Consider the following 144179-nt stretch of genomic DNA (forward strand, 5'->3'; position numbering starts at 1 on the left):
AGACCGGAGGACCTCTCCCTGGTTACCCATGCACCTCTAAGCAACTTGACCCCCACTGCCCCCAGTAGATTTCCTCTCCCTGAAGGCAGACTTCTGTACCCAGTGGTTTCCAGGGTTCCCTCGGCGATAATTTTCTACAGCAAGAAGTTGATTGTTTTGTTCCTTTTATTGAAGTCTCACTCCCCTCATCAGCAAAACCAGAACAACGGCAATGCTTACCCTGCCTGTGATGATAAGCACCCTGCCTGATACATATTATTTCAGACAAGCACGCTGGTTTGTGCAACAACTGGTAACAGCCCCTATGGGGGCACGTTGAGCTCATTTTAATGAATACTTAAATTCCATAGTTATTACTTCAGAAAAGTGGTGCTGAATTTATTTTGACTTCCCTTGGTTCAGACATTCTCTCAGTTTCCTCTCTTCCCGGCTGATTTAGATCAGTTTCCAATGGCAACGTGATGGCAGAGTCACAGCCCATGCAGGTCTCATTTTCAGCTCTCCATCTCCCATTACCGCTCTGCCCAGTCTCCTTCCCATCCTTTCTCATCAGACCCAACACAAGTGCAGACAGAATTTTGAATGATCCTCTTGCCCACTTGGGAGACCCTGCCTCAACCTCTTCATCACCAGAGCACGGAGTCTGCTCACCCACTGTCTGAGATCATTCTCCGCCTCATCAGACATCCCACAACTGCACATGGAATTTGGCAAACACTAGTGACATGCAGCTATGGAGCTCTTGACCTGTAGCGAGCCCCAACTGAGATATGCCGAAAGTGTAAGATATACCCAGATTTCAGAGTAAGTGCAAAAATTAAAAAGGAATGTATGGGGCACCTGGGTGGCTCAGTCGGTTGAGCATCCAACTTCGGCTCAGGTCATGATCTCGCACTCCATGAGTTCGAGCCCCACATCAGGCTCTGTGCTGACAGCTCAGAGCCTGGAGCCTGCTTCCGATTCTGTGTCTCCCTCTCTCTCTGTCCCTCCCCTGCTCACGCTCTGTCTCCCTGCTTCTCAAAAACAAATAAACATTTTAAAAAATCATCCTTAAAAAGGAATGCAAACTATCTTATTTAAAAATTGTTCTATTGATTACACATTGAACTGATAATACTTTAGAAACATTGGGTTAAGTAAAAATGTGTTATTAATATTAATATCACCTGTCTGTTTCACTATTTTAATGTGACTACCAGAAATTTTTAAACCACGTCTATGGTTTGCATGATAGATCTGTTGTATGGCACCGCATCTCCAATGGTTGGCTTTTGTTAGTTACTGCTTCAGAGCAATATCAGTCTTCCTTTCACACCACTGCAACCAGTAAATTGAACAAATGGATATCTTGTGTGTAAGAATAAAACAGCCTTATTTTCTTCTCCCACTGTTCCTTTAACTTGCTCGGCAGTGCTAGTTTTCCCCTGCCCCTGGATGAAACTTGCCTTTCTGGCCACTCTTACGGAATAGGACATCTTAGAGTCAACTGATTCCCAACACACAACTTGGAATGTCTACTTTGAATTTCTTTTTTTTTTTTTTTAAATTTTTTTTTTTTCAACGTTTTTTATTTATTTTTGGGACAGAGAGAGACAGAGCATGAACGGGGGAGGGGCAGAGAGAGAGGGAGACACAGAATCGGAAACAGGCTCCAGGCTCCGAGCCATCAGCCCAGAGCCCGACGCGGGGCTCGAACTCACGGACCGCGAGATCGTGACCTGGCTGAAGTCGGACGCTTAACCGACTGCGCCACCCAGGCGCCCCGGTCTACTTTGAATTTCTAACACGCATACTGAGACAAGTTTCCAGGTTCATTCCAAGTTTCAAGGACTCACCCTTCTCTAGACAGAATGTGTTGTTAAAAGAAGAGGGAAAAAAAATGCTGCAGTCAGTGAAGGGGGCAGGGTTGTTGCATTCTTCTGTCCTCCCCTGTCACTCTTCCCCAACTTGCCAATCAGGTTTCTGATTCCTCCAGTATGGGAGAGCAGACTTGGAGGGAGGTGTGGTGCCCTTGAGAACAGGCTGTGGGTTCCCTGGGCCCTGGCAGTGCGTAGAGTTGCCTCTTCCTCTCACACAGATTCTGGGAGGTCTTTCAAAGCCTCCCTCTTTCCTAAGGGCCACTCACCAGAAACTTCTCTGGTGTGGTTGATACGTTCTCCTCCAACTTTCTGTTGACTCTTTCTTCAGCCAAGAGGAATCCAGCAATACTTTCACTTCTCTCTGATGAGGCTTCTTTATTCTTTTCTTAAAAGGTGTTTTGACTGAAGTATAACATACACATAAGTGCACCACTTGAAAAGTCTCTAAGTGAGTGAACGTGTGTGCCCCCCACCTGAGGCAAGAAATAGTCTGCTCCCTTTTATAATGGCCCGTCTTGGACAAGGTCTAAAACGCCAGCCCTTCCTCTGGTGTGGCTGCATCTGGTCCTGGAGATGCTCACGCACTCTTTGCCCCCACAAATTCTGGGAGGAAGTACCCAGGGCAGGAGCAGCCCTCCTTCATATCCACCATCAGAGCAGGAAGCAAGCTTTCTGCTTCTTCAGCTCTGAATCAGACACTTGTCTATTCAGTGGCTGAGACTGACATCAAGTTCACTGAGTGGACTCAATGTCCCTCCACTTGTTTGAGGGGGAGAGAGAGGCATCTCTCCTCAACCTTTCCTCTTTGGGTGTGGCAGGGGGGGACTCATAGCAAAGCAATGATTTTCACCGAAGACACTTCCTTCCAAATCCCTTTCTGCATCCTCACTCCCTGTGGGGGAAGGGGAACCCCACCCAGGTCTCAGCCACCTGTTTTGAACATGTTCATCTCGGTCTGATGCCTCACTTCGTGTCTTCTATCTTAGGATGTCAGCGGAAGCATGAGTTCTCATGTCCTATTTTAGCACCAAAAGCACCTAGTCACCTTCTCTTCTCTATTCTCCCCTTCCATCAGTAAAGAAAAAAGTAGGGGAGACATAATTCCTGCTTAAGTACTATATTTAATTCAAGGTCATGGAAATTTAGCTTCTGCCTTCTTATGAAGTTCTGCTTGCTATGGGAGATTCAAATGCCTCATCCAGACGGTCAAGGCTCCCATGTGCAGCCACTTACAGTGTGGGACCAGAGCAAGGCTGACGGAGGGTGGCGCTTTGATTCAAATCCAAGCCTGCCATTTACTAGCCTCTCGGAACCCTGGTTCCTCAACTTGAATGATATGCCTCACTTTGCAGGGTGGGGAAGAGTGAGGTTAAATCACGGTAGTTGCTTAATGGTAACTTTCCATGATTTTCCTGGCTCACAAGATAGTGTCAGTTTTCTCGACTCTTCTTCCAAATCCCTTCTTAGGTTACTCACTGGTCACATAACTTTCCACACCCATCTCCTACTGGAAACCTTTACCTGGGTCTAAAGAAAAGGGAAAGGGAATCTAAACCCAGAAATAAGAGAAAGTATTCTAAAAATTATACTCACTTCTGCATGGATCAGAGAGCTGGAGAGACCCGGGGATACCATCTCTCCGGTCCCGACCATGGTCATGATCCAATGTCAGGTTCGATCTTCTTCACTACGCATGTTTTATGTGACAGACTATCACTGCTCCTAAAAGTCAGATTCCTTTTCTTCACGAGATATGCAATCTTCCAAGCAGATTCACTTGAAATTATACGGCCCCTAAAAGGATTGATACACAGGTATCATTTATACAGCCTCCTGAACTTGCAAGAAGTCCTTTCTCTTCTAATATGGAATCCTCATCATTATTTGTTTCTTTGTTTTTTTGAGAAAAACGAAAGATCTCACCTCCTCTGCCTCTACCACTGATGTACTTGTTTCTCTAAGGATTTCCACCATCCTCAACTCCTTGGGGCTGCTTCTCAGCCATGGCAATCTGCAGGGGCAGCAGAATAGTGGAGCAAACGGTAAGGAGCTGTTACAGGAGCAGACAGGATGCAGTTCCTGGTGTCCAGTACAGGACAGGGAATGTGTTCGGAGGCCGCCCGGCCTACTCTGGAATCCCACATGTGTTCCCTGAAGTATATGCCCAGATAATCCCATTGTAATGGGGAAAAAATGGTGGCTGTGACTCTTCTATTCCGACAGCTCTGTGCAAAGGTCTACTGTGGAAAAATCTACGCAGGGAAACTCTGCCCTCGGTCATGCACCCCGGCCTGAGATCATGCAGTGTGTGTGGTTAGTTAAAAAGGGAGTAGGACCAAAAGCACTAAGGGGTCATATGACCCATCTTCTCTGTTGGGAAAACAACTCAGTACCAGTCTTGCTGACTGTGGGACATCTCGGGAGGGGAGCATCCCACGCTGTGGGGAGACGTCGCTGGTCCTGTATGGGTCTTTTTAACCATGTTCACACACCTGGCCACTGAGTTTCATCAGATGTATCATCAGGGATATGAAAGGGCAGAAATATAATAGAAACCAAAGAGTTCCTGCGGTTGAGAGGGAGAATGATATTTGAAAAGCAGTGCAAATTTGCCTCTGGTCTAGGCCAGTGGCTCACCACATTGTACAGCAAAGGAAAATGTCTGTTACTATTTGTAGGACATAACACAGATGTAATAAAACCCGGAATCGGCACCAAAGGACCCTTTATTATAAAACACTACAAAATACCCCTGTTCATTCTCCAAGTTTATAAAAGCTCCGAAATGGAGGCTGCCGTCTTCCCCTTTGATATTTGTCATTCAGATGAAGCTACTAGACTCTTGTATGCTGGTCAGAGGGGCAAAGGGAGGTCACTCTGATGCACCCTTGGCCTTTGTGCCCAGAGGGATAGCCTGTGCTTACTTTTGCATGCAGGAAACACCTTTGGAAATTTCTTCTTCCCGCTTTGACTCCACCTGCCTAAACCAATTTGTCACCTGAAGAAAAAGAGGCAATGGGTTCTCTCACAAAATAGGAAATCCTTAAAAAGCAAAAAGATACACACACACATTCCACTGGGGCTTTCGCAGGGCAACCGAGAACATTTCCAAGCCCAGCCACCATCTGAGTAAAAGTAATTTTTTAATTAAAACAAACCCCAGCTCATACTTCACACAATGATGTAACAGCAGATCTTCATAGAGACTTTGTGACATACAGCAACACATGTGAGATGGAGGTAAAAGGAAAGATTAAATGAAAATACATATTTGAGCTGGTTATTAGGCACAATAACATTTCTAGGAATGGGCCACTTGGGAAAACAGTTGATTTGGCTGGGGATAAACAGCGCCTCTTAGGTGTGCCCTGAGAAGACGTGATCAGAACTTAATTTTAAATCTGAGGATTGTAATAAGAATTTGCTTGTTTCAAGTCACTGCCAAAAAAACGGGAGCAGGCATAAGCCAGCCCCCAGAGGACGAACTGTAAGATGTTCGTGTTACCCTTGGTGTCAGAAGGAGGGGCCGAGACGAGTTAAATATGCTAAAGCTAATTTCTACTTGTCTTTTCAAGCTCTAGCAATGGGAACCCTCTGATTTTACAGACCTCTGCACAAAGGGAGCAGCAATGAATCTCTGAGATCAGCGTGAATGTAGGGGCAGAAAGAAGAGAAAAGATTCATATTCCACCTCCATAAAGAGCTCTCTACAGGCTGAGGGGTTTTGGTGAGATGTTTGTAATCTGATGTTTTTGGTGTCAATCTTCCCATTTATAGACTGATGTTACATCGCTGGACACTCACTGTTCCTCCCTTACGGATGTTATTTCTGCAGAAAAGGACTACACAATAGACGACGTGACAATTCTCTTTTTGCCTAAGTTGGAGTCTAAAATTTGAAACAGCTGATGTTCTCTTCCTTTTTTAAATAACTAAAACACAGCTTTGGTACTTAAATTTGATGTTCCACTAAGAGTGTGCTCAGATGGGAGTATTGGAACTGTGTGAAGGGAAAGAATTGGATGGTCGGGCAGGGATTGGGTGCGTGGTGGGTCACTTCCTGACACTGTGCTCGGCGGGAACACCTCAGGGCAGTGTTGCATCCACTAGATAGTGGTTGGAAATGAAGAATTTGGAGCTGCCTGCCCGTTATGTATGTACTTAAGAGCAAGAGGAGGTTAATGAAAGAATGATTTTACCTTTTATGTCAGATTCACCTGAAATTAACCAGGTCTTCATTTTCCATATTATCATAAAGTCAACAAATAAATCATACCCGGTGTAAGCTTCCCAGAGAGTAAAACTGGCTATACTAATTTCCCTTTAAAGCATCATCGCATTTTTCTGGAATATAAAAGCAAATGCTATGAGTCACAAAAGTATGAAATTTCAAGGTCAGCTCGTACTGTGTCACTCAAGGCTTCCCAGATACCAAATAAAAATTCCATTACTTTGTGTGTGTGTCTTACTCTCTTGCTCCCCTTGCCTCGCTACAACTCAATGACCTTCAAACGCAGTATCTATTGTTGTAGCTACTTTCATCTTTACCTGAGTGAAGCAGAATCAATGTGCTTGACCAGCAATTCCAATTAAGCCACTAGACACCATCCTGCTGAATCTGCAAACTTTGGATTTATATTGAATTAATGAAAGCTGAAAGGGGTTCCCATATCACGGCCACACTTAATGCATCCTTGTCAAAAAGAAATGTAATTACAATATTGCACATACATAATAGGTTGATCAACCTACGCAAGGTGACAACCATGAACTGATCATATGGAAGTGTCAATGAAAATCCCAGTAGCTATTATAAAATGTGCTACTTTATATCATTGGATCCCCTAGAGCCTGGGTGGTTCAGATGCTTGGCAAAGAAATGCACCCTAAGTGTCACTTATTTTCAGGTTAATAGTTTAAACAGACCAATAGGTAGTATCAAAGTAACTGCTCCATATCAATTAGTTTTTATCATTTTTTAAAGCTTGCTTGTTTATTTTGAGAGAGAGAGAGAGCAGGGAAGGGACAGAGAGGGAGGGAGACAGAGAATCCCAAGAGAATCAGCACAACCTGATCTCAAGAGAATCATCTCAACCTGAGCCAAAATCAACACGGATACTTAACCTACTGAGCCACCCAGGCACCCTCAATTAGTTTTTATTATTTAGACACAATTATCTTCATCTAACAATTGATTTCCATGAGGGTAAAGCCAAGAAAAAAAAATGTATTCTAAATGTTTACAGTTAATCTTTGAAGTAAAAAACAAATCATTCCTGAAAAAAAAAGTAAAGGAATTGATAAGGTGGAGTAGGCAAAGCAACACTGACATTTACTGGCTGGTGACTTTTCTGATTTAGACACTGGACACACCTCAAAGAATTAGCTTTGCTTGTCAACCTTATTATTAGCTTTTGGGTTGTTAGATTTAATTAGAAAAAAAATCTAAGCTCCAAAGTAGTAAACAAACAAACAAAAAGGAGAAATGTATCTGATCACTTAAGTACTGTGATCAGTTAACCTACCTCATAACGTTGACATGATGGTTGTCAAACTTGACTATTTTTTTCTCTAGTATTATGCTAATTTCTTATTTGAGATAGTACAGAAAAGAAGTCTCTATTCACTCCTCTCCCCTAAAGTAACTAAAACTAACAAGTGTAACCAGGAAACACCTCAACCTTGAACCACAAGTTATGAAGTAGGGCTACCAAGTGCACTGGAAACTGTGTCCAGGGAAAGAGAGATTCAGAAAGAGAAGTCTGAGCTCTGCAGACCCTGAGATAACATGTTGTCTAGACTAGATGATTCACCAGAGGGGTAACAAAGGTGCCCTGATTGGAGCAGGAAAGTCAGGGTGTGTGAACAAGCCAGGTGAACTTTCCATAGAGAGGCAGAGGACTTATTTTTGCAAGAAATAGGCTATCGGTGAGTCTGGATTTAGAATAAACCCAGGTGGCTCACAGAGCTGCAGCTTTGATGACCTGAAGATGAGTAATGTTTAAATTGCCAAATAAGAACATGTGACCAAGAAGTGAGAATGATTTCCTCCAGCCAGAGGCAGAATCACACCAACCAGGTAGAGTACTATGACAAAGTATTCAAAGCAACTTACAAATGTTCCTCTTCTCCCAGTTTATCCCAGCTTATCCCTGTATTTTTGTTCTGCAAACAGTTGCTCTAAGAAAACTTCCACCATTCAATGGTGGACACCAGCATGGAACTAATATAAAGAGGAAAGAAACATCACAAAACAAGTTAAATAAAGAATAGACACCATATATAGTAATAGCTATATTGATTTCAGATAAAACAGACTTCAGAAAGAAAGAAAATTACATGGATAAAGAGGAGCATTGCATAATGAAAAAGCGATCAATTTTTTAAGAAGATTCAATAATCCTTAATGTGTATGTATCTAACAACAAAGCATCATAATACATAAGGCAAAAAGTGACAGAACTGCAAGAAGAAATAGACAAATCCACTTTGAACTTTAACATCCCTCTTTCATAATTGATAGGTCAAACAGGGAGAAAATCAGTAAGGGTGTAGTTGACCTGAAAAGTACCATCAATCAACTGGTTCTAGTTGTATTATAAAATATTTCGTCCAGGGGCACCTGGGTGGCTCAGTTGGTTAAGTGTCTGAATCTTGATTTCGGCTCAGGTCTTGATTTCATGGTGGTGAGGTTGAGCACTCTGTCGGGATCTGCACTGAGCTTGGAGCCTGAAAAAGATTCTCTCCCTCTGCCCTTCCTCCCTGTTCTCTCTCTTTCTCTACCTCTCTCTCTCAAAATAAATAAATAAACCTAAAAAATATTTCATCTAACAATAGCAGAATATGCATTTTCAAGCTTACATGATATATTCGCTATGATAGAGCACATTCCAGGCCACAAATGGCACTTGGGCAAATTTGAAAGAATAGAAATCATGCAAAGTATATTCTCAGATCACAGTGGAATTAAACTAAAAAGGAATAATGAAAAGATAGCTGAAAATCATCTTTGGAGATTAAATATTTGTAGATTAAACAAAACACTATTAAATAATACATGAGTCATAGAATAAATCTCGAGAAATTTTAAAATATTTTGAACTAAATGAAAATGAAAATAAAACTTACAAAGCTTGAAAAATGTAGCAAACAGTGCATAAAGGGCAGTTGATAGCATTAAGTACACGTATAAAAAAGAAGATAAATCTAAAATCAATAATCTAATGTTCCACCTTAATAAACTACAAAAATAAGAGCAATTTAAACCAAAAGCAAACAGAAGAAAAGAAATAATATAAATTAAGGTAGAAATGAATGAAATTTAAAAGAAATTGAGAAAATCAATGAAATAAAAAGCTGCTTTATTGTGGCTCCATACAAATTTTAGGATTGCTTGTTCTAGCTTCGAGAAGAATGCTGGTGCAACTTTGATTGGGATTGCATTGAATGTGTAGATTTCTTTGGGTAGTATTGACATTTTAATAATATTTACTCTTCCAATCCATGAGCATGGAATGTTTTTCCATTTCTTTGTATCTTCTCCAATTTCCTTCATAAGCTTTCTATAGTTTTCAGCATACAGATCTTTTACATCTTTGGTTACCTTTATTCCTAGGTACTTTATAATTCTTGGTGCAATTGTGAATGGGATCAGTTTCTTTATTTGTCTCTCTGTTGCTTCATTATTAGTGTATAAGAATGAAACTGATTTCTGTACATTAATTTTGTATGCTGCGACTTTGCTGAATTCATGTATCAGTTCTAGCAGACTTTTGGTGGAGTCTATCAGGTTTTCCATGTATAATACCATGTCATCTGCAAATAGCGCCCCGAATAGCCAAAGTAATATTGAAGAAGAAGACCAAAGCAGGAGGCATCACAATCCCAGACTTTAGCCTCTACTACAAAGCTATAATCATCAAGACAGCATGGTATTGGCACAAAAACAGACACATAGGCCAATGGAATAGAATAGAGACTCCAGAATTGGACCCACAAAAGTATGGCCAACTAATCTTTGACACAGCAGGAAAGAATATCCAATGGAAAAATGACAGTCTCTTTATCAAATGGTGCTGGGAGAACTGGACAGCAACATGCAGAAGAATGAACCTAGACCACTTTCTTGCACCATTCACAAAAATAAACTCAAAATGGATGAAGGACCTGAATGTGAGACAGGAAACCATCAAAACCCTAGAGGAGAAAGCAGGAAAAAAAACCTCTCTTACCTCAGCCACAGCAATTTCTTACTTGACACTTCTCCAAAGGCAAGGGAATTAAAAGCAAAAGTGAACTATTGGGACCTCATGAAGATAAAAAGCTTCTGCACTGCAAAGGAAACAATCAACAAAACTAAAAGGCAACCAACGGAATAGGAAAAGATATTTGCAAATGACATATCAGACAAAGGACTAGTATCCAAAATCTATAAAGAACTCACCAAACTCCACACCCGAGAAACAAATAATCCAGTGAAGAAATGGGCAGAAGACATGAATAGACACTTCTATAAAGAAGACATCCAGATGGCCAACAGGCACATGAAAAGATGCTCAACGTCACTCCTCATCAGGGAAATACGAATCAAAACCACACTGAGATATCACTTCACGCCAGTCAGAGTGGCTAAAATGAACATATCAGGAGACTGTAGATGCTGGAGAGGATGTGGAGAAATGGGAACCCTCTTTCACTGTTGGTGGGAATGCAAACTGGTGCAGCCGCTCTGGAAAATGGTGTGGAGGTTCCTCAAAAAATTAAAAATAGACCTACCCTATGACCCAGCAATAGCACTGCTAGGAATTTACCCAAGGGATACAGGAGTGCTGATGCATAGGGGCACTTGTACCCCAATGTTTATAGCAGCACTCTCAACAATAGCCAAATTATGGAAAGAGCCTAAATGTCCATCAACTGATGAATGGATAAAGAAATTGTGGTTTATATACACAATGGAATACTACTTGGCAATGAGAAAGAATGAAATATGGCCTTTTGTAGCAACGTGGATGGAACTGGAGAGTGTGATGCTAAGTGAAATAAGCCATACAGAGAAAGACAGACACCATATGTTTTCACTCTTATGTGGATCCTGAGAAACTTAACAGAAGACCATGGGGGAGGGGAAGGGAAAAAAAAGTTAGAGAGGGAAGGAGGCAAACCATAAGAGACTCTTAAAAACTGAGAATAAACTGAGAGTTTATGGGGGTGGGAGGGAGGGGAAAGTGGGTGATGGGCATTGAGGAGGGCACCTTTTTGGATGAGCACTGGGTGTTGTATGGAAACCAATTTGACAATAAATTTCATATTGAAAGAAAAGCTGCTTGATTGAAATGATCACAAAAATTGATAAATCTCTAGCCACATGAACCAAGGGGTAAAAAAGGGTGAACACAAATTACAAATATCAGAAATGAAAGAGGTCATCACCACTGTTTCTATGGAAATTAAAAGAATGATAAAAGAATATTATGAAATATTATTGTTGCATTTAAAGAAATAAGAGCCATTTAAACCAAAAGCAAAGAGAATAAAGAAATTTAAGAAAGTAATTATAGCAATTCTCTACAATCTCTGTCAGAGAATAGAGGCCTCACTCAATGAAGCCAACAGTATCCTAATACCAAAACCAGGTAAAGATATTACAAAAAAAGGAAGCTACATGAGCATACATGCAAAAATCCTCAACAAAACATTAGTAAATTAAATCCAACAACGTATACAAAGAATTATACACAATGACCAAGTAGGATTTATTCTAGGTATGCAAGGTTGACTCAACATAAAAACCAATTAATGTAACCTACTACATGAGCATATTAAAGGAAAAAATCATATTATAATGTCAATTGGCATTGAAAAAATATTTGACAACATCCAACAACTATTCGTGATTTAAAAAAAAAAGGGGGCGTCTGAGTGGCTCAGTCAATTAAACGTCCGACTTCGGCTCAGGTCACGATCTCGCGGTCCGTGTGTTCGAGCCCTGCATCGGGCTCTGGGGTGATGGCTCAGAGCCTGGAGCCTGCTTCCGATTCTGTGTCTCCCTCTCTCTCTGACCCTCCCCCATTCATGCTCTGTCTCTCTCTGTCTCAAGAAAATAAATAAACTTTAAAAAAAAAAATTCTCAGCCAACTCATAATAAAACTTGACAAAGAACATTTACAAAAACCTCCAGCTGATACCATACTTAATGGCGTGAAACTGATACTTTCTCCCTAATACTGGAAACAAGGCAAGAATGCACCTTCTCATCACTCTTCAATAAAACACAATACCATCTACAATAGCACCAAAAGAAAGAAAGAAAGAGTTTGATATAAATCTAACAAAATATGCACAGGATCTACAAGCAAAAAACCAAAACACCTTGATGACGGAAGTTAAAGAAGATTTAAATAAGGGGAAATATTCTGTGCCATGGATTGAACGACAATATTATTATGTGAATTCTTTCTAACTTGATCTATAAATTCAGTATGACTGCAATCAAAATCTCAGCAAGCTATTTTGTGAACATCAACCAACTGATTCTGAAAGTTTATAAGGAAAAGCAAAAGACCCAGAGTAGACAACACAACACTGATTAAGAACAAAGTCAGACGACTGACACTACCCAACTTCAAGATGTACTACATGACTATAGTAATTAAGACAGTGTTGTTACCGGTGAAAGAATAGACACATAAATCAACAGATCAGAATAGAGAGCCTGGAAGTACACCCACACAAATATTGTCGAGTGCTTTTACCAAAGATGCAAAAGCAACTCAATAGAGAAGGATAGTCTTTTTTTTTTTTAAGAGAGAGAGGGAGCACAAACGAGGGAAGAGGTGCAGAAGCAGAAAGGGAGTCTTCAGCAGGTCCCACAGTCAGCGTGGAGCCCAGCGTGGGATTCGATCCCACAATCCTGGGATCATGACCTTAGCCAAAATCAAGAGTCCAACGCTCAACTGACTGAGCCCCTCAGGGCTCCTGAGAAAGGATAGTCTTTCAACAAATGTTGCTAGAATGATTGGATTTCCATATGTAATAACAGCAACAAAAAACAATTCAAACACAGAACTTACACTTTTCATAGGAATCGACTCAAAATGGATCATAGACCTAACTATAAAATGTAATTCTACAAAACTTCTAAAAGAAAACATAAAGGAAAATCTAGGTAACTTTGGGTTTGGGGATGATTTTTTTCATACAACTTTAAAAAACACAGTACCTGAAAGAAAAAACTGATAAATTTGAACTCCATAACATTAAAAACGTCCCGTATTCAAAAGACACTGATAAGAGAGTCAAAAGACAAGATACAGCCAGGAAGACAGTATTTTTCAGAACACATGTCTGATAAGGAACTTGAGTTCAAAATATTCAAGGAACTCTTACAATTCAACAATAAGAAAATCAGGAACACAATTTTAAAATGGGCAAAAACGTCTGAACAGACATCTCACAGAAGAATACATACACATGGCAAATAAGCATTTGAAATGTGCTCATCATTATTTGTCAACAAGGGATTGCAAACTGGAACAATGAGGTAGGACTACACACCTGTCGGTGTGGCTAAAATCCCAAACCTAATAACACCAAATGCGGGTGTGGATATGGAGTAACAGGAACTGTCATTCACTGCTGCTGGAAATGCAGGACGGTGAACTTCAGAAGACAGTTTAGTAGTTTCCTACAGAGCTAAAATCTTGCCATACAATCCAGCAACTGTACTCCTTTTTTTTTTTTTTTCTTCCCAGCAACTACACTCCTGGGCATTTACCCAAATTAGCTGAAAACTTACGTCCACAAAAAAATCTGTACATAGATGTTTATAGCAGCTTTATTCACAACTGCCAAAACTTGGAAGCAACCGAGATGTCCTTCAGTAGGTGAATGGATAAACAAACTGGGGTCCATCCAGACAATGGAACGGTACTCGCTTCTAAAAAGAAATGAGCCACGAAAACACACAGAGGAACCTTAAGTGCATATTGCTAAGGGAAAATAAAAAAGCATGACATTCTGGAAAAGGCAAAACTAAGGACAGTACAAGGTCAGCAGTTACCAGGGGTCTGGGGCAGGGAGGAGGGATGAAAAGGTGGAGCACAGAGGATTTTTAGGGCAATGAAACTATTCTGTATGATATTGTAATGGAGGCTCTTGGCATTTTATGTTTATCAAAAGTCATAAAACTGTACAACACAAAAAGTGAATCCTAATGTAAACCATGGACTTTAATAATAATTTATCAATATTGGTTCATCAATTATAAATACTAACAAAAGATATTAATTAATAATAGGGGAACCTATGAGGGGCGGGAGAGAGAGTAAGTATAGGGGAACTCTGTACTATCTGCTCAGTTGTTTTGTAAACGTCAGACTTCTCTAAAGTCCATTAAATTAAAAATGAAATAAAAAAAATTTACTGCACAAATCCACGTATGAACACATCATAGTACAATCACAGAACGGAAACATTTGTTTTACATTTTAGAAACTTCCAAAAAGAAAATATAACCTAAAAAAAAAAAATCAGACTGTCTTTGGGCTTCGCATCAGCAACCATAAACAGCAGACAACAATTGAGTAATCTCTTAAAAAAGCTGAAGGAAAATAACGTGTCCAAGTATGAGTCCCTCAATCCAGAGAGAAGGGAAAATAAAAACATATTCAGGGGGCACCTGGGTGGTTTAGTCGGTTAAGTGTCTGACTCTTGATTTCGGTGCAGGTCATGATCCCAGGGTCGTGGGATCAAACCCCACATCGGGCTCCAAGCTAAGTGTAGAGGCTGCCGAAGATTCTCTTTCTTTCTCTGTGTCTGTCTCTATTTCTCTCTTTCTCTCTCTATCTCTATCTCTCTCTCTCCCTCTGCTCCTCCCCTGCTTGGTTTCTCTCTCTCTCTCTCAAAAAAATAAAAAATTAAATAAAATAATAAAACTAAAAACATATTCAGAAACATAAAGATCAAGATAATTCACCAAGAATGGAAGATGATTAAAAGATATCTCAGCAGGGGCGCCTGGGTGGCGCAGTCGGTTAAGTGTCCGACTTCAGCCAGGTCACGATCTCGCGGTCCGTGAGTTCGAGCCCCGCGTCAGGCTCTGGGCTGATGGCTCGGAGCCTGGAGCCTGTTTCCGATTCTGTGTCTCCCTCTCTCTCTGCCCCTCCCCCGTTCATGCTCTGTCTCTCTCTGTCCCAAAAATAAATTTAAAAAAAAAACGTTGAAAAAAAAAAAAGATATCTCAGCAAAAAGAAAGTTGAACTGAGAAATAAATGCAGATACAAGAAGCATTCTTAGGAAAAGAAAATTGGTAAGATATCTTTGTAATTCCAGTGACGATGATAATTGCAGATGGCAGTGTTACAAACAATTTGGAATTAAAACAGACATGGAACAAAGACATGGAATAAACTGGAACAACCACCACCACAACAACAAAAACCATGGAAGATGGGAGAGCAAGATTTAGATTAATGGGTCATGGGCTTTTTATTTTTGAAAATCGGTATTTTGATGACTCTTAGGCTTCTGAAGTGAAGGATACAGGTTATATCTTTTTACGATAATCACTGAAGAATAAAATTAAAATATATAACTCCCAAAACTGTACCATGTAAGTGCATGTGCTATATTACTGAGTATATCTCTGAAAAGAGAGAACTTCCTTTAGATTAGGCATCAAAATTTAATCGTGTTCCTGTCTGCCGATTGAAGACTTTCCCATACACTAACTTTTGGCTCCAAAAATAGGAAATTTTGTTTCTCCTCCATTACTCACACCCTTCCTGTGCTGGGCACCATAGGAAACATCTGATATAACTTCTGGCCCTGACATATCAAGTCAAAATATTAGAAAGGACAACAGAGAAGGATATTTCTGGATATCACTTCTACAAAAGTCACTGTGAACCATTTGAACCTGCCCCAACTAACCCCGAGTAAATGCATCCACAATTCAACTTCCCTTAGCCAAGTCCCCCAAATCCCCGCTGCCCCTTCATCACCACCTGATGTGAGAAGTGTGATGGATGGAAATCTGAGTGGAAATAAAGCAGCAAACTTATGAATTTCACTTCATTTATCTCACTTTTGCCAAATTTACCAAAATGTGTGCCCACTTTAGCACATTGCGGTGGCTCCCCAGGCCTCAAAGGATATTTTGGCAGCTGAGTGACTCGGAAGTTAAAGCTTTATTACTTTCACAGTAAACACGTTTCTGCACTCTGTCTGAACACAAAACAAAATGAACAAAAACTAATGCACGGAAAAAGACTGAAAGGAAATAACCCCCAAAATATTGATGCTATTTGTATTTAGGTGTTGTAACTCTAGGTAGATTTTATTGTTTTCTGGATAATTTTCTATATCATCAAAACTTTCATTGACAAACGATTAAACAAACATTAAATTAGTTGAAGTGATATTTCTTCTGGCTTTAGCTGTTCTAAGGGCTATAATCTTTTCATTTGTTTTTTTTATCCAGAATAAGATCATGAAGAGTGCTTTAATTCCCAAGGAATTTCAGCCCTCTGATTAGATGTTTCTAGCCTTGTGCAGTGTGTATTCACAAGTTATAAGTCCTCAGCTAAGTCTCTTCTGAAAGACTATATAGATGCATATATAAAGTTGCAATGCTAATAACTTTTTGGATAAACAGCAATATACAATAACAAGGGCAAGACTTCGTTGGCAGATTCCACAATTCTTATCGACTATGAAACAAACACATGTAAAACTTTCTCTTCTCGCATACACGTGAAATGGTTCGGAAGAGGCAAAACTGCTCTTGATTTAGCTACATTTGCCCAAGTGTTCAAGAATAATTTGATGAATGCAAGGTGAACAAAATGAATGAATCCAAGAATGATTTGATTCACTCTCAGTTTTGTGTTTCAGTCTTTGTTTTGCGTTTTCCATTCAGGGCCTCTTGCCTAAACAGTCTAAGAATGCTCCACATTTCTGTCATAAATACAACAATAAAACCCAGAGGAGTCTACATACGGTCAGTATTGGCAGAGGGGTTTAGAGCAAACTTCCCAAACTGGTATTCCACAGACCTTCCTTTCAAAGGTACTTACAGATAGAGTATGGGAAAAACAATTCCTCTCAATATATTTGGTAAACATTGGGTTAAACAAATGGTGTGTGGGCGCGTGTGTGTATGTTTGCATGACTTGTTAGTTTTTGTCTTTTAACTAGCAGACTGCCAACTTTCATAGGTAAATAAGTACTGTAAATTGTCAAGAGAAAATAGAATATGCTGTATTCTATTCCAAACGTATTTGATCCTAGAACACATTTTTTATTCTGGAGCTACTAAAGTCTCTAGATAAATATTCTGAGGACCACCATTTGGGAAAATGGTGACTTAAATTCTGATGTCTGCTCTAATTTGTGTGTGTTGTAAAGACTGGTGTATGGAATCAATGAAAATGCATGTTTTACACCAACATTGAAGACTAAAGAAAACATCGCTACTGGAAGTGGTTTACCTTTGCACGAAGGCAAATTCCATATTTATATTTTTAGCATAATTCAGTCTGGAACATTGCAATATAGGGGAGGAAAAAAACCCAACCACCCCAGGGTAGTCACTGTGGCAACCTGTTAAAAAAAAAAAAAAAAAAAAAAAGGTGGGGGAAGAGAGGAGAAAGGAAGAGAGACGTGCTAAGGAATTATTAAAATATTCAAGATAAATATTAATTATTCAAGATAAAATTGTAAGAGTTCACAAATATATTCAGCTCGATGCAGAGTTTTGCCAGGTCCCCGCCTGTTAGGTAAAGAGCCAAACATTCTAAAGGAAAGCAGGAGTGCAGAAAAGGACCTCACATTTATCTTTCTCCAAATTTTTGCTAGTCATATAAAATTCAGTGGCGTAAATAATGTGTTCTAGTCTGCCACTTCGTTAAGTGACACAAAATACTGTCAATAACATCAATGCTCAGTTCAGCTCAGTTCAGGAAAATGCTGTAACATTCTCAAATGAAAAGAAGAAAGTAAAAGTCATCGTGCCATCATAACTCCAAAAAGAATACATTGATGAGTTAAGGTAGCCATGAATCCCAAAGTAGTATACCAGATTACAAGTTATCGCAAATATATGAACCACGAAAATGGAATCTACTTGGTTACAGATCAACTCTTGAAAGGCAAGCAAATGCCGGGTGGAAGTAAGATAACCAAAGCAAAGATACCCCAAATTCCAATGGACGAAGGATACTGCACATTGGAAAAATGGAAAACATGCAGTGCCCACAATAGTATCTTTGAAAACCACTTACAATTTTCTAAATACAAGTTAGATATTCTCTTCCAAAGAATATGTCCAGAGTTGGAGCCACTCATCTTTTGTGGCTGCAGATAAAAGAATTTATAGACAGGATTTGTCAGCTGCCCTTCAGATATGCTCTTTCCTGCAGCCACTGACTCTCTGGGACTAGTCCATGCTCAACATTAGACTTCAAGTTTATGGCCATTGTTTGCCTGCTGGATACTTTTTTGGACTGATTATTCTTTGAACTATGAAAATCCGGTTTCAAAACTATCACTAAAAATTAGAATACAAATATCAATGACCTACTTTATGTCATGCAATGTTCATGTAACATGCTCCAGTGGGGTGCTGGAGACAATGTCCTATGTATCTTTTCCCAACTCCATGTTCAGTGCTATCAGTGCAATAATAGTTTGAAATCTGTCACAGTGGAAGTATCTGTACTACTGAAATTGGGAAAATACGACAAATCAGGCTTTTTCTTTTCACAAAACCAATTGTTAGACACATACCGGTACATATCTATTAATATCTGTTAGCATTCTGCAGTTTTCTCGATTATTGGTTTTCATTATTAGCTTCCATGAAAATAATCAGGTTATCCTGATGCTTCTACCTAGATTCACTTTTATGGCATAACAAAAGTTATGGTAAGAGATCTGGGATCTCTCCGGAATTCTGCCTAAAATATAGAGTATAATCTACTACAATAAATATCCAGCTTCTCTGACCAGAGCCCAAGTGCCAGGGGAATTTTGATGGTCAGTACATGCACAGGAACAGGAAAAACCCTGCACTAATACACAGCAACCAGGCTTTGGGGTAAGAATTCTGAAAGTGACATCAGTAAGTTCTAACAACGTGGTGATTGTGGTTTATAAGCACTGTTACAACTATTAGCAACCCTTAATAATTTACTTAGTAAGGTTGCTGATAAACAGAACCACCGTATGGGGGATTCCGTTTACATGTCGCACAAAGGCACCTGCTAAAGTGGTGAGTAGAGACTGAAGTGCAGTCTGACCCTCCCTTGCACGCTACAGGGCTGCAGTTACCTGGGCATCTGGTTGGACTTTTTACAAAGGTGTGGTCTGTCCTAAAGACGTCCCTGATGGTAAACAGCCTATGGTCTTGGGGGAAATAAAGGACTATAGAATTGGGAGTCATTCACATAAAAGAAAAACAACAGAAGACTTCCACTTTTCAGTCAGAGGGCTCCTCCTAAGACCAGCAGGCATTATGCTGGAGAATTCCACCTGGGATGGCTCTGTGACTTCAAGTTCTGACACAACTTTGCTACTACATAACAGGGTTATTTTTTTGTTTGTTTGTTTTAAAGTAAAGCAAAGAAGTCACAGCCAGATACCAACACAGGACAAACACGTCTGTGGACCAGAAACAGACGACAAGTACAAACTGATGAGCAGAGACGGAGCCATGGCAAAGGAGTGGGCGAGAAGAGGGAGAGAAAACTCGGTAGTAAACAGAGAGAGATGGACCGTGAGGAGATGTACAGATGGAGACAGTACAAAAGGTAAAGCCAAAACTCAGACAAAATACCTCCAGGGCTGATAGCTACTGAGCTGCTCCAGCACCTGGAGCTTCTTGTCATGTCGGGCAGGGGGACAGAAACACAACAACATTTGCCATGTTATTAGGAAGCTGTATGGTCGAATGTATGTTCAAATGTTAAGGGTAACCACTCAAAGAATGGAAATACAATCTTTAGCTTCTAAACAAGCAGAGAAGTCAAAGGGGAATATAGGAAAGTTTATCAGCCCATCAGGTACAGGGAAGGAGAAAAAAGAAATGAAGTAAAAGAATGTCAAACAGCATGAAATAAGGTGGCAAAAACTAAGTCCAGCCCAACAGTGCTCACAGTGAAACTTGCTATTAGAGGACAGCATTTGGGACACCTGGGTGGCTCAGTTGGTTGGGTGTCCAACTTCGGCTCAAGTCATGATCTTGCAGTTTGTGAGTTCAAGCCCCGTGTCGGGCTCTGTGCTGACAGCTCAGAGCCTGGAGTCTGCTTTAAATTCTGTGTCTCCCTCTCTCTCTGCTCCTCCCCTGCTCATGCTCTGTCTCTCTCTACGGGGGATTCCCCAGGTGGCTCAGTCAGTTCAGAGTCTCCGACTTCGGCTCAGGTCATGATCTCATGGTTCGTGGGTTCAAGCCCCACATCAGGCTCTGTGCTGACAGCTCGGAGCCTGGAGCCAGCCTCGGATTCTATGTCTCCCTCTCTCTCTGCCCCTCCCTCGCTCGTGCTCTGTCTCTCTCTCTCTCTCAAAAATAAATAAACATTAAAAGTTTTTTAAAAAAAATAACGACTAAAACAGTCTATCAGAGAAATGTAAAAATCACGAATTTGTATGCAACTAAGAGTAGAGCCAAAAATACATATATAAAGCAACACTAAAAAAATGACAAGAATTTGGCAAATATATGCTCATGGTGGGAGATTTTAACAATTCTAACAGACGCTGATAGATCAAGTATACCAAAGGTCAGTAAAGATACAGAAGACTTAAACAACCAAGTTAACAAGCTTGGTCTAACGGATACATGTAACCCTGCAATAGCAGAGAACAACCATCTCTTCAAGTAAACACGGAGAATTTATAGAAACAGACCATGTACTAGGTCACAGAGGAGGCCTCAACAAATTCAAAGAATGACTATCACACAGGTCATGTTCTCCAACAATAAAGCAATTAAATTAGAAATAAGAAGATTATTTTCAAAAGAAGAGTCTTTGCCAGAGTAGGCGGAACAAATGGGCCATAAACTCTTGAGACACACACATTGAAATCAGGTTCAGCACATGCCTGCTGAGTGTCCTTGGACAAGGCACTTAACCTCTCTGGGCCTTGGTTTCTCCACATGTCACATGGGTAGACTAATACCTCTCACAAAATTCTCATGCAGATTACATGGGGAAGTAGCTTAAAAGCACCTAGAACAGTATCTGGCAGACCCAAATCCTAGTTTCTGTTCTTTCACATAGCATGTGCTCATTAAACATCAATCAAATCGAAAGCTGCATAAATGAATACCAAGTAGAGAGAAATGTACATTCTTTTGCAACAGAATTTAGAATAGAATTTAATTAATCAACAAGGTTCTATCTGTTAAACAGAGACAAGAAAAAATACGGCAAATTCTATAGGGGTTTTTGTTTATTTGTTCTTAAATATTCATTTATTTTTGAGAGAGAGAGAGCACATGCCCATGCAGGGAAGGGGCCTAGAGAGAGGGAGAGAGAGCATCCCAAACAGGCTCCACAGTGTCAGCACAGAGCCTGACGGTGGGGCTTGAACTCATGAACTGTGAGATCACAACCTGGGCCGAAATCAAAAGTCGGACGCTTAACCAACTGAGCTGCTCAGGTGCCCCACATTCGATGTCCTTAACTAGCCTCTATTTGAAAAGAAAGGAAAGGTCTTGCCAGGATCTTTGGAAAGTCCAATGCCACATCCTGTTTGTCCCTCTCATTGTTAATTTTTATAATCAGTTCAGATCATGAGGTCATTTTATCCAAATAAAGAGAACTCTTGTGAAAGATGAGAATCACAGCAGGCAATGTTTGATGCAGCCCACAGTGCGGAGAAGAGCAAGCTGCAGGCACCAGTGTTCAGAGGCGACCCAACTAAATTCAATGACCCTAAGTCAGCTAGATGTGAGAATTTCCTGACAAGGGTTGCCACTCCATTACATCAGGCGGGGATCTGTGTGCTCTCCTTCCAAGTTTGATATTTCCAGACATCCTGAACTTGATACGGGCTGTGCGACAGGCTGAGATCCACCCAACTTGCTGCCGTGATAGTTAATGAGGTGTGTACAGCGATGTGGCACCAAGACAGCCTCCATCACTCTCTACAGCCTGCTTGGCTCCCCTTCCCACAAGGCTTTTCAACTTGGGTTAGGGCCAATTTTCTGCTTGGTTGCTTCATTTCTATGGGACTCAGAAGAAAGATTTTCTGCTCTCTTCCTTTTTTGTCACTGGTGCCAAAGACACATCAAGTTAACTGTTAGGGTAGAGCATGATGTTCCCCCGGTCCACATCAAGGCTTCGGTCAAAGAAGAAAACCTTTCCAGATTTTAGAGAAAGGCGGCCTTGGTGACAAGGCAGACAAGAACAGGATGGACAGTTTGGGAATTCAGCACCGCCAATAGGAAAACAGCATGTGGTTCTGACGCTATGAATGGTCCTTGACTTCATTCTTACCCAGAAACTATAACATCCTGGTTTTTCCATCCTCACCTAAAAAAATTTAAACATTTCCAAAGCACACACAAAAAAATATGGATTAACCAGTGAAAAGGTAACTGGACTAGCTAGATCAGTTCTTTATGTCATATACCAAAATAAATTCCAGATAGATTAAATATTTTTTTAAGTTTATTTATTTTGAGAGAGACGCAGAGAGAGAATCCCAAGCAGGATCCCCACTGTCAGCGCAGAGCCCCATGTGGGACTCCATCTCGCAAATCATGAGATCATCATGACCTGAGCCCACATCAAGAGTCAGATGCTTAACTGACTGAGCCACCCAGGCGCCCCCAGGTGGATTAAATTTTTAAGGTAAAATTAATACAGGTAAATGCTTTTATAATATTAACATGGAGAAGAAATTCATAAGCTTGAGTTCAGAAGCTGAAGGAAAAGACTGACATATTGTAAATATTTATATGGTTAGAAAAATCATAAATAAGTCTAAGACAACAAATAGGAAAAACAGTTTTAACATAGTCCATGACAAAGAGTTCCTGTTCTTAATGTATAAAAAGCATATATCCAAAAATAAAAGGAAAATGGGAAATGGGCATGATCAGTCAATTCCCAAAGGAAGAAACACAAGTGACTAGTAAACAGACCTAAGAAAAAGTGCAACTTTGTTATTAAACAAGGAAATGCAAATTAAAACAATGAAATACCATTTTATTTATTTGTTTGTTTATCTTACTTATTGCACTGGTAAAAATTCGAGTAAATAGCCAGTGTTATTGAAGCAAACTATTGACAACTATGTGGGGAAACATCAGGCTGGCCAGGGTAAAACCAATACAATTTCTAGGGGCCTGGGGATAGGAGGGAGATGGAAATTGACACACTACATTAAAATCCTTAAAAATGGACATATTCTTTGATCAAAGGATTTTATTTCCAGGAATTTATTCTGAGGAAATAAACAGAAGTACAGTCAACCCTTGAACAACACGGAGGGTTAGGAGCCCATCCCCCATGCAGTCAAAAATCTACATATAACTTTAACTCCCCCCAAATTTAACTAATGGCCTACTGATAACATAAACCAGAAGTCTTACTGATAACATAAACAATTAACGCAGATGTTGTATGCTATATGTACTATAGACTATATTCTTACAATACAGTAAGCTAGAAAAAAGAAAATGTTCTTGAGAAAACCATAAGGAAGAGAAAATACACTAACAGTATGGAAAGGTATTTATCAAAAAATAATCTGTGAACCCATGTAATTCAAACGCATGTTGTTCGAGGGTCACATTTACATAGATATGCCTTCAACTCTTCCAGGCTTGTTTATGATAGCAATAAATCAAAAAATAAAGAGCAATAAATCAAAATCAATAAACAAGTCAACCAACATATCATTTAGTAGTGGCACTTTTAGGTAAATTATGAAACATAAGCACAATGAAGTACTTTGTGATGATTAAAAGTAAGGAGGTATAAAACCAGATCTACTAACATGCAAAAATGTCCACATTACATTAAGTGAAAAAAATGTAGGTAAACAGGATTTGTATATCCTGGCCCATTTTCCCCCAAACTTTAATCTAGTATGTATATTTGTATATGCCTATAAATGCATGGCGGTGGGGGGAGTCCAAGAGGATAAACAATGATGTTTTCAAAGCTGTGTTCTCTCAGTGGGAGATTACAGGGAATTTTCCCTTTCTTCTTTATGTTTTTTTGATTATCTTTTTTTTTTACAATGAAAATTTTTTACTTTAAGGATCAGAAAAAATCACAAGGCAATTTATATTGAGGACTATAAAAAGAAGAAAGCGTAGTTTAACTAGGCAAAGAGATTCTAGATTTGGAAACTTCTGGGTTTTGCTACAGAATTTAATTCAATTCATGAACTTTAACATCTCACGGGGTATCTCATGGTAACTCAAGAGCTTTTTCCTCTTCTCTATCTCACTGGTCAGCAAGACTGTGCAGACATCCAGTAGACATTCTTTTGGTCATTTCCCCTAACAATCGTTAGGGCCGCTGTCAGCTCCCCTGGTTCACCTGTAAGAGAGGCGTTCTGGGACCCCCCTGGCAGGTGGGTAGGAAGCCCAGAGAGGCATCACCCTCGGTGTCCTTCTCCTAGGGAGATATAAGATGTTTATCACACCAGTGCTGAAACCAAACTTCTGTGTGTTCAAATACCCACTCTGTGACCTTGGCTGCATTGCCACAGGCAACTTATTTTGCCACAAGTGTCTCCATTTCCTCATCTACAAAACAAAGATGATGAAAATAGTCCCTACCTTAATAGCCTGTTGTCAGGAATGGGTCTATGTAAGGCACTTAGAACAGTGCCTGGCACTTTGGGAGTACTCCACATTTATTACTCTCCACGTGGCTCACAGTCCCCCTGCGTCCCAAAGCAAGGAATGCATCCCGGCCTAGCAATGACCACATTCACGTACTAGCTTACAGTTACTGAAAAGGCCTATTCTAAAGGGGGTTTAGGAGGGGGCGGCTCCCTGCTTCCTACCTCTCCTTCTCTCGGCTATTTGTGGGTTTTTTAATAACATATGGGTGACCCAGTGAACCAAGACTGATGATCTGGTGGAGTCAGAACACAAGCCCATCTCCACCTGCCTTCCCTACACTCTCCACTTCCTCTTTCCTGTTGATAATATGTAAAGCGATAAATGCATATTTATACCACCTGGCTTACCAGGTGAACAGAGATAAAAATCAAAGTGTCCAATGATACTTGCTTCCAGAATATCTCTGTTCCTGTGCTTGTTTTTGTTCTTTGTGGCACTTTAATGTTTTATCTTGCAGGAGACGTATTTGTGGAATTGCCAAAGATATTTGACGTCCAAAAAGAAGATAAGAAGTAAATCTGAAAAACGTACCAGATTTTCTTTTAAACACAAAAGCAGCCTCATACACGCTGCCTTAAGTGCCAAGAAACTTCAGACTCATGAAGCATGCACCTGCTTACCTCTCATCCCCCTGTCCCTCTAGCCTTACCAGGGGACATCTTCTGGTGCCCCTAAGGGTCCTATTTCAGAAATATTGACTCTAAATATTCCACATATTGTGGCTTGGTTTCAAAGCAGATTTTGATTCATGTTTCATGTTTTGAAAAAATTAGTGCAACTTAATGCTTACTGGGGAAAACCTTTCTAGTTTTGATTATCCTGACACCTAATAGTGGTTATGGGCATTTGTTCTATCATATAGTGGCCACAGCTTCTGAAACAAAAATCAGGGTATGTGGTTTAACAATCATGGGTATATTTATGAGGGCAGAATGGTTAGCAAACCAAAAATTCCAGGCCATATGCATGCCATTAACTATATATAAAGAATGATGCATATGAATAATGTATGAATACATGGGATGGTTTGCGTCTTTCAGCTGGCCAGTGTACATGAACAGGTTTTGAGAAGTCAACTAATTGAAAGTCACTAAGTTGATTCTGCTCTCTTTCCAATTGCTTATTTAATTGATGTCAACTCTCTTCATCAGCTCCGTTAATCTAAAAAAAAAAAAAATGACAGATTATCCTTATATTTGCTCTTCTCTAAGATAAATATAAAATTATTTTATAAACCCTTTAAATTTTCTGGGAAACTTATGAGAACTATTATGTAAATAATCCATGGGTTTGCAAATCATGATTAGAAAAATATTGCATTAATTTACTGATTGCTGATGGATAAAAATCATGACCTGCAGGCATATTTTAAAATTATACATATAGTTTAATGGAAAATAAATGTCATGGCTCATTTCTCCAAACAGGAGAAATTTGCAAAAAAGCAGGAAAGCCTGTGTAGATGTGACCTAGGGAACAATGCCCAACCGTACCTACATCAAGGATTGTTCTGGGGATTCAATGAGTTTATACTGCAATGTGCTCAAAGCAGTGCATGGCACATGGTAAATTCTGTATAAATACTGTTGTTAACAGTGTTGGCTTTAAGGTGGAATTGTTAACTTTTCTTTCCGAAAGCCTTTTGAAAACCCTGTCAGAGGTTTTAGCTAACATTTATTTTTGATATGGGTCTTTTTTACTTTTTAAATGTAAAATCTGTAGATTAATCATCATGGATTAAAATTCATAACCTATTGGTACTTATTTATGGGCGCTTTTTCCCCCCTGCAACTGTGTGGCTGATGGCCTGGAACCAAATCTTTGCCTAAACATGATCTGCTGTTCCGTCTTCTTCTAGCCAATATGATCCTGATGCATGACAAATATGACATGATAAATACACATACACAGATAGGCTATGTTCCTAAATATGGTCTCTGAGCAAACACGGCAACGACATGAAACCTTGAATACATCAAAACATGTTAAATAAGTTTGGTTAATTACAATACAAACAGACTCTACATTGTACTGAGTCCCTGATGCTCCCAGATGGTCTGAATAAAGTTCGATGGAAACTAAGGGAAAACAAGGTATGTCCTTAGATGTCAGGGAGCTGAGATGGATGGAACAACAGGGAAAGTGTAGTCAGCCTGTTTTGTGCTGGGGAGAACTGTCTGAGCCTGCCTGATAAGCCAGCACGGTGTGGCCTTCCAGATAACTCTATCCCATGAAGGCCTAAAAAGCTTTGTGGGAAAAGAATTCTTAAGAAAAGGACATTGAGGCAAGCTTGAGCTGGCAGAAAAGCCTACTATTGTTACAGAGATAATGTCTGAAACCTTAATCTGTGTCTGAAATGTATGTGGTGTGTGAGAGTGTGGGTGAGAAGGGAAAGTCAGCAAAGGTAAACCCTGCAAATGGGGCTGCACGGGGTGCTCTAAGACCCTGAGACCTGAGACACACACACAGCTTTGGTATTCTCTAACAAATGTGACGGGAAGGAAGCTGGCTCTCCTCTCCCACCTTTCCACAGAATGTCATCCTGCTGGGAAGTTTGGGGTGTCTATACCAGGAGGAGGGGTAGCTTCCGGCAGAAGCAGAGGAAGAGAGAAGTGGCAGCCTGTGTTGTGCAAGGGCAGTGCCGTGAGCAGGCCCAGACAGAAAGGTCCAGAAGAAATGGCTGTGTCCAGCAAAGGGGCCCCAAAGAACATGATTCATGGGGATACAAGGGACACAACCATAAGCAGTATCAGGGCATGAAGATCCTGCCTCGCCCAGAACAGCAATAGCCACGGAGGGGTTCAACAGCAGATCTGAGCAGGCAGGAGAAAGAAGCAGCCGACGTGAAAATTGGACGGTTGAAATGATCGAGTCTGTGGAGCAGAAAGAAAAAGGGATGAAGAAAGGGAACATTCACTGAAAAGTGAATATACTGAACACACAATATAACCTGCTCATACACATAAATATGTGCCTACTAATTTGTTATGCAATAGATGTTTTCGAAAATAGAATTTTCAAAAGTGAAATTTTCAGAGGAGTCACTTGGTTACAGAATCTGTTAACTAATGAACGGCATTCCACAAATGCACTTGGCCAGTGCCTACCATGCATCAGATGTTCCGTGTGCTTGGGGTGCAGAGGTGAACACAACAGGGAGATCATTCCAGAGAGTGGGGCCAGGGCAGCGTCACTGCTGTGCAGGCTGGGCGGTGGCACAGTGCACTTGGTTCAGCACTGTCCTGTCACTGTCTCTGAATATATTTTGAATAACAGCAATCGGAGAGCCGGAACGCTGTTCCGGTTCATTCTAGAGTATTTCTCAAGCTTACTTAAAGTTCACTGGACTCTGTTTCTAGACCAGGGGTCAGAAAACTTTCTGTAAAGAGCCAAGCAGTAAGTATTTTCAGCTTTGCAGGTCATGTGGTCCCTGTCACAACCACTCAGTCTGCCACAGCTGAGTGAAAACAGCCAGAGGCAAGGCTAAATGAAAGGGCTCGGCTGTAACCCTAGGCTACCCAGAGCAGCCTTGCCCTCCGGCACGTAAGGTTGACTCCCCATTTACTAGGATAAAGTCCCAGACTGGGTAAAGGTACTTGTTAACCTGTACGCTGATAAATGACAATTTGTCTGGGAAAGACCACAATTTCCGCACTTACAGGCAGGATGCTCTCCAGTTGTGTATTAATTGTGCATAGTCCTGCACCAGTGATCTCTTTCCCCTCTCACTACATATATATGTAGGTAGTACATACAGGTACAGATAGACATATAGATGGAAATACCAGTTTCTCAGATCTTCCTTTTTTAAAAATGTTTATATATATTTTTTGAGAGAGAGAGACAGAATGCAAGAGGGGTAAGGGCAGTGAGAGAGGGAGACACAGAATCTGAAGTAGGCTCCAGGCTCTGCACTGTCAGTACAGAGCCGGACCGGATGGCGGGGCTAGAACTCGGGAACGCCCGAGATCCTGACCGGACCTGAAGTTGGCCGCTTAACTGAGCCACCCAGGAGCCCCTCAGGCCTACCTTTGTATCTGCTTTGTCATCCTGTCAGTATCCTAAATCTTTTATGACGGCTTAACCATCTATTCGTATGGAAATCATGTTTTTAACTCTTTAAGTATTGTACTTTATCAACAATCATGAAGAGGGGCAGGGACAGGTACAGAACGAAAGATTCTCCCTGAAAGTAGCTGCAACTCGCCTCAATTAGCCTGAATGAATCTGCTCCAATACAGAAATATCACAAGCTGCCTTATTTTCCCATGAAACCAGCTACAGGAAAAAGATCTGAGGAAGAATGGCTTCTTTTTTTATAACCAATGTTAAGTGATCATCATTAAATTACCAACATACAGGAAAACTTCACGTGAGGAAGGGTCAGTACACCAGGCTCTCCCCATTACCACCTACTCCTCACAAGATGGGGTGGTCTGTCCATCCAGCCTCCCTGCTCTAAACCAGGAAGCTGGAAGGTAAGGACTCCTAGCCCTTGCTCTGAATCCCTCCATGTTCTCCCCACCACAGAAAGCTTTCTCCTTAATTCCACTAAGAAGGAGCTAGAATTTTTCCAAGTAATGGCTTACTCCAAAACCAAAGGAAAGCAAAACATAAAAGGGGATCATCTGCAGGGGATGCTGTCCCAGTACTTTGCTGCTGGCCCAAGCCAGTATCTTGTGGCTCCGAGATACAAAGTGCCAGTAGCAAGGGGAGCCTGGGTGCCTCAGTCGGTTGAGCGTCTGAGTTGGGCTCAGGTCATAATATCGCGGTTTGTGGGTTCGAGCCCCGCACTCCGGCTCTGTGCTGACAGCTCAGAGCCTGGAGCCTGCTTCAGATTCTGTGTCTCCCCCTCCCTCTGTCCCTCCCCTGCTCATGCTCTGTCTCTGTCTCTCAGTAATAAATGAACATTTAAAAAAAAAAAAAAAAAAGACAAAGTGCCAGAAGCAAAACAAGATAGCAGTGGTGTGAGTGGCTACCCTGGGTCACTCTTCATTACCATAAAAACAGAGTGCAGCATAGGGATTCTAAACCATGTGTTCAGATAAGCTAGGGGTAACTGCTACTTTGGACAATGGAGGCAGAGCTGAGAATATGAAGTCCAGAAAGCTTCCCCACATCCCTTTCCATTACTCTCCAATCATTAGCCAACAAAAATTAGCTCATTTGCATTTGAATTCTATCAAAAAAGAGAAGCCCAGTGTAAAGGAATTAGAAGGACAGAATCTAAACAGTTTGAGGCAGCCTATTTGCTAATCGCATTCATGTTAAATGATCTCCAGAGCTTTCTGACATGACTTTTTTTAAACCAATAAGTAAACAAAAATGAATGACAACAGAGTACCTCCTGTGCAGATCTGTATAAATCAGGAAGTTGTGACCATTGCTCTCTCCCTGTTAATCCTCCTCCCCCAAAGTCAGTCACAAGCATAAAGTGAGCCTGTCAGTTCTTCCTTGTTTTGTTCCCGATTTGTTACAACTCAGCTCCCTTGCCCTACTTAAAATGGGTCTTGTCTGGATGTTTTTGCAAGCTTATCTGCAAGTGTTCCTCTTAAACTGACAGCAGTCAAGAATTTAGGATTAGTGACAAAACACAGTTGAAAATGCAAAATTGCAGTACCCTAAGGAGGGAAAAGCTATCTCCACCTACCCTAATGGTTTGTTAAAATACTATTTGTCTTTGAAATCATTTCTTTCTTTAAAAAGTTCATATGACATATTTTAAAAAATATCTATTTTTTTGTTGTTTTTTTATTTTATATTTAGGAGAGAGAGAGACAGAGACGGAGCACGAGCAGGGGAGAGGCAGAGAGACAGAGACAGAATCTGAAGCAGGCTCCAGGCTCTGCACAGAGCCTGACATGGGGCTTGAACCCACAAACCATGAGATCATGACCTGAGCCGAAGTCGGACGCTCAGATGTTTAACCAACTGAACCACCCAGGCGCCCCACAAAGGCATCTGTTTTTAAATATACATAGATAGGGGCCCCTGGGTTGCTCAGTCAGTTAAGCATCCGACTTCAGCTCAGGTTATGATCCCGTGATTCATGAGTTCAAGCCCTGCATCTGGCTCCGTGCTCACAGCTCAGAGCCTGGAACCTGCTTCCAATTCTTTGTCTCTGTCTCTCTCTGCCCCTCCTCCCACTCTCACTCTGAGTCTCCCTCTTCCTCTCTCTCTCTCTCTCTCTCTCTCTCTCATAAATAAATAAACATTAAAAAATATTAATGTACATAGATAGGTTTATATTACATGCCATGTGCATATATAATATAAAATTCAGTCCACTACAACACATCATTTATTTTTCACAATCTGAATGCCGTTCATAGCTCTCACCAAAGAGCTAAGGTGACACATTTCCGACTCTCACTCTTGACCAATGGGGGATTGTGTCCCACACTGTGAGTTCCTGCAGCCAGTGAGTACAGCCTCTTGCTCTTCAGAGTTTTATGTGCTGTCTCATGTGTGTTGTTTACTTTCCTGTATGTCCCTTTCTTCATTTATTTGTACTCTGGTCATTTCTACCCACTCTGGTTGATAAAAGTTGTACAAGTCACTCAAGACGTGAAAATACAAATTTTATGGCAACCCAAGGAGTCTTCAAGAAAACGGTCAAGAAAAGTGAAAAAATGGGTTCCAAGACCCCTTAAGATCTTATCAAGACTTTTCTTCTCTAGCTGAAACAAGGTTTAGTTTTTATCATAAAAGCAAAGCCACAAAATCCTGTAAGCAGATTGCATTCCCAAATCAGATACTCCGAGTCCTGGATCAAAGTAGGAAAAGTTCTTCTGGCATGGGGACTGCAAAGAAAAGTAGCCATGTGATTGCCAACTACAATTCTAATTTAAGAGACTCTGCGAGTGTGAAATCACAGAATTTTCCCTCGATCAACTCAATCTGATTACCAAATCCTCAAAATCCATGCCTGCTTTGTGACTGCAAGCAAACCACTGGTGCAGATGGTCCTGGGTAATATCTTTTTGGCATGATGTGTGCACTGGGCTTGCTCACTGAGTTCATCAATAATTGTGTTTTCCTAATTTTTTTAGTTGAATCAAGTGTGGATTTCAGAACCGAGTTTCACTTTCTATATGGGCACGTGCTAGGGGCGCCTGGGTGGCTCAGTCAGTTCAGCGTCTAACTTCAGCTCAGGTCATGATCTCATGGTCTGTGAGTTCACGCCTCACATTAGGCCCTGCACTGACAGCTAGAGCCTGGAGCCTCCCTCAGATTTTGTGTCTCCCTCTCTCTCTGCCTCTCTCTCTCTCTCTCTCTCTTTCAAAAGTAAATAAACATTTAAAAAAGTAAAAGAATACACATATGGATATATATAGATACATATATGCATGTGCTAGGAAACCACCCATGCTGAAGAAGTAAATACTACTTTACTCCTTGCCCAACTGCTTATTGTTGCTCAATGCACCAGTTTACACAGAAAAACATATACTGTAAAACCTTGGTTTGGGAACATAATTCATTCTGGAAACACGCTTGTAATCCAAAGCACTTGTATACCAGTCAAAGCGAATTTCAAGACCATTGGCCCAGCTGTGATCATGTGACATCCGGCCTCATATACTACTCCTATTACTACTCTTATTGCAAGACATCACTCGTTTATCAAGTTAAAATATATTTAGAAATGTTTGCTCGTTTCACAGAACACTCACAAAACAAGTTGTTCACAATCCAAGGTCTTACTATAGATGCGTTAAAAATGCACACAAAAATACTGAATAGTCAATATTATAATTTGCCAGTTTTCTTTGTCCCCTTTGATGAAGAAAACAATAAACCTTTCCTATTCATTCTGGATAGGAGCAGGTCAGCCAGCACAGCCTGGCTATTAAAGGATTAATTGGCCTGTGTGTTTCGATAGTCTCTCAAGGTCATAAACAATTTCCCTTTGACATTAACAATTTCCTCCCTCTTCTCTGACCTCACCTTGTGGGTCTTCTCTGAAGCACCCGACACTTCTTGAATATCCCTTCTCCAAATGCTTCCCTGACTCTGCAGTATTCTGGTTCCCTTCCAACATCTCCGTTTACTCCTCAGGTCTTCATGAGATCCCCCTCTCCTCTCCTACTGACACCTTAAACCCAGATGCTCCCCGAGAGAAAGTGCATCAACAGCCTGATCATTCACCCCACCCTGTACACATACTCTTTGCCACGTGTCTTTGAAATTCTTCCTACGGAAGAAGGGGAGTCTATTTCCCTGATCACCAAGTTTGGGTCAGGCAGGTGCCTTGTTTGGACAAATAAAAAATTAGTACATGACAAGATCAAATGTTTCTTGGGTGATTGGGCTTGCCCTCCTATGCCTCTGTTACTGCCATCACAAGAATATGCCCAGGCTAGCCCACTGGTCCCAGGAGAGTCAACCTGCTGGTGCCAAAAGAAGGATAAGAGACCCTAGAAGCAGAGTTCAACCAGGGTTAGCTGAATGCAGGTCCATGGACAATAACCGATTGCTGCCTTAGCCACTGGGTCTTGAGACGATTTGTTACGCGGCACTGCTGGGGGCATAGTCAACTGATAAAATCCCTGAGATTCTGTTGTCCTCCTTTTACCAAACCTTACTTATTCCTGACAGCCTAGGGGCTAAGTTGCCCTATCATCTGATAATAATATATGATAGTAAATAAATAATAAAATTCAATGAGAGATAATATAATATTAATGTATGAAAAAATAAATAAATTATAAAAATTAATAATAAATGATAAATAAGAGTTACCATTTTTAAAGCTCCTAATATGTTTTAAGGGTCACGCTAAGAGCTTTACATGTGCTATGCCCAACACTCATGATCTTCCAGAAACAGGAGCTATGGATTATGCCCATTATAAAAGTGTAAACTGAGGCTCAGAGAGGTAAAGACATTTGCCCAAGCCCTCAAAGTAAGGAAATGGTATCTGGCATTTATACCAAATCTGTTTTCTGCACAGCAGTGCATACTGAACACACACATTCCCTGATTACAACCAAAGCAGTTTTACCTTTATCTGTTTTCTATGTTGGTATTTCACATTCTCTATTTTGTTCTTTTTTTATTATTATTATTTTCTTTTCGGAAAGAGACAGAGAGAGCACAAATGCATACGAGCAGCAGAGGGGCAGAGGGAGAAAGAGAATCTTAAGCAGGCTCCACTCTCAGCATGGTTTCCACAACCCTGGGATCATGACCTAAGCCAAAATCAAGAGTCAGACCCTCAAATACAAATCAAAACCACAATGAGATACCACTTCACACCTGTCAGAATGGCTAACGTTAATAATTTAGGCAACAACAGATGTTGGCGAAGATGCAGAGAAAAAGGAACATTTTTGCACTGCTGGTGGGAATGCAAACTGGTGCAGCCACTCTGGAAAACACTATGGAGGTTCCTCAAAAAATTAAAAATAGAATTACCTCATGACCCACCAATTGCACTACTAGGTATTTATCCAAAGGTTATAGGTGTGTTGTTTCAAAGGGGCACGTGCACCCCAATGTTTACAGCAGCACTATCAACAATAGCCAAAGTATGGAAAGAGCCCATCCATCGATGAATGAATGGATAAAGAAGATGTGGTATATATATACAACAGAATATTACTTGGCAATCAAAAAGAGTGAAATCTTGCCATTTGCAGCAACGTGGGTGAACTAGAGTATATTATGGTAAGTGAAATTAGTCAGTCAGAGAAAGACAAATATCATATGACTTCACTCATATGTGGAATTTAAGATACGAAACAGGTTAACACAAGGGAAGGGAAGCAAAAATAATATAAAAACAGGGAGGGGGATGAAACATAAGAGACTCTTAAATACGGAGGACAAACCGAGGGTTGCTGCAGGGGTTGGTGGGGGGATGGGCTAAATGAGCAAGGGGCATTAAGGAGAATACTTGGGATGAGCACTGGGTGTTATATGTAGGAGATGACTCACTGGATTCTATTCCTGAAATCATTATTGCACTATATGCTAACTAACTTGGATGTGAAAATAAATAAATAAATAAATAAAGTCAGACCCTCAACCAACTAAGCCACCCAGGCACCCCTCACATGCTCTATTTTTCTTAAGTGTCCTGTTACTAAAAACAAAAGTTTCAAAACCAATGCCGTGTCCCCATGTTGCTTTCCTTTCTCAGGTCTTAAGATCTCCCAGCCAACCGTACATAGACTGAGAGGGCAATGAAACAGAGACAACATCACCTTGAGCAAAAGTCCGGCTGCCAGAGTTGAATCACGCCTGCACAGCCCCTACCCTCCCTGACAAATACAACTGAACTCATGGCAGCCTGAGATTATGGAAGGACATATTGGATCTTCAGAAACAGAAACCTCTTGGTCGCTAGAATCAGAGGACTCACTCTTTTAGGTCTCTAACAACTTTGTCTACATTGCCCCTCCCCCAAGCCCACACAGTGCAGCCCCAAGGAGGATACCCTCTGCTACAGATTTCTCTGATTTCTCCGTTGGGGGAGAGAACAAGGTAGACCTGCAACTTCCCCAGCATTCCAGAGCTCTGCCACAGAAGCCCACTTCTGTCTTGCCTCATGCAAAATCGTGGGGGAACTGGCCTGGCTAGATCACCAGGGACAGCTTAGAAGCAGAATAAAAGGAGGGCAGGGGGAGAGGAGGGGACAATAACAAAAGAAAGTTGGGAAACCTCAAGTAAATGGAAGTTCAATAACACACTTTCAAAAAACCATTGGGCCAAAGGAGAAATCAAAAGAGAAATTTAAAACTACTCAAGGCAAAAAAAAAAAAGAAAGAAAGAAAAAAAACCACAACACAACACAGCAAAACTTATGAGACACAGCAAAAGCGGTACTAAAAGGGAAGTTTATAGTGATAAATGCCTTCATTAAAAAACAAGAAAGATCTCAAATAAACAACCTAATTTTATACCTCAAGGAACTAGCGGAAAAAAAGCCTCAAGTTTGCAGAAGAAAGTGTAATAAAGATTAGAGCAGAAATAAATGAAACAGAGAACAGAAAAACAAGAGAAAAACTAGATAATACTAAGAGTTGATGTTTCAAAAATGTAAACAAAATCAACAAACCCTTAGCTAAACTAAGGAAAAAAGAGAGAAGATTCAAATAAGTCAAATCCAAATGGAAAGAGGAGATACAACTGATACCACAGAAATAAAAAAGATCATAAGATCCTATTACAAACAATCATACACAGACAACTTAGAAGAAATGGATGCATTCCTAGAAACATACAACCTACCAAGACTGAATCAAGAAGAAAGAGAAAGCTTTGGGGCGCCTGGGTGGCTCAGTTAGGCATCCGACTTCAGCTCAGGTCATGATATCATGGTTTGTGGGTTCGAGCCCCGCGTGGGGCTCTGTGCTGACAGTGTGGAACCTGGAGCCTGCTTTGGATTCTGTGTCCCTCCCTCTCTCTTTGCTACTCCCCCGCCGCCCGCTTGCTCGTGCTCTGTCTCTCTCTCTCTCTCAAAAATAAACAATAAAAAATTTTAAAAAAGAAGAAGAAGAAAAAGAAAGACTGAACATGCCCATAACAAATATGGAGATTGAAAAAGTAATCAAAAACCTCCCAACAAAGAAAAACCTAAAATCAAAAGTCTTCACAGGCGAATTCTACTATACAATTAAGGATTAATACTAATCCTTCCTAAACTTTTCCAAAAAATAAGAAGGAACACTTCCAAACTCATTTTGTGAGTCCAGCATCACCCTGACACCAAAGTCACACAAAGACACCACAAGAAAAGAAAACTACAGGCCAATATCTCTGAGGAACACAGAGGCAAAAATCCTCAACAAAATATTAACAAACAAAATAAATGGCACATGAAAAGGATCATACACCATGACCAAGTGGGATTTATCCTGGGATACAAAACTGGTTCAACATACCACTAAATCAGTAAATATGATATACCACATTAACAGAATGAAAGACAAAATTGTATCATTGCAAAAAAAAATGCAAAAAAAAGAGCATCTGACAAAATTCAGTACCCTTTCATGATAAGAACACTCAACAAATTAGGTATAAAAGAAACTTACCTCAACACAACAAAAGCCATATATACAAGCCCAAAATAACATCATGCTCAATGGTGAAAAACTTACAGCTTTTTCTCTAAGATCTAAAAAGATCTGGAACAAAGCAAGGATGCCCACTCTAGCCACCCTGTTCAACATAGTACTGGAAGTCTTAGCCAGAGCAATAATAGTCAAAGGAAAGAAATAAGAAACATCCAAATAAGGGTGCCTGGGTGGCTCAGTCAGTTAAGCGTCCAACTCTTGGTTTCAGTTCAGGTCATGATCTCATGGTTTGTGAGTTTGAACAGAGCCTGCATCAGGCTCTGTGTTGACACTGCAGAGCCTGCTTGGGATTCTCTCTCTCTGTCTCTCTCTGCCTCTCCCTTACTCCTTCTCTCTCTCTCTCTCTCTCTCTCTCAAAAATAAATTAATAAACTTTTTTTAAAAATCCAAATGGGAAAAAAAATACAATCATCTCTGTCTGCTGGTGACATGAACTTTTTCATAGAAAACCCTGAAGATTCTACCCACTCCAAAACAAAACAAAACAAAACCACTGTTAGAAATAATAAACAAATTCAGTTAAGTTGCAGGATTGACAATCAACATACAAAAATTAGTTGCATTTCTAAACACTAACAACAAACTAACTGAAAAGAAAATTAAGAAAACAATCACATTTACAATAGTACCAAAAAGAAAACTATAAAACACTGACAAAAGAAATTAAAGCAGCCACAGATAAATGGGAATTTATCCATTCATGGGTTGGAATGATTGATATTGTTAAAATGGCCATACTACCCACAGCTCATGGGTGGGTCAGCTGGTTGAGTGTCTGACTCTTGATTTTGGCTCAGCTTGAGATTCTCTGCCTCCATCTCCCCCTGCCCCTCCTCTGCTCACACACATGCTCTCTCTCTCTCTCTCAAAATAAAATAAAATCTTAAAAAAAATAAGGCTATGCTACCCAAAATGATCCACTCCTATCAAAATCCCAGACATTTTTTATGGAAATAGAAAAAAACACTCTAAAAATCATTTGGAACCACAAAAGATCCCAACTATCAGAAGCAATTTTGAGCAAGAAGAGCAAAGCTGGAGAACACTTCCTGATTTCAAAATATGTTACAAAGCTACAGTAACCAAAACAGTATGATACTGGCATAAAAATAGACATACGCCAGTGCAACACAATAGCCCAGAAATAAACCCATTCTTATACAGGAAAATTATCTTCAACAAGACTTCCAAGAACACACAATGGAAAAAAGATAGTGTCTTCAAAAAATGGCGCTGGGAAAACTGGATATCCTCATATGAAAAAATGAAACTGGACTACTATCTTACTGCAGTATACCAAAGTTAACTCAAAATGATTAAAGACTAAAATGTAAGATCTGAAATCTTAAAACTACTAGAAGAAAACATAGGAGAAAAGCCTCTTGACATTGGTCTCAGCAATGATTTCTTGAGGATGACCCCAAAAGCAGGGACAACAAAAGCAAAAATAAACAAGTGGACAACTCCAAACCAAAAACTTCTTCTGTACAGCAAGGAAACAATCAAGAGTGAAAGGGAGAAACCGATAGAATGGGAGAAAATATTTGCAAACCATAATCTGATAAGAGATTAATATCCAAAATATATTGGGAACGTCTAAAACTTGATAGCAAAAAAGCAACCTGATTTTAAAATAGGTAAAGGACTTGAACAGACATTTCACCAAAGAAGACATACAACTGGCCAACAGGTATATGAAAAGATGCTCAACTTCAATAGTCATCAGGGAAATGCGAGTCAGAACCACAATTAGATATCACCTCACACCTGTTAGGATGGTTGTTATCAAAACAACAAAAGACAAACATTGCTGGAGAGGCTGTGGAGAAATCAGAACCCTTGTGCAGTTGGTGGGAATGTGAAATGATGCAGCCATCATGGAAAAGATAGAATTTCCTCAAAAAATTAAAAAGAGAAATACCACATGACCCAGCAAATCTTCTTGTGGGTATATATGCAAAAGAATCGAAATCAGGATCTATCTGCACTCCCATGTTTATGGTGGCATGATTTACAATAGCCAAAGAATGGAAACTATCCAAATGTCCACCAACAGATAAATGGATAAGGAAAATGTGGTGTATATGTGTGGGCATATATATATATATATATATATATATATATATATATATATGATATATATTAAATCTAATTATATATCCCAATTATATATATATATATATATATATATATATATAATGAAATATTCTTTAGCCTTGAAAAATAAGGAAATCCTACCATTTTCACCAACACAGATTGACCTGAAAAACATTACACTAAGTGAAGTAAGTCAGTCATAAAAGAACAAATACTGCATGACTCTTCTTATATGAGGCATCTAAAATTGTCAAACATACAGATGTGGACAACAGTATGGTGGTTACCAAGAGATGGGGGAAAGGGGGGGAGTTGGGAGCTGTTTTTCAATGGGTACACAAGATGAGTACATGAGATAAGTACGTTCCAGAAGTCCGCTGTAAAACATAGTGCCTACTGTTAAGGATAAGGTATTATATACTCAAAATGTTGTTAAGAGGATATCTCTTGTCAAATGTTCTTTCTGCAAAAAAAAAAAAAAGAGAAAATATTTGCAATATTTATGACTAATAAAAAGCTGATTTCCTTAAGTTTATTTTTAAAAGTTCATATAATTCAATAAGTAAAAAAAAAAAAAAAAACTTGATTGGAAATGTTAAGAAAATAAAGTCAAATGTTCAAAAGAATTAAAAAAATAAGACAAAAGAAAAAGAAAATCAAGAGAACCACCACAGGGTCAAATAACTACTACCATCCAGTGTTCAGGATGCTAAAGTAACTGCTGCTAATTATTGGCTCTACCAAATCCCTGAGACAGGTGAATGCCAGGGGATCCCACAGGCTGCTGCACAACCTCACATCTGGGGAAGCCATCCCTGCCAGAGGAGAAGAACGAGGCTTTTTATCTGTCTTCCATTTTTCAAAAATGGAAATTTTTGAAAATTTGCAAATCCACGCAAATATACCTCAGAGGGAGAACTTAAGTGGCTTCCAGAATGTCGGTGGCATGGGATTGTAGGAAATGTGGTTTCCAGGCTCCCAACCCTCATATACAGGGATACTTGAAAGCAGTCAGTCAGAGATAAGGGTTCAGGTGCAGGTAGTTTAGAAAGTGCATTAGTTTTGTATTGCTGCTGTAACAAATTACCACAAATTCAGGGGCTTATGACACAAATTTATCTTACAGTTCTAAAGGTCAGAAGTCTGAAATGAGTCATACACTTTAATTTTGTATTTGCAGCCTCCAGAACAGGGAGGCAATAAATGTATGTTGTTTTAAGTCACCTACATTATACTATTTTGTTCCAGCAGCCCTAGGAGACTAATGCATGGGGCTGAAATCAAAGTGTCAGTAGTGCTGCATTCCTTCTGGGCAATCTAGGAAAGAATCCATCCTCTCCCTTTTCCAAGTTCTAGAGGCTTCCTGCATTCCTTGGCTCATGGCCACATCACTCCCCTCTCTGCTTTCATTGTCCTGCTTCCCTCCTATAAGGACATGCTTCCTCTTATAAGGACCCTTGTGATTACCTTGGACCATCTGGATAACCCAGAATCCTTAACTTAAAACCACATCTGCAAAATTCCTCTGCCATATTCACAGGTTCTATTAACATATTCACAGGTATCTGGGATTGGGCCATGGAGGTACATGGGGACCATTATTCCACCTACCAAAGGAGGTGATCCTAGGAAGCAGGGATGGGAGAGAGAGTAGAGAGCCAGGAAGGAAGAAAAGCCAAGGTAAGAGTGTGTCAGCAAAGTCATAACTGGGAGCAACAGGGCACTGATTCTGCCAGGACCTGATTCACCTAGCAAATGCCCCGAGAATCGCCTACCTGAGCAATGGAGGGCTGGGGCATTTACTTCCTGGCCTCCTCCCCAGTTTGATTGTGGGTTGTGTTGGAGAATATCAGCCTCACTTCCAGGCTGCATTTTCATGCTGGCTGAGGAGGCTGCCAGGACATCAGAGAAAGCCCTGGGAATGTTCTTGAAGTGGGGCATTTTCGAACTCATCCAGAACTATGGATGAAATCAAAGATAGGCCAAGAGGATGTGATGCGGGACATAAGAGGCATCTGCTGCAAAGTGAGTGCTTAATGCTGCTTGCCAAAAATCCACATACTATCCAGCACACATATCCCTGGTAACTGCTTAGAATTTGAGATTTGATTTTTAAGTAACAACCCTAGCCTATTTCTAATCCCTGTTTCTTGTTCAACAGTTAGGCTTAGGGAGTTTTTACCCAACATGGCTGTTTTGTTGAAGGCACAGGGCAAGGCTTGCCATGTGGCTAGGGGGGAATATCGCTTCTGTTAGGATGGATATTACTAGTGTCAATGAATAGGCAGTAAGCAGGTCAGAAAATAGGGTTTTGTACAGAGTCCAGGATAGAGACACAAAGGCAGGGAGAGTGGCTCTGGGCCACTGGCAAATGGAAAGGAATTTGCCAGGTAGACCAGAAGGTTGTTCCAACTAAGATAACGTGCTAACAAAAGTATATTTCACTTCATACAAAAATCCTGGTTTATTGAAACTGTCAAGGAATTCAATCTGTAAAAAGGCAAGATTCAAACTTAGATTCTCTAATTATAAATCCCATCCTCTTTACCCTACTCCAGGAGTCCTTTCATCTGTTAATGAAGGTCCAGAGGAGAATGTTTAGGTTTTTCACTAATGGGTAAGCAGTATCCCACCCTCTGCTGTCTGCTGCTGACAGAGGAAGGCAGAGAAGAAGGTATCTAAAGAAGAGGCAAGCTTCCAATGACCAGAAGCAGAATATGAACCAGGTGAACAGAGGAAGAGACAGATTTTTCTGGAGGCTTAATATTGTCAAGTATCATGTCCCTGCCCCAGGTCTCTTCTGATACAGGGTCCTGGTGAATAAGCTCTCTAGGATGACACTAGGCTGTTCTTGTCACATTTTCTAGCAATATAGGGGAGAAAATGCACCAAATCTCTGTGCTAAAACCAGCTGGCAGCAAAGGTTGTCAAAATATCCAAAGTCTGAACAAAAGGTCAGGCGCTTCTGGACACACATTTATTTTCTGGAAAAATAAATAGCTTTGGATCTTGTTGAGTAAAATCGGGAGAAAAAAGGATCATAACATCTGAGTGGTAAAACCTCCAAGGAGAGCTGCAAAATCTGGGGGAGAGAGAGATAGAGAGGCAAACTCTCTCTGGAATCTTATGGAATTGTCTCAAGGAGAGTGTGAGGCATTATGTACGCCTTTCCGCCCTTTATAGTTAAGGAAACAAGACAAAACAAAGCAGAACAAAACACCAAAAGACTCTCCCAAACAAACAAAAAATACCTTCACTTAGAAAAATAGTACTCCTGGCTCATCCCCACCAGGTTGAAGTTCAACTCTGTCAACATCATTTTTAGTCAAAGAAATAGTGAATTTTAACCAAAGAGACATTCCAGAATCCATCTTTTTAAAAATGTAGCTACACTGCAAATGTGGAGTGGACTTGTGACTTGACAAAAAATCTACTCACATTCTAGTCTCTTATAACACAGCACAGCATAAGATAGACTAGAATGTAAATAGAGTTGTTTTGTGTGTGTGTTTGGAGGAGACTTTTGGTGTTTTGTTCTGGGTTTTGTTTTGTCTCTCATAATCATCTTTATTCTGAGAGTTTGAAAATTTTCCCAGCTAGATAAGGATAGACATCAGGGCCCTCTTCCTCTCCACACTGCACTGGAGAACCCTGCTGTCCCATATGGTGGGGAGGAAAAACACAGAATTTTCAGTCAGACATTCCTGGGTTAGAATCCTGGCCCCATCATTACTGGTTACATGACTTGTGCAAGTTCCTCAAACTTTCTGTGCCTCAGTGTGTGTGTGTGTGTGTGTGTGTGTGTGTGTGTGTGTGTGTGTAAATTTTATATATAAGACATAGAATATAGATCATAAGACTCAGCACAAAGCAGGTACTCTAAATGTCAACTTCCTTCTTCCCCCTCCTTACCCTCCAGCTTCCCATCCCCCTCACATGGCAGAGAGTTTGCTATATACTATTTGAAACTGCCCCTTCCCCACTGTCTACATTTGAAAAGCAAGGAGAAATGGCTACTCTCTGGAGGAATAAAAGTTCTGGCCTTCTCTAAGATCATGTCCAAAAAGCCATTATTACATCATATACTTTAGTTACAGCCATAGTCAAGGCATTCTGTACTCATCATCATTGCAACTAACATTCCCTAAGAGTTTATGGCAAGAATTGTTCTCAAGTACCCTCTACTGTACCTAACTACTCAATACTCACAACAACCCTATGAAATATGTATTATTACCATCATCATTTACAGAGGAGAAATTAAGGCTCAAAAGTCATACAGCTAGAATCAAGTAGAAAGGTAATCTGAATCCAGACCCCCCACTTCCAATGACCAAGCTAAACCCCATGTACCTACAACATCCTGGGAACCAGGGAAGATGTCTCTTTAGTGAGTCACAGAATAATTCAAAGCTGTATGGAGTAGCTTGGGCCTGCTATATCTAGCTACTCAACAGCCCTGCCCCTGGCGATTAACGCAGCAATGGATGAGAGGGCAACACACAACATGGGAGTTAAAGTCAAATCCAAGGGGAAGTATTGTTAACATTCATGTGTCTCTATTACATTTGTCCAGAGAACCAAATAAGGTGGTACATAAGCACATTTTCTGAGAATCAGAAAAACAAGTTAAAGAAGGAACAAAACAGCAGGTTGGAGCTTGAATCCAGCCTTCTGGAGCTAAACTATAGTTATCTTAGTAACTGTGGGGAAAGAACAGTTAAAATGAAAAGAAAAGAAAAGAAAATCCAATAATGTCTAGGAATTTACAGTTGATTAAACAGTTGTTCTGGTTATTTACTGCTATGTAATGAACTATCTCAAAACTCAGTAGGTTAGTGGCAACCATTATGACACCATATGATTTTGTGGGTCGGTAATTAGGGCAGGGTATGGCTGGGTGATTCTTTACCTCCATGTTCTAGGCTACTTGGTGGTATTCAGATGGTGATAGGCTGGTCTGGAGGCTTAGTAAACTGACTATACCTTTGAACTTGGGGTTGGTTGTATGATTCATATTTCCTAGGGTGATTTCTTCTTGCTTTATGCTCTTTAATAAGGTTTGTTTAGAAGATGTTGATCTAGGGGCACCTGGGTGGCTCAGTCAGTTAAGCGTCCGACTTTCGCCCAGGTCATGATCTCATAGTTCGTGAGTTGAAACCCCGCATCGGGCTCTGGGCTGACAGCTCAGGGCCTGGAGCCTCCTTTTGATTCTGTGTCTCCCTCTCTCTCAGCTCCTCCCCTGCTCATGCTTTCTCTCTCTCTCTCTCTCAAAATAAGTATTTTTTAAAAATTAAAAAAAAAAAGATGTTGATCTATATCAGCTAACCTTAAGAATACAGAAGAAAGGGGTGCCTGGGTGGCTCAGTCGGTTAAGCGTCTGACTTCAGCTCATGTCATGATCTCATAGTCCGTGAGTTCAAGGCCGTGTCAGGCTCTGTGCCGACAGCTCAGAGCCTGGAGCTTGCTTGGGATTCTGTGTCTCCCTCTCTCTCTGCCCCCTCCCCTGCTCATGCTCTGTGTCTCTCTGTCTCAAAAATAAGTAAAAACATTTAAAAAATTAAAAAAAAAAAAAAAAAGAATACAGAAGAAAAAGACCAGACCTTGAAAGAGAGGATATATTCCTTAGGAGGCTGAGTGTGGTGGTAGAGTAGAAATGAACATGAGAGAAGGGAAGCTGGCGAGCAAATGTCAGCTGTCTATCTGCCACCACCTTCTGGGAAGTACCTTTCTGAAGCTTTTCTCCGTAGAAACTGTAGCCCAGCTGGTGATGGTGGGAGATGGCTTGTTTGAACAAGGGAATGTCCCCCTAAACCCTGTTGTAGTTAATGGACACTGTCCTCCTGGTTGGTCAATTCAGTGGCATTTTACATGCGCCCATGTGGTTTCTGGCTAATGCCAGTGTCAGCAGCCTCTGAAGTGTGTCAGTAACATAGGCATGGAAACAGCCACTGGCCAGCTGCCCTAGCCAAGCAACACTTAACACTGACAAGTAAAAACGGTAACTGGTTTCATTTGGTGACTTTCCAACGTGCTTCTCTGGGAGAATGGGCAAGGAGGGTGGAAAATTGTGAAGGCTATATAATTATTTTAGCACCATCCACTTGGGAGTTGCTGTGCCATGAATTACAAACCTTTCAAAGACTAAGGATAGTACCAGGAAACACAAAGAATCACAGATGCTCTAACACAGAGCCCAGGGAACAAGGATCCTTTCCAGAGCTCCTTTGGTGATATCTTACTTGACTCCGCATAACTTCAGCACATCGTGACTGTAGCCTGCACCATGGGCTCTTACATGTATTTGCCAGGAGTCATATAAACGCTCTCTTGCTAGTTGTTTCCACTGTTTGTGATGTGAACACTATGGTAAATTGAAGATGGCCACACATTTTTCACTCCTTCTGCCATTGAGAGGTAGAGTCCAATTCTCTCCTCTTTCAATCTGGGCTGACCTTTATGACTTGCTTTTATGATGACTGGGTTTTATTTTGTTTTATTTTATTTTATTTTATTTTATTTTATTTTATTTTATTTTCATTTTAACTATTCCTTCCCCACACTTACCTTCACTCTTATCCACCAAACACCTTGCTTTGCACCAAAGATAAACCTAGGTTTCCAGGTTTCTGGAATAAGTATATTTTCATCTATCTCTTCCTGTTTTATTAAACATCTAGGAAGGGTCCTCATTTGTATAGTGAACGAAGTCACTTCAGGTGAAAAAAAAAACTGATTTAATTTGCCAATTTCCTATATATATTTAGAGAGGATCACTGTATAAAGTTCATGGGTTTAATATTTCCATTATTGGGGTGCCTGGGTGGCTCAGTCGGTTGAGCGTCCGGCTTTGGCTCAGGTCATGATCTCACGGTTTGTGGGTTCAAGCCCCGTGTCAGGCTCTGTGCTGACAGCTCAGAGCCTGGAGCCTGCTTCAGATTCTGTGTCTCCCTCTCTCTCTGCCCCTCCCCTGCTCATGCTCTGTCTCTCTCTCTCTCCTTCAAAAATAAATAAAAACATTAAAAAAAATATTTCCATTATCATCTTCACAATGACTTCTTACAAAAAGGAAATGTGACTTTTATATGTGCCCTACTTCACTTACATTATTTGGAACTACTTGAAAGCCAGGTCTGACAGATGACCTCAATACAGTAAAGGTAGAAATTAGCAACCAAAGGACAGAGAATGTGGCCAAACTAGTGTCTGCTGTGGGGAATTTAATAAGATTTCCCTTGGGCCTAATATTTATACCACTACTCAGCACACTGTGAGCACTCAATAAATGTTAGCTACTTTTGGTATTAAAGACATACATAATTTTCAAACTAAGTTTTAGATCAGCAAGAGATAACTAATGCTACTCTGTGGAGTTCAAAAATTCAGAGCCAAAAAGCCAAGAAATGTAATGTTTTACTAAGCCTGTGCAACCTCATCAGAAAATAGGTAATGTTTTTGCTAGACTTTTTGAAACATTATAAATAATGGGAGTATCCCCTTGTAAGCCCCATCGGGAATTACTAATATAGACACAGTCTTTGATTTACAAATGAGGAAACCAAGTTCCAAAGAGGAGTTAGCAATTTGCCCTGGACTCACTGTTGGCCCCAGAGCCCATGACTGTTAACTTTCCATCCAGGACTCTGTCCATTCACGCTGCCAGTCTTGAAATAAACCAGAATGAACCTGTTGTTTAGAAAACAGAAAAAGGGAAAGGTTTGGTGGGGGGTGGGGGGGTGTGTGTGAGAGGAGGTTCTCCTTAACTCCACTGTTTTATGTTAGAGATAATGGCAGAGCATCAAGATAGACTTTATACTTGACTTTTACAACATACTAGATTAAGAGCTCACAGTGTATACTTTAGGAGCTATAGGAGTCTTCTATAGGATTTCTTCCAGCTATGCCCTCAGACATACAGAAAATACTTGAGGCCTGAATCTCCTATGAACATCTATTGCAGCAAATGTAATTTATGAAAAGGAAATATTACCTGGTATCTAATAGAGGTCACAATTTGTCCCTAGATTTAGGCATAGCATCAACATATTTCCATCCCTTAGCTATAGCATTGTGCCCCTAATGAATCAAGGTTTACAATTATATTGTTGTACATTCAAATGATCTATTGCCAAATATGCAGTGAGGTTTTTCTCCCAAAATCATCCCTCAGACAAATAGTCATTTTATCCTAGTCCTTATAAATTCTCTCATATCATGGAGGTACTCCTTCAGTTGTCTTATTTTTGGCAAAACTACATTAGCCTGAAATTTTTCAACAAATGCTGGTTAAGCTGTTAGAGAAGTTGCTTCATGAAATTTATTTTTTTAAAAAGGTGGGGGGAATGATGTATATCAGTTAGTATAGGGTAAGCTATGCTGCAGTAACATTAATCCTGAAATCTTAGAGGCTTAAAACATAAAAATGTACTTGTCGCTCACACAAATGCCACTGTGGGCCTGGAGTGACACTTAAAGTGGTTCTTCAAGTGGCGACTTCTCTTTAATCTTGTGGCTCTGCCCTCCAACACAAGGCTTTCTTAATTGCCAATGCAGAGCGAGAGAAAGTTGGAATGTCAGGCAGGGGTTTCTCACTGCCTCAAACAAAAGTAACACATGTATTTCTACTCATATTTAATTGGATAGAATTGCCTGACTGCAAAGGGTTAGTAAGTGTGCCCAGGAAAACTGAATATGAAAAAAAGACCTAGTAAATGCAATGCATTCTCGTTCACAGGAAGTAAATGGTTGCACGTATTTAGTAATTGTATGACCTCGCAATTGCAAGAATTGAAGGTCATCATTTAAAAGCTTCTTAAAAAAACACTTTAAGAAGCTATACTGGAGCCTGGGACAACTAGATACTCATTCAGAGAAGAAAAAAAGTCTCAACTTTTTCTTTAAGCATACACAAAAATTAAGTTGGTACGGGTCATAGATCTAAATTAAAAGGTAAAACTATAAAAGTTCTAGATGACGGGGCGCCTGGGTGGCTCAGTCGGTTGAGCGTCCGGCTTCGGCTCAGGTCATGATCTCACACTCCGTGAGTTCGAGCCCCGCGTCGGGCTCTGTGCTGACAGCGCAGAGCCTGGAGCCTGCTTCAGATTCTGTGTCTCCCTCTCTCTCTGCCCCTCCCCTGCTCATGCTCTGCCTCTCTCTGTCTCAAAAATAAATAAAAACATTAAAAAAAATTTTTTTTAAGTTCTAGATGAAAAATAGGAGAAAATCTTTACACTTAGGGTATACAAAGGTTTCTTTAAAAAGCACAAATTATAAAAGAAATATTGATAAATTGTACTTTATCAAAATTTAAAAGTTTTGCTCTATAAAAGACACCTTTAAGAAAATAAAAAGGCACTATATTATACATATACTACAACACCATATGTTAACTATACTGGAATTAAAATAAAAACTTAATAAAAAATGTTTTAAGAAAATAAAAGGCAAGTCAGAATCAGAGGGAATATTTACTATATCTATATTGAGTATATATTTATGAATATGTGTATTATAATTCATTAATAATAGGACACACAGTCCAATTTATTTTGATGGACAAAAGATTTAAACATACTTTCAAAGAAGACAGGCCCATAGCCAGTATGCAATGAAAAGATGCTGAACATCATTAGTCATGAGGAAATGCATATCAAAACCCTAATGAAGACATGAAACCATAAAACTCCTGGAAGAAAACATAGGGAGAAAACTCCTTGGCATTGGTCTTGAACGATTTGGGGGCAGTATGACATCAAAAACACAGGCAACAAAAGCAAAAATAAACAAGTGAACAGTATCAAACTAAAAGGCTTGGCACAGCAAAAGAAATGATCAACAAAACGAAAAGGCAACCTACAGAATGGGAGAAATAATTTGCAAACCATGTATCTGATAAGAGATGGATATCTAAAATATATAAGGAACTTTGAAAACTCAATAGCTAAGAAACAACCCAATTTTAAAAATGAGTAAAGAACATGCATAGACATTTTTCAAAAAAAAAAAGACATACAAATGGCTAACAGGTATATGAAAAACCACTCAACTAACCATCATAGAATTGCAAATCAAAACCACAGTGAGATATCACCTCACACCTGTTAGAATGGCTATTATCAAAGAGACAACAGGCAAGAGTTGGTGAAGGTGTGAAGAAAAGGCCTTGTGCACTATTGGTGGGAATGTAAATGAGTACAGCCATTATGGAAAACAAAATGGAGAGTCCTCAAATAATTAAAAATAGAACCACCATATGACTCAGTAATCCCACTTCTGGGCATACATAGATGGGAACCCAGCTGATTTCATGCAAGAGGTTGTTTTGCTGTCCAAACAGAATCCCCATTGAATTTCTTCAAGTAGCCAGTTCAAAACTGTGTATTGAGATTACAATTCCATTTAGCGTAAACATTTATAATACATGCCATCTCAGGAAATTATTCTGTGAAACTATTGGTACCCCTTTCATTTGTGCAGCACATTAAAAGAAAAATGGTTTAATGGACTTGTAAAAACAAGTCACTCCCAAAGCTGAGTTGAGGACAATTTCACCACCCCAGGGAGAGATTAAATTCGTCTGTCCAGCTGGCAAGCCTAGAAGGCCAATTGAGTAAGTAACTCAGCATCCCTAACACCGAGCCACTAAACCAACTAAACGGGAATGTGGTTAACACTGGCTAAAAAAACAAATCCAAGTCATTTATCATGTGCACCATCAGGGTACTAGGACCCCTCTAAGCCACTCCTTTAAACCTTTCCTAATCAGATATTGTTGGGGGAAATTCTGCTTGTTAGAAATGGAGAATCACAGCCTTTACCCCCAACCTACTGAATTATATGAGAATTAAATGTTCTCACGTTTAGAGAGACTCATGTTTAGATAAGCTGAAGTTGTCAGTGGGATGGAAGAGAGAAATGGATATAGGACAATTACGAAGGTTGACTTCACAAGGTTTGGTTTTTATGGGATTGGGAAAAAGTGAAGTCAAATATGGCATCTGGATCTCTGGCTTGAATGACTGGGTACCATTCATCAAGATTGGGGATGCCAAAGGAGGAACAGAGCTTCTTATGAAGTCCTCTTCTGCCCCCACCTCCTCTTCTTAATGCTAAAATGTATTCCCTGGGGTTCTTAATTTGACCTTTGTTGCTTCTCTTTTGACACACTTGATCTCAACGGTTTCAACCCTCCGCCACACACATCGACAGCCTGCTCAAGGTCCCAAAGGCACATCTCAGTTTATCATCTTTCTCTCAAAACCTACTCTACCTCAATCTTTTAATTAATAGAATCCAATCGTTATCTACCTATGCATTAAGAGGAGAGACCTAGAAGTCACTAGAAAGTTTAGCCTCTCACTTACCCCCACATGAAATCAGTCACCAACCCCTAGTTCCCCATTCCTTATGTCGCTAATATCTGCCCTCTCCCCCCAATCTCTCTGCTCCTATATTAGGCCATTATGGCTCACCTGAGTTCTTGACCAGGGTCCTATGTTTCCCCTATCACCACTCTGGTTAATCTACCTCTGCCTGCCCCCAAGCCTCCTTCTACTACACCTAAAGAGCTACTTCTAAAACACAAATCTCATTATGTCATCCCCTTGTTTATTACTCCTCAGTGGCTCTTCAGCATGTTATTTGAGGCTCACCTTTCCAACCTTATCTCCTGATATTAGCCCAACATACTTTGCATTCTTGTTTCCTGCCAACTTACCACTCTGAATAAAAACATGGCCCAAATGGCAAGTGCAGGCATCCTATATTGCTTTTAGTTCATTGAACCCTTGCAGAGCAAACAAAGTCAAAGCTTCTTATTGGGTCCCCAGTGTATTCACCATTGAAGGAATGAAATTCTTCATCAGTAGAAGTTTGTTGAGTGCTTTTTTGTGGGCAGTGTTCCCAAGATGCTCTGGGAAGTTTATTCTGTAAACTCTATTCTGTAAAATAAAGTTTCCTTATTCGAAGGCTCAGGAAACACGTTTGTCTTCTTATTCCTTAAATTTACCACCATTCTTTCTCATAGCCCAAAGCAGAATAGATCATCAAATCCTACATTGGGAGCATTGTCTATCCATATGGTATTAAGTAGTTCCTGCTAAAGGCTCCCAAACAGTTACTATTTATTGAGTAACTGCCAGCTCATGTATGCCTCACCTCAATCCCAAGAGTTTGGTATTATTATCTTATTTGACAGGTAAGAGATGCATCCATTGTATCCATGTATATCAATACACCCACTGGAGGCAATTGTAGACCACATGTTAGCATGCATCTAGTTCACGGCTCCTGGAAAGTGGTGCTCAAACAAATGTGTATTGGATGAGCAAATGAACGAATGAAACAAATATCTAGTAAGTGGCAGAGCTGGTATCCAACCTAAGGGATCTAACCACAGAGTGACTGCTCTACACTCATAATAGAAAGCCCAGGGTAGGAGAATGTCCACCTAAGAAGAGGCCTGACCATGCTCCTCTTTTCTCCACTCTTTCTGGGTGTTCTGTATGTGGTTTGAAAGACGAGTAGGAGGGGAAAAACCTGACCAATCTCACAATGGTGCTGAGAAGAAAATTTAAGGAGCATTTTACGAAACCTTGTAAATACACAGCACTGAAGAATAATTAAAGATGGTTCCCGGTATCAGCATTTAAGGCCCATTATGTGTTTCTTTATGAATGTTGAATATACCTTGTTTTCGAAGATTAAGGGAAGAAATGAGTGAAATACCCTTGCCTCATTCTCACCACTTCCCATCACCCTTACCACCCAGCTTGAAATGGCGAGATGAGTGAGTCTGTGTAACCTCCAGGGGGGTTGTTACGAGGTCACACAGATCCATACGTGTCTGATAGATTTACACTGAACACCCCTTGTGGGAAAATTACATTAACTAAAATGAGGTGAATTAGGTCCAGCTTTAGACATTGCCTATTAAACATAATCTATTACACTGTCAGGGACACTAAATTGTTTAATTCAACATTTTAAATGTGAGAAGTTAATGTTGGTGGAAGAGTTAAGCACATTATACATTTATCACCCAAAAGACAGAGATATGAAAATGTCTAAACCATTAGCCATATAATAGCTTCAAAGGCTTTATTCTGGTAACCTTAAATTGGTTAAATTATGAAACTACAATTAAGAATAATTATCCCCGCAGTAGTCAAGTAGATGCAGAAACCCCAAGAAGCAGACAGCTTGGCGTGGTAATATATCAGCTTACAACCTGAGTCAGCCTGAGTAGTGATACAGCCACCAAAACTACGTCCTTCTAATAACATTTCACAATGCATCAAGGAAGAGTTTGTGGCAATAAGCAAAGAAAAATTGGGAGATCCTAATCCAAACTTGTGTCCATCTAAATCAGGAAGTGAAAATACCCCAGAAATTTTGTCTGTTTGCTTAAATTATGAAAAAGATGATATTAAAGTCTTTATTTACATTGCAAGCCATCCATCTGCAAAACTATTCCGTAATCCCTGGGTTTTAAAAAGACTTTTGTGTCTGTAGATTTCAATAAATAAGCCAGTATTTTTTAAGTTAGTCAAGGCTGGCTGATTCTTAACATATATTTTTTTTCTTTGGATCTTACTTCCAAAGCTCTCCCTTCAAGGTCTACCATGTTTATCCTTCCTTTTTTCCCCATAACAACAATGCCAGGTCAAGTCCAAATAGTGACTACTCAACAAACATTTGCTGAATGAATGAGCAAAGACATGAATGGCAGACCTCACTGAGATACCTGAACAAAATCCCAGTTTTACCAAACTTCCCAGACCTTCTCTGCTCTTCTATGTCCCACAGACTTGACAAGTTAATCTGGCCCCAAACATGACTTTCCACACATCAGCCTCTTGCCCAAGAACTACCAATCACTGGTTTAATAATGAGATCCTACCTCACTTAGTTCCAGCTGACTGGACTTGACCCCTTTGCTCACATAGGTCCCCTTCCTGGAAATGAGCTGTGAATAGCTCTCTTCGAAGATCATGGGGGCTTCCCAACGCGTCAGAGTACAAATGTAGCTGTGGGCCACTCCTGATATACCAGGCCTCTCATTCCAAAGGCCAACGATGAGGTCCAGAAACAGATGGAAACATGCTGACGTTGCATGAATGCAGCTGCATTGAAGTGCTCCGAGGTTTTGTTAGCGATAAATATTTATCTATCCGAGAGCTTCTCAAACTTCAATAAACTCAAGAATCACTTGGAGGTCTGAGAGTCTGCATTTCCAACAAGCTCCCAGGTGACATGGACCATGCTGGTCCATTTTGAGTATCAAGGATCCACAGCAGGGGTTGTCACACTTGGTTGCACATTGGAATTATGTGGAGTGTTTAAAAAATACTAATGCTTTAGATGAACCCAGATGATTCTTTTTTTATTGGTCTGGGGTGCAGTCCAAGCATTGCGATTTTTAAAGCCTGTCTGATAATTCTACTGTGCAACCAAAGTTGAGAACCACTAACTTAGACCAGTGTTTTTCAAACTTTTTTTCATTATTTCCCCCTTAAGAAGAGGTTTCTTTAATTTTATTTTATTTATTCATTGAGAAAGGGGGAAAAAGAGCACGTGAGGGGAGAGGGGCAGGGGCAGAGAGAGAGAGAGAGAGAGAGAGAATCCCAAACAGGCTCCACGCTGTCAGCACAGAGGCCAATGCAGGGCTCGATCTCACGACGATGAGATCATGACCTGAGCCAAAAACCAATCTGCCACTTAACGGACTAAGCCACCCAGGCGCCCCCTTAAGGAGAGTTTTTAGACATTTTCCCTCTAAATAGTCCTCATGAAATTTTAATATCACAGATATACAGTATGGCAGTTTATATATTGTATGCATACCTGGGCTTTATACACAGAAAGGAAATTTTTTGTTCCCCAAGAAGCATTTTGCATGCTGTTGGGAGTGATATGACCCCTATTAAGAATGCATGCTTAGGGCCACCTGGGTGGCTTCTTTGGTTAAGCATCCAATTTTTGGTTTCAGCTCAGGTCAGCTAATGTTTCATGGGTTTGAACCCCACATTGGGCTCTGCACTGACAATGCAGAGCCGGCTTGGGATTCTCTCTCCCTCTCTCTGCACCTCCCCTGCTTACTCACTCTCTCTCAAAATAAATATATAAACATTTAAAAAAAATTTTTAAAAAGAATGCACGTTTTAGACTATGCCTACAGACCTGTCCAAGCATCCACACGTCTGTCTCCATCACAAATCCCTCCAAGCAGAAGCTGTAGGTCTAAGGCACAAAGGACCAGTCTGGAGAAAAACAACAGGAAGGCCATCAGATCATTGCACCCCCACTCCTGCATCCCAAGCATGACTGACTGTATGGCCTGAAATTCCTTTGTACTTTCTACCACCTCACTATCCTATAACCACAAAGGACAGTGAATGTGAATGTCCTGCCTCATTCAAGTAAGTCAGCTATGGTACTTGCCAGGATATCCCTATGTGTGTTCAGAAGCCAAGCCTCCTTCATATTGCCTAGAGACAAATGGGCTTTCCATCATTGCGTAAGGCAAAACATCTATAGGAGATCTTTTTTTAATTCCAGTGTAATTAACATACAGTTTTATATTAGTTTCAGTGTACAATATAGTGATTCAACAATTCTACACATTTCTCAGCGCTCGTCGTAAGTGTACTCTTAACCCCCTTCACCTATTTCACCCATTCCCCCCCCCTTTTCCCTCTGGTAACCATCTGTTTGTTCTCTATAGTTAAGAGTCTGTTTTTTGGTTTGTCTCTTTTTTTCCTTTGTTCATTTGTTTGTTTCTTAAATTCCACCTATGAGCGAAATCATACGGTATTTGTCTTTCTCTGACTGATTTATGTTGCTTAGCATCATACTCTCTGGATCCATCCATGTCGTTGCAAATGGCAAGATTTCCTTCTTTTTCTTTCTGAGTAATATTCCCATATGTGTGTGTGTGTGTGTGTGTGCGCATATACATATGTGTGTGTATGTGCGTGCATATACATATGTGTGTGTATGTGTGTGCATATTCATGTGTGTGTGTGTGTGTGTGTGTGTGTGTATATATATATATATATATATATATGTCATGTCTTCTCTATCATCCTTCAATGGACATGTGGGCTGCTTCCATATCTTGGCTACTGCAAATAATGCTGTAATAAACATAGGGATGCATATATCTTTTTGATTTAGTGTTTTCATATTCTTTGGGTAAATACCCAGTAGTGCAATTACCGGATCGTGTGGTAGTCCAATTCTATTTTTTGAGGAACCTCCATACTGTTTTTCAGAGTGGCTGCACCAGTTTATATTCCCACCAACAGTGCAGAAGTGTTCCTTTTTCTCCACATCCTCACCAACAGTTGTTGTTTCTATAGGAGACATTTTTTAACGTACATGCTAAACCCCAATACTCCCTGAGGTTATACCACAACTTGTGTAAATTGTGTAGGAAAAGTGGGTCACAGCTCTCAGGGGAAAACAGCAGTGTTGTCTCTAATTCTAAAGACAGAGAGTACCCTCTAATTCTAGTGTTAAATCCTAACTATAGAGAAGGCCAGTGAAAATGTGGTAGCAAAAGGGGGCAGGGATGTGTGAAAAGAAAGGGAGGGAAAAATGAACTAACATCATCACATGTCTCCTTTGTGCCAGCGGATGATGTACATTAGTTCACTGAACTTCCATCATAACTCTGAGAGGTGGATATCATTCTCCCATGTTACAGACAGAAGCCCTGAGATTCTGAAACTCCCCAAGATCTACTTCTAGTAAGTGCAGGAGCCAGCATTCAAATCCTTGTCTGTTGGGCTCCAAATCCAGTGCTCCTTCTGTTCTAGCATGCTGTTCTCCCAGCCTCAGGTGAAACCAAAAAACAAAAAATGAACCACTATAACCATTAAGGACAGTCTTCCACATTTTAAACCAGGAATATCAGGGTGACCTGACTGTGACAACAGGAACTCTGGGTCCCGCAGCAGCTCCAGAACATACATGAAAGGCTGAAATAGACATGAAAAATCTTCAAGGGGGAATCTGCAACCAGGACATCCACATGACATGGATTTAAGTCTGAACCCCAGTGAGACACCAGAGGTCATGAGGACTAAGGCACAGAAGGAAGAGAGAAGCAGTGACGAGGCAAGACTTGGCTCCATTTGACTTTAAATAGTACAAAAAATGGGGACCTGAGTTGCCTGAGGACACAATGTCACCAGAAGCTAAGGTGGCTCTTTGAGTCTCCCTTTTGTGGATAGGGTGTCTGATAAAGCATTTGTAGACTTTCAGGCATGTTCAGATTATTGTGGTTCAGATGGTGGTAAGAATTCCAGGAAGTAGAAACAGATTGGAAAATGGATGCCCCCAGAAAAAAAAGTAACTTGCTTTCCTTAAAGGGTAGGGCCCTGAGCTGACAGCCCTCTGCTCTACATGGGCCCTTCAGACCTCAGTGCAGAGGTAGAGGAAAGAGAACAAATTGTCAAGCCAACCCCTGAGACTCTAAAACTTGATATTCACTCCTTGGAAGAAAAAGACAGATTCCCCTCCATTCCCCACCCCGACCTAAAGCCTGACCTCATCAGAAAAAAGGCCTTTTTCCTTCCTTCTGGGGCAAAACCAAAGAGGCCCCAAAGCTCATGGAGGGAAGGATGCCTAGGAACCTGAGTTCTCACGTGCACACAGAGACACAGAACCCACAAGAAAGCTAATCATTAACATCTGCCTTTCTGCCTTTATCCAAGAGAGAATCTGCTTCCCTCTCGTTGGCTCTCTTTCTCTCTGTCTAGACTGTGTTGTAGCCTGAAACCCATCCACCACCATGATGGATCACCCCTGGTGAGTTACAGAGCTGGCCCACACATCTCTCTAAGAGGATTGCAGAGGAAATCCTAGGGGTGAACCATTTGTCTTACCATCACCAACTGTGCTACTAAATACAGCCCCCCCTCTCTTCCCCAGCAACACCACAGTGTAAAGACCCATGTGAGGGAGACTACTTCCTGTGGAAGCCTGCTACATCAAGTTATTTTTCACCATAACACACTTGTGGAAAGGGGGAATACTCCTGAATAATACACTGAAAGCTAAAGTCCCCCCTTCCTCCAACATTTTCCACTCATAACCACCCAAAGCCAGAAATTGCTCAGAAATATAAGAGCTGCTGCAGGCAGGGAAGAGACCTGGGCACCCACATTTCTCTCTCAGCCACAATAATCTGAACATGACTGAAAGTCTACAAATGCTCTACCAGAGGCCCTACCCACAGACGGGAGATTCAAAGGACTACCATGTAAAAGTTAATCTCCTCCGAGAAATTTGTTCAGACTATTGCCACAGTATTTTCAAATGGATGGATGGACTAAAAATAGATTTATTCCTAGCACCCCCTACAGTCAGGTGTCTGCCATGCTTGAATCAGGCAGAACCAGTCCATTAGGCAGAGGGAAGAGGGGTGCCCTGTCTACAGGTACTTTGCGGGGGAGTTCGTGCCCTGTCCTCGCCTTGCTACATTGATCACGCTCCTCAATTTGTTTAGCCAGTTGACTTCCACTCAACATGTTTATTAAAATATTGAGTAAGAATTGGCAATGCTGGGTAATGCTGGCCTGGCAGGAGAATCCCCACATGGTGTTTTTACAAGAGCAGTTCAAAGGGCCCCTCTGAACTGGCATCACAGAAGTTCACGTTCCCAGGAGTAGTGAAGCGGAAATAGTTTATTTGCTGAATATTTACCCAAGCACAATTACACTTGATAGGCAGATTCATTCCAAGAGGCAAACTTTACTTTGAATCTCTCACTAAAGCTAACAGGAACATATCTGCACATTTTGAGGCAAGACATCTGCCAGCAGAGACCCATCTCTGTTTGGCATAAGAATTGTACAATAAGACCAAATTTCTGGTAGTTGTTCAGTGAGAACATTATGGCTCAGCAGCAAAGATTGACAATGTTTGAACAGATCAAGATAGTAGCAAATACCTAGAGAATTTACCAACACTGAAATAAAAGGAAGGTAGGAGGGAAGAGGGGGAAAAGAGAGAGAAAATGAAAGAGAAGAAAGAAAGAAAGAAAGAAAGAAAGAAAGAAAGAAAGAAAAAGAAAAAGAAAGAAAGAAAGGAATACAGCAGGGGAGGGAAAGAGGGAAGGAGAAAAAGAATTTAAAACATGAGAAAGAAAGAAGTCCAGCACATTCTTACTAGTCTGAACTAGTGGACATTCCCCGGATTCACTGCTCTATAAATTCATTGAGTAATTTGTGCAAATCCCCTGGACAGCTGTCAGATACTCCTCATCTCCCCACCAGCCTATCCCTTCATGGAAAAGCTCATTACATTAAAAGTGGAGGATTAAATTAAAAGTGTGGTATAGAATGCCACCATTCTTTTGTAAAAGGGCTGGGCATCAACATCCGTTGTAATTGCCTGTATTTTCGTGGATGCCCATACAACCAATCTGGAAGTACATACCGGCAATGCAACAGTGCTTACCTGGGGTGTGATGCAGGGCTGGGGGTGAGACAGAGGAGAAGAGAGACACTTCCTTGGCTGCCTTTTTATGCCTTTTGATATTTGAACCATGCGAATGTGTTGCCTATCTAAACAATGACATGAGAGAATGAGAAACTACAAAAATTATTTAAATGGCAGCCAGCAGCTCTGCACTGACAGCACGGAGCCTGCTGGAGATTCTCTCTCTCCCTCTCTCTCTGCCCCTCCTCAGCTTGCGCGCACTCGTGCTTGCTCTTGCTCTCTCTCTCTCTCTCAAAATAAATAAATAAACTAAAAACAACAAAAACATGGCAGGGATGCCTGGGTGGCTCAGTCGGTTAAGCAACCGACTTCAGCTCAGGTCATGCTCTCAATGGTCATGAGGCTCTGTGCCGACAGCTCAAAGCCTGGAGCCTGCTTTGGATTCTGTGTCTCCAGCTCTCTCTGACCCTCCCCCACTCATGCTCTGCCTCTCTCAAAAATAAATAAACATTTAAAAAATGGCAGGCAGCAGAAGTCCCACAGGTCTTTCATCAGACTGGGAAAGAAGGAGGAGGAGAGATCCAACCTCCTTCCCTCCAATCCTGCCACCTGCCTTTTCCCTTCCCTCCCTTAAAGTCACTGGGACATCTCAGGGCTCAGCAGAAGTTGAGGCTGTGACAGCTGTCTGGCCCTAGGAACAATAATAAGTAAGCCCCAAACTGGAAACCTCAAAGCAAAGAAAGTCTAAACCTTTCGGTCAAGACAAGAATAGAAGCACTTGGCAGGGAGAAGTGCCCGAGGGTTTGTGAAGCAGACCAGTTAAGAGCGGCTGATCTTGGGACACCTGGGTGGCTCAGTCTAAGTGTCTGACTTCGGCTCAGGGCATGATCTCACAGTTTGTGAGCTCGAGCCCCGCGTCGGGCTCTGTGCTGATGGCTCAGAGCCTGGAACCTGCTTCAGAGTCTGTGTTTCCCTCTCTCTGCCCCTTCCCCACGCATTCTCTCTCTCTCTCTCTCTCTCTCTGTCTCTCTCTGTCTCTCTCTCTCTCTCTCTCAAAAATGAATAAATGTTTAAAAAAATTAAAAAAAAAAAAAAAAAGAGCGGCTGATCTGTGGCCAGAAACTTAAGGCAACGCCTCTCCTCTTGGAGCTTTGCTTTCCTCCTCCAAGAAGCTGGCATGGGAAAGACCCATTGAGGGCAGCTGAGACAGCACCCAGCAAATTGCCTGGAGGAGGGGCGGAGCTGGGGTATTGTTCTGCTTCACCGCTCTCTGTGACCACTGTTCAAAGCAGCCTTGGGCTCCGAGAAAAAAGAATAATAGGCACAAGATTAAGATTTCAGCAAATTCTATACATGATCATTGGACAATGTGGGGTGTGTTTCTGTTCTATAAAAGTAGCACAATGGAGAGGGAAAAAACCTGCCTTTGAAACCAGAAAGACAGGCTTCACTCCAGATGCCTTCTACTTGCTAACTCTGAGCCTTCAGACAAATGGCTTAGTCTCTCTGTTGCTGAGTTTCTTCATCTGCTAAATAGGATGACCCCAGGATCTTCCTTAGGAGGAGCGATACATGTGAGCATGTGAGCGATACAGGGCCTAGATCAGAGGTGGTACCCAGAAAAGGGAACTGTTCACTGAAGTAGGAACCTGGGGGTGATGGTAACAGACCAGGATCTAAGTGAATGAGTGAGTTCCTCCAGCCAATATGTTTTGGTATTACTATTATCAATTTTGCAGTTAGTTCTTTGCCTTAACACAGAAGCTATGATTTGTTGTTGTTATTTTTACTTTCTGTTCGTTTGTTTGTTTAAGGCATAATATTTGCAATAATGCTGGAAAGAGTGCCACAGGGCCAATGTTGAACGCATCTCACTCATTATTCACTCTGTCATGCTGAAAATAGCATTATTACTCCAACTCGCAGCGACCTAAGACACCCCTCACAGAGAACCTACTATATTTGGTGCTTAGAGCAGATAGTTTTTTAACACCTTCTTCTCCACAAAACAAAATTAGTTTCAGTTATACTCATGTTGTATGAGTAATAACCATCATTTTTTGATGTATTTGTTCTTTAGTTGTAGAACGATTAATTTAAAAAGAAGAAATTGCTATTTTAAGGATGTTATTCAAAATTTAGTAAAATCTGTCATTTAAGAACTAATATCTGGACTTACTGCACAAAAGTGTTATGCTTTTCAGTTACTGTTTTGAATTTTAAACCCCAAATCTCCAAGTACTCCCATGGGTTAACAATTAAAATAACTTGGGCTCTGAGTTTTCATCTTTAGTTCACTGGGCTATCATTGTTTATTTTGAATTTTCTATTTAAATACAGACTATGAGGGGTGCTCAGTCAGTTAAGCGTCCAGCTCAGGTCGTGATCTCACGGTCCGTGGGTTCAAGCCCAGCGTCGGGCTCTGTGCTGACAGCTCGGAGTCCAGGGCCTGCTTCGGATTCTGTGTCTCCCTCTCTTTCTCTGTTCCTCCTTTGCTTGTGCTCTCTCTCTCTCTCTCAAAACTGAGTAAACATTAAAAAAAAATTATTTTTAATAAAAAAAAAAAATACAGACTATGCACTATCACAGGGGTTGGAGACACATACAATGCCCAAAAACAGCTTGAACAACTCCAGACTGTTACACATTTATTCTCAAAACGAACATGTAACTGAGTCCATGCCCATTGGAGATCCATTATATAATCCAAATTAACTTCCGTGAAGAATACAGTCCTTACTAAAGAGTAAGAAACAAAATCATGCTAATTTGAAGCTGACATATGTATTATTAAATCTCAACAGTAATCTTAATCATTTTAGAATGCAGACAAACAGAAAGTTGTTTTTTTTGTTTTTTTTTTTGGATAGGAGTATTTTATCACTGACATGGTTTAGAACTGCCCAACTGCGAAAAAAGCAAACCGCTTTTAGTTGCTTTTATTGCTTTAAAATTCTCTGCAGATATTGCCGCACCCAAGGCAGACCACTTCTACCCACAATATGTGGGCCCCTTACCCACCCATCAATCCAGCCATCATGGTCCCCAATTCCCAACCTTAGCGCATTGAAAGAAGAGATGCATGTTAATCAAAAGAGCATTTGTTGATGAAGCTGTTCCCATGCTTCTTTTCACATCAGGCCGTTTGGCCTTGGGATTGGTTTATATGCAATCTAAGGCGTTGTTGAAACTTACAAGAAGGTGTTGCCAAGAGTAAGCTGGCTGGTTGGCTGGCAGTGGAGGGTTTCACTTAGCATGGCATTATATTGAGGAGTTTACCATGTCTCAAGTTTATTCCACAGCTTTGCAGGTCTGGAAACTGGGGCTTTTCCACTACTCCCAGAGGATATATTGAAGATGCTCCAGTATTGAAACCAACAGTGTGTTCATTACAATGGAGAACATGGCATTCCCATGACCACAAGGCTAACCCACCTATCTGGCTTTTCCCATGTGATGGATTTTTGTTACTCTTCCCATATTTGGAGACTTTTCTCTTCGTGAGTGGCATCTTCCAAGGTAGAATCCAAAAGTAGGCTTTCCTAGACTCCCTTGAAGCTAAAGAAAAGCCATATGACCTAGACTTTTCCAATCAGACACACACACACACACGAGATTTTGATCTAACACTGAGCAGAATCTGATTTTTTTACGAGGATGACATCGAGGGTGCTTTTCAGGCAGCAGTGGCCAATGACTTAGTATCTGCCTTCTAGCCATTAACTGTGCACTCTCCCATATCTTTAACCATGGTGACAACAGTGAGATTGTCCCTGGAGCTATCCCATCACGAGGTCTGCTTCAGGCCCCAGAGCACCCGAGCACAACCCTCTGGACCCCCCAGAGAGGATGTGAGCTATCCCAGATCCTATAATAAACTTCATTTCTGTGTAATTTAGCTGGAATGGGTCTTGTTATTTTCAATATCCTAGGAAGCCAGATTAGTAATTAGAAGATCATATATAGAGTATACAGTGTGAGTAGACAGTACTAAGGGGTGTTTTATGCAAACCAGATAATAATTGTTTATCAGAGTACCTCGCTATGATTTCCCCCAAATAGGTATTCTACCCTAGACAGGGATATACGTGTATTGGCAGAGTTTTCTTCTCCTAAATCCACTTTTTATGCTATAATAAATCTGCTCTTTCTTGTACTATATTAATAATACTGGTTAAATTACCAGTCGAGCTGCTGTCCCCATGGGCTGACACCTCCCATTTAATTTTATTTGAGCAGTCTAATTTATTTCTACTTAATTCTGCAATCTTATTTCTAGACTCCCATGGGCCAACTCCTCCCTTTTAATTTTATTTAATTAGTCTAATTTATTTCTATTTAATTAATCCACCTTATTTCTGGGTTATTGATGAGCATCTCACTGGTACCCTCATATACCACCTACAGCTGACATAAGTTTTGGAGTGGTTTTTTTTTCAAGATTTTTAAAGATATGGTAGCGTAATTGCACTGTGAACTAAGTAGGGCCGCCACTCACAGCAAACTTCCCCATACTCTCACAAACTCACCACGAGCTGTTTAATAAGTGTAGGAAATTCAATTGTTTCAACACTTTTAAAGCTGCCATTTTGTTTCAAAACAGCAGACCTAACCACAAATCAAATGTAACTGGCTACAACATGGGCTAAACATTACTCCTCCACTTCTAAAGTTGTTGTGACACATATCTACACATTGACTGATAAGAGGTGCTGCTGAGAAAAAGGACTCACAACTGGTCAATCAGCTCCTGAAATAGGTTGTTTTCAGGCAACCCTGGCAAAGGCAGAGGGGACGAACAAGTTGCCCCTTGAATTCCACAGATTCCAAAATTACAGAATGCTGTAAGATCAGGCTCCTATGGGACCTCTATATGCCTGGATATACTTAAATTATTTTGCTGTCTTATGAAGTTATTTCCAAGCAAGGTGATTGTGGGCAGTGTAGAATACTAATTTTCTAATACAGCTCTCCTGTAATATTTTATTTATTGCATTGTTTGTCTTTGTTCTATTTTAGCCTTACAAGGTGAACTAAAGTTTACCCAGAAAGATGCTTTTGATAAGTTCACTGCATTCAGAAGATTTGTCAGCTGTCAAAAGTTTTCCCTGGGCTTTCAAACATCCTTCTTTACTTTTGACAAGAAAATGTTCACTAAGCCATTTAAATCATACACCAGCAGTAAGCCAGAAGTTTAAAAGAGAATATTCTATCCTCGGCCAGGATGGAACTTCCTTTAAAAAAAGAAAAATAATATACTTAGACTGGAAAAGAGTTTTTCTTGTAGTCACTCCTAAGAAGGACATTTTGAATGAAAATTAAATGTTCTTTCAATTTTGACGTAGCAGAATATTTAAAACGAAGTTTTCTTTCCATTAATTTTTCCTCTCCTAGATTTCAAGAGAAATTGACTTAAAATTTCAAACTCTTAAAATCGTAAACTGCCAGACCCAAGAACTTTGTAGAACACTGTGGTGTCCATAAGTTGGTATCATCATAGAAGTGCATTGTAATCAAAATGTCCCCATGGCCGTTATCTGGTCTAGTGTTACTCAAACTTCAGGATTTTTGTTATATTGTGCATTACCTGCATATTTGTTTACAGTATCTTTCTATAGACCAACATACTTTGTATACTTATGTAAAATTGACTTTGCCTTAAGCATTAATATCCATAGAGTCAAGGACTTGGTGTATATGATAATGACTACTTAGATGCTCACCAATTTAATTTCCTGTTCTTAGTGACACAGGAAGACTGCCCTTCCCAACCTCCCTGTGTTAGGTTGGCCCCACATGACTGGATTCTGGCCAATGCAATCTGGGCAGAAGGGAAACACTTACAAAGCTGGTCGCTAAAACATCCTGCTTGCTTTCTCTTGCTCTCATTCTGCCACTTGTGTGACTAGAGACAATGTATTCTGAAATGGCAGCATTCAGCACCCTAACTGCTCAGAGGAGTGTTGGCCATAAGAGCATCCAGGTCTGCACCAGACTTTACATGAACAGCCAAAAACCAAAACAAAACAAAACAAAAACATTTTCTTTTATTGAGCTATTGAGATTTTTCAGTTGTGCCTGGGAGTCCCCAGAATCACCCCTGGATCCAGTGATTCAACTGAACGACTCACAGAACTTAGAAAGCTGTTATACAGAGGTCATTATAGTGGAAGGATAGAGAAATCAGAAAAGGCAGAGGCACACGGGGCAGAGTCCAGGAGAGACCAGGCACAAGCATCCAGTTATCTTCTCCCAATCCAGTCATGTGAACATCACCTAATTCTCCCAGTACTGAGAGTGACAACATGCATGAAGTACTGCCAACCAAGGAAATTCATCTAAGCCTTGTGTCCAGGGCGTTGATCACCCATGTGTCTGACCCTCGTTCCATTTCCTTCAGAGATCAAACTGATACTGTGTGGCCCATGACCCCCACCATAAATCACACTGTGAATATAAACTATCTGACATGGCACAAGACCTCAGGTAAACAAAGACACTCTAAACAGACAGGTTGTTTCAAGGGCTTAGAGGTTGTCTCCCAAGAACTAGGAAACAATCAAACTTTTCCTTGGAATGTTTAGAGTTTGAACCACCCAGACCTGCTGAGTTAATCTTTTACTATAAAATGACCTATTTGTTACACAGCATGGCCTAACTTACCCTGACTAATGTAGCATATACATTACAGGTTTGTCTAATACACACGAAGATACCCAAATGGTAAAAGAAATGTTTCCTCATGCACTTTTTAAAATTATCTTGTACACTAACAGTAGTACACAGACCATATTGTGGGAAACATTGATCCGGTGCAACCTCACTTTAAATGTGTAAAAGGTGGAGACCTGGGAAGATTGCAGCGTAGGAAGATGCTGTGCTCACCTCATCCTGCTGATCACTTAGATTCCACCCACATCTGCCTAAATAACCCAGAAAACCACCAGAAGACTAGCAGAATGGACTCTCTGGAGCCAAGCGTAGACAAGAGGCCCACGGAAGAGGGTAGGAAGGGTGGAGAGGAGGTGCATGCTACACAGACTGGCCGGAGGGAGCCAGGGCAGTGGAGGGGCAGCCCGCCCTACAAGGCAGAGCCCCCAAAGTCTGGCTTGCAAAAGCAGAGGGGTGGGACTCCATGAGTTCTGACAGCCAGTGGGACATAACCTCCGGAATGTTAAAAGTCAACAGCTCTGCTCTTGGAGAGTGGGGAGGGTGAGAGGATGCCGGGAGAAAGAGTTGTTGAGCCACGGAAGACAGAGCTCAGCTTGGCGGGGAACAAAGGTGTTGGTAAGTGCCATCTCCCTCTCCCATCCTCCAGCTGAAATTCCAAAAGGAACCTGTTCCCATCACTGAACTTTCTTCTACCGCACAAACACCCAAGGCTGTGCTTCTGTGGATCCATCCCCCCGACGGGTCTGCCTCCCTCCTGGTGCTGCACGGCCCCTCCCGCAGGGGACCACCGAAGGCAAAGTGAGCTAAGCCTGCCCCTCCCACCCCTGTGCACCTTGTGGATCCACCCCAGCTAATACGCCAGGTCCCATCGAAGCAGCACCACAAGCCTGGCAGTGTGCAAGTAGCCCAGACAGGGGCCACACCACTCCACAGTGAGTCTTGCCCCTGGGAGAGGGGAAGATAAGGTACACACCAGTCTGACTGTGGCCCCAGCAGTGGGCTGGGGGCAGACATCAGGTCTGACTGCGGCCCTGCCCACCAACACAAGTTACTCCAGACAGCACAGGGGAGGTGCCCTGGAGTTTGGAGCCATGGCAGGGACTACCCAAAATGACGAAATGGAAGAATTCTCCTCAAAAGAAACTCCAAGAAGTAGTGACAGCTAACGAATTGATCAAAACTGATTTAAGCAGGGGCACCTGGGTGGCTCAGTTGGTTGAGCTTCCGACTTTGGCTCAGGTCATGATCTCACGGTTGGTGGGTTCAAGCCCCGCGTCGGGCTCTGTACTGACAGCTCAGAGCCTGGAGCCTGCTTTGGATTCTTTGTCTCCTCTCTCTCTCTGCTCCTGCCCCACTCATGCTCTGTCTGTCTCTCTCTCTCTCAAAGATGAATAAGCAGGGGCGCCTGGGTGGCGCAGTCGGTTAAGCGTCCGACTTCAGCCAGGTCACGATCTCGCGGTCCGTGAGTTCGAGCCCCGCGTCAGGCTCTGGGCTGATGGCTCGGAGCCTGGAGCCTGTTTCCGATTCTGTGTCTCCCTCTCTCTCTGCCCCTCCCCCGTTCATGCTCTGTCTCTCTCTGTCCCAAAAATAAATAAAAAATGTTGGAAAAAAAAAAAATTTTTTTTAAAAAAAGATGAATAAGCATTAAAAAAAATAAATAATTTTTAAAAAACTGATTTAAGCAATATAACAGAACAAAAATTTAGAATAATAGTCATAAAATTAATTGCTGGGCTTGAGAAAAGCATAGAGGACAGCAGAGAATCTATTGCTACAGAGATCAAGGGACTAAGAAATAGTCATGAGGAGCTAAAAAATGCTATAAATGAGGTGCAAAATAAAATAGAGGCGGCCATAGCATAGATTGAAGAGGCAGAGGAGAGAATAGATGAATTGGAAGATAAAATTATGGAAAAAGAGGAAGCTGAGAAAAAGATTAAAAAAATCCAGGAGTACGAGGGGAGAATTAGAGAACTAAGTGATGCAATCAAACAGAACAATATCCGTATCATAGGAATGCAGAAGAAGAAGAGAGAAAGGGGGTGAAGGTGTACTTGAACAAATCATAGCTGAGAACTTCCCTGATCTGGGGAAGGAAAAAGGCATTGAAATCCAAGAGGCACAGAGAACTCCCTTCAGACATAACTTGAATCGATCTTCTGCATGACATATCATAGTGAAACTGGCAAAATACAAGGATAAAGAGAAAATTCTGAAAGCAGCTAGGGATAAACAGGCTATAACTTACAAAGATAGAAATATAAGAGTAGTGGCAGACCTATCTACTGAAACTTGGCAGGCCAGAAAGGAATGGCAGGAAATCTTCAGTGTGATGAACAGGAAAAATAGGCAGCCAAGAATCCTTTATCCAGCAAGTCTGTCATTCAGAATAGAAGGAAATATAAAGGTCTTCCCAAACAAACAAAGAAAAACTGAAGGAATTCATCACCACTAAACCAGCTCTACAAGAGATCCTAAGGGGAATTCTGTGAGTGAAATGTTGCAAGGACCACAAAGTACCAGAGACATCACTACAAGCATGAAACCTACAGACATCACAATGACTCTAAACCCATATCTTTCAATAATAACACTGAATGTAAATGGACTAAATGCTCCAACCAAAAGACATAGGATAACAGAATGGATAAAAGAACAAGACCCATCTATTTGCTGTCTACAAGAGACTCATTTTAACCTGAGAACACCTTCAGATTGAAAGTGAGGGGATGGAGAATTATCTATCATGCTACTGGAAGTCAAAAGAAAGCTGAAGTAGCCATACTTATATCAGACAAACTAGACTTTAAATTAAAGGTTGTAACAAGAGATGAAGAAGGGCATTATATAATAATTACAGGGTCTATCCATCAGGAAGAGCTAACAATTATAAATGTCTATATGCCGAATACGGGAGCCCCCAAATATATAAAACAATTAATCACAAACATAAGCAACCTTATTGATAAGAATGTGGTAATTGCAGGGGACTTTAATACCCCACTTACAACAATGGATAGATCATCTAGACACAGGATCAATAAAGAAACAAGGGCCCTGAATGATACATTGGATCAGATGGACTTGATAGATATATTTAGAACTCTGCATCCCAAAGCAACAGAATATACTTTCTTCTTGAGTGCACATGAAACATTCTCCAAGATAGATCACATACTGGGTCACAAAACAGCCCTTAACAAGTATAAAAGAATTGAGCTCATACCATGCACACTTTCAGACCACAATGCTATGAAACATGAAATCAACCACAGGAAAAAGTCTGGAAAATTTTTCCTCCAAAAGCACCCTACTAAAGAATGAATAGGTCAACCAGGCAATTAGAGAAGAAATTTAAAAATATATGGAAACAAATGAAAATGAAAATACAACAATCCAAACACTTTGGGATGTAGTGAAGGCAGTCCTGAGAGGAAAATACATTGCAATCCAGGCCTATCTCAAGAAACAAGAAAAATCCCAACTATGAAATCTAACAGCACACCTGAAGGAAATATAAGCAGCACAGCAAAGACACCCCAAACCCAGCAGAAGAAGAGAAATAATAAAGATCAGAGCAGAAATAAACAATATAGAATCTAAAAAAACTGTAGAGCAGATCAATGAAACCAAGAGTTGTTTTTTTGAAAAAATAAACAAAATTGATAAACGTCTAGCCAGGCTTCTCAAAAAGAAAAGGGAGATGACCCAAATAGATACAATCATGAATGAAAAGGGAATTATTACAACCAGTCCCTCAGAAATACAAACAATTATCAGGGAATACTATGAAAAACCGTATGCCAACAAACTGGACAACCTGGAAGAAATGGACAAATTCCTAAGCACCCCCACACTTCCAAAACTCAAACAAGAAGAAATAGAAAACTTGAACAGACCCATCACCAGTGAAGAAATTGAATCAGTTATCAAAAATCTCCAAGAAATAAGAGTCCAGGATTAAATGGCTTCCCTGGGGAATTCTACCAGACATTTAAAGCAGAGATAATACCTATCCTTCTCAAGCGGTTCCAAAAAATAGAAAGGGAAGGAGAACTTCCAGACTCATTCTATGAAGCCAGCATTACTTTGATTCCCAAACCAGACTGAGACCCAGCAAAAAAAGAGAACTACAGGCCAATATCCCTGATGAATATGGATGCCAAAATTCTCAACAAGATACTAGCAAATCGAATTCAACAGCATATAAAAAAAATTATTCACCAGGATCAAGTGGGATTCATTCCTGGGCTGCAGGGCTGGTTCAACATTCGCAAATCAATCAATGTGCTACATCACATTAATAAAAGAAAATGTGAGAACCGTATGATCCTGTCAATCAACGCAGAAAAAGCATTTGACAAAATTCAGCATTCTTTCTTAATAAAATCCCTCGAGAAAGTAGGGATAGAAGGAACATACTTAAACATCATAGAAGCCGTTTATGAAAAGCCCACAGCTAATATCATCTCAATAGGGAAAAACTGAGAGCTTTCCCCCTGAGATCAGGAACACAACAGGGATGTCCACTCACACCACTGTTGTTTAACATAGTGTTGGAAGTTCTAGCATCAGCAATCAGACAACAAAAGGAAATCAAAGGCATCAGAATTGGCAAAGATGAAGTCAAGCTTTCACTTTTTGCAGATGACATGATATTATATATGGAAAGCCTGATAGACTCCACCAAAAGTCTGCTAGAACTGATACATGAATTCAGCAAAGTTGCAGGATACAAAAATCAATGTACAGAAATCAGTTGCATTCTTATACACTAATAATGAACCAACAGAAAGACAAATAAAGAAACTGATCCCATTCACAATTGTACCGAGAATCATAAAATACATAGGAATAAACCTAACCAAAGATGTAAAAGATCTGTATGCTGAAAACTATAGAAAGTTTATGAAGGAAATTGAAGAAGATATAAAGAAATGGAAAAACATTCTGGGCTCATGGGTTGGAAGAATAAATATTGTTAAAATGTCAATACTATCCAAAGCAATCTATGCAGTCAATGCAATCCCAATCAAAATTGCACCAGCATTCTTCTCAAATCTAGAACAAGCAATCCTAAAATATGTATGGAACCACAAAAGATCCCGAATAGCCAAAGTAATATTGAAGAAGAAAACCAAAGTGGGGGGCATCACAATCCCAGCGTCTACTACAAAGCTATAATCATCAAGACAGCACGGTATTGGCACAAAAACAGACACATAGACCAATGGAATAGAATAGAGACTTCAGAACTGGACCCACAAAAGTATGGCCAACTAATTTTTGAAAAAGCAGGAAAGAATATTCAATGGAAAAAAGACAGTCTCTTTAACAAATGGTGCTGGGAGAACTGGACAGCAACATGCAGAAGAATGAAACTAGACCACTTTCTTACACCATTCACAAAAATAAACTCAAAATGAATGAAGGACCTGAATTTGAGACAGGAAACTATCAAAACCCTAGAGGAGAAAGCAGGAAAAAACCTCTCTGACCTCAGCCACAGCAATTTCTTACTTGACACATCTCCAAAGGCAAGGAAATTAAAAGCAAAAATTAACTACAGGGAACTCATGAAGATAAAAGCTTCTGCACTGCACAGGAAACAATCAGCAAAACTAAAAGGCAACCGACGGAATGGGGAAAGATATTTGCAAATGACATATCAGACAAAGGGCTGGTATCCAAAATCCATAAAGAACTCACCAAACTCCACACCTGAGAAACAAATAATCCAGTGAAGAAATGGGCAGAAGACATGAATAGACACTTCTATAAAGAAGACATCCAGATGGCCAATAGGCACGTGAAAAGATGCTCAGTGTCACTCCTCATCAGGGAAATACGAATCAAAACCACACTCAGATACCACATCAGGCCAGTCAGAGTGGCTAAAATGAACAATCAGGAGACTATAGATGCTAGCGAGGATGTGGAGAAATGGGAACCCTCTTGCACTGTTGGTGGGAATCAAACTGGTGCAGCTGCTCTAGAAAACAATGTGGAGGTTCCTCAAAAAATTAAAAATAGACCTACCCTATGACCCAGCAATAGCACTGCTAGGAATTTACCCAAGGGATACAGGAGTGCTGATGCATAGGGGCACTTGTACCCCAATGTTTATAGCAGCACTCTCAACAATAGCCAAATTATGGAAAGAGCCTGAATGTCCATCAACTGATGAATGGATAAAGAAATTGTGGTTTATATAAACAATGGAATACTACGTGGCAATGAGAAAAAATGAAATATGGCCCTTTGTAGCAATGTGGATGGAACTGGAGAGTGTGATGCTAAGTGAAATAAGCCATACAGAGAAAGACAGACACCATATGTTTTCACTCTTATGTGGATCCTGAGAAATTTAACAGAAGACCATGGGGGAGGGGAAGGAAAAAAAAAGTTAGAGAGGGAGGGAGCCAAACAATAAGAGACTCTTAAAAACTGAGAACAAACTGAGGGTTGATGGGGGGTGGAAGGGAGGGGAGAGTGGGTGATGGGTACTGAGGAGGGCACCTTTTGGGACGAGCACTGGGTGTTGTATGGAAACCAATTTGACAATAAATTTCATATTAAAAAAATAAATAAAATATAACTATGATTTTGACTTAAAAAATAAAATAAAATAAAAAATAAATGTGTAAAAGGTAAGGAGCTTCACTCCACTGCTAAACTTCCTCCAGGGAAGGGACACTGGCTTGGAAGGGAGCATTGTTGAGAAGAGTGGGGTCTGATAAGTTCTCCAGCAGCTTCTCCAAGAATGATGTCTGAGGACTATGATAGGACATTTCCAGGAACTCTCAACCTATGGTTCTCACCAATCCCCGATCTCTGGATCTTTTAGATAAACTTGGTGCACCCTGCCCTGAAGAAAGATTTGTTACAAGAATTGTGATGATTAACTTTATGTGTCCACTTCACTGGGCCATGGGGAGTCCAGATATTTGGCTAAACATTATTTCCAGGTGTGTCTGTGAGGGTGTTTCTGGATGAGATTATTATTTGAATTGGTAGGCCAAGTAAAGTAGACTGTTTTCCCCAGTGTGGGTGGGCCTCATCCAATCTATTGAAGTCCTGCATTAAAAAAAAGGCTGATTAAAAAAGACTTATTTCTGCCTGACATTCTTTGAGTCAAAACATCCATCTTCTCCTGCCTTTAGACTCAGACTTAGACTGTAACTTACACCATCAGCACTATTGGTTCTCAGGCCTTTGGACTCAAAGTAGAACTATATACCATGGTAGTCCCCAGCTTACTGGCTGCAGATTTTGGAATTCTCAGCCTCCATAATCACAGGAGCCAATTCCTTATAGTAAAGATATAGATAGATAGATTATAGATAGATAGATAGATAGATAGATAGATAGATAATAGATAGATCCTCTATTGGTTCTGTTTCTCTGGAGAACCCAGACAGTGTCAATAAACCAAGTGCTAACAGAACCTAAATACTAATTTTTTTTTACTCTTTCCCTCTTGCTCTCTCTCTCCCCTTCTCTCTCTCCCTCTCCACTTGTTTCTGGGATAAACTTCATTAAAATCTCTTTTATGAGGATCATCTTCTTTGTTTCTGTTCCTTTATACCATGACAGGATGAGGAGAAGGTGAGGGCAGGGTCCTGAGGCCACGATTCTGGCCTAACCCAATGTGACCTTACAAACCCAGAGTACTTAACCACCTGATTTACTCAGCTTCTGTGTCTTATGTTTAAAATCTAAGAGAGTAAAATGAGATTGGTCCCACTTGGCCCAACAAGCTGTGACTATAGGGTGGCAGGGAAGGTGGTCAAATGATATCAGCAAAAGAGATGGAGTTCAGATGGGGGGTGGGGGAAATGTTGATAAGTGTACCTAATATCAGAGATAATAATGAAATAATAGAACAAGGGCTGAAAACCCATCCTTCAAGTGAACTACAGATGTTCCAGGATGAGAATCTGGCCCTTCACTTGAAAATTTCATTTCATCTGAACTAACCTTCTCTTCAAAGGGTCAATCCAATTACTCCGGACAAACATCAGTGGCTCTCTGAGAGCCCGTCAGTCCTCAGAGGAGATATCTGAAAGGGGTGGCAAGAGAGGGGGATGAAAAGAGAAGCAGAGTCTCCTTTCATGGGAGGTCCAAATGGCTGCTCTGTGTAGACTGCAGTTTAGAATTACAGGTCAAAGGGACCTGGATGCGATTAGTTCATGGGAGACCCCTGAACCCCCACTTCTCTGTATCCGGGAGGCCAGCGAAGGACTATTGTAGTTCTGCTACCAATTTGTTCTCCAAGCCATTTTCCTTTCTTGTGCCGAATAAATTCGGCCACTGACCAACAGCAGCAGGTTTCTGGTTCTGGTTTTGTGTTTTAACTCCAGCTTGCTCCATTTCAGAGTTCCCTGATAGAGAGGACAAATGTGTGCAAACTCTTTCCTGGGAGCCAGTATAATACAGTCCCTCATCCAAAATTATGAAATCCCAAAGCTCTGAAAATCAAAAATTTTATAAGATAGGTGCAGAATCATTTGGCAACCAAAAAATAAGGCTATTTTTACTTTTTATTTATCCTATTTAGTTCCATTGTTGATGTTTCACTGCTAAAATATGAGTGGGTTTGACTACAGGGTGTTGTTCCAGATCCCCACCAGGAGTAGTAAGTAATATGTGGGATATGTATCACGTCCCCATTCTGGACCCTACTGAATTTCAACACACATCTGGCCCCAAACACGTTGGATAAGAAATCAAGGACTTGTTCAATAGAAATAGCAAGACTTTTGGCTCAGACAGCCAGACCTGAATCTGAATCCCCTCTCTTGTTGTATAGCAAGCGACTTAACTTCTCAGATCATCACTTTCCTCCTCTGTAGAGGGAAGGTCACAATCATAACTACTTCTTGGTGGCCGGTGGGAGGTTTATCGGATGAGACAAGTTCCATAAGGAATTTGACACTCTCCCTGGTACTGGTCACTGCACAACAAAAGCTTCTTTTCTTTCCCTAATAACACCCCCTCCCATTCCACAGAATCCAGGCACAGTGCTATGAAAATCAAAACACGGAAAGTAAAGAAAAGAAAAAACTCACTCCCAATAAAAACAGGGCACCAAAGCAGAGACTGACAGGATAATTTGTCAGAACTGTCATCTTGCTAATAAGGAGTAAGGTGCTCAAATGTGGCTGTGAATGAAGACCAATAAAAACGAAGTTCTACTCTCATATGTATTTCTTTATGCTTCTCTTGGATTGATTTTTTCTATGGCCTATTAACCGATTCTAGCAATTGGTGCAATTATGTGGGTGGGTGGGTAATTTCCTTTCTCCATTGGCCCTGTCCATCCTGGTAAGTGATTGGTTGTAAACAACACAACATTATTGACCATATTGACTTCCAGAATCCCACACTTTGCTTTATTATTTGGTCCCCTTTTGAGATGGATTCTTTACTTAAAGACTACCACATTCCAGTCAACAGCAAAGGCCATAAAGTGTCAGAACATTTTCTTCTTAATGTGAAATCTATGCATATTAAAAGCACAGGAACACGCATATTCGTTTAATGAACTTTGCTTAAACCTCAGAAGAAAGTCAGTTGTATACAGAATTTTGACTTCTTTCTTAACAATATTTCTAAAAAATTGAAGTTCCAAAAAAGAGTCTTTATGCTTTTAGTCCTCTAGAGTACAAAATATGGTTGATGGCTAGCTTCTATTTATAGTTCAAAAACAGTGTAAGGCAGCCTTTCTAATCCCCTGAAAGAGTGCTAAAATCTATTAACCATGACTTCCATGGGCACAGAGTTTGCAAATGGTAGCACATATGCCCCAAGTTTGCAAATTCCACTTTATGTTTTACAAGCATTTCTCTCCATTCATCCATTTATCCATCCATCCATTTCATTCATCCACCTACTCATCCATCCATCCATTCATCCATCCACCTACTCATCCATCCATCCATTCATCCATCCTTCCTTCCATCAAGAGACTCTGTCAAGCTATAAACTAACCCTAGGGGTACAAAGATGAATAAGACACAGCCCCCAGTGGGTAAGACAGATGTACTTATCATTTGAGTTCATGATTAACTGAAATAATGTTTTCTTGTTATATGAGAAACCTCATCAGCATCGCTGGAGCTCAAACCCCTTATGCCCCTTATGAAGGGTGAGATCTGGTCCCTAGAGGCTTCTTTGTTACTGAGAGAGCTGAGATGGGTGTGGTAGGAGGGATAGAGGTAGACAGTGGGACACAACAAATTCTGAATAATAAAGGGATGGAAAGTATGAGGCTTCCCAGGGAAACTGAAGAAAATGGAGATTGGCACCAGCAAAACTGAGCTCTGGATGGAGGGAAAGGCTGAGAACTGGAATAGCTAGTAGCTGTGTGGGAAAGGAGAGTTTTAAGGAAGGAATTCATGATATCTAGAATCAGAGAAGCTCTCAGATGGGAAGTGGCCCTTGAACAAAGATTGGAAGAGGTTCTAGTTACTATTGTTGCATAACAAGTCACCCTAAAACTTAGTGGCTTAAAACAACAATTATTATTGTTCACAGTTTATGCACATCAGGAATTTAGGAAGAATGTAGTCGGTGGCTTTAGCTCAGGATCAGATGGTGGCTGAAGGGAGAAGAGTGTAAGTTGAGGGGAAAGGGACCAAGAGTAGCTTGAAAATGGCCCAGCAGCAATCTCTCTTCATGGGGTCTTGAAGCTTCTCCATGTGGTCTCTCCATGTAGGCTAGTTTGACCTTCCTCACAACATGGCAGCTAAAGAGAAGCTGGGCTACTTATGAGGTGGTTCCAGGTTCAGGATCAAGTCCACATCCAGGGCACCAGACGTAAGCAGCATTGCCTCTCATTACCTAGCCTCAAAATCATGCCACATCATATTGACCACATTCTATTAGTTACAAGGGAGTCATAGGTTTGCCCAGATTCAGGAGAGGGGAATTAGACCTCACTGTGTCATGGGGAGTAGCAAGTTTCCAAAGGGATGGGAGCTATGACTGTGGCCACTTTTGGAAAATGCAATCTGTCACAAAGAGTGATGGAGGTCAGGGGTTGAGAAATCAGGCCTTACCTGAATACCTTAGCGCAAACTGCTCCTGCAACCAGCCAAACCAACCAACCCCTAGTCTCATTGAAAAAGAAATCAGAGAGAACTAATCAGCAAACCCTTCCCAGCATGCACCCACTGCCACCATCAACTGCCTCCCTTTCCAGCATCTCTGAGGCTTCACTGTCCACCTGTAGTCTGAGGTGTGCTCACCATCACCCGCTGCCCTGAGGCTGAAGCCAACAGCCCATCACTTGCTGTCCTAATTTCCTAGGGCTGCCATACCAAAATCACAAATGAAGTGATTTCTGGCAATAGAAATGTGTGCTTTCACAATTCTGGAGGTCAGAAGTCTGAAGTCAAGGTATAGGCAGAGGCACACTCCCCCGCAAAGGGTCGGGGGAAGAATCCTCCCATGCCTCTTCCTGGTGTCTGGTGGTTGCTGGGATTCCCTGATTCCTGTTCTCAGTTTGTGTTTGCATCATTTCCATCTCTGCCTCTGTCACATCATGCCCTCCCTCTTTTCATAAGGACACCAGTCACTGAATTAGAGAGCCCACACTAATCCAGTAGGATCTCATCTGAACTTGATTATGTCTGCAAAGACCCCATTTCCAAATAGAACCACATTCACAAGTACTGGGGGTGAGGACTTGGACATATTTGGAGGGGGAACACCATTTGACCCCACAACACTTGCCATTGGATCCTGGAAGTGCTAGAGCCACCCCTACTCAAGCCCTACTTGAGTCACCTCAAGGCTCTAGGACTGTCTCTCCTTCCAGTCTCAACCCCTTCACCCCTTCAAAGCAAATCCACCACCTCCTCCTCTCAGGGCACAACTTCCTAACAAGACTCTTTTAGTCACACACAGTTTGGCAAGAACTTCCTCAATCTCTCTGCCCTTGTCTCTACTCTCCTGCTACATTAGTGTGTACACTCACACACATTCACATGTGCACACTTGATAGAGCCACCTGATTCCTGACCACAGAGCCACACATGAGAGATTATTGATTTTCTCTTCTCTCGGCTTTTTATTAGTGCCCACAATTGCTTTTTGTCCTGATGGCTTTCTTTAGAATGAGATTTGTTAGAAGAAGGATCCTTATTTTTGTCTTTGGTGCTCATGGAATTCCAAGAGGCTCTCATGGAATTCCTCAGCTCACCTTACATTGTTTTAGGACCATCAGTCCAGAGGACCATGAGTCCAAAGACATGCCATGCAGACCTCTTCTAACAGTCTGGATTTCAATCAAGGGGTACAAGTCTGTAGCTGAAAGACTAGCCTGCATTTTGCAGGTCCAACCTGAAAAAGAAACAGAGCTACAGGCCCAGGTTGTGAATGTCCCCATGCTAACATGAGATACACTACATTATGACAAGCTAGTCCTTTAAAGGGTCATATTCTGACCCTTCTCTGGTGGGGAAGGGTGTCTGCCTTCCCCAGTTCTATCCTGCTCTGAGACATGGGAGAAATAAAAAATCATCCACATATCAACTTGTTCACAACCATGATCTAACTGCACAGCCCCGTAAGAAGGGACTCAGCAATCCTTAGTTAGACCCCATTCATACACACATTACAGCTGATATCACAAAGTAAAGTCATTACAGCACATTTTTTATGCAAATGAAATAACTATAGCATTCCAAATTTGTAAAAGCAGTTTTCTTCATGTTTGAGTACTTCTCTGCTTGCCTGGATAGTCCTCTATGGAGTAAGTAGTAAGAAGCCCTCCTCCCCTGCCTTGGAAATTGAATTCAGATCATAATTCATCTGAGTAGAAATACAAAAAAACTGTTGGAGAAACAGAACCCAGCCATGACAAGCCTAACTCCTGTCTCATTAAAAGAAAAGGGGGTGTAGGGGCGCCTGGGTGGCTCAGTCGGTTAAGCGTCCAACTTCGGCTCAGGTCACGATCTCGCGGTCCATGAGTTCGAGCCCCGCGTCAGGCTCTGGGCAGATGGCTCAGAGCCTGGAGCCTGTTTCCGATTCTGTGTCTCCCTCTCTCTCTCTGACCCTCCCCCGTTCATGCTCTGTCTTTCTCTGTCTCAAAAATAAATAAACGTTAAAAAAAAAAAAAAGAAAGAAAAAAAAAAAAGAAAAGGGGGTGTCAATAACAGGGACTCAGAAGCAGGAATGTTACTTACCCCACCTACACCAGGTCTGTACTGTGTTTTCAGGGTCAGTTTATCACCATTACAAGCCCTGAAGCCTGAAGCCTGAAGCACCTGCATCTGAGGCATATTCCTGCTTCACCTTGCCCTGGTCCATGCCTTCCCATGACCTTCAGAAAGTCTAGTTTCCTCTAAGTTCACACATAGGGAGAGAATATGCCAAGTTTCCTAAAATAGGTTTGTTGATCAGTTTGTTTTTTCAATGAGTTTTGTTTTAATGCAGAGCCAGTGGGGTTTTTGAAATTCCTAAATAGAGATAGGTGAAATAAATAAAATCTTACCCAGGTGGGAATTATTTCAGCCCCCTTTCAAAGTCATCAAACTCAAATTACTTTTAAGCAGGTTTTAATATTTAGTTCATTGTATGTGCTGACAGAGAAAACACAATGCCTACAATTCCAATGATCTTCTCTCTGGGTCACTGATGTGTCACTTGCTTTTGAGAGGATTTCAATGCTTCTCTAGTTTTGAATGAGGCTCTCAGAGCTCTTAGGAGCATGCTTTTGCCCATATGGACTATCACACGTTCAATAAGGTACTGAGAAGTTGGACAAGCCTATGCTTAAGAGCTCAGATCATGGACAAAGCCAGAATTGAACTGGAATTTTAGTTCTGCCACTTAGTAGCTGTGTGACTTTGGGGAAATTACTTAACCTCTGTGAATTCAATTTCCACGGTGGTAAGTAGGAATAATGATGACTGCCTCCTGCTCCAATCCATGCCATCCTCACTCCAGGACCAAAGCTAGCAAAGCCACCATGGCCTAGAGCGTCACCATTCACCACAGCAGGAAGAATGAACTTGTAAAGTTATACACTTAGCTCTGAAAGGCTTCCAGCTGGAGGTGACTCATGTCCCTTCTGCTCACATTTCACTGGCCAACTCCAGTGCTATGGCCACACCCATCTGCAAGAGGGAGAGAAGTTCAACCTGCCCATATACCCAGAAGTTTGAAAATCAGAACTGTTAGCAGCAGCACTAATGTTGGCCACACATGCTGAGCACAGGCTCTGGTGATGCAGGATATTTGGATCTTACCACTTGTCTCCTCCAATTTTGACTCAATGGACAATCTGGACCTCAAGTCTGATTCAGAAAAAACATCAGTGTGTGTTAACAACTACATTTTGATGCGCAATTTGTTCAACCAATATTTGTTGGGCATCCTATATGCCACGCTGTCTTTGAGACCCTGCAGACTGAGCTAACATTCTGGCCAAATAGGTAGAAGAATGGATAGAAATACCAATTACTATGAGAAAAAAGAAAGCAGGGTAAGAGGGTAGAGAGTGAGTGGGTAGCACAAGTTCTCCCTGAGGAGTGATGGTTGAGTAGAGGCCACCAGGAAGTGGCAGAATGTGCTTGGTGATATCTACAGGAAGAACATTCCAAGCAGAGGAAAGGGCAAGGCCCAAGGCCCAAGGAACACATTCTTAGCCTGTGGGACAAACAGCAAGGAGACCAGTGCAGCTGCAGCCTGGAGCACAGGGCACAGGGCTGGGTGGAGAAAATGAGAGCACTGGGGGCCAAGGGCCAGGCCATGGAGGGCCAAGGTCATAGCAAGGACTTGGGACTTGAGCTGACACAATATCCCTGGAGCCTGATGTACAGATAGAAGGCCTGAGTAGCACCAACAGTAATACCTCTTTATAAAGATGTACTTTAAAGAGTGAACTCCATTAAGTGAATTTAATTCCTGGATTAGTTAAATGATATTTATTTTTTTTACCATATTCATTTCTATTTTACCAAACTTCTTTTCATTGGAATTAATTATTTTTCTTATAAAATTTACAGCATAAATTTAGTTCACTGGTTAGTTTTTTTTAAGTTTATTTATTTATTTTGAGAGAGAGAGGGAGAGAGAGAGAGCACATGAGTGCATGAATGCAGGGGAGGGACAAAAAGAGAGAATTCCAAACAGACTCCACATTGTCAGTGTGGAGCCCAATATGGGCTCAAACTCAAGAACCTTGAGATCATGACCCATGACCTGAACAGAAATCAAGAGTCAGACACTTAACTGACTGAGCCACCCAGGCACCCCTCATTGATTAGTTTTGTATCCATGTATTAAATTTTATAAAATGTAGCACCTGCCATTGTGACATGTTGTTATTTTGTTTTGTCTTCCTGTGGCCGATATTTTTGCCAAATCCAATTTTTCTACCTCAAGCTTCTCAGATCCAGATTTTTCCACAAATATTTCATTTTTCCATCATAATTGTTCAATCAAAAAATTACTATGTGTGATTTTAGCCACTGCCTTTTTAAATTTTGTGTTGATTATTACTACCCAGGCAAATTTGCCCCAGATCAGTTTTTGCAGTTTTCTATGTAACTACCCAGATGTTGTTCTTTAAGTCAGAGTGATTCTTTAGCTAGCCGATTGTTTTGTTTTGTTTTGTTTTGCATTGCTTACGTGTGTCAAAATATTATGAATTGGATTTAAAAAGAAAAAAACAACAACAACAGTTTCTACTGGTCTCTGTCTTAGTCTGTTCAGGCTGCTATAACAAAACACAGCCACAGGGTGGGTGGCTTATAAACAACAGAAATTCATTTCTCACAGTTCTGAAGGCTAGACGTTCATGATCAAAGTGCCAGTAGGGTAGGTTCTAGTGAAGTCCCCGCTGGGTGCAGACTCTTAATTTCTGGCTTTGTCTTCACATGCTGGAAGGAGTGAGATAGCTCTCTGAAGCCCTTTAATAGGAACACTAATTCCGTTCATGAAGGTTCCACCTTCATGACAAGAACCTCCCAAAGGACCCACTTCTTAATATCAACACGTTTGGGAGTTAGGTTTTCCACATACAAATTTCAGGGGACACAAACGTTTAGACCTTAGCAGTTTTAGAGCAAAGAACAAAGTGAAAGATGTGGAAGAATCAAAATGTCAAAATAATGGAGACAAAGCCTCCTGCTTTTAGCATGCACTGACTACTTAGAAAACAATAATCATGGGGTGTCTGGGTGGCTCAGTTCAGTTGAGGATCCGACTTTGGCTTAGGTCATGATCTCACAGTCCATGGGTTCGAGCCCCACGTCAGGCTCTGTGCTCAGAGCCTGGACCCTGCTTTGGATTCTGTGTCTCCCTCTCTCTCTGCTCCTACCCCACTCACACTCTGTCTCTCTCTCTCTCTCTCTCAAAAATAAATAAACATGAAAAAAAAAGAAAACAATAATCATTATTGTCTTATGTTACAGGTGAGGACCACATACACCTGAATTCCCACTTATGCACTCCCAAATAAAGTTGGGTTAACTTTATATTTTTAGGTTAAAGACAGGTGTTACCAGCTTGAGTAGGACTCCATGACTTCATTTCATATATCAATACAAGAAAGTGTCTCTAACCTGAAAAACAAGAGGTGAAAAATCAAATTTACCTATAGAATTTATTTTATTTTTACCTACAGTTACAAATGATTTTATATCAAGGTTGATATAAAAAAATACCCTTGCCAGCCATAGCCCTAATTAAATTGCTCAGCATTCTTTCTGACACAGAATACAGAGTTCCATCTTTAATCTGTAACCATAACACTGCTTTTCAGGGATGCTAAGAGATTTGAGTCTATAGAGTTAGAAGCTGCTGGATGACCCCACTTCTTCTTCAGAAGTATAGGAGAGGAAAAATTAAAGTTATTCGGCACTTATCCAGGTATTTTGTGTGTATCAAATCATCTCATCTTTAACACATCCTTATGAGGCAAGAATTTCCTCCCCGTTTTAGAGACAAGGAGACTAAGATTCTAAAAGATGAAGTAACTTGCCCAAGATCATGTTACTGGTACATAATAGCATAGCCAGGAAATAAAATCCAGAGGCTGAACTGCCTCATGCATTCTAATCCCATCTAACTCATCTTCGTAAAGATTTGTAATTCACAGCACTGGAATTTTCAAGCACCAGAGGGTACCTTTTCCTTGGAGACTGCTAAGCATTTCCTCCTGCAAACTTTTGACCCCTACATCTTTCTCCCAATGTCAGGAAGAATTATTATGAAGAGACAATACCCAGTTTTGAGCTCATGTAGGGTACTCATGAACAACAATGGAAATTTGAGGTATGTCTCTCTTAAAAACATATACTCCCAGAACTATCCCTAGGCAATGTAACATCTACAAGAGCATTCCAGAGATGCTAGTGCACTTTGTGACATGCTACCATAAGTGACATGCTACATACACACTATTAGGTACCGCTGTGCAGTGATTCCCGAGCCACCTTGTTCCAGATTTGCATTTAAAGAAAATAAATCCTAGTTTTGCTGGTTCTGTGACATACACCCCACATCACACAACCCAAGAGCTCCTGTATCATTTGGCCTATTATAGATATTACAACTCAAATTCACTCACTTTGTCAAAATAAGTCATTCCTTTGAAATGAACTGAGATAAGTTAAAAAAAAAAAACAACAAGGGGAATCTTTTTTTTTTTTTTTCATGTCTCTTTATCCAACCAGGGAGATCTATTTGAAACAGCCACTCAAAATGTATTAATAATAAAAGCCAACAAATGTGCTTTCTCTGACTTTATGATCTGAAAAGCTCCCAGTTAATGGCAGCCACTGATTTTCAGCTTTCCTCCATGGTAGACAAGGAAACTGATCATAAAGGACGGGGCCTAGCCCATCTGATTTATTGATACCATTGTATACTGTCAATTACTCATAAGCATGGCAAATGCTGAACATTACATGAATAGGAGCACTATACTAAATTATAGATGGCCAGTGTGGAGAAGTGTAATATATGAGGTCCCATCAGCACACTGTCAGAGCAACCCTTCAAATAAAAGTCTCTGTTTTAATGAGCACCAAGGCCCTGTGCACATTAGGCATATGAACTGGAGGGGAATAAATCAGAGGATCAAAATTTACAATCCAAAAGGGGTGCATCAAGTTTGGGAGGAGACCAATTGCTGAGTTAAGAAGGCGAAGCAGTTCAGCATGTTGTTAGTACAAAATATCACATAGTACCTATCTAAACACCCTCAAGAAGTCTTTGTATTCATCTAAAAGCCCAATATCAATAGAGTATAAATATGTATATATATATATATATATGGAATGAGTAAGCTGAAGAATAGTGTCTCAGACAGATTCCCTAAGGCACAAGACTAAATTATTTCTCTAACCTGGAGTGGAATGAAGGTGGGGAGCGGGTAAGAGGAGGTTGGGTGTGGAACAATCAGGAAGGCAATTCTGGGACCTCTTTGCACTGTGTATATAAATCATTAAACAGCAGACAAATGATTTAACACTAATACAAACATGGGTTCCCAGAGAATTAAATTTCCCTTCCCACAAATGAGTCAGAATAAAAGTGAACTGGCTACACCATCATCTCACCAAGTGCCAGGAAATGTGATGCCAGTACAAAATAAACCTTTTTGGGATTGATGTGACTGTATTCAAAACCATCCATGCACCCATGAAATTCCTCAACCCATTTAAACTAATGAAGCCAGATCTAGTCTGATACACGGGTCCCCGAAGACTAGACCCATGACCTGGGCTCACCATGAGGCAATTTGAAACACTTTAGAACAAAAGCATAGGTGGAAGATTACCCACTGTACTTTTTTAGGAAGGACTGCCCTTTAGTCTGAGGTTACGCCCTTCCCAATAATTCGTGCAGTATTCTTTCTTTTTAAAATAATGACAATCAGCTTGCAGTTATCAAGGTCCTTTTTGTCTAGTGTCCTTGATTTGGCAAATAAAAAGTTAAGAATTCTATGTTGAATGCATTTTTTTAAATTTATCAACCACAAAATCCAAAAATCTAAAAATAATCCTCTTATATTCTAAGGTAGCCCAATTTATACATCAATATACATGCAGGTTAAGACTCTATAAATGCCTGCTCTGCTTATTTTGCTACTTGAATGTGGTGGGAGGAAAGAGCCACACAGTATAATTTAAGAGGATTGGTCCCAGCTTCTAGCACAATGAATCCTATAAATGATAGTCTCTCAAGCATTCACACTAAAGCAAAGTTTGATCATCTGGAATGCGGTGGTGGCCTCACTTTGTTTTCCACCTTGTCTTGGTATCTCAAACAAGTTGCGGATTCTTCCCACACCCTGAACTAGCCGTTTCTTGACCCCTTTCGTTTAATTTCTGCTCCCCATCAGTTACCTCAGTGAAACTCCTTTTCACTTGCATGATGGAACTCTCCTTTCCTTTGATCTCAGAGCAAGGAGGGGGGAAGCCCAGTAACTGAGAAGTGATGATTGGACATGACACCTCCTAAGGCTTGGTCAACAGAAGAGCGCTTTGAAGCGAACCTCACATTTCAGAAGAATTTTTGATGGACTTTTTACATAACGTGGAGCCAAGGTTATACTAGTAAGGACCATGAGTTTCTCATGCTCAAATCTACTGCATGGTGAGATAGCAGACCATTTTTTAGCAACTTAAGAAAGATCAAAGGAAACAATTAAAAACAACAGAAAATGAAAACAAGCAAGCCTCGAACCAGGAGCACAACCCAGGTTGGGGGTCAAGGGGACTTCAAGCACAACCCAGGTTGGGGGCCAAGGGGACTTCAAAGTCACAGAGAAGCCTGCTATTCAGAATGCACCTGTTTACTCCAGCCATTTCTCTGCTTGGATGCCCTCCCTCCCCGATCCCATTCTGTAGGTTCAAATCCTCCCCATTATCCAAGGCTCAGCCAGAAACCATCTCTCATAATAAGCCTTCCTGCCCCTTGGTGATAAATTCTCTCTCCCCTTCAGTGCAATCATAGCACCAAACTATATTTCTGTTATCAGAGGAATACCTTCATTTTCTACTTTGCATTATTGGTTTTTAAGATAAGAGCACTATTTCTCTTACCATTTTGAAGGAACCATAAGATCAGAACCATGTTTGATTTATCTTTGTATACAGTTAATGTTCAATAATTACTTTCTGGATGGAAATATGAATAAATGAATGAATGAATGAATGAATGAATATGAAATGGTGTATATTAACTTTAAACTTTCTACAATTCCACAGAGGCATTTTTAATTCTCTGCTTCCTTATTTTTCTTTACATGGCATCAGTGGGCATCTCTGATGTGGTGGGGAAGACAAAAACAACCAAGTTGTTGGTGATGCTGGTAAGCGGCAATTACAAAAATTTCGCCTTTGGTTCCTATCACCACTTCTGGTTTTCCAACTCTATTCACAAGAAAATCATCTCATTTGATTCTCACTACTACCCTGCCATGGGGGAAATAGAAGCAACATAGGAATATACTCCCTATGGAGCAGATGGAAAACTGAGATTCTAAGAGAGGTGGTAACTCATTCAAAGTCACATAGATGACCAGTAGCAAAGAAAGTTTCCAATCTGGCTCAGTCCTTTGGTAGAGAAAACACACCTGGTTATTCCCCCCAGTGGAATCCAGGAGTGGAGTGGGATCCACAAGATGAGGAAACCAGGTTAAAAAAGGGCCTTTGAGAGAGGAAGGTAGTCCATATGAAATAAATAAGAACTAAGCGTGTACACTCTCCCCAAAAAGCATCAACCTCACTGACATGCCCATCATTGTAAGGAACCCAAGTGGTGCCTTTAAAGGCTATTAGCAGGTCCATACAGGTATAGCTCCAAGGTCCCCAAGACAGTAGATGAAGTCAAACTTCAGTGCTGTGGTTCATTCATTTATTCAGCAAGCATGATTTGGGGGCTTATTCTACAAGGGGCCGAAAAAGTAAGTCTTGTTTCTGATTTCAAGAACTGCAAACCAGCAGACAGACTACAGTGGAAGGAAAAGGAGGAAGGAATTCCTTTAGAAGGAAACAGAGGTTTCAAAAATCAAACTTTTCTCAACTGTCCATGGTGGAGCCAGGATTGGGATACATGTTTTCTGACTCTTTAGTCTTTGGTTGGCTCTCTGATTTTATAGAAAGGGGGAACTAAGGCAGGATGAGGTTGGCTTAAGCCCCACATCAGGTCATTGGCAGAGGAGAGTTAGAATTTATGAGAGCTAAATCCCACGACTGTGTTTTAGCCATTAGATGAGGGTCTCTCCTGGTGACAGCGACCACATTGCTTTCCTTCCTTTTACACCCAAAAGGCCAAAAGTTCAAAGTCTAGTCCCGCGGGAGCCCCCCATACCAGAGAAGCACCCTTCCCTGTCTGCAGTGCTCCCCTGGGACCCGCCTATGCATTTGCTTTGTAGATCTCGCCAAACAAGAACTGTACAAGTTCTCACCAGTAGACAATTGCTTATTTGCCTCCAATTCAAATTACTAATTGTCTTTTGATCACACATCATGTAATGAGAAAATTAATTCTGAAAAAGGTATGCTATGTCAGCAAGGAGCAAAACAAAAGGTGCTCAATTAACAAGTCATAATCTGTTTTTCATTCTATATCTGAAAGCTCTTCATCTGACTCTAGGCTTTAATATGTAGACAGACTATCCTCGCTCTTGGTGTTTCCCTATTAGAGGAGAGAATGATGTGTGTCTTGCTCACCATTGCATCGCTCACACAGTGGTTGGCATGTAGCAGAAGTCCAATAAATATTTCTTGGGCTTTGGTGTGCACATGTGTGCATGCAAAAGCTTGCAACGTAACCTGCAACGCTTGCAATACTTACTCCTCATGGAAAGACCCACCTGATTTCCAGAAAGCTTCCCTAAGTTTAGAAGGGCAGGGGGCAAATATGGGAGCTCCTTGCTTCTCCATTTTTACAGCAGTTCCAATGACAATGCCCTGGATGTTAGATACCCACAAGGATTTAAATATGCCCACCCACGCTGATAAGCATGTTTGCATGCAATTGCCTCCTAAGAGACATTTAGGCAACTGAGCCAATTATAGCAGCTGCATGCAGGCTGACCTTAGGACACCTGGATACCAGGCAGCTTGCAGAAATCTGCTGCTTTAAGTCAGTATCCAGGAAAAGCAACAAACATTTCCACAAAGCCACCAAGACTATTTTGCCTTGGTGCTGTGACAAGGAACAGTGACAAGGAAGAAAGGGCAGAGTCACCATCTATTGAACACCTGTTTTATGTCAAGCACATCACTAGGTGTTTTTACCTGCATTATCTCATTTGAAATTGGTGCTGTTATCCCCATATCAGAAATGAGAAAACTGAGCCTTTGGAAGGTCAAGCTAGCTTGCCCGAGTTTATTCAGTTCAAAAGGAGCAGAACTGAGATGCAAACTCAGGTTTGTTTGAAGCCAAACCCCATGTTCTCTCCACCATTCCACCCCATTTGCTGAAGAGGCCACTAGATTCCATATGCAATTCTGTTCTTGCTTTCTGAGAACAGCACTTTGCCTGTAGCTGAGTATGTGGTGCTCCTGTTCCAATGACAGCCTGTTGTTCAACGTGCTGGTGTAGTAAAATAGGCCAGGGAAGGTACCAGAAGTCAAGTTTGTGGCACTCCCTGTGGTGTGCTCCATCACTTACCCCTTAATCTCTTTATTTTTCCTCTGACTTCCTATCTCTTTCTACCTACATCTTAGACTTGCAGGGACAGCCCTGTTAACTTCCAAGCTAAAACATGTGCCAAGCCCTGGCACTAAACAGCTTAATTTAATTAGGTCCTGGGATGGCCAAGTTCACTGCTGACGTCATTTCTCAAAATCCCCTGGGGCATAACTCTGCTGGCTGCAATGCCCTAGGACACAGTGTTAGAGTCAAGAACCAGGAGATGACCTTGTGCGCTAGAGAGCTAGGCTCCAGTGGGACAACCCTTCCTTAAGTGCTAGAAGTCCTCTCTGGAAAACTGAGCTGTCTGGGGGCAGAGGAGTAAAGATGTGACAGACAGGCAGCATTAAGTAGTTCTAACAGAGGGAAAAGTTACCCTGCTAATGTGAACACAGGACAATGGCAGGAAATTGGATAGTAGACAGTGCTTAGAGACCAATCAGGAGCCAGGCTCAGGCAACAGGAACACAGACACTGGGCTGATGGTCAAAATGAAGACCTCAGGTCCTAGAGGAAGTGGCAGGAACAAGGCAGAAGCCCAAGGGTGCAGGGGCTATGATCTGGGCAAGTTAACCAAACCTGGACTTGGGCAAGAGGTTCAGGCACCAGAACTAGAGTTCAGGGTGAAGACTGCATCTACAGATAAGGACTGTTAGGTTTTTTCTTCACATCAACCCTAATTCTCCAACTGGGTGTCCTACAATTCAATTCAGTTCTGACACTCTGGAGTCAGCCTCAGACCTTACAGGTGAAAGCCTCAGTCCCAGAAGACTGCCCTCACTTCAGAAACCAGTCCCCAGGTTACCTGCACTCTGTCTCACTTGGCTACAAAGTCAGGGGCTCCCACAATCCCCTCCTGGGTCTGACCCTCAGTCTTGATCATTCTCTAGAATAACTCACAGAACTTGGGGAAATGTTATACTTACTATAATGGTTTATTATAAAAGTACAAAGGAATAGCCAGATGAAGAGGTATCACAGGAGCCTCTGTCCCCATGGAGTTGGGGTACACCACTCTCCCAGAATGTGGATGTGTTCACCAACTCAGAAGCTCCCTGAACCTCATCAATTAGGGGGGGTTCAATACATAGGTGTGATTGTGGCCGTTGGCGATGAGCTCAATCTCTAGGTTCTCTTCTCTCCCTGGAGTTCGTGAGGTTGGGTTGAAAGTTCCAAGCTTCTAATCTTGGATGGCTTCTCTGGCAACCAGTCCCCATCCTAAAGCTAGCAGCCCCCCAGCCAAGAGTTGTCTCCTTAGCACAGCAAGGACATGCTTATCACTCAGGAGATTCCAAGGGTTTTAGAAGCTATGTGTCAGAAACAAGGGACAAAGACCCAACACTGTGCATTATACCACAGAGGCAAGTGTCCAGCTACCAGAATACATGTAGGAGCCATATTGGTGGCCAAGATGATCTAAGGATGTATCCTCCACACTGGACAGGGCCTCAGTGTTGAGAGTTGGGGCCAGCTGCAGAGAATAGGGCAGAAGTGAGCCTATAAATGTGAGGCCCCAGAAGATGTGGGAGAGAAAGACATAATTGCTTGGCCAGCGATGAGAGATCAAGAGGTATCTGGAAGAGCCCTCTGTTGTCCATATGGCTTCTGACCACCTCCAAAGTCTTGATAGTCACCATGGCTTCTCTGCTTTCCCCAGATACTTTATATTTTTCTAATTTTTTTGTTTTTATTCATTTTTGAAAGAGAGAGAGACAGAGCATGAGTGGGGGGGGGACAGAAAGAGAAGGAGACACAGACTCTGAAGCAGGCTCCAGGCTCTGAGCTGTCAACACAGAGGCTGACGTGGGGCTCAAACTCACCGACTGCGAGATCATGACCTGAGCCAAAGTCTGACACTCAACCAACTGAGCCACCCAGGCACCCTTCCCCAGAAACTTTTAAAAAATCAACTGAGGGACACCTGAGTGGTTCAGTCAGTTAAGCATCCTACTTCAGCTCACATCATGATCTTGCATTCTGTCAGTTCAAGCCCCAGGTCAGGTTCTGTGCTGAGAGCTCATAGCCTGGAGCCTGCTTCAGATTCTGTGTCTCCCTCTCTCTCTCTGCCCCCTCCCCTGCTCGTGCTCTCTCTCTCTTTCTCTCTCTCTTTCTCTCTCTCTTTATCTATCTCAAAAATGCATGAACGTTAAAAATAAATAAATAAATAAATAAATAAATATCAACTGAAAAAGAAAAAAAGCTTAACTCCTAGACACAGAGAGTAGAAAAGTGTTTGCCAGGGGGTGAGGGGTGGAGGAAATAGGAGGAAATTGGGAGTGATAAAAGGACATAAACATCCAGCTATAAGATGAATTAGGTCTGAGGATCTAATGTATCACATGACAACTATGATTGATAACACTGTATTATACAATTGAAATTTGCAAACAGAGTAGAACTGAAATTTTCTCACCTCCCAAAAAAGAAATACTATGTGTGGTGATGAATATGTTAATTAACCAGATGGGGGGTGGGGGGAAACCCTTTCAGAATGTAAATTATATCAAGTCATTACATTACATATTTGAAATATCTTACAATTTTGTCAGTTATACCTCAGTAAAACTAAAAAAAAATAAATAAATCAGTGATTATTAAGCCCCTTTAACTATGTGCCAGAGTTACAGAAGATTAACTCTTAGAAGCAGTCCTTGCCTTCAAAGTTCATTCTAGTCAAAGACATGTAAGTAATATACATGAAATCGAGAATTACAATATTTTAGTTCTAGAAAGAATCTTAGAGTTTGTACTAGTTTCTTACTGCCATGGTAACAAATTACCACAAACTTAGTGGCTTAAGACTATGCCACTTAGGGGAGCCCCTGGGTGGCTCAGTCGGTTCAGTGTCCCGACTTTGGCTCAGGTCATGATCTCACGGTTCATGAGTTCGAGCCCCGCATTGGGCTCTGTGCTGACAGCTCAGAGCCTGGAACCTGCCTCTGATTCTGTGTCTCCCTCTCTCTCTCTGTCCCTCCCCTGCTCATGCTCTGTTTCTCTTCATTTCTCTCAAAAATAAACATTAAAAAAATTTTTAAATAAATAAAAAAGACCATGCCACTTATTTATTATCTTACAGTTCTGGAGGCAGGAAGTCTGCAATGGTTCATCTGAGCTAAACTCAAGGTCATGCTACAGCTGCCTTTCTTCTGGAGGCTCTAGGGGAGAATCAGTCTATTTCCTCACCTCTTCCAGCCCCAGTAGGCCACCTGCATTCCTCAGGCCAATAAAGCCCATTTTTCCACCTTCAAAGGGCATCATTTCAACCTCCACTTCCACTATCACATGTCCAGCCTTTGATTCTGATCCTCCTGTCTCCTCTCTAAGGGTGCTTGTGATTACACTGATCTCACCCCTGTCATCCAGGATAATCTCCTGCTCTCAGGATTATTAATTTAATCACACCTGCAAAGTCCCTTTTGTCACGTAAGATAACATGTTCGTGGGTTCCAGGGATTAGGAAGTAGACATTTTCAGGGAGCTCTTCTAACATAGCCACCCTCTGTAGATGAGGACATTAAAGCACAGGAGGTAAATGACTTGCCCAGAACCATGAGTTTGGACTAGACATCAGGTTCCTACCATACTTCTTAGGCAAGTGTTCTTTCTGTTACACTAGGCTGCCACCAAAATGAACAATACAAATCAGTATAACAGTAAGTGTGCATTATATTATACGTTTACAAATACACAGGATTACAGGATCAGAGAGTCAGTGCTCAGAGAACCTTAGAAGTCTTCATGTCCAACCATCTGATCCTGGCTGCATCCATATATTTCATATCTCCAGTTAGGGGGAACCCCACACCTGCCAAAGCAACCCACAGCCTATTTCTGCATGTGCGAACTGTGAGCAGAATGTTCTTGGAATGTCTGGATCACCAAGCTTCGGAGTTTGGACGATCCGCGCTGTACTCCACATCCCAGTTGTGACCCCTACTGCACTGGAAATCCCACCACAAGCCCAGATGCACCAGAAGCCCAGTGCAAACCCACGCAAACACTGCCAGGCATGTATCCAAACCTTCTCTCCTTCCTTAGTCACAGGACCTAACAGTCACAAGACTAGCCCACATTTCTCAGACTTTTTTGCAGTTATATGGACATAAGACTAATTTTCACCAATGGAATAGGAGGAGGAATGGTGTGTACCATTTCAGGGCCAGGCTTTATAAAGCAGTGTCTCTTTTCTCTTTCTGTTCCCTCCTACCTAAATGCCAATGTCTCTGGGCATCTAGTGAAAGACACCTTGATTTCTGAATCATTGCCCAAAGGAGAGATACCCACCAACCAGGAACAGCCATGTTAGACTGCTATGTGAGTAAGAAATAAACTTCTGCAGCATTGCAGCCATGCTAACTTGGAGTCTCATTTGTCACAGCAGTTTAGCTTATCATAACTACAATAGTACCTCTTCACCACTACCTGACCAGTGTCATTGCCACTGGTCACAGCTAAAGGGCAGGTTCTACTTGTTCCCGCCAGCCAGGACCCTGTCATTCCAGCCATGGAGGCCTTGGGAGGTGGGATGGGAGGCTCACAGTGGTCCCATAATCTCTATTCATACCCCCATGCTTTCACAGAGACTTAATATCAATTCTCTTAATATCATATAAGATACTATTCAGTCACACAGACACACACACACACTCCACCCTTCAATGAGATGATTGTCCCAAACCCCTTCCATGTGGAAATTCTGAGCTCTGCACTGGTCACAACTGATACTCAAGTAGTCTAGAATGGAATTCTACTCACCACCACTGCCACATGCATCATGTCACCAGCTCTGGTCACATCACCCCACACTGCCATGGAGCACAGCTCAATCTTGCAAAAGTCCTGCAAACATAGACTATCAAGATGTACCCCACCAAAGTGACGATGCTGCTCTTCCATACCCACGAGTACGAGCCCGACAGCTGAATGGCCAGTGCAGGACAGGTCGAGCTAGCCACCCATCATGGTCTCAAAAGAACTTCTCCCTTTTGACCACCTATGCGAGGGTCACCCCTCTGATCTCATCTCTTTTGATCCTCATAGTGAGTTTATTTTAGCCGTCTTGCTGATGACCTTTCCTGACACTGGGTCTATCTCAGGACCACTTTTTCCCCTCTAACAGCTTTCAATCATTTGAAAATTTCCCCATATCCAGTTTCTCTGTCAAAAAATAGTTCCACCGGGGCGCCTGGGTGGCTCAGTCGGTTAAGCGTCCGACTTCCACTCAGGTCATGATCTCACGGTCCATGAGTTCAAGCCCGGCGTTGGGCTCTGTGCTGACAGCTCAGAGCCCGGAGCCTGTTTCAGATTCTGTGTCTCCCTCTTTCTCTCTGACCGTCCCCCATTCATGCTCTGTCTCTCTCTGTCTCAAAAATAAATAAACGTTAAAAAAAATTAAAAAAAAAAATAGTTCCACCTTGCTAGACATTACATGAAGTTTCTGCCTTTTGGTAACTTAACCCACATAATCCTGATCACATATAGGACTGGGGTTCTAAAGTACCCAGAATAAGAATTTCTCTGCATGATAGTCCTCATAAAAACTAAAAATAACTCTCATGACCCCAAACAAAGTCATCTTTTCTTTCAGCCAAATATTCCCAATTCCTTTGACTAGCCTTTAAGAAATTAAATAAGAAAAAATGTAAAAGGAAGCACTCTGTGATCCCTTTAGCTCCCAAAAAATGTTGTGGCTGCCATATACAATCTCCATTTCCTTCACTGTCCTTGTCTCACCTCTCAACATGCCCACAAGAAGAAGGAAACATGAGGGGCACCTGGGTGGCTCAGTCGGTTAAGCAACTGACTGGCTCAGGTCATGATCTCACGGTTTGTGAGTTTGAGCCCCACATCAGGCTCTTTGTGGGCAAAGCCTGCTTCGGATTCTGTGTGTCTCTCTCTCTTCCCCTCCCCTGTTGACTCTCTCTCTCTCTCTCAAAAATAAATATTTTATTTTTTTATGTTTTATTTATATTTAAGAGAGACAGAGCATGAATAGGGGAGGGGCAGAGAGACAGAGACAGAGTCTGAAGCAGGCTCCAGGCTCCAAGCTGCCAGCACAGAGCCCAATGCAGGGCCCGAACCCACGAGCCGCAAGATCATGACCCTAGCCGAAGTCAGAAGCCCAACCAACTGAGCCACCCAGGCGCCCCAAAAATAAATAAATATTTTTTTAATATTAAAAATAAAAAAGAGGGAAATATGACAGAGTGGAGAACAAAGCTCCCTGGAGGAAGAAGAATCTGAGCAGGAGTTTGAGGATGTGTGCCATTTGGATGCATACAATGGGTGAGAAATCAAATAAAAAAGAGATTATGTATAATGACAGGACCAGAGAAGGTTCTGGGATGGTTAGGATGGTTAAGAGGGACTCACACCCAATTCCACCATAGGACAGGGTAGGACGTTCCCCATATCAACAAGCAATGCTCCAATAACAGCTAGGTGTTCTACAATCCAACTCAATTCTGACACTGTCTGCCTGGAGTTATAGTCAGATACCACCGGTTAAGGGTTCAGTCCTACAATATTATCCCCTCTGCAACTGCAGATGCCAATCTCAACGTTTTGGGGTTTTTTTGTTTGTTTTTTTTTTATTTTTGGTACAGAGAGAGACAGAGCATGAACGGGGGAGGGGCAGAGAGAGAGGGAGACACAGAATCGGAAACAGGCTCCAGGCTCCGAGCCATCAGCCCAGAGCCCGACGCGGGGCTCGAACTCACGGACTGCGAGATCGTGACCTGGCTGAAGTCGGACGCTTAACCGACTGCGCCACCCAGGCGCCCCTGCAGATGCCAATCTCCAATTCAGGTTGTCACCTGTACTTTTGATGAACCAGCTATACATCAGAGGTTCCCACAACCCCTCCTCAGATTTGATTAACTTGCTAGAGCAGCTCTCAGAATTCAGAGAAACATTTTATGTAGTAGAGCACCAGTTTATTAGAAAAGGATAAAACTCAGGAACTGCTAGATGGAAGCAAGGAGTGGGGAAAGGAGCTTCCGTGTTCTTTTTAAGAACACCATACTCCTAGCAACAACTGGGAGGCTCTCTGAACCCCATCCTTTCAGGTTTTAATGAAGGAGGCTTTGTTATGCAGACAAGATTGTTTAAATCATTTGCCACTGGAAATTGATTCAACCACCAGCCCCCCTCCCTTCCCTGGAGGTCCAGAGTGAGGGACTAAATCCCCAGATTGGTTCCCTAGCAACCAGGCCCCACCCTTAGGTTTCTTCCAAAAGTCACTTCATTAACATAACAAAAGACACCGTGATCACTTTCAATTTGGAAATTTCAAGGGTTTTAGGAGCTCTGTGCTAGGGGTTGAAGACCAAATATATATTTCTTATTATAAGTCACGATATCACAATGGTTGATGAGGAAGTCAGTTTGCCTAGAATTAAAGGTATCTATATTTTGGGAAATAATAAATGGAGGATCTTGAAAGCCAGCAGGAAAAAATTAATTCAATACTGTAGAACATCATGACAATGGATTTGGGGCAGGTAAGAGCTGTGATGTCAACAATAAAAAGATACATTTGGCATCAACACTAGTTGGAAAGGAGCAGGGAGAAACAATGGCAAGAATTTTAGAATGAGGAGGTAAGAAAATTAACTAGTGTGGTGACAAAACTTCAGAGGAAAGAATGGATGATAGACATCTTCAGGGATTTGGTGACTGGTTGGATTCAGAGATTTATCCATTTACAAAATTTCACACTTGAATAACTAGGACAGTAATATTCCATCAATGGAAATTTGAAGATGCAGGGCTGGTTTGGGGAAGAAGATTAATTCCTTTAGAGATGTTGAGTTTGAAGCAAATGTAAAATATCCTAACAGAAATTCCTAGTAAGTAGCTGGAGATGTGGGACTCAACTGAAAGAGCAAATAGAAATACAGGGTCAGGAGTCATCACCATGCTGGTGATTAGCAAGAGCAAAAATGAATGCACTTTCCATCCACTGGGCCAAATAACTGAATGGTAAGAGAAAAGACAAGGGAAGACTTGTGACCCTTCCTTCAAAAGTCAAGAGTGCCTGTTATGAGCCAGGTAATGTCCTAGGTGCTAGGAATTCAGAGTGAAGCCTCATTAGCCTCCAACTGAGCAACAGACTGATCCTGGGGCAAAAAGTCCAGGTTGGTCCAATGCCCAGCTCTGGACAGGCTACTGGACAATCACTACCAGCTCACGCCTTTCTGCATCCAGATTACCGGCTAGATTAGTAGATAGGTGATTTTTCACTCCTGAAACTCATGTGGTAGATATATCTTTGATTTACTTATGCCTCTCAAAAAGGCATAATTCCCTCCCCACCCCAATTTTCCTTATTTTTCTTCAAGCATTGGATTTTATCCAATGTTTTAAAATTCCTTTCCTCAAAAAAAAATTACCTTCCAAGAAAAGTCTTTCAGAAGAGTATACATTTAGAAGTTTAAAGTAATTGTAGATACATATATTCCAGCTCTAACAACTCTGTTTCTCCGTTGGGGGAAAGACTCCCACTGAGCAGTTTTGTGTAAAGAGTCAAGTGGCAAAAAGTCATTCCCTGCTGGAGATGGAGGCAGACAAGTCAGAAAATTGTGAGAATCTGGCCTTTGGCCTCTGAGTGGCAAAACACACACACACACACACACACACACACACACACACACAGAAAAGAAAAAAAGAAAGGAGAAGAGAAAGAAAGAAAGAAAGAAAGAAAGAAAGAAAGAAAGAGAGAAAGAAAGAGAAAGAAAAAGAGGGAGGGAGGGAAGAAGGAAGGAAGGAAGGAAAGAAAAAAATAAAGAACAGTACTCAGTCTCCATATTTTTCTGTGACCAATCACAATTCTGAGTTTGTTTAAAGATAAAATAAGAAGCTTTAATGATCATCATTATGAATATATATTTGACCAAGGGACTTTTCCCAGTGAACATAATTTTTAGAGAATGAAGTGCCAGGTAAGAGTACATTTAAGACAATGAAAACAAAATTTGTTCTTTATTCAGTGTTGCTTTTGCCTATTCGAGAAAGATGTTCTTCCATCAAAACAGTGTTTTTCTACTAGAGGCTGGGAAAAACCATGATTGGAAGGAATTGAATCTTGGGTCCTACGACAGTGCTACAAAGGAAATTTAAGAGTGTTAGCTAGAAATTTTAACATGGATACAGCATCCAAGCATGTGATTAGCAATTTGTCTCTTGGGACAAGGTGGAGGCCTGATTGAATGTGGTGTGAGGAACATAGTGGTACTGGTCTATAATGGATTGGAGAGTTTTTAAATAACAATAATAAAAGAAAGAAAAAGAACTGGTCCTTCACCACAGATAGTTTGAGAACCACTGGCCTGCAAAGCTATTGGTTAGATGTCCATATTCTGATACACTCTGGGGCTTCCAGAATTTCAAAATACTAGAGTTAAACTTTCAAAGTATTCAAAACCACAAAAAAAAAAAAAAAAAAAAAAAGAATTCAATAAAATATCTGTGTGCAGGGAAACTGAGAAGCTAAAATTTTTTAAAACCAAAAGAGTGAGGACTCAGATCATGATCTCATGGTCTGTGAGTTCAAGCCCCGTGTTGGGCTCTGTGCTGACAGCTCAGAGCCTGGAGCCTGTTTCAGATTCTGTGTCTCCCTCTCTCTCTGACCCTTCCCCGTTCATGCTCTGTCTCTCTCTGTCTCAAAAATAAATAAACGTTAAAAAAAAAAAAAAAAAAAGAGTGAAAAGAAATTCTGAGTTGGTCCAGTGTTTATTTGTGGAAATTTTTAAGGAATATAGATACAGTTTTATATGACATTGTATGTAAAATAAGTTAAGTATAGGGAAAAATAATGTATTTCCAAAAGAACTCACAGCCACCTGTTTATAATAGCACAAGACCAGAAAAACCTAAATGCCATCAGAGGCTGGTTAATTCAAGTATGACATCATCATGCAAAAAAATGTTTTGCAGTTGTTAGAAAAATTGAGACATCTCTACATATCCAGATATGGCAAGATTTCTAAGACATATTCTTAAGTTAAAGAAAAAAGGGGGGTACAAAACAGCATAATATGGTATGATATCTTTTGTACGAAGGTGAGAACACACATATACGTGCATGTTTGAGGGCATGGAAAGGAGAAAGTAGTTGCCTCCAGGGAGATAAACTGGGTACCTGATGGACAGGGAAAGGGAATTTGTCTTATTTTTTACCTATGTATCTTTTGAATTTTGTACTATGTGCAACTAGTATCTATCCCGGACAACATATTAAAAATAATAATTAAAAATATTAAAAAAAACAAAAATGAGAAATAAATTATTCATGTTCCACCATACCCATAAACTGAAATGACATCTGCCCTTAAATCTCCCTGCAGGGTCTGGCACAGTGCCTTCCATTCAATATTTCTTAAATTGTTGAACTAAAAGTAATAGCTCATACAGAATTTAACAACACAACAAAACAAAACAAAAGGATCATTCAATATTTATAATTCATACTTGATATGTTGTCAAAGAACTAAATCATTTTAGCCGAAATGAACAAACCACATTATGGAAACAGAATAAACCGCTGAAGTTGTTAAAAGATACTCGAATCAGCTTTAGAATCCAAAACTTCCTAAAATGGAATAATTTATCCTGATAAATACAATCAGGAAATTTAAAAAATCATGCATTTATAATTACATTGTAATTTGCCTGGAGAATACAGGAATTAGATGCCATCCATGGGATGCTCTTCCATCTGTGATTAATTTGACATAAATCTACAGATTCAGCAAAGCTATGTCATGTTTGTGTTTAGACTGAATCTGAGAAAATAACATTGCTTTGGATGAAAATGAAGATAACCGTAAGAAATAAAGTAAATAGTAGGGAATCAGATATTAGGAGCTGTCTGAGGAAATACTATTCAGAATTGAAAACATAAAAAAGTAACATTGAAACTGTTACAGTAACAAAATAACTATTAGCCCAAGCGTGTTTCTCAATTTTTCTCCTCCAGGTATATAGCTTGGCACGTCCAGGTATATAATAACCTATTAGGATCTCAGCCATGTTTGTATCTGTTCTTTACTGTTATTTCTATGTAATCTTCTCATATCCCTCTAACAAGTTCATATCCACATTAGATATCCTCAAGATTCTCCTAAGAGACTCAATTTTTTCTCCAAAAAAATGCTTAATTACCCAGTCATTCCATTTAGGGAATAGCAAAAGTGTTCGGCAAAAGTCTTCATGGAATCCCATGAAAAGTAAATGCCATCCCAACTCCCACATCCACATGTGATGCTATGGGTCATTCAGTTCGCTTAATGAGGGAATAAAATGTGGTCACTCAGAAAAGAATAAAGTGAGGACTTGTTTTAACTTAAAAATGTCTCCCCTCCACATATAGACAAGGCTTTAAAACAGATTAAATAGCCCTAAGCATGTGATGTCAATCCCAGCACAAGTAGTTTAGGAGAAGCTCAACATTTTAATGCAAGAAATTCACTCTTTATGCAAGGAAATTCATGGTGCTTTTTCATTCCCATCCAAAAAGCCTTTCTAACAACGTAGAATCTTGCTCTCAGATCTCACAGATTGCATCACCTGCCAAAGAAATATATACTAATCTGTCCAGGTCTCCCAATCCTCAGGGACCCAAGGCAGTAACAAAGTTAAGGAAGAAAGAGCTCATTTCAAACATTTCTTTTAAATCTCTGGGGTTCAGATGTTTACAGTCCATTCATAAGATCAATACAAAATACTCTCAAGAGAAAACCAGTCCCAGGGAAAGGGCTTTTTGTCCTTCCACTTCTCACATGTCCCTCCATAGCTCAACCTTTTGGGTGTTCTTAATGAATGGTCATTTGAACTTGATTTCACTTAATAAAAATACCTAGTATATCAGTTAGTCATTGTTCTGTAACAAACTACCCTCCAAATTTAGCAGGTCTGAGGAAAGAGAAATAAGTACACAAGTACTTATTCAAGCCTCTGCTTGTGTCAATTGTTTTGTCCCATTGACTAAAGTCATGTCACCAAGCCCAGCGTCCAAGTAGGAAGACCCTACCAAAGGGCTTCAGTAAAGGGAGATGCAAAAAAATTGGGTCCATCTGTGTATTCAGTCTTCCATGCCTGGAGATGAGCAATACAGGGCAGACTTAGCCCCAAAATGACTGCAGCCCTAAACCTTCCACTCTAGTCACTTACCCTACGGTAGGGGGTAAGTTGCCATGTTGTCCAGCAAGTGAGAACTAAGGTCAGCCCTGGCTTGTTTAGGTGCAGACTGGCTCAGAATACAGGAGACATCATTTCCTGCCACACCAAGGCTGGTAAATGGAGTTCAGGGGCAAGACCCTTCCTCCCAGCCGTTAGGAAGAGACTCCCACTACTCAGTTCAGGAAAGAGTGAGCCCAATGGGAAGGAAAGATACACCCCAAGGGAGGACAGCCAGAGTGATCAGGCTAGGAAGAGACCAAGGTGGATCGCTTTGAGTTCTGTATAATGTAATGAAATTCAAATTCCTCTGGTCTTAGAGCCTAGGAAACCTATCAGGTTTCCCAAGCTGAGAGTGGCTTCGATGAATTGATTAAAAAATTTACCTCTAGAAGCTACACGATGGAGGTGACAGAGAAGTTATGCTTAATGAGCACATAACAGAGTCTCCAGAGCAGGAGAGCTTTTCACTAGTGATACATATTGGGAAGAATAACTGGCCCAGCAAACAAAAGAAGAGATCAAGCCACAATGATGGGCTCATCCTGGCCAGGAAAAGTAACAACAGCACAGTGGATAGGACAGATGAGATGAAGCAGCCAAAAGGAGTGTGCATGAGCCTCCCTACAGGAGATGCCCCTAGAAGGTTCCCCAAATGATACAGGAGGTGAGGCATTTGCAGGCTGGGGCTTCAGTAATTTAGCTGGTGGGGAATGAGCTAGACCAGTGCATCTCAAACAATCTGTGCAGAAGAATGAGTTTCTTACATTTCCAAATTGTTACAAACTCAGAATTTATAAATACTAGAAAAATAAATTGCCCTCAAACTAAAACTTTTTAAAAAGCACAAATACAAACAAAATATAAGACCAACTGTCTTATCACTAGATTGAATAGACACAAATGACTCTGTCAAATTATCAAAGTTTCTAAACACTCACTCTCCATTTCAGTCCTTATGTCATCAGGGACTAGTAACAACTTACCAACTAATGCAGGTCTGTGGACTATAGCAAGGGTAGTACTGACCTAGAGAGCTGTCAGCCTTTGTTTGACGATATAAAGACAATAGCTACCAGGTTTGGAACATCTCCTGTGTTCCAAGCTCTGTACTCAACACTTCACTTTTGTTATCTTTAATCTTTCGAAGTTATTATCCCCATTTTTTTCACATTTTTAAATTTTATTTTTTTAATTTACATCCAAATTGGCATATAGTGCAACAATGCTTTCCGGAGTAGATTCCTTAGTGCCCCTTACCCATTTAGCCCATCCCCCCTCCCACACCCCCTCCAGTAACCCTCTTGTTTGTTCTCCATTTTTATGAGTCTCTTATGTTTTGTCCCCCTCCCTGTTTTTATATTATTTTTGTTTCCCTTCCCTTCATCTATTTTGTCTCTTAAAGTCCTCATATGAGTAAAGTCATATGATATTTTTCATTCTCTGACTGGCTAATTTCACTTAGCATAATACCCTCCAGTTCCATCCATGTAGTTGCAAATGGCAAGATTTCATTCTTTTTGATTGCCGAGTAATACTCCATTGTATATATATACCACATCTTCTTTATCCATTCATCCATCGTTGGGCATTTGGGCTCTTTCCATACTTTGGCTATTGTCAATAGCACTGCTATAAACATTGGGGTGCATGTGTCCCTTCGAAACAGCCCACCTGTATCCCTTGGATAAATACCTAGTAGTGCAATTGCTGGGTCATAGGGTAGTTCTATTTTAAGTTTTTTGAGGAACCTCCATACTGTTTTCCAGAGGGACTGCACCAGCTTGCTTTCCCAAGTTATTATCCCCATTTTAAAGATAAGGGAACCAAAGCCACTGAGGCTAGGCACTCGCTCTATACTTACATGGCCAGTACCAGTGACCAAGGAGGGCTTTCTTTCATTGATGGCCTGGTCCATAAGGCTTGAATAAAGATGGGAATGGGTATAAGCATGTACAAATTTCTCTACCCTCTAAGACTCAAATAAGGGTGGGAGGTGTCAGGAAGACTTGCAAAGTCCCTGAGTATAAATGCCTTTGACATTAGCTCACCTTTGCAGCTGCCATTTCTACAACTTCCCCAAAGGTAGAGGCCTGGAGTTTTGCCAGATTCATTATAGTAACCATGCCAGCTCAGAGACCCATCCTGTTCTTACACTTCACTGCAGTTTTGTCCCACAAATGCAGTAAGAATATGAGCAAAATAAGTAAGAATGCTAGGGGAATCTAAATTCCATTTTAAGATCTGAAAGTAGAAACCAAGAGTTTAGAAAGCCTCTAAATTCTACATGTCAAAGCAATCTGATCCCAGGAGCTCTTTTATGAGCTCAACAAAATGAGTCAAAATTATGAATCAATAATAAAAAGAGAAGAGTCCCTGTCAATGTCATTGTCAAGGATCAAGCTTTCTTAGAAATGAAAAATATTGCTCGAAATCCCTGAGAAAAACACCTCTGTCTGGTGCCCTTAAGTTTCAGGCCTTCTGGCTGGAAACGATTTTGTGACTTTTGAATCAGGTAGGATTAGCACAAAAACATCATATGAGGCTTCATCACAGCTATGACAGGCTCCTGACACTGTGTTTTACGTTTATTGGAGGTCCTTTGTTGTGTTTGTGTGGTTTTTATTTGTCAGCTCAGCTGAGTAAGAGTGAGTTGTGCCTGATCGATTTGCCTCAGGTTCAAGGATGCTGCAGGAATGTGCAGGGAGGTCTGGCCTTAACTTCTCCAACCAGAACCAAACACAGCAGAGCCCCCCTCCTCAGTCTGCCCAAGCATAACAGAAGGGGCTCTTAGCACCAAGCAGCAGAGGAGAGCTTCCAAGGCAAGAGCCCAACACAAGATGAAGAGAGGGGAGGCTGAAAACACAGTTGGTGATTACATGGGTTGAGATAGACAAGACAGGAGATGGTGTTGTAGCCTCATTGAGGCTCTTCATGACCACCTCTCATGCCAAGTGGACCCTCCCTCGTTTGTATTATTACCATAGCCTCAGAGTACTACCATGGAGTTCTTCTCCTAGTGTAGAGCAATCATGTGTTCACATAGTCAATTCCCACAGCCTTTTATGGCCAGGGACTTCTTAGCCATTTGTGTGTCTAGCACCCTTCCTGGCAAACTATAGGCACTAAATAAGTGCCATCTGAGTCTTATGAACATTAGCCAGAGAAGTCCTTTGGGCAAAATAAGTAAGAATGCTATGGGAATCTAAATTCCATTTTAAGATCTGAAAGTAGAAACCAAGAGTTTAGAAAGCCTCTAAATTCTACATGTCAAAGCAATCTGATCCCAGGAGCTCTTTTACGAGCGCAACAAAATAAGCCAAAATTATGAATTAATAATAAAAAAAAGAAGAGTCCCTGTCAGTGTCATTGTCAAGGATCAAGTTTTCTTAGAAATGAAAAATGTTACTCAAAATCCCTGAGAGAGCACAGAGCCAGCTGGTCTAAACGCTATCAGTCTATTTTCAGGAGCCATGTCATCCCCTCATTTAATTTTAAACAGTTTTGTTTTCCTTTTAATTCCACGTCCACAAAGAAGATTGGATTCAAATATAAACACAAAATCTCACCACTCTTTGCAAGATTTAAAATTTAAGGAAGGAAAACTATGTTCAGAGAAAGATGGCCACATAGGCAATGAAAAACAAATGCTTCCAAAATTTGGAAGGGGTTTCAGTCTAGGATTGGCCACCTACTCCAGCCCATGACTTCCTGTGCAATAACTTCACCATGCATGAGCTCAAGCCGGGAGCTGCCGTAATGAAGACAGAAAGAAGAAATCTGAAAGCTGCAATGCCATCAGGAGCTATGTCCAGTGCCACTTCAAGGAGCAATAGGCTCACAGAAGCCCTGGGCAGCTTATATACAGTTCTCGCAGTGAAGGAGGAGGGTGAGCTGAGCAGACAACTCCTGAGAGCTAGAGTGAACCACTTCAGAAGTATCTTCCCAACACTTGCCTATCTCTGCCCTGTTTATCTCTGCCCTGTTGAAAATTCACCCTCCCATCAGTGGACCCCAGGGCCACATTAGAGCTGTGTGACTCTGCCACCCACCACAGCTAATGAGCTCAGGGCTGGATGCATGGACAAAGTTGGGGCAACCAAGACTCTCTCCCAGAATTCTGAAACTAGAATCCAGCCTCCATGGCCAGGATCTTCTCAGGACATCTCTTTTTCTGCTTCTATTGACTTGAAGTGGTCTCTGTTACTTTCAATCAAAGGGAATGCGACCATGTCAGGAGTCCATCAAAAAATCCACGGGGGTGTTCAAAGAACAAAAGTCAAATAAGCTCTCAGTTAGTGAGAGTGTGTTCAGATTGTGTTGCTGGTCAAGGAAGTGATCCTAACATCTGGAATTTTTAGCAGAGACATATTTCTCTATTCCTCCAAAAGGGCTGAGTTAAAAGTGCTACAACTTTCCTTTTCCAGAGGAAAGTTACGTATATGTTTACATGCAAATTTTACCCAAATATATATTGAGGTGCCCAAAGTAGATACTATATTTTTAGTAAAATTAAACTACAATTAAGGTCATATGAGCAATCACTAATTAAACTTATTAATTGTATTAATTATACTAGAATTAAAATATTTTTTAAAGTGTGTTCTTTGAGATTTGTTTTTCTACCATCATTATTTCTGGACAGATTTTCTTATTGTGGTGGACAAAACCTCACAGCTACCAATAATTCTAGTTTATCTCATACCAAATAAGAAGAAGCCAGTATAATCTGAACATCTCTCCAGCATGCATTAATATTTCATTATGATTTAGCTTTATTTTTACATACTGGAAGAGCTAGGAAGATGAAGGTCTTGATGGTGTCTATATATCTGGCTGATAATGTAACGTAAAATTTGTATCTTAGTACTTAAAAATGTTAAGGGTCTTTTTAGGCCTCAATCTGCTTTTGTTTCTCATTGTTGCGTTCTTTCCTGGACATCAGTGTGTCAGCTAGGACAGATGTGATTAGATGCTTCGTCCCATCTTCTGCTCACATGCGTTCCTCTAAGTGATGACCTCTTTAGAAGTCAAGATGAGTTCCATCTCTCTAAGGGGACTCAGCCTAAAGTATGGATCTCTTAGGTCAGCAAAAACTCATTCTTCCCCAAATTCTATATGGCTCTGCCCCATTAAGCCATTATATTAGGCCAACTAGAGGTTGTCTTCTTAACATACTTAAGTAAATGTACACGTGAATTGATATTGATTCTTCCTATTTTATTTTATAAAACATTCCTTAGGTTGCAAAGATACAGGCAGAGACTGGCTTCTATTCTAAAGATCACCAAATATACCCTTAGTCCTAAATATTAATATTATGCCCTAAGCATCATCTTTGTGTAGATCTGCTACTGACCTGTGCTGTTAAGTGCAAATTAGAAAAAGTATATTGGTGCAAATAAGCAAGGTGCCACTGTAGGCAGACACTGCCTTCAAGAGCTGAGCTTGGCAAGTAACCCAGGGGCCGGATTCCAGCCCCCACTCAACCCTTTCAAGCTCCTCATGCCGCAGACGAACAGCATAACCATAGACAGTGGGGTTGAAAAGCTATCTTTACTTATTTTTTCAGCTCTGCATTTAAGAGAGATGGTATAAAAAAAAGGGTTCAATTGCTGCTAACTTATGAACTTAGAAAATTAAAAAGGTAGGGATGTTTGAGATCATCAATTTTAAAGTTCTTTTGCAATAAACACCAGGGCATAGACGCAGAAGAAGAAGAAGCAAAACGCTGCATTATTAGCAGTGCTCTTTGAGAAGCAGCTGGTATCTTTACACAGTAAAGTGCATAAAGTATATTAATCCTAAGTCTACCCCAATGATTTTTACATGTGTCTATACTCCATAACAACAGCTCAGTCCCAGATACAAAGCATTTCTGGCACCTCATACGATTTCTTCTTGCCACTTCCCAGAAAATCACCCCTGCCCCACAGCAATCATGTTCTGATTACCTTCCATTACCTTCGATTTGTTTTGCCTATTCTTGGACTTGGTATAAATGGAATTGTACTGTATTTACTCTTTTGTGTCTGTCTTCTTCTAATCAGCACGATGTCTGTGGGGATCCTTCCATGCTGTAGTATGTATTAGCAGTTTCATCTTTTTGTTTCTGTGTAAAATTCCATTATATGATGATGCCACAATTTATTAACTCTCCTCTTGATGCATATGAGGGCTATTTCTAATTTGGAGCTATTTTTAATACAGATTCAGTGTTCCTTTGCATCCAAGGAATAGAATTTCATATTTTTACTCAATGTTATTCCACACAGTTTATACAATAAAATAACAGTAAAATAGAAAGACATAGAAAATTAAAATAAGGTAAAATACCAATGCATGGATGGATAAAGCACAATAGGCAATCTGTCGGGTCTTTATAGTTGTGATAATTGAGTCTCAAGTGAGACTCTGAGCTTCCTAGAGGCCAAACAAAGGGGGAAATATGAGAATTGTATAATTTGTTTTAAAGGAAAAAAAATAAGTTAGGGGAAGCAAAACTTCTGTTGCCATTAAGTTCCAAAGGAAGTTCTTCACATGGAGCTTCACGGTAGGAATTATTGAGAGATGGAATCAATAATGTCCTTGGGGTGGCGCCACAGGAAATGCATGAACAGATTTTAAATCCTTATTCTTAGAGTGGTCATAAGACACGACTCCAACCCAGCAGGTTATAAAACAGTATCATAGTTCTGTGGCGTTGTGTGAGGTGCTGTTTTTAAGGAGGAAAAAGTATATTAGAATGTCACGTATCCTAAGTCAGAGGTTGGCAAACTACAGCCCACTGACTAACTATGGCCTGCCACCTGTTTTTATAAATAGTTTTACTGGAACACAGCCACACCCACTCATTCATACACTGTCTATGGCTGCTTTCCTGGGACAACAGCAGAGTTGGATGGTTGTGACAAAGACCATCTGGCCCACAAAGCCTAAAATATTTGTTATTTGACCCTTTACAGAAAAAAAAGTGCCAATTCCTCCTCTAAATTAGCAATAGTATAGAATTCCAGGTATTATTTTCTTTTTGGTTACTGTTCATGTCTTGATGTAGTCTCCACCCCTTACAGTACAGAAAGAAGGGATTTTGCAGATGTAATTAGGGTGACAGATCCATTTATATTTATTTAATTGAAAGAGAGATTATCCCAGATGGGCCTGACTTAATCAAGGGAAAGTTCTAAAAAGAGGGACTGGGTCCATGCTACCATCAAAGATTTCTCTCTCTCTTGCTGGCTCACAAAAGTGGGCTACATGTGTGAGAGGGTCTCTAGAGAGAAACATGTGGCAGGGAGCTGTGGGTGGATTCTAGGAGCTGAGGGCCTCAGTCCAGCAACCACAAGGAACTAAATTTGGCCAACACCCAGGTGAGCGTAAAAGAAGGCTCTAAGCAATGGGGAACACCACAGCCCCAGCCAACACAGGACTGGTGAGACCCTGAAACAGAGAATACTTCCAAGCCAAATCTGGACTCTTCACCCATGGGAACTAGTAAATAATAGACGCCTATCCCCAATTTTTTCTACAATACACATATGGTTTAAACATGAGACAACCACAGTTTTTATAAAGAGTGCTTATCTTTTAGAAGTACATACTGAATTATCTAAGGATAAAATGATATCATATCTGAGATTTGCTTCAAAAAGTGAGAGGGGACAATGCAATGGTACAAATAAGATGAGATTGCCGTATGTTGATAATTCTTGAAGCTAAATGATGAGTTCAAGGGGATTTATTACACTTCTCCTTGCCTTTTTGTATATGTTTGAAAGTTTCCATAATAAAAAACTTTTTAAAAATTAGACTCCTACATAGAGAATTAGCTTAAAGGATGTTTATAGTGTCTGATACAGGAAAACTAAACAATCTAAATGTCTACACAGGGAACTGGTTAAATCAATCACTATAGATATACAGCATGTTCATATGTATTTTTTAAATTGCATAGAATAATGATGCTGGTAACATTAGCATATGGTCCGATAAGCCGATGTAAAATAAAATTTTTAGTAAGCAACAAAACAAAAAGCCACAAAACTTGTGCATTTTTAAAAAATTCATCTAAGTAAATTCTGCTCTGTCAGTGACTGAATCCAGCAGTGTAAGAGCCCTGCTGGCTCCCCTTGATTGAAGAAGCATAGTGGGGGTACCAAAAGGAGGGGAGAGCCCATGGAACCACCCAGTGATCCCCCCCACCCATCACTGATCCCTCAATCATCTGCTGGATCAGAGGCAACCTTAGGTAGGCATGTTCTGGCTCTATGTTGAGAGTCTCTAGTCATGCTATGAATGTACAGAGGTTGCATAAGGAAGAAGGTGGAGTCAAATGGGTCATTCAAAATCCTAGGGCATCCTGAATAAATACAACCACAGTTCTCAAGAAAGATTTGAACTTTGACCATCTTTAGGGCCTTCCAGTTTTTACTTCAGCCCATGTGGCCTCAGATTTATATTATCACTGAGAGATTTCCCCAGTTTGCTAAAAACTACAAGTTCCTTGGTGTCACCAGCTTCTGTTTCCCCCATTCTCTTTGTTTGTAAGATCAAGGGACAAGCTATACCTGCATTAAACTGATTCTTGGGCCCAATTTTTCTTACCATCGCTATTCCAGATCACTTTAGGGCAGAATGTTCAAAGGCAGTGAGGACATGGTAAATGTTCTGCCAAATTATGTGCAATCACAAAATGCCAGAGATGAAAGTGCCCTTATAAATCATTTAAAGTTTCTTTGTTTTACCAACTGGAAAAAAAGAGAGAGAGAGAGAGAGAGAGAGACAACACATAATGCAACAATGACCGATGTCACAAGGACAGAGTATCTGAGAGGAGGACCCAGACACAGCAGCTCTCAGGCCAGTGCTGTCTGCCTGGGACTGGGTGCCCTCTGAGTCAGTTCTTTTCGATATTAATGGATAGCCTGAGTTTGAGCTAACACATAGACTTACAGAGCAGTAGCACAAAACCTGAAATAGGGGTGACCAGTGAATATAAGAAGAAAGGAGAAAAAGGAAGAAGGGAGAGAAGAAGAGAAAAAGAGAAAGTCCTAATAGCCAGTGGATGAATTAAAAAGTGTTCAAGCTCATTAGTCATCAGAGAACCACAATCAAAATCACAGGAAGATACCACTCTCCACCTATCAGGATAGCCAAAAGTAAAAAGACTGACATGGATACCTGGGTGGCTCAGTCAGTTAAGTGTCCAATTTCGGCTCACATTATGATCTCATGGTTTCATGCATTGGAGCCCCACATCGGGCTCTGTGCAGACAGCTCAGAGCCTGGAGCCCGCTTCAGATTCTGTGTCTTCCTCTTTCTCTGCCCTACCCTGCTCGTGCTCTGTCTCTCTCTCTCTCTCTCTCTCTCTCTCCCTCCCTCTCTCAAAAATAAATAAACATTAAAAAAAATTTTTTTTTAAAGACTGTACTAAATGTGGTACACATATGGTTATAACTAAAACTCTCATATGTCACTTGGAGGGATATAAGTACTGGATATTGGAATGAGTGATGCATTTACTTTGGAAAATTGGGTAGCAATCTCCACTAAAATTGAGCATGTGCCTACCTGCTAAGTCAGCAGTTCTACCTCAAGGTAAACTCCCAACAGAAAGGTGCAGATATGTTCACCAAACAGATACACTAAAATGTTCACAACAGCTCTATGTTTAATAGACAAAACTAGAAACTACTGAAATATCCATCAACAGTAGATGGATAATGACAGTGGTATATTCATAAATGCATATACAATGCAGAAGTATGAAGGCAGCATCGCTATAGGCAACAGCATGTGTGAGTCTTACAAAAATGTTGAGTGAAAGAAGCCAGTCACAAAATAAATTATCTCCATTTATATAAGCTTCAAAAGGTGGCCAAACTAATTAATGATGTGAGAAGTCAGGACCGGGATGATTTCTGAAGAGAGGGAGGTGGGAATGAATGGGAGTGGTCACAAGGAGGTCTTTGGGGGTACCGGTAGACAGCTGAGTCTTTCTGAGTGGTGATTACACAGAAGTCTTCACATTGTGATTATTTATTGTGCTGAATACTTGTCATTCGTGTACTTTTCTAAACATACACTATTTTTCAATAAAATAATTTATAAATATTTTTGGATGTTTATTTATTTTTGGGAGAAAGAGAGAGACAGAGCACGAGCGGGGGAGGAGCAGAGAGAGAGGAAGACACAGAATCCAAAGCAGGCTCCAGGCTCTGAGATGTCAGCACAGAGCCCGACACGGGGCTCAAACTCACAAACTGTAAGATCATGAACTGAGCCGAAGTCAGATGCTAAACGGACCAAGCCACCCAGGAGCCCCGTTTATAAAGATTTTTAAAAGAAAGCAGCAGGCAGCTCTTTGGGTAGAAGTCTAAGGATCTCAAGATTCTTAATCTATGCAGCCTTCTTGAACTTCCTAACACCACAGGACATTCATTGACTATGATCCCAAACATCAGCTCCATTTCACTGCTAGAGAGATGTCTACTAGATACTGATACCAAAAATATCATAGACATCATAGTAGATCCCTAATAGTCTCAAAATAACAGAAGGAGACAGGGTTCAGAGATGTGCTCTGCACCTCATGTATGTTATCTCCAGGGATTCTCTCAGTAACCCTTCACAACAGGTATTATTATTAATTCTATTTTATAAAAGGAGCAACTAAGTCTTAGTGAACTCAAGTAATTTGCCTGAGGTTGCAAAGGTTCTAAACAGCAGAACCTAGATTCAAATCCAGAATTTCTCTGCTCTAAAAACCCTCAAGATTTTTCCATCACACCCCATATGGCCCTGTGCTATTACTGCCTTTGACTTTTACCAGTAAAACCACTTCACAAAACTTGCACCCTCATAAATATCTCTTATAAACAAACTACCCTGAGGTGATTTCCTAGAAATATTATTGCTTTACACTCTGTTGCCATTGACAACCCTGAAAATGTCCCATAGCCTTCACTTTTTTTTAAATTTTTTTTTTAATGTTTATTTTTGAGAGAGAGAGAGAGAGAGAGAGGGAATGGGGGAGGGGCAGAGAGAGAGGGAGACACAGAATCCGAATCCGAAGCAGGCTCCAGGCTCTGAGCTGTCAGCACAGAACCCAACGTGAGGCTCGAAATCAGGAACTGTGAGATCATGACCCAAGCTGAAGTCAGATACAACCGACTAAGCGACCCAGGTGCCCCTGTAGCCTTCACTCTTAATAAGAAAAAAAAGGGGCGCCTGGGTGGCGCAGTCGGTTAAGCGTCCGACTTAAGCCAGGTCACGATCTCATGATCCGTGAGTTCGAGCCCCGCGTCAGGCTCTGGGCTGATGGCTCGGAGCCTGGAGCCTGCTTCCGGCTCTGTGTCTCCCTCTCTCTCTGCCCCTCCCCCGTTCATGCTCTGTCTCTCTCTGTCCCAAAAATAAATAAAAAACGTTGAAAAAAAAAATTTTTTTAAAAAAAAATAAGAAAAAAAAAAAATGGAGGTACAGATTCCTTGATTCCCAAATAACATTTAACCACCTGGGACATAGCCAGAGTACTCCTGTCCCTCACCTACTCTCCCCCCACCCCAGGGCCTTCTGAAAAGGGGGAGATACCAAGGCCAAGTTACCTTTTTAAAGATTTTCTTATTGTAGCTGTTTTATTATTCATATACTTTTAATAGCATCTCAATGATTGTTTTATAGACTTGCTATAGCTTAAGTTAATGCTAAAGACATTATAAGTAGCTCCCTTTTAAATTTTTAACCAGAATAAAAGTTTACAAAAAACACATACGCTCAGGAAACTATACGCTCTTCTACACAAAGGAGACAGTTTCACAAGGCAGCTTACAGAATTTAGGGGGTCCCACAGGTATTTGCTGCCCATTACAAGTGCAAAAACCAAAGTCTGGTGACTACCTATAGGCAAGTACATGATGTTTTCTGACTTAAAGGCCATTTTCAGGAAGTGTTATAGAAGAAGATGAAGACAAAAAACATTCTATTTCTCTCCTTTTCATTAGACAAGAAAATCAAATGTTTCCACAGTTGGGGTCGAGGAGTAGGGAGGAGACACTAAACAGGAAGACCCTAGAAGGTGCAACATTTTGCAATTATTAAACGAATCTACTTAAACTACCCAAATGGGTGTGCCTGGTTTAGAAGAGGTTAATGGTTTGTCTCTTATTGAAGGGGAATGAGTTTTGTTAAATGTATCGATAGTGCTAACTTATTAATAATTGAAACACAGATCTTCTCCATTGCCCCATTAGACATGCTTTCTCATATACACAATGATGAATTTAATGCTTCTCCTTTTATATAAAGGGACCCATAGCAGAATTCCTCCCTAATCTAGACTGGGGGGTTCTTGAAGAATCTTCCTGGTAGAAGAATCTGTGGCTGTAGAGAGTAACCTTAAGAAAAAAGCAAGGTGAGGGGCGCCTGGGTGGCGCAGTCGGTTAAGCGTCCGACTTCAGCCAGGTCACGATCTCGCGGTCTGTGAGTTCGAGCCCCGCGTCAAGCTCTGGGCTGATGGCTCGGAGCCTGGAGCCTGTTTCTGATTCTGTGTCTCCCTCTCTCTCTGCCCCTCCCCGTTCATGCTCTGTCTCTCTCTGTCCCAAAAATAAATAAAAAACGTCGAAAAAAAAATTTTTTTAAAAAAAGAAAAAAAGAAAAAGAAAAAAGCAAGGTGGAGGGAGTAAGGTCCTGAGTGAATCTTTGACAAATATTTTTATATTTACTAATATACAGTGATAAAGCCAGCACATTGTGAGTCAATAATGACATTTTACACATCTTAAATTAGTAATAGTGGCCTCTATACAGTCAATTTTCATCCCCCATCTCTTGACTCCATGGATATTTATTAAGATAAGATCTTCATCCCTCAAGTCTCAAAGAGATGCTAGTGAATTCGTTTTATCTTTACAGATAAACTACAAGCTGAGGCAGCTTTTCCTACGGTTAGTTTTTCAGCCAAATATCTTTCTACAATTTGTATTTTACAACTCACAGCTGTGGCCACCACCTCCCTCTCCCACCCCACCCCAAAACCAACACAAAAGACTGCTTGACTTGGTCCCAGAGATGCAGGGATTTCTTTCAAATGAGAAACATCTTAGAATACCTGAACTGGCTTATGCATCCCAGATTAGGAAATTGTTCTTCATTCCTCTCTAATCCCAGAATGATAGCCTGAATGTCACATACTCCTTTGTCCCGCCTCCTCACCACACAGCAAGAGTCCACCTCAGGAATCCATGTTTCCTTTCCTTCTGATTCCTTCCACCTCATGGCAAAATCTCCAACTTTACTGTGATAGTTTTATGTGTCAACTTGGCCAGGCTATAGTGCCCAGTTATTCATTCAAACACTAATTGAGGTGTTGCTATGAAGGTATTTTGTAGTCATGGCTAACATCTACAATCAGTTGACCTAATTAAAGGAGGTCACCCAAGATAATGTGAGTGGGCCTCATCCAATCCAGTTAAAGTCCTTGTGAGAAAACTGAGAAAAGCAAGGTTTTTCAGAGGAGAAAAAATTCTCCCGAAAGACTGCAGCATCAGCTCCTGCCTGGATGTCCAGCCTGCTGGCCTAGACCGCAGATTTCAGATTTTGAATTTACCAGACTCCACCTCACAATTGTGGGAGCCAATTCCTTAAAGTAAAGCTGAAAAAGAAAGAAAGAGAAACCGTTCTGTTTTTCTGGAAAGCTCTGACCGATACACATATGTTCCTTCTTTCTTTATTCCTTCCCCCGCTAATTACCTCAAAACAAAGGACTCACAGGTCATTCATCTTAGAAATGGAATCTCACAGTTATTCCATAGCAAAATTTATATACTAATATTTCATGGAAGGGGAGCTTTAGCTTGTATAGAGATTGTTATCATTTTCAAACTGGCTTCTGACAAAGATACTTTGCTTGACCAAACTTTAGGCAGACTCCTAAACCTTCTCCTAGGCCCCTCTGTACACTCCCGTGCAAAAATCTAGCTTTACCAAGAACCTGCTGAGTCATTGTAACCAGGATTCCTCACCTTTGGTCATCCCCCAGGTGATGTCTGATCACCCTAGCCTGCCTCCAGCAAGAATCCTGTTAGGCCAGTTTAACCACAACCCCCTCTCCATCCTCCCCCCACCCTTAATGTTTCCTCTTAGTAATTTTCCGAGCACTGACCCCCACTCTGCTCCTTAGCTATGAATTCCCATTTGCCCCTGCTGTATCTGCATTTGAGCCCAACCTCTCTTCCCCACTGTAAAATCCCATTGCAATGGTCCTTGTCCTTATCATGATGGTCCTGAATAATACCTTTCCATCTTTAAGTGTCACTGAATATTCTTTTCTTTAACTCTTCCAATTAGAACAATTTTCTCCAACACTTGATTCTAAGCCAACATGGAGATTTGTGTTATTCAGTTTAGAAAGTGTGGCAATTCAGCCAGAAGACTGTTTTCACCCTGCAAAGCTGAACACATCTGAATCCAAACCAGCTTCCTCAATCCTAAAGACGGTGAGAAAACCAGGTGCAGCTCCAGAACAGACTGGGACAGGCCTGGCCTGCACCAGCATGGAGGTGGACCTTTGGAGCTTCGCCCCACGCTCCTATATCTACAATGGAATCAACTAAGGACCCTCCGCTAAATTGTCACCTAGAACCAGGTCAGACATATACTGCTTCTCCCCACGAGTACACCAGTTACCAAGTATGTCTCCAACTTTCTCTCAAAACTCTGCATAACATGTGACCAGGCAAGCAGAAGCCATATTCTTCCCAGCCTTTGAAGGGAAACAGTTACAAATCTTTGAAATCTAAACCCCGTACTCAGAACTGAAAGTATGTCCTGTAGAGATATATCACTTATTCCCATATGGAAGAAAGAAAATAACCCCCAAATTGAAATTCAAGCATTTATCAAACAGTTATTTCTCTATTTCTAAGAAAGTCCTTTTCTTCAAAATTCTTAAGGAAGAGAAAGAACAACATAAAACTTGGCTTATTTCCAATAGAAAAATACCTACAAATAATCCTTATTACCACTGGATGAGTTGTTACTGATTGAAAACTCACTAATGACAAATATTACTAATAAGGTCACTCCACCTACCACATAACTTGTCAGGAGATACAACTAGAAACCGTTGTTGGTGTCTTTCCAAGGAAAAACCACTGGCCAGCCCCAGTTGACTGGAAGGTTCTTTGCAAAATTGGTGAAAGTGAATCCTGGTGACACTGATGAATGAATAATGAAGTGAAGTTTTTTTTAAAGTTCCTCAGGTCATTAGTAAGAACAAAAGATCAAAGAGAACCAGGATATAGGTGAAGGGCCCCTGAGAAAAGGACTGTCCACACCCATTTACCAACCACTCCTTTACTCAGCCTCACAAGCACCAAAAAACTGACACCATCCCACTTGAGGTAACCAACCTCTGCAGGCCCTTGACAAATGGTGCTTCCTGGCCCAATGTCAATGCCACTCTGATGGGTGAGGCAGGGAGATCTTTACCCTTCCCCCTCCTGTGACTCTCATGGATACTACAGGAAAAGGAAGCCAGGGACTCCACAGATGCTAAACTGTGGACGGCTAAGTCTCAGGTCTCATGCTGCATTTACCCCATCATTTGTCACTGACTGAAAGAATCTCAATTGGGAACAGCTGAAGAATCAAACTGGCTTGCATGAGGCTGAAGAAACTGTCACGCAGGGATTAAATGCAACCCCATGTTTGCAAAGGCCTGAGCGTTTGGCAATGCATGTAGAATGATTTATTTGAATAATTACTATGAGTGAAACATTATACTTTATTATATAAACATGAATGAGTCAAGGTCCCCAACCTCAGGGGGCTTATTTCTGGTGAAGAAGACTGGCAAGTCCAGAGCTAAAAGGCAGGGGGATGAAGTTTGCTTAACTGAGGGCGACAATCCTAGAGAAACCCACAGGCGGAAACAATTAATTTCGACCAGGAAAACTAGAATAGGCTGCCTAATAAATTAGTAGGAATTAAGGTGGTTTCCCTTAGAAGCTCAAAAAGGAAATTTAGGGGATGCTTGGAACTGGAGAAGACAAGAAATGGAGAGAAGTGACATAGAAGGGTGAATGACTCCCAGAAACATGGCAGCAGGCAGAGGCCCCCGGAAAATGAAAACACTCTTTCTAGGCTTACAGACTGAGCCGTAATTCACCTCCTATTTTTTCTCAAACTTTCAGTAAAAGTCTACAATGCACAACAATCCTCAACAAAGGGCTTGGGAACAAAAATAGAAAAGGGCTGGGTCAATCCTTGGGGTCAGCAAGAAAAACAGTGCCCTTTTGCCCAAGATATGTAAATCTTAGAAGCTGTATTTGGAAGACTGTGCTTAAATATTAAAAAAACAGAGAACAGAGGGCATTTGGGTTTCACACATAAAAACGGTAAAGGAATAAATCTTAAGATGACAGGCAGCATGCAAAGGAAGGGAATGGCTTTCATATTCTATAACTCTGAGCTAGTCAGATGACCCAGCATCCATTCTTTCTCTTGCTTTCCTATTGTTAACTTATGCTACTCCCTCTGATAAAACACCTTCATATAGGTTACCCAATGCTACCTCCTCCAGGAAGACTTCTTGACTCTTCCAGAGATGCAGATCCTTCTGCTCTGCTCTCATGCACTTTCCTCAATTAATTCCACTATCCAATCGTCTAAGAAATGCTTATCCACTGGACAGTCTCCCCATTAAATGGAAAACTAGCCTCAAAAATAGAAGCTGTGTGTCTTTTTATCTGTGTGACATCAATGCTTCAATGTCCAACACATTAACTAGCACACAGTTGATGTGTTATTTTAATTTTTTAAATGTTTATTTTACTTTTGAGAGAGAGAGACAGAGAGACAGAGCACTAGTGGGAGAGGGACAGAGAGAGAGGGAGACACAGGATCTGAAGCAGGCTCCAACCTCTGAACTGTCAGCACAAAGCCTGACGCAGGGCTCGAACTCACAAACTGCAAGAGCATGAACTAAGCTGGAGTCGAATGCTTAACCAACTGAGTCACCCAGGTGCCCCACACAGTTGATGCTTAATCAAAGTCTCTACAAATAAGGAGAGAAAAGAGGAAAATTTCTACCAGATTGTGAGGTTATGGTTATGATGTGATCAAGAGACCCAAAAAATAAGAGGAATGAACTGATTAAATATAGTGGCCTGAATAAATGCACTTATCTATACTCTCTTCTGAAATGTGAGAAAGTTAAGGGATCTTTTTTGAAACTATAAAGTCATAGAATAGACAGCACTAGAGATATGAGAACATTTTTGGAAATTGGGAAATAGATGTGGAGTTAATGCAGCTGCAAAGAATGAAGACCAAATGCCTAGAAAGTCAAGCCAAAGAGCATAGAAATTCATGACTTAGAAATGCATGCCTGAGAGGGGTGCCTGGGTGGCTCAGTTGGTTAAGCATCTGACTTTGGCTCAGGTCATGATCTCGCAGTTCATGGGTTTGAGCCCCCATCAGTCTCTTGGCTGACAGCCTGGAGCCTGGTTTGGATTCTGTGTCTCCCTCTCTCTCTGCCCCTCCCCACTCGTGCTCTCTTTCTCTCAAAAATAAACACTAAAAAATTAAAAAAAAGAAATGCATGCCTAGGAGAGTTTGGATCTGAGACCAGCTATCACCAACCTGAAAACGGAGATGGGTTAAGTCTGAATATAGAGCTTCTAGAGCCTAGACCGTTCCTGCATCCATTCCCACCAAAATACCACCATCCCCAACTCTGGAAGGACACTAGAGTGTTATTCTGTAAAGATTTTGAACCAGATTCTCCAGACTATCAGTGGACATGCCATATCTTCTGAGATATACTACATATTAAATATTCACATACCATATGTTTCCCTTATACCAGACTCTTCAACAACATCAACCCAAGATCCTGAGGATCCCTCCATGGAAAAGTCCAGTTGGGGGCCTTATCACCAGTAGAACCCACTGGCTGGCAAGTCTACTCTGCATTCAGAACTTCTAAACACATTTTTTAGTGACTCATTATGAAATAAAAAATTTTGACAGCCAATACTTTGACCCAATTTCTCCTTTTAATGCAATCTAATTTATTTACACTCTGCAGATGCCTAGTGTTTGTTTTAAAATATAAAGACCATGGCCAAACAGAGAAGATGTCTAGAGGAAATGTGAAAAGCCAAATCCAAAATGATTTATTTTGGGTCAAGCATCCCCAGAGAGATGCATATAACTAGAGTCCCAGTTAAAGCAGAAGAGAGCTTGCTTTGTACTAAGGAAATTATTGTAATTAAAAAACAGTTTACTTTCCAAAGAAGCTTAGAAAACCCCTACAGAGACTATAAGGGGATTTCTGAATAAAGACATCAGACTGAGGTGAAGATCAAAGATTTTTTCTCCAATTCTTAAATAGAATAGAATTTTTTTTAATTAAAAAAATATTTTACCCAAATATAGTCAAGGATAAGTGATGTAATGCTGCCTTAAATTTCAAAAGTGAAATGAAAGAAAGAAGATTCTTAACAGACTTAGGAAGTCTCCAGGATAGATTGGAAAAAGATTTACAATTCTTTACTTCCTCCCATTTATAGTCTTTATATCTTTGCCCTTTGTCATGTGATGTTGCTGACCCCCACTAGAGTTAGATTTGGCCATGTGCCTTTTCTGGGTCTATAGACTACTTAGCAGTCACGATGTGAATAGAGTCTTTGTTCATGTAATGCGACTTGGCTTTTTACGCTGTTAAGATCCCCACTAGGTAGCAAGTCCCTTCCATCTCCAAAGTGAGGATATGAAGCATCCCTGAAACCAAGTGCAAGCCTAGAGTCCAGCCTGGCTCAGCCAAGCCCAGCCCAGATCAGACAAACTGTGGCTTACTTGCAGATACCTGAGCATGAAGATAAATATTTGCTGTAAGCCACTGAGATCTTCCAGTTTTTTTGCACAGGAAAAAAACCTATTATAGGCTCCTAACTTAAACACCACCTCTTAGAAGCAATACTAAGGGAAGATGAGGAGACAAAATGCTCAAATGTGCACATTACCCACGAATGCGAAGAGATGCACATTGAGTAGTTATACAGGCAGCCCAGGAAAGTGCAGAGAGGAAATCCTCAAGAGGAGAAGAATTTTTCTGTCCCTACAAGAGGTCAAGATCTCACAGGAGACAAAAACAAAACCATGAGGGATAAATTAGGGGATCTCTAAAGCCTGGGCTTCCATGCTCTTTGAGAGTAGAACACACTGAGGTAGAGGATAAGCCAAGGGCTCCAAGAAAGGCTTCCCATAACCCCAGCAGAACATTCCTCCACTGCCCCCGCCACACACCAACTGCACGTGTTCTGGTTTTATAAAAGTAACAAGAGTGCACAGAATACAATACTCAGCCTTCAGGCTGCAACTCAGAAAGACAAACAGGTCTTAGAGACTCTGAGAAAATTCATGTGCACTATATTATATTGACTAAAAAGTGGGCAGAGTCACTCATGCCAAGCTGGATCAAGATAAAAAGAAATGGCATGGCAGCTAAGGAAACAGTAAAACACAAGAAAAAAAGTAAAAAGAGTGGGAGAGATAGAAAGGAAGGAGGATGGAAGAAAGGAAGGAGGATGGAAGAAAGGGATAGGGAGCAGCAGATAAAGGACACAATCAGAAAAAAGGAAAGTAAATATAATCCAAGGAAGAGAGGACAAATTCCCTGAGTGTTTCTTGCAAAAAAAAAAAAAAAAACCTTAAGAAAAACATGAATTTAACAAAACAATAATCCTAAGTCAAAATGAATAAGTAATGAAGCAAAATGAGAAGGAGATTGTGAAACTAAGGAAACCAAATAGGGATCAAAACAACATCATCATAGAAATAATAAGTAAAAATCGTGAGAAGAGAACAGCCAAAAATAAATTACTGACATAGAACAAAGCCTGAGTTAATCAGTGCAGGGAAGGAAAAAGTTTTCCTCAGCCTTCTTAGGGTCTTTGGCTGGCGCTGAAAATTAAACCAACAAAGATTGATTAACAGGAGAAAAGTATATGTGTTTTATTGAATTGTTACAGGTACATGGGAGACTTCACAAGAGAATGAAGACACGAAGAAGTGACCAGAGCAGGAAGCTTTTATACCTGTTAGACAAGGAAACGATACATCTGGGAAGAACTGACCAGATAAAGAGGTTTGGGCTAAGGGCAGTCCAACTAGAGTTAGGTGGTCCTTATTTCCCTAACTGGAAGAGAAAGATTAGTTTAGCAAGGTTTATTTGCAGTTTCCTCTGGTGTCTTCTGTGGGCTGATAAGAGTCAGTCTCCAGTCAAAAGAAGATTGATTTCCTGCTTTTAAGTAGAAAAGGAGGAGCTTTTTCTTCATTCAGTGCTTCTTAATTGCCTTCGGCTCAAAATAATTTTATGTCAAAAAGGCATATTTGGGGTGACATATTCTGGTTTCTTTCAATAGCAAGTGAAAGCAAAGGTATAAAAGCAATTGAGAGGATATGCAGGAACAAAGATAGTGATATATGTCCTTAATATAAAGAGCTCAAAAAATGAGACAAAAAAGATAGTAGAAAACAAAATAGAAGAAAACTTCCATAACATAAAGGAAGGACTAAACCTAAAGCACAAAAAGGGCACAAAATTGATACAAAAGATTAATACTGTGACATGTTCTCAAGAAGATATTAATTCAAACAATAAAGAAAGATTCTTTCAGGCATGGGGGTGGGGGGTAAAAGGGGATAAAACAAATAAAATGGATAAAAATCAAGCTATGTTTGGGTTTCCCGAGAGCAATATCCAATGCCTGAAGGGAAAAGGAGCAATGCCTACAAGGTTCCCAGGCAAAGAGAGAGCACCCCAAGTGTGACAGACACAGCCAAGTAAGCCCTCCAGCATGAATACAAGATGGACACTTTCCAACAGGAAAGAACAGGAGAAATTTAACATCTCTACATCACAGAGAAAATGGGATTCTTGACCACAAAATCCAACCAGCCAAAAGATGCATAAAGAAGCTGTGACTTGAAAATTATAGCAAAAAATAAAAATAAAAATAAAAATTTCACAATACTTGGTAGAAAATGTGACCCATGAACTGTACATGTACACAATTTGTCCTTTGAGTATGAAGCTAAGAGGAAAATCAGAGACTAAAAGTCCTATAAGTCCTTCTTGAAAAAAAAATTACCAGGCAGTAAATCCAACTCAATAAGAGGTGAATCAAAACTGGAAAGAAAGAAAAAAAAAAAACACAGAAATGGAGAAGCTTTGATTTAAAAAAAAAAAAATGGTGGTAGGCATTAGCCCATCTACTGAACATCTAAGACCAAAGGACTCACAGGTAATTATGGTGATGGCATAGAATGCAAATCATCAGCCTTGACAATTTAAAATCAATCAAATGAGCAAAGGGAATTCAAGCAGGAGAAGTGGAAGAACACATATTTCCTTATCTGTCAGAGTAGGAAGTCAACTACTCCATCCAAAATTGAAAACTGGACTTTAAAAAGCAAAAAGATGCCCAATCTTTTCATCATCTTTTTCCCTCCTAATTTCAGAGGAACTAATTCAGGAACTATTATCACCCATGGTGAAGAAATGTGTGTCTGAAGTTCAGTAGCTCCTACAATCTTATTTCAGTTCATCCCTTCTGTTAAATGCATGTAAAATTAAATTTACTGTATTTTAAAATATAGCTTTCATTTTTATAAAGATGCTTTCATTTGTATAAAATTAGCTTTCTCTTTTTTTCCTTTATGGATATATTCCCAAAGACACAAGTGAGAAGGAAAGAAAAAAAAAAGATTTAGGAAGTGATTTGCACCTAATATAAATGAGGGTTACTCTCCATCAACGGTTAGCAAACCTCAGTCTGCAGGCCAAATCTGGCCCTAAATAAAGTGTTATTGAAACACAGTCACACCTGTTCGTTTGCATATTGTCTATGGCTGCTTTCCTGCTACAACAGCAAAGTTCAATTATAGTGAAAGAGACCAAAGACAAAGATATTTACTACTCTGGACATTTACAGAATGTCCAGACATTTACAGAAAGCTTGATGACCCCCACACATAGATGGTGGGATATGGGGGTGTGGGGTGTTTGAGGTTAGGTTTTTATTTTCTTTTTTATTATTTGTTATATTACCTAGAATTTTCATTTAAATTTAATTTAATTTTTAATCAAAAATGAAAACTTGTCATTTTAAATAAAGCTATGAAAACACTTTCATATTTAATTTTTTAATGGGTATTTTTTTCCCGAGAGCTAGACAGAGTGTGAGGGAGGGAGGGGCAGAGAGACAGAAACACAGAATCTGAAACAGGCTCCAGGCTCCAAACTGTCAGCACAGAGCCCGACACGGGGCTCAAACCCATGAGCCGTGAGATCATGACCTGAGCCGAAGTCAGACCCCTAACTGACTGAGCCACCTAGGTGCCTGAAAACCACTTTCATATTTAAAAAAAGACTAGCCTCCATATGTGAGATTTAGGCTAAGTGACCTTCTGGCTCACCTACAGCTTCACGCACTCCCTTCTAGAGCAGCGTCTTTCCTCCTGAGAGGCTGGTGTTTCTGTGGAGAAGACTCAACACAAAGCTGGCTGGTGGCTATGGAAATCTGGGCCAGTTTGTCAGGTGCCCATCTGAAGAAGGCAGTTGTGTCACTGGCTTTGGCAAACAATTTGAGAACCCCATCCAAATAATAAGAGGATGAGTAGGGGAAGGCAGGGGGTGGGGAGAACATTTTTTTTTCTATTTAGCAGTTGCCAAAATCACAACCTTCAGCAAATATCACATAACTCATTAAAAGATTCCTCATTTACTGAAACTAAAATGGAAGTGGCCCAAGAATCAAAAGAAAAGAAAAGCTAATCAGTCCTGCTCACACATTTTAAATCTATTTCTCAACTGCATGCTAATTTCCCCATGCCCAAATAAAGGCCTTTTCTCAAAAATTGAAGTTATAAAATGTTTTGGAGTCCACACAGTCCAAGGGATAGTCAGAGTCTGCGAAACACCATCTGATAGATTTGTAAGAGACCTTGTCACACCCACAGCTGTGAGTGGAAAAGGCTGCCCAAATGTGTCCCCACTGTGAGCCTTTGCCCTTCAGCCTCTGGGCCATACTCTGCAGAGTCTTTCCACTGGGAAAACCTCTCTGATGAGTGAAGCAGCCAAAGCAATCCCAGCAAGGGATGAACGCCCGTCCCTGTACTATGTATCACTTCCCCCAGCATAAATTATTAATTAATTACAGAGCATTCCAAGGGCACAGAGGCATAATTCTGCAGGATGAGTTATCAGCCATTAGAAACAAAGAGAAAGATTAAGATCCATGAATTAAAGGTTTCATGATTCAAGATGTTTTCCGTCTTAAAATAATTAATAATGTTGATTTTATTCCCTATTGAATAAATGTACTTATTCCAAGAACAGTAAATCTCCCGAGTTCAATAGCAACCAGAATGAAAAGGTCTCCAACAGAAACCTTCTGCTTCCTTCCTGATTAGAAAGCAACTTTATTTTTTTAGGGAAAGTAAAAATCTATATTAAGGTCTGTTTTTACTAAAAATGCTAACTGATCAACTAATTATATCTAAAAACAGAAACTGCAAATTTTTTTCTTCATGCTTCCTCAGGTTTCTCACACAATCAAAATTTTAAAAATCAGTTTTTATAGGTAAAAAATTGAATTAGTTGGACACAGGACACAAGTTGAAGTTGTCTAAGAAAAATGCTTATAAGTTCTGTCATGAATCAAAGAGCTAAAAAATAATTCTTACAAAGGTTTTATAATTTTTGCTCAGATTTTACAGTTCCTCCTTATTTTATTATCAGTCATCCTAATGCTCCATGAAATCTAGGATGTTCTTCCAAATACATAAAATTTTCTGTCCTGCACTGCACCACTACCTCATCTCAATCCCCCCAAATCCCTTATGGAACAACAACCAAGACCAACATGATAATTAATATTTTTTTAAAAAGAGTTGGAACTTAGATATGTTTCAAAATGGCATCCCTAAACCAAACCACAAAACGCTGAGATCCAGTTAGGGAGGCCAGTCTATCTATAAAGGCACATTTCTCCATAAATAGGCAGAACAGACATAAACCAAGACATGAAGAGCAATTTGAAAACAATTCATGACTTTAGATCAGAAATCCAATCCTGGGAGGTGGGAGAAATGTGTAAAGGGGTCAAAAGGTACAAACTTTCAGTTATAAAATAAACAGGTCCTGGGAGTTAACGTGCCACATGGTGACTATGGTTAATACTACCACACTGCATATTTGAAAGTTAAGAGAATAGATCTTAAGAGTTCTTATCACAAGAAAAAAATTGTAACTTATTGTGGTGATCATTTAACAATATACACATATATCAAATCATTATGTTCTACACATGAAATTAACATAATGTTGTATGTCAATTATATCTCAATTTGAAAAAGAAAGCAATCCAGTTTTATTGCCAAAGCCCAGACATTCTTTGTTCCATTAATCATTTAAGCCAGACTAAAACACTCCAAAAAAAAAGCCAACTGGGAGAGTGGAGTTTCAAACATTATAAGGAAGGTCTACATATTGTACTTTATTCTTCACATGTCTAGACATGCAAACATTTTGAATGACATATTGCAGAGACTCTGGATTTTGTTGTATTCCTCTAAGGAGTGTGACATTTTGTCCTAACAAGCAGTTGAATTACTAACAGGTCATCTTGATCTTATTGAGTCTTGGGTTTTGGCTTTGTTAAGGCAGATATGTTTCACCTTTGTTCTCAATGCTATGGAATGCCCCTTATTCCTAGGACATAGTCCTTCCTCCTGAGGTGGACCCTTCCAGGGTCTCAGATAAGCATCCAGCTCCACCTTGGCTGGATCAGAACTCCAACAGCTCTCTCACATGGCAACTTCTCAAGTCACTATTCACCTCTCAGTCCCCTAGAAGCTGTTCTCAGCTGACTTTGCAGAGTCCCATTCAGTACATATAATTCAGTACAGCTAAAGGGACTTTGCAGAGTCCCATTCAGTACATATAATTCAGTACAGCTAAAGGTCTGGCAAAGAAACTGAAGGAAACCCTTAGGCAGACTTCTGTGGCAATTTCTCTTCAGCTTCCTCCTCTCTGGTACCCAAACCTGCAAGTTCCAGCAGCCTTAGCAACTCTGACTTTCTATCTTTGTGTCCTTTCCCCAACCAGATTGCTGCTTCCACTTCCCTACCGTTTGGAAAATGCCTAAGGCAAAAAGCCAGCATGGGAGAGGACTTCACCTTGTATGTTTCTCTCCCTCAGGAACTGCAGCCCTGGGATGCCTGAGATTAGTTGTTCATATATTTTGCCCAATTTTATAGCTGTTAATGGTAGAAAAATAAGCCTGTTACTCTGTCTTGGCAAGAACTGAAACTCCTATGTATTTTAACACATCAATAATTTTCATTATTCTAAGAATAACAAAGACCTCTAAGCTAAAGTCATCAACACCAGCTTAAAATAAGCTCTGCGCTGGGAAGGAGAAAAACCAGTTACTTCCCCAGTTCCTTCACTGCCTGGCTGTCATTTAAGCTCTCTAAATCTCAGTTTTCAACTCTGTAAACTAAGCTAAGCTACATGATCATGAATGTCTCTTTTAGCTCCAGCACTTGAAGGTCCTTCTGTCCTTTTATGTAATTGGGTTAATGAAATGTACTGCTTCAGGGATCAAATCAGCAGTTCTTTGTAAAGGGAAATCCCTCTCTGAAGCTGTTGGTCCACAGGAAACCTATTGGGCCTCCAGGCCCCCTGCAATCCCTCTATGCTTAAACGATGGTGCAGGGAGGCCCAGGTCAATACAGAGAGCAGGAGCCTGTGAGCCACACAGAGAATAGTGTGATGGACCAAATCAGACTTCAGGGTCCCACTGACCCAACGTCCAAACTCCTCACTGTGCTTCTCCAAACCTGCCTCCCCATCTGTGAAATGGCTAAAATGATGCTACCTTACAGGGCTATTCTGGGGATCAAATTATATGATGCATCCCCCTGATATTTAAAGATGCACAGTGGCCTCTAAGAAATGGCAACCCATACACTAAGTTTTGAAATTTCTGGGGCTTCTGGGTGGCTCAGTCGGGTCAGGTCATGATCTTACAGTTCGTGAGTTTGAGCCCCACATAGAGCTTGCTGCTGTCAGAGCAGATCCAGCTTAAGATCCTCTATGCCCCCCTCTCTTTTTGTCTCTCCCCTTCTCGTGCTCTCCTTCTCTCAAAAATAAACCTTAAAAGAAAAAGGAAAAAGAAATTTCTTCCCCACCACCGTATCTTGCCCATCCTCCTTTGTGCTACTGCTACAAACCCCACGACCCGATGCTGTATGTATGGAGAGCAATCAGTGGTCAGCAGCACCCCCTATGGTGGCACCTCATCACCTATTCCTTCCTTAGGAAAAACTCCAATTCTTTTCACTTCACATGAAAAAGAATTGGGAAGGCTTTGACCAATTCACATGATCTCAAGAAGGGAATGGAATACATTTTTTAGATTTTTGAGGATTGCAAAGGAAAAACATCTCAACCCTAGTCTCAATCTCTCCACCTACCTACGCACAATATTCTCCAAAGTAAAGAAGAGCAGGGTTACAGATCTTAGGGGGAGGTCCCCTGAGCCACCTGTGGAACACCACCCCCGGAGGAGAATGACCAAGAACTGAGAAAACTCCAGACTGAGGCCCAGAGAAAGCGAAATCGCCTTCCTTTGAAGAGTACAAGCTTGTACTGGTGGAACAGGTATCAGGTGGTCAATTAGAAAGGGGGTTGGGGGGAGGGTAACGGGTTGAGACCAGGACAATCTGTTCAGCAGCGCCCCCAAGTGGCAAGAAACAGCCACTACAAAGGGCTGATCAACGGAAGATTTTCTGTACCTGAAAATGGAAGTTTGGAGAAATTTCCTTTTAGACGGCAAACCTTTCAAAGGGCTCATGAGTGACCCAGAAAGGAGAGGGAACTTCCAAGAGTATAATAATAAGCTTTTTGCCAATCTAGTGGTTGAACACTTGAGCTTATCTGTTCTGTATCAGCTGCCACCTATTATGTGCCTGAAGACCAGAAACAAATTTCAACACTCAACAAATTATTATTATGACTAAGCGTGAGCTGAATTAAATAAATACAAAGGCATATATGTCATGGTGGCAAGACTTGACATCCACTGAAATCCACTGAAAATGACATCCACTGAAATGTAAGCTTCATAAAGATGGAATTTTTGCTTGTCCGCTGCTATGTCCCAAGGCATTTAGCACAATGCACATGCAGCATAACAAATTGAATGAATTGAAGGTTAAATGAATTGGAGGGAGGTAAGGACCTCTTATAATGTGTCACATCACTGTCACCCAATCCCTTTACTGTCCAATATACTTACCAGCAGCTTGAGGAAAGACCTAGAAAGTCCCTTGGCCAAGTTAGCCAACATCAAGGTAGAGAAAAGACTCGTGGATGATTTGCATCAAAATTCCAAAGGGGAAAAAAAGGACTCAAGTTAGAAAACTGGGCTGAGGGGTGCCTGAGTGGCTCAGTGGACTAAGCATCTGACTTCGGCTCAGGTCATGATGTCACAGCTCATGAGTTCAAGCCCCCTGTCAGACTCTGTGCTGACAGCTCAGAGTCTGGAGCCTGCTTCGGTTTCTGTGTCTCCCTCTCTCTCTGCCCCTCCCCCACTTGCATTTTGTCTCTCTTTATCTCTCTCTCTCTCAAAAACAAACATTTTTTAAAAACTGGCCTGAAACCAACAGCATTAAATGTAATTCATAGAAATTTCTGCATATGGGCTGAAAAAAATCAAACGTACAATTTCAGGATGAAGCAGGCCTGGCCTCACAGCAGTGTCTAAAGAAAAGGACTGGAAAGTTTTCATTGGAAGCAAGGCCTTCATTTGCAACATTTGACACTGTTAGAACACCCATGCAGAGGCAGATGGCCCCATTGGAAGGGAGTGTCCAGAATAAGGGCAAAGTGGTGGAGTAGCTCTATGGAGCCATGTAGAGAATGTTACCTTCATCTGGGGTATTATGTAAGTCATGTGGAGTGAGCCCAGAGAGAAATGGGCAAAACAATGAATGGGAAATATTTAAAAAGTATCATATGAGGGACAGTTAAAAACAAAAACATTTGGGTTGGGTGTAGAGAGGAAAAGGCTCCTGAATGGACAAGATGGTTGTCTTCAAATACACGTAGATGGCCTTGGTTCTGTGTATACCCACAAGACAAAACTAGGGCTCATAGGTAGAAATTATAAGCAGGCTTTAGAAGAGCTTCTCACAATCCAGAGCTTTTTAGAAATGGAATCAGCTCTCTTGGGAAGTTGTGGTTCCTTACCACTGGAAAGAAAGAGAAGAAAATGAGAATTCGTATTTAGAGTGCCTGCTGTGTGCCAGACACTGGAGTAGAAAATTTGTGTAATCTCATTTCTTCCTCACATTCGTCCTCTGAGATAAGCATTTATTATTAATACAGCATCCTTATATCCAACATTATCCCCTGTAGATGGGTGGTTAATTGAAAAAAAATAAGTTAAAGCAGAGAATCATAAAAGATGGTACATACATACCTTAAATATTTAATTTCAACTTAATACATATGTTTTTTTCATTCCCCAATGCTGGTGTTGACCCAAGGCCTTTCTGTGAAGAAATCTGCTGATTAGATCTACCTGGTCTATCTTTCATAAACTCTACCTCTATGTGTTGACATTGATTTCCAGTTTCCATTTCCTTAAAGCGAGCAAGAACTTAAACTCTCTCTTTTTTTTTTAAATACTTATTTATTTTTGAGACAGAGAGAGACAGAGCATGAACAGGGGAGGGCCAGAGAGAGAGGGAGACACAGAATCTGAAACAGGCTCCAGGCTCCGAGCTGTCAGCAAAGAGCCCGACGTGGGGCTCGAACTCACGGACCGTGAGATCATGACCTGAGCAGAAGTCGGACGCTTAACCGACTGAGCCACCCAGGCGCCCTGAACTTAAACTCTCTTAAGAAGCAGTCTGGACTTTCCCCAGGTCTTACAACCATCTCCTCTACACCCGATTCAGAAGCCAGTTTTTACCATATTATCTGGCAGTTCCACTTCTGAGTATCTAGCCAAAGTAAATGTAATCACTATCTTGAAGTGATAACTATACCTCCATGTTCACTGCAGCACTGTTCACAAGAGCCAAGACATGGAAACAACCTGTGTCCATCAATGGTTGAATGAATTAAAAGAATGAGATGGCTGGCTGGCTGGCTAGATAGATAAATAGATAGAGAGAAAGATATTATTCAACCATAAAAAAGGAAATATGCTGAGCAAAATAAGTCACACAGAGAAAGACGCTGTATGATATCACTTACATGCAGAATCCAAAAGTCAAACTCACAGAAGCAAAGGTAGAATGGTGCTTGCCAGGGGGCTGGGGGGAACAGGTGGGAGAAATGGGGAAATATTGATCAAAGGGTACAAACTTCCAGTTATACAATAAGTTCTGGAGATCTAATGTAGAGCATGGGGATGATAGTTAATATCCTGATGTATATTTGAAAGTTGCTAAGAGAATAGGTCTTAAAAGTTCTCTGGGGCACCCGGGTGGCCAGTCGGCTAAGCATCTGACTCTTGATCTCAGCTCAGGTATGATCTCACAGTTCTGCACTATCAGCAAGGAGCCTGCTTGGGATTCTCTCTCTCTCCCTCTCTGTGCCCCTCCCCTGCTTGCTCACGTGTGCATGCACTTTCCCTCTCTCTCTCTCAAAATAAATAACTACACATTTACCAAAAAAATAACTTTTAAAAAGTTCTCAACGCACACACAAAATTGTAGCTACACAAGGTGATGTGTATTAATTAAACTTACTGTGGTAATCATCTCACACATGCATATATCAAATCATCACACTGTACATCTTACACAGTGTTTGTATGTCAATTTTGTTTCAACGAAGTTGAGGATCAGGAGGCCAGTTTTTTATCAGCTTGCCTCCCCAAGTCTTTACACTGCATCCAACCATTACAGAGAAGATAGAGACACCTCTATTTCTTTTTGGCATCTGTATTTCAGCTATTTTTATGATATTTGATTAAATTCTGTGCGTATAATATCAAGGAGAGCTTCCATGGACAGATTTGGGGGAGAACACATCTGCCTGTGGGAAGGCCTGCCTCTCAAGCTCGATGTGTCCAAGCTCCACAAGTGTCTCCAGCTGAGCCATAGGCATCTGTCAGCACATGGAGTGGACAAAGGGCAGCCACGCGGGAGACATGGTTAAATGGAGATCTGTTCAGCAAGCTTCTCCTCTACCTTCAGTGCTGGAGTGTTCTGACTTCCGGGGAGGTGAGGAACTCACCCAAGGTCAGACGGCTAATGGGCTTCTCTATTCCAAGTCTACACCCTGACCGTTGGGGGACCCAGGAAGAGTCTGGGGGAATGCTGAATGCACAGCAGTTCTTAACCTGTCGAAAAACTCCAACCAGAGAGAGTGGGAGCTGAATGATCCCCAAAACCCCTCCAACTCTGAACCTGTGAGGTTCCTCACCAGGGCTTTGTGTTTGGGACTAAAACATTGTGCTGTGTTTTAAACACCCCATCAGTGTACCTCTGCAACTACACATTTAAGGAGATTTTAGGACATCATGTCAAAGTCTAGACTTCAAACTCAATATAAAAAGACTTGGGGTGCCTGGGTGGCTCAGTTGGTTAAGCATCCGACTTCAGCTCAGGTCATGATCTCACGGTTCGGTTCATGAGTTCGAGCCCCACGTCGGGCTCTGTGCTGACAGCTCAGAGCCTGGAGCCTGCTTTGGATTCTGTGTCCCCCTCTCTCTCTGCCCTTCCCCTGCTCTCACGCTGTCGCTCTCTCTCTCAAAAATAAAATAAACATTAAAAAAAATTTTTTAAGTAAAACTACTTTTATTTTTTAGAGAGAGAGAGCACAAGCAGGGGAGAGGGGCAGAGGGGCAAAGAGAGAATCTTAAGTAGGCTCCTTCCTGAGCATGGGACTTGATCCCACAACCCTGCATCATGACCTAAGCTGAAATCAAGAGTCAGACACTTAGCCAACTAAGCCACCCAGACACTCCTCAAAAGATATTTTTGAGACAGTTTTAGAGAAATTTGAGACTAGATTGGGAATTAATAACACCTGGAAGCTATTATTAACATGTGACAATAGCATAGAAATTATGGAGAAAATGCCCTATAAAGGGAGATATGACTAGATGCTTTGTTTTTGCTTGAAAGTATCTTATCAAAAACAAAGACCCAAAAAATATCATTAGGTGAAACAATATAGCAAAATCTTAATAATTGTTGAGTCTACATAATGGAGAAATAAGGACTCATTAAGCTATTTGCTTTACTTTTGTATATATTTACATTTTTTTCATAACAAAAGGAATTTAAAGTCTAAAGCTGAGCCTCCCCCCCCCCCACACCCCATTATGAGATGAGAGCCAAGAGGCCCTCCTGGGAGTCATCACCCTCTGAGGTGGGAAAGCCTGGAATGGAAGGACAGGCCTCACCAGGCATAGAATCTGCTTTCTGCCCAGGGAAGGTCCAACAGCATCTTGAGAATATGAATGCAGACAAAACTCAGGAGCTTTAAGAAATGGATTCCAGGGTCATGTCCTCCGCATGGAGCTATCACTTCCACAGTCACACATTTCCCCCTGGAAGGAAATGCAAAAGCATCCCTAGACATTGGACCCCAGGGTCCCGTGGGTTCTCCTGGGAGCTTATTAAACTCCCACACTCCTGGGCTCCAACCCAGACACACAGAACAGACTGAGCACCGGCATAGCCCCAGAATCTCGGTGTTCATTCATTTCCCCAGGGATCCTCTGGCAGCTGTGAACTGGGGTACCCGGAACCTCCAAAGTGAATCAGCACCCAAATCTCCCCAAAAAGGAACTTGGTCAACAAGCATCCCCTAACCTGCCCAAGGTCCTCATTCTTGTGCATTTCTCTCACTTTTGACAGCTTTGCCCTCTGGAGGTCTTGTGTGGAGGACTGTGCCTCCTGCCCCCAGACCCCTCAGAAAGAATGGGCCCCAGGGCTCTGGCTGGTAGGTGGAAGTAAAACCCAAGCTCCCCATGAAAGCCAGTCAGTTCCTTAGGCTCTGGGGGACTCACACCGTCCCTGGAACCCGTGCAGGGTTGATGTGACCTCGCTCTCTTGCGAGGCACACATCAGCCCAATTTCTCCCTTGGATTCCTCTCTGCAATACAAACCCCCTGCCAGCAGCTAAGGGGCTCTTAGCCGGGAAATGTTCTAACAGAAGACAGGGAGGAGCCAGAGGATATCTGTTACAGCCATTATTTTCCACTCAGGATACTATTTTGCATCTTCACTTGAGGCCCATAAAACCCTAGAAGGAGGAGCCCAGAAATCCGCAGTGGGGAGTTCATTAAAACGAGGGCGGGTTGCCTTAGGCCGACCAAAGTGAAACACTGCCACCACATGGCCACTCTGGGTCATCACAGGCTCTCGCCCCCTTCCCCAGCGCCGCCAGTACCCGCGTGAGGCACAGGCGGCGTGATGGAAGGCACCTTCTCTTCTTGAAACTATTCTATTTATATTAATGGAAATACATTCACATGGCACAAAACTCAGAGGGTCCAAAAGCTCCACAATGGAACGTCAATCTCCCCACCCTTGGCCCCAGAGGCATTAATTACCTGAGCATTTCTTGTCTAAGCCTGAGGGAGGTGCTGTAAGCACACACACGGATATCCTCATTGTCTACACCAATAAGGGCACGTTTGCCTATTGTGTTCACTGCTGTATCCCTGGCTCGCTGCAGACACTGAATAAACATACGCCCCGCCCCATCTGCAGCTTGATTTTTTTTCACCTACTGTAGCTCATGCACAGTCCCTTTCTCTTGCAATTAACAAAATCCCATCTCTCACAAATACAACAGGAAAAAACGGTAAATAATAGATCACAGACAGAATTTTAACCAAATGGCTGTTCTTGCCCACATAAAATCATCTCAGACCACCCTTGGTGGAAGTCTCAGAAACTCCCTAGTCCAACCTCATTTTACAGATTAGAAAACAGAGAAGGAATGGGCCTTTGTGAGATTACACAGCACTTGCTTCCTGGGCTCATGCAGATTCACCTGAATACTTAGGGATCTATACCTTGTCATTAACCTCAAGTCCAGTGTCTCACCAGCATTGCTCCCTGTCCCTGCTGTAAGGGACCTGTTCTCAAGTGCCCAGCTCTAAGCCTCCTGCCAGCATTTAGCAGAAATCTGGGCTGATTCCACAGCACCCATGGTCTGCTGCTAAATGCTGCAACTCCAAGGACCCGCTCTGGTCCTGAACACTCCTGGGCACCAGCGCACAAGATGAGCCAGACCAGATTAGCTTCAGCTGCCCTAAGAGCCCAAGTGGTCCTGCTTTGTGAGAAATTTTAGTCTTAACAAACCCCCCAAAAACCTTCTATGGGCCAAGTGGTTATAATCCTGAAACGGGTGGCCAAGGGAACTAACAGAATCCCTTCCAAAGATCTTTACAATTAGTTACAAGAGAATGCTGTGTATAATAATGAATCTGTAATGCCATAAAACGTGAGGTAAAACAGTAAGAGACACTGAGGACTGCCTTGCATTTGAAACTCCAACATGCAATGACAGTATGCATTTTGCTATGAATATTTTATTAATTCATACAAGGTATGTATATTATACACCTAATTAGGCGATTAGGTGACCTGTATGTGCCACACTTCAAGCTGCTCTTAACATTGCTAACTTGAAGATTATCGGACAAAATGTTTACATTTACATTTCATGAGAGAGGAACCCAAACACTAGTTGTTTTTCCTTAATTGATAGTTTCATAATTAATTGGGTACATTGCAAGCTTTAACTTTTTGGTTTATTATATAATGAATCGTTTGAAACTGCCCAACAAAGTATCCTTTTTTTTAATGATGTGCTGTTAGAAGTAAATGCTAACTGGTAGTTGGTTTTAAGGAATTGATCAGATCATTGTGCTTTATGAAAATGGAAAACGGAAAAGCCAGAATGTGTATGGAAGGAATCGGAATTGTGGAATCTGGTGTCTTAGAGAGGGAACCCTAGCACAACACCCGTGTTTTAATAAGAGGGGGAAACTGAGGCACAGATTGTTAAATGACTTGCCCGAAGCCCCTCACTCACCTCACCACTCCACCACACGCCCTCCTCTCTTTTGGGCAGCAGCTGGGAGCCCCGCCTCCCTGGCGGTGGGCGGGGTCTCTGGTTTCTCATTCTCACTCTGCAGCCACGTGGCTGTGAAATCCCAAGAAATTACCTACTCCCTCTAAGCCTCAATTCCCCATCAGTATAATGAGGCCAGATGAGAAGTCATCTATGATGCAGCGCCCCCCCCCCCCAAAAGCCCTCCCATACTCATAAAACTAAGCATTAAATTCACACGCAAATCTGCAACATCATCTGTAAAACGGAAACCAGCCACAGCCTGCCGGCACTGGTTTTCAGCAGGGGCGCTCCGTTCACCGCACTCCGGACTTCTCATCAGTCTGGCTGCTGTGTTAATGCCATTTTCTCCACAGCCGTGCCTGACCCCACGCTGCCTTCCCAGCGGCAGGTCTCGGTTGGGAGCAAGGGCAAGGTTCTCTGCGGCAGGCCGCATCATCCACCCCAAGGAATTTGCTAGGAGATATTTGGAGATATATTCAGAAGCCCTTGTCATCATGTGGGTTACAGCCGCCACCCTTGGAGGGGAAGAGACGCCAGGCAGAGTCCATGCTGCCCCCAGACCCAGAAATGAACTCAAAGGTGCAGGCCAGCCACTGGGCAGGTCCTGGCTCCCTCTAGGTCAGCGGCATCCAGAGAGATTTGGGGGAAATTTAACCTCTGCCTCAGCTACTCTGGCTGTGTTATGGGTCCCTGGTAAGCTCCCAGAGAGGGAACAGCAGGACATTTCGTCACCTTCCTGGCCGGCTACATGGAAGCAAACACACCTGGAATAGGTCAGAGCCTGTGTCTTCTCACCTCGGGCATGTGAAGTGACCCTCCTCCCAGCTCCCACCACCTCGCCTCCCTGCCTTGCTCGCAGATCCCACCCCTACACCTCCCTCCAAGCTTTGACCACCAGCCCCATCTCCTGATAGTTTTGCTTACATTGTCCATGAATAGCTGAGAGGCTCAAATGCCAGATCCTGCTAAGCAATGCCTGAATGACATGGGTTTGGAAAAGTAACTGGCAAATGTGAAACACCGGATGCTTTGGGAGGAACCCACTTTCTGTCACCAGAGTTACCCTGGGTCTTTGGTTTCCCTGGGGGAGCAGGTACTTAAAGGTACTGAGTCCTGGGGCGCCTGGGTGGCTCAGTCGGTTGAGCCTCCAACTTCAGCTCGGGTCATGATCTCAGTCTGTGAGTTCAGAGCCTGGAGCCTGCTTTGGATTCTGTGCCTCCCTCTCTCTCTGTCCCTCCCCCGCTCATGCTCTGTGTGTCTCTCTCTCTCTCTCTCTCTGTCTCTCTCTCTCTCTCTCTCTCTCTGTCAAAAATAAATAAACATTAAAAAAAAATACTGAGTCTTGGGGCACCTAGGTGACTCAGTTGGATAAGCATCAGACTCTTGATTTCAGCTCAGGTCATGATCTCGAGGTTTGTGAGATGGAGCCCCGTGTCAGGCTCTGCACTGTCAGTACAGAGCCTGCTTGGGATTCTCTCTCTCCCTCCTTCTCTACCTCTCTCTCTCTCTCTCTCTCTCTCTCTCTCTCTCTCAAAATAAATAAACTTCAAAAAAAGTTAAATAAATAAAATAAAAACATTTTTAAAAAAAGGTAAGGAGTCCTCCCCAAGGTCTGAACAGGCCTAGAATGACACCCATGATCCCACCCAAGACAGGGAGAGGTCCTGACTGCCCATAGACTTTTGTCATCAACAGGATGGCCCACTGGGAGGTGGAGAACGGAGAGAAGTGAACCACCGAGCAAGGATATGCAGTGTGAGTGAGGGGGGTGCTCCCAGCCCCCACTCTGCTCCAAGCCCTGTGCCCTAGCCAGGAGAGTGCACCTGTGGTGAGAGGTATGGGGGCTGGGGGATGGGGGGTGAGCAGCAACTTTTCTGTGCGCAAAAGTAACTTCTCCTCCAAAGTTGCATTTCCCAGGACTGTAGTTGGAGTTTTTACATCAGTGCAGAAAAGACACTTTCTCCCAGAGCTTACACACAGAGGCCAGCAGGGGCCCTGCTTCCCCAAAACCCTGGACATGCCTCCCTGTGTCCTCCCTGCAGGCCCTGCGGAGAGCACATTCAGTGCTGAGCACCTGCTGTGCCTTGCCAGCTGTGCAGGGTGAGGGTCGCTCCTGTCCCTCATGCAGACCCTGGACAAGGACCCAGAGGAAAAGTGCACAGGCATGACAGCCTTGACCCAGAGAAGAGTTTACTGCGGGTCCAGTGGCCCTTCCCTTTAGGAATGGTACTTGAGGCCATTCCATAAACGGTCCCATATCCAGTCATTTTTTGAGGATTCTAGTTGCATGATCCATACAAAATTAATTAAATCTGACCTCTATGCTATGACTGCATCAGTGCCTCTGAACCCAGGCTCGGAAAGCTGGGGCTTTGTTGAGCTCACAGACAGAGAATGAACTGATCTGTGCCTGCTTGCTAACAAATGTGTGTTTAATACATGTCTACATAGGGCAAAATTTGATCTGGGTCCATGTAATGTACCTTTAACTACTGGTGGCTACCATGATATACCAAAAAAGAATATAATCCCTGTGCATGACCCCACAAAGGGTCATTTCTTCAACATGAGAAGAAAGATGCAGGGGCCAGGAGAAGGTGGAGGGATCCCAGGAAAACCCTGCTGCTCACAAACCTGCAGTTTCTGGAGAGCAATTCCACCAGGCAAGAAGCACCCAAGATCTGAAGTTTCCAGGACTCCAGGAAAAATCAGTCGTGTCTTACCCACACTTTTTGAACTCTTAAAAACTCCCTAGGGAGTATAGAATGCAGAAATGATGCTATCTCCTGCTGTACCTGTCTCCCTGGTTCATTCATCCAACACACAATAGAGTCACTACCATGTGCCAGGCACACTAAGGACTGAGGATTCAGCAGTGAACAGATCAGCCTGATGTCTGATGACTTCTGCCGGGTTGGTCCCAAATAACACTTCACTGCATTACTGTACAATTCTGGTTAGAGCCCACTGGTCAGTGTCGCTGGTGGACGATGTTGGTGCTCTACCCAGCCCCTCGGACCCTTTTTACCATCTCTGTACTCTTCACCTTCCCCGTGGGAGATCACTAGCCAGTGACTTGGGGAGGTGGACTTTAAAGCCCAGCTCCTTCATTTTCAGGTCTACTTTTGCAGCCAGGCGTAACTTCCCCTGCAGAGTTGGTAGCCACCAGGCTGAAGCCACCCCAGCCGGACTTGATGTGCCCTCGTTGCTTCACTTGTTTCCTCCCTCCCTGTCATGCCCTCCTCCCCAGAAGGGCTCCTTACCTGTCTTCCCAGAAGCACACTTCTAATATGTCAATTGTACACAAATCCTCATCTATGGTCTGTTTCTAAGAGCCACTGAAGACATCGATCATAACCCCATGCATGCTTACAACAGATGCCCTCACCCCATCACACCCCAGCATCACTGAGTGCCTTATATCTCAGCACTGCTGGGTTTGGACAGCACCCACTGAAGATGACTTGGTCCCACACAGGAAGGTGGCGCGGCAATTTAGCACGATGCACACTACATTCAAAGAAGTGGTGATGGGTGGGGGTAGGGGCTGGGGTAGGGCGAGTACAGGGAGTGAGAGATCAACTCTGCCCAGGGCTTTGGGGAAAAGCCTTCTTACTTATAATAAACCCAGCATGAGGATAGGATGCAGAAGCCCTCCTTCCTCTGACCTTCAACCTCCATGCCTTTCACCCTCTCCCAAATAATTGCTTTAACTTACTTTAACTCATCTGTGTCCCTTCTTGCTCATCTGGTCTCATCGCCCCTTCTTCCTTCTGTCTGCTCTTGACCAAACATCCTGGAGAACCAAATCCTGCTTCCAAACAAGACTCGGAGCATCCGGACACGCTTTCGGGAAGGATATATTCCTCCCAAAGTAAGGAAAGCAGGAAGCGTTCATGTAGGAAGACCTCGAAGGATGAGTGGAATTTTTGTATAGATCCCCAGGGAAAAGGAAGTGCCAGTGAAGAGAAGTGAGAAACAGGAAGGGAAGGGTAGCAGAGGTGATGGCTTTGGCTTAGCAGGATGCAAGAGCAAGAAGGGGAGAGAGGGTGGGCCAAGGTTTGCATGGCCTGACATGCCAGGCGCAGGGAGGTGGCCCCTCAGCGGGTGGCATGTGCGTGGTGATGGCGGATGGAAAGAACAGGGGTGGGTGGTGAGGGACAAGCCTCTGAAGGAAAGGTTGTTGGGTGTGGAAGTTGATTCAGTCTAAGAAGGGCAAGGGGCTCAAAGCCCTTGAAGAAAACCGGGAGGATTTGGGCACATGGATAATTGTAGAGTCACTTGAAAGGGCTGACACAAGAGTGGCTAAGAGCACCAGCCCACGGGCTATGTGACCTTGGGCTTGTTGCTGCCATACTCTGAGCCTCCATTTCCCTCCTCAGAAAAATGGAAATTACAATAATCTGCACTGTGATGGTTCATTTTATATGTCAACCTGACTAAGCCAAACATGTGATCAAACATTATTGTGGGTGTTTCTGCTAAGGTGTTTTGGGATGAGGTTAACATTTGAACAGAAAAGGAAAACAGATCACTCTCCCTAGTGTGGGTGGGCCTTGTCCAACCAGTTGAAGGCCTGAATAGAACAAAAAGACTAATCCTCCTCCAAGTAAGAAAAAAATTCTCCAGAAGACTGACTTTGGACTTCATCTGTACCAACTGCCCTCCTAGGTCTTAAGTCCTCCAGCCTACACTGCAGATCTGAACTTGCCAGCCTCCATAACCACATGAGCCAAGTCCTTGTAATAAACCTCTTTCTCTATAGGTGCATATCCTATTGTTTCTATTTCTGATATACATACTTCATAGCATTATTGTACCAGTTAAGTGAAATTATACTTGCAAACACTTAGAATTATGCCTAGCACATACTAAGCATTAGTCTGAGGAGTTTAGATACATGTAATTCAAGATTATTCTTCATCTAGGAGGGCTGGTCATCATTTGAAGACCCCAAATCAGGACTCCACACTGCAGAAGTGTTCAATTAGTGATACTCAGAAAAGCAGCAATCATAAATCCATACTCCTGTTAAAGGAAAACCAGGCACCAAGCCTCTGAAAGGTAGAGGGATAATCGCTTCACATTTTATGTCCTGCTGGAGCACTTCCCAATAAGCCTGTCTGACCCTCACCTGACTCCCCCAGAGACTGTCACCGCATGTTTGACTAACAATCCGTGATAAGATGGCAGGCAGTTTTTAGCTCCATCAGGTTAGAAGTTAAACCTCCAGAAATCGATAAGTTGTTTTGACTTTACGACCTGGTAGAAAAGTGAGCCCCAAAGCTGTTGCAGTTTCCCTGGGCTTTAGAAAGTTACAGTCATATATATAACCTGGCTGCCTGATTGGGTATCCATTTCCCTAAAGACCACAAATCCTTCCCCTTCAAATGCTCTGAGCCAACACTTTGGTCTCCCTGCTGGTTCCCTCATTAAAGAATTAAATCAAGTCTTGACGCCCGGTTTCTATCTATTTGTAGGAAAATTATGTTATAACACTCCAGAGGGAGTCAAATATGCACCAGGAGGTTCATGATTTCACACAAGATGTTTGAAATAATGTTTCCATGGATGAAAACGTGCTGCCTGAGAAATGTGATTGTCACAGGGCTTGTCAAACTTTTTTTGTCTCACTGTCCCCCTTAAGGAGCCTTTTTAGACATTTTTTTCCCCTGATCATCCCCTTCCTGTGAAACTTTTCTACAACCCATATACTTACATCTGTTTGTAATACTGTGACTCTTTGGGGAGCCCCAAACTATTGTGATAGCTAATATCTTCTCATTCCCCCTGAAGGACTCATGTGTTCTCAATGGGGCAATATGACCTCCCAGGGGCGGGGAGGTGGATTTTAAGCTCTACCCTCCCATCCATTTGATCTTGAGGAAGTGGCTTCCTTACTCACAAGACAGTTGTGGGACACAGACACGGGAAGAGAGGGGAGAATCACTCTTCCTAGATGTATCTGTCTAGGCAGAATAATTAGAGTCTAACCCCCATCCCGGTCACCACTCCACTCCCCTATATGTGGACACACTCATCTCACTTTAGTGTTTTGGTTTTGGGGGATTCTGGTTCATTTGTTAGGTTGGTAGGTTGGTTTTGGCCTTTCAGGTCACAATGTCTTGAAGCTCGCCTTTCTCTCTATATATTGCTAACTATATATTATTCATTATTTATTTCAATTTAATTCCATGTCCCTTACAAATGTGAAGCACTGATAGCCAGCCTCCCCAGTTAACTAGCTTCGGGGTGTGTCCCTTTAACGCCTGCTGTGAGTGATAATTTCTGAGGAAGAGACCATTTGTGTCCACAAGGAACATTCTAGAAAGACTGGAAGACCTACCAAAGCAATACTTCTACTCAATGCTTATACTAATATAAGAGTGGTGGTGATAAAGTCACAGCCTTAGAGGTAATCTTCACAGAACTCAAGATTATTTCCCAATCATGTGATTTTGTCCTTGAAATTTGAAAGACTTTCTCACTTCAGATTCTAAGAACCCTGGCTTCACCTAGCTGGTAAGAAAAGAAGCCCTGAGAGATTCAGGTCTGCTGTTCTGTGGAGATCCAATCAGGGCCAAGATCTAAAGGTGATTCCATGCCATGGAAGGCCCTTTTCTGGGAACCGGAAAAAGAGCCTACGGCGGTATGCACAGAAGGAAGGAGGGGGTGCAGGAGAGAGAACTCCCATCTTAGCCCCAGGCCCATCAAAACTTCTCTTACTAGACTGAACCTCAGAAGTTTGGTTAAAAAAAAAAAAGCAGGGCAAGAGTTTCAAACAGGCCATAAATCGATACTGATGCAAGAGAAAACAATGAATATATGACTAGTAGAGCCGGTAGGGTGGTCTACATAACAATGGAAGAGAAAAAGTGGGGAAAAGCATTTTTCCTTGAAGTTTCAAGCTAGCCCAAGGAATAAAGGACAAAGAAGTCAACCCTAGGCTCCTCAGACCAGCCTACTTGGTTTTATTCCCACTTCGTTGGTCCTTCACACCCAGTTGTCTCCAAATGCTTTTGCAATCCAGTTGTGTTCTCTACATGACTAGATTTAAATAAGATCCGTTTAGGGGTGCCTGGGCAGCTCATTTGGTTAAGCATCCAACTATTGATTTCAGCTCAGGTTATGATCCCAGAGTTGTGAGATCAAACCCCCCATTGGGCTCCATCCTAAGCGTGGAGCTTGCTTGGGATTCGCTCTCCCTCTCTCTCTGCCCCTCCCCCACTCACATTCACATGCCTGTCTGTGTGCAGGCGCACGTGCTCACTCTCTCTCAAAAGTGAATGAATGAATGAATGAATGAGATCACTTTAATACGGGGAATTAAGCCCACCAGTAATTTACACGCACTTTCAGCACAAAGAGGAAATTAAGATTGGATTGCCATCATCAGAATTTTCCTCCAAAATATGAGCAAAAGAAAATATGTAATGAGTGAAATTTTACAACTGCTATCTGGGGTCAAATGAAATAAAATCTTTTGATGTCCTAGAAAGAAACATTTTCTAAATTGTCCAGAGTAGCAAAGTAAAGTTAGTCCTGCATACTTATTATAGTCACAAAGATTCACCAGATTTGTCAGCGCACTTTCCCTGTGATGCAATACATTTTGTAAGCTTCCTCCTACTGCCACTGAAAATGTAGATTTTTCAGCTTTAGGCTGAATACAGTCAATTCTTGTTATTCATGTAGTTATGTTATAAATTCACTGTAATGTAAATGATGAGCACTGAACCATTGTTACTAGGGAAACTGCGGGGTCCAGCTCCTACAAAACTCTGGTCACATTTTTGTCAATAGATCAATACATGGCTTTGTTTTGTATATGCTTCTGTTTAAAGACCCTTTACTGAACATATAGTGCCGATCAATTGCCATTGAACTCACAGCCAACAGCACTGTAACTCATGCCAGAACATGGCTTATCTAACACACATATTTTCTCTGTATGATACATCATAGCCTTTTTGCCACAGGAAACACTAAACAGTATTTAAGTACAGTGCTTGAAGACTATTTCAAACAGTGAAATCACCAACAATAAGCACAAAAATGCAAAAAGTGCAGCACTACATAGATTGGGGAAAGGGCCCTTATTTACAGTACAGGAGCTGAAACAAGAAGTCAGCCTTGTCCGACCTCAGTTGGGAACGTACGGCTCAAACTTTTCTCCAGTCTGAACATGTCCACAAATGACTTGGCAAAAGTGCCATGAGTCTTGGCTTCAGAAGTAGAACGCAGTGATTCAACTTATGTCAATTTAATTATTAGACCAACCAAAGAATTTAGAAGGGAAGACAAAGACATTTTTCTGCCCCTACAGTAGCCAGTTTGATCTGTTAGAAAGTTCGTCCTGTCTTGCCAGGCCACAGAACTTCATGGTTAAGAGAGGACCCTAGAGCCTGACGTCCGAATTTGAACCCAGAACCATCATTTACAAGGCTTGGGCTTCAACAACTCAACCTCATTAAGCTTCAATTTCCTTATCTTTAAAACGGAAATGACAAGAGTACCCACCTCATTGGGTTGTTACAACACTTAAATGATGCAATAAGTTTAAGGCACCGAGCCCTGTGCCTGTCATGTTCCCTCATCCTCAGTAAGTGAATATGATACTGAGTTGAACAGAACACACTTCCCATAGTACTCACATGGAAGGTAATGCAGGAAAGTGATGTTTCAGACTGGTTTTCAGAGCAGTGAGCTGTGCTGCCAACACCGTGAGAAAGAAGATAAAGTAGTGTTCTTAAAAGATTCATTTCAGGGGCGCCTGGGTGGCTCAGTCAGTTGAGCACCAGACTTCGGCTCAGGTCATGATCTCACGGTTGGTGAGTTTGAGCCCCACGTGGGGCTCTGTGCTGACAGCTCAGAGCCTGGAGCCTGCTTTGGATTCTGTGTCTCCCTCTCTCTCCGCCCCTCCCTTGCTCATGCTCTGTCTCTCTCTGACTCTCATCCCATCTCACTTATTCTTTCTGGCTTTCAGGAAAGCATAACTCATGTACCTAGTGATGCTTTTAAAGTCCAGAATTCTAGGGGTGCCCAGGTGACTTAGTCATTTAAGTGTCCAACTTTGGCTCCAGTCATGATCTTGCAGTTCATGAGTTCGAGTCCCATGTCGGGCTCTGTGCTGACAGCTCAGAGCCTTGAGCCTGCTTCTGACTCTGTCTCCCTCTGTCTCTCTACCCCTCCCCTGCTCTCGCTTGCTCTCTCTCTCTCTCTCTCTCTCTCTCAAAAAAAATATTAAAGTCCAGAATTCTTTTCTTTTCAGTTGATTGCCTCTCTTCTGTTCCCTAATCCTGCTGGGCTCAGAAACTTACCAGAATCATGACATGCTCTAACACCATTTCCGAGACTGTATCTGACCAACTTGCAGTGAGCACAGTCCCTTAACACTCCACACCAAGCAACAATAATAAGACAAGAGTTTGCTCTTGGACATCACTGCTTCAGCAACACTTAAACCAATCAGGAAATCCCTTAAGAGGAAGAGATTTTGCACCAAGAGTGTGTGAAATAGTCTCACTCGGGTGAGCTCTTCCAGTCCAGGCTGAGTAAAGACCATGTAATTGGAAAAAAGAAAAGGAGAGAGGGGCCCGAGTAGCCCTCCACATTGTACCACTCTACTGCCTTACTAGGAAGGTGTTACAAGAGAACACCAGCAGCAAGGCACCGCCAGGTTCTCCAGTTCACTCCTCAGACAGGCCTGTGGATGACAGTCCTGGTATCACAATTTTGAATCACTTTTTCCATTTTTTCATTTTGTATGCATTATCTGATCAAGAGCAATGACTGAGATTATTGCCCTCATCTTGCAGACAAGGAAAATTGAGCTGCAAAGTTCTATGCCTTAGGCACCAGAGTACAGTCCCCCTCTCTCCTGACTGCCTGGCAAGACCATTACAGGAACACGAACTGAGGGGCGCCTGGGTGGCTCAGTTGGTTGAACGTCAAACTCTTGACTTTGGCTCAGGTCATAATCTCACAGTTCATCGGATCGAGCCCTGCCTTGGGCTCCAGGCTGACAGCATGGAGTCTGCTTGGGATTCTTTCTCCCTCTCTCTCTGCCCTTCCCCCCACCCTTATTCTCTCTCTCTCTCTCTCTAAGATAAATT

General features: G+C 41.5%; 2 long non-coding RNA genes across 4 annotated transcripts; both read right to left on the bottom strand.

Moving 5' to 3' along the window:
* Positions 1 to 1799: 1799 nt before the first annotated feature.
* On the bottom strand, positions 1800 to 52990 carry LOC131491997 (uncharacterized). 3 transcript variants are annotated; one of them, XR_009251766.1, is made up of 4 exons: positions 52813 to 52990; positions 3783 to 3870; positions 3453 to 3653; positions 1800 to 2261 (listed from the first exon to the last, which is right to left on the bottom strand). It is a non-coding gene; the product is annotated as an uncharacterized LOC131491997 (long non-coding RNA). The 3 variants fall into 3 exon arrangements; XR_009251767.1 differs by lacking the exon at positions 52813 to 52990 and adding an exon at positions 43683 to 43724; XR_009251768.1 differs by lacking the exon at positions 52813 to 52990 and adding an exon at positions 6408 to 6489.
* A 1101-nt stretch (positions 52991 to 54091) lies between these two features.
* On the bottom strand, positions 54092 to 108604 carry LOC131491999 (uncharacterized). Its single transcript, XR_009251769.1, has 4 exons — positions 108480 to 108604; positions 81551 to 81610; positions 80824 to 80926; positions 54092 to 54172 (listed from the first exon to the last, which is right to left on the bottom strand). It is a non-coding gene; the product is annotated as an uncharacterized LOC131491999 (long non-coding RNA).
* Positions 108605 to 144179: the final 35575 nt, after the last annotated feature.

The sequence above is a fragment of the Neofelis nebulosa genome, chromosome 12, assembly GCF_028018385.1.
Source record: "Neofelis nebulosa isolate mNeoNeb1 chromosome 12, mNeoNeb1.pri, whole genome shotgun sequence".
Lineage (NCBI taxonomy): Eukaryota > Metazoa > Chordata > Mammalia > Carnivora > Felidae > Neofelis > Neofelis nebulosa.